Source organism: Hemiscyllium ocellatum, chromosome 25 (assembly GCF_020745735.1).
Source record: "Hemiscyllium ocellatum isolate sHemOce1 chromosome 25, sHemOce1.pat.X.cur, whole genome shotgun sequence".
Lineage (NCBI taxonomy): Eukaryota > Metazoa > Chordata > Chondrichthyes > Orectolobiformes > Hemiscylliidae > Hemiscyllium > Hemiscyllium ocellatum.
Window position 1 is genome coordinate 11,279,605 of NC_083425.1, and position 106,898 is coordinate 11,386,502.

Consider the following 106,898-nt stretch of genomic DNA (forward strand, 5'->3'; position numbering starts at 1 on the left):
CCCCGTCCCTGGTTGACCGCCCTCCTCTCTCGGAGTCCCTCTAACCCCGCAGTATCCTGTCACACTCACACTGTTCTTACTCTCTCTCTCTTCCTCGGTCCCGTGTAGTTTCTTGAATAAATATCCCTTATCTCAAATGCCCATCCCTTATCTGAAGCGACCACCTCCCCCCCACCCGGACGGGCTGTTATTTTATCCTGGGAGCGGGGTTTCCCGGACATTTTGGGGATGAGAGGATTGAAACAGCAAGTGACTCTCGCTCGGATTGTTCTCTGAACGATGTGTAACAAGCGGTGATTGGGAACTAACAGGGACTGGGGCTGACAGCACTGACCAGGGGGATGTGCTCTCTCTCTCTCTCTGTTAAAGAGACCTTTGTTCTGTCTGACATTATTTAGAAAAAGCTGAAAATGTGTTGCTGGAAAAGCGCAGCAGGTCAGGCAGCATCCAGGGAGCAGGAGATTCGACGTTTCGGGCATAATCTTCGAGGAGAAAGTGAGGTCTGCAGATGTTGGAGATCAGAGCTGATTCCTGATGAAGGGCTTATGCCTGAAACATCGATTCTCCTGCTCTTTGGATGCTGCCTGACCTGCTGCGCTTTTCCAGCAACACATTTTCAGCTCTGATACTCCAGCATCTGCAGACCTCACTTTCTCCTCAATTATTTAGAAAAAGCCTATTTCAGAGAAACGGTTTGGAGATGCCGGGGTTGGACTGGGGTGGACAAAGTTTTAAAAGAAAATCACACAACACCAGGTTATAGTCCAACAGGTTTAATTGGAAGCACTAGCTTTCGGAGCGCCGCTCCTTCAAACGCAGCATCGCTGTGTCTCAAGTAAAATAAAATGCTGAGCTCTGGGTCCCCTCAGAGATTATTGGGGACGAGGTAAGGGGTTTTTTTTGGGGGGGGGGTTCCGATTTAATTTACAATCGCTCCGCGGTTTCAAATGGGCCTGAGGGCACCAGTTTGGGGAAGGTCCAAATTGTATGGAGTTCAAGCTGGATTTCAAAGCCGAGCAGAGAGCCCCAGCGGGGGGGGGCTGGAACAGTCTTAGGTCCGGCTGAGGGATATAGGACAGGCCGCGGTGTGAAATATCTCCCCCCCCCCCCCCCACACACACACACACACAGCTGCGGCCCACTTCCAGTTCAGCCCCGGCTGGAGGTCTATGGGAGGGATGTGATTGTACTGGAGTGAGTTGAGGAAATTCACCAGGAAACTGCCTGGGCTGGAGAGAGAGAGGGAGAGACTGGGTAAGAATCCCAAAGAACTGCGGATGCTGTAAAATGAAAACTGCTGGAAAAGCTCCTCAGAATGAGGAAGGGTCACTCCACTCGTGAATTCTCTCCACAGATGCTGAGCAGAAATCCTAGATAACATTCCCGAGTGACCTCCCCTCAGAGTCATCAGCTGTACAGCGCAGAACAGACCATTCGGTCCGACTCGTCTATGCCATCCTCTTATGGTAAAAAATGAGGTCTGCAGATGCTAGAGATCACCAGTTGAAAATGTGTTGCTGGTTAAAGCACAGCAGGTCAGGCAGCATCCAAGGAACAGGAAATAAGCCCAGGGCTTATGCCCGAAACGTCGAATTTCCTATTCCTTGGATGCTGCCTGACCTGCTGTGCTTTAACCAGCAACACATTTTCAACTATGCCATCCTCTTAACCTCACCATTTGCCAGCACTTGGCCCATATTAATCCCTTCCTATCCATAGACCCATCCAGATGCCTCTTAAATGCTGTAATTGTACCAGCCTCCACCACATCCTCTGGCAGCTCATTCCATACACACACCACCCTTTTATATCTTTTCCCCTCAGCCTGAGTTTTGTCCCTGGATAGACGGGACTGTTTTCCTCAGAGCTGAGAAGGATGGGGGGACACGGTGGCTCAGTGGTTAGCTCTGCTGCCTCCCAGCACCAGGGACCCCAGTTCGATTCCAACCTCGGGCGACTGTCTGTGTTGAGTTTGCACGTTCTCCCCGTGTCTGTGTGGGTTTCCTCCGGGTGCTCCGGTTTCCTCCCACAGGCCAAAGATGTACAGGTCAGGGTGAATTGACCATACTAAATTGCCCGTAGTGTTAGTCAGGGGTGAATGTAGGGGAATGGGTCTGGGTGGGTTGCTCTTCGGAGGGTCGACTTGTTGGGCCGAAGGGCCTGTTTCCACACTGTAGGCAATCTAATCTAAAGGAAAAACCCTGATTGAGATAGGCAGGGCGAAACTCTCTCTGTTTGGCGGAGAGGTCAGTAATGAAGGGACACCGGGTGAAGGAGGGTTTGAAGAGAACTTAAAAGACGCCGTGTCAGTGGGAATCCGGAACTCAAAAGGCGGGGACTTGAAGACATTTAAAAACTACTTCTGGAGAGCACATCAAACACCAGCGCAGACACGGCAATGGGTGGAAAATGGGATTAAAATAGATGCTTGATAACTGATGCGGACACGGTGGCCTTTCTCCCCGCGCTGCTGTAACTGGAACAACACGGAATATCCAAAAATTAAATCTCCCGGGAGAGCGCCGTATTCCCCCCACCCCACCCCCTCTCTCTCTCCCCCCTCTCTCTCTCTCCCCCCTCTCTCTCTCCCCCCTCTCTCTCTCACCCCCTCTCTCTCCCCCCCCCCCCACTCCCCCCTCTCTCTGGAAAGACTGGAATCAATCCGCTCTGATCTTTGAGAACACAACACGGCGGCGACATCAAAGGGACGGCAAACACTCCCCACCACCCCCTCCCCAACAAACAGGAGGGGTGGGGGGAGGCGCAACTGGACAGCAACTGCGAGGGGGAGGGGGTGGGGGGAGGAAATTCCCTCCCATTGCCCGACAACACTTCCCCCCCCCCACCGCACCCCCTCATGGGGGGAGATCAAAGGCCATTTGGGGAACACCTCAGAGAAGGGCTGTGGGGTGTGTGTGTGGGGGGTGGGGGGCATGTGTGGGGAGGGGCTTGTGTGGGGGGGGCGCTGGCGAGGTGCTGGATGAAAGGGCCCCCACTCTCAAAGACCGCCCAGTTTTCTCTTGGCCAGTGCGTTCATTGGCACGGAGTCAGGGGGAAGATGAAATAAGCGGAGATGGCAATTCAACTCCCCACCCCCTCCCCTCCACCCCCACCCCCTCCCCCCTCCCCCGCCCCGAGCCATGTTCCCGACCGGAGCGGACTGTGTGAAGTGAGCTCCCTCAGTATTTAACCGGCGTGGCTTCAGCACTCAGGGGCGGCTCGGGATTCCTCATCCAACTCCAGAGAGGTGCTGGAAGAATTACTTTTAATCACCTTCACCAAGTCGTCTTTTAAAAGAGAAAAGATTTAAACTATTGGGAGGGGAGAACTACCTTCGGCTGGAAAATTGACACGTTTGAATTGCACGATTTTCTGCTTGAGTTCTTTTTAAATTAATTTTAGTTTTTTTGTTAATTTAGTTGGGGTTCACTCTCCCTGCATCAGGGAGCAGTATTTTTTATTATTATTTGGGTTGGGGTGCTGGAATCCTATCCTGAGACAGCGGGAGGAACCTGAGCAGATTTTGCTTTAAGTGTTTTGTTTTGAGAGAAGGGGGAATAGAGAGAGAGAGAGTTCAGCAGAGAATGGTGTCCGCTCCGAGTCTGTGGCGCCCGCTGCTCTTCGGTTTCACCCTGTGTCAGCTGGGCGGCCCCGCCGACACCAGGAAAAGCTGGAAGGGTGCCCGACAGAACCCCCACTACCGCCGGCCCCAGGGGCTCTCCGGCCGGGACAGGAGTCAGCAGCAACAGGCGGCGGCGCCGGTGGCTGAGACCGAAGAGAGCTTCACTCTGGACTTCACTGCGGTTGAAGGAAACATTGACAACTTCATGACGCAGATCAAGAGCTTGGCTCAGTCCCTCTACCCCTGCTCCGTCCAGAAACTCAACGATGACATGCGGCTCCACTTTCTGACCAACTCCTCGGTGACCTGCAACGACGGCACTCCGGCTGGGTAAGGAATATCACTGGATCGGTCCCTTCCCCCCCCCCCAAAAAAAACCCCACTGACATCTCACATTGTCCGGCAGAGAGGATTTCATTTTTAAAAAAAACCCAGCCCTTTCAATCACGACACTCGGCTTCCTTTGAAAACAGACAGGGCTAGAGAAAAAATAACTACCACCCTCCCCCCCCCCCTCAAAAAAAATAAAATGCCTAACTATCCGCACCCCTCCTCAATCAATGATCAAAAGTTCTCAGAGATCGGGCAGGCTGCTGAAGGGAATCCTGGTGCCAATGTCATTTTTTTTCTGATGTATTTTTTAAAGTCCACTTTATGGATGGAGCTTCCCTCCACCCCCCCCCCCCAACCCCTCTCTCTCCCCCAGACCCTAACCACCTGAAATCTGAGCTGGAGATTGCTGAAGAACGCGTGGATTCACTCTGCAATGTCCCAGTGACGCTCACTCGCACCGGGACCCGGCATTCCCCGATATACAACACCTTAAAGGTGACCCCTCCGCACATCCCAGCCTCCTTCCGTCTGATACTCACATCCCGATCAATTTCACCCCCTCCCTGTGTAAAACTCACATCCTGATCAATTTCACCCCTCCCTGTGTAAAACTCACATCCTGATCAATTTCATCCCCTCCCTGTGTAAAACTCACATCCTGATCAATTTCACCCCCTCCCTGAGTAAAACTCACATCCCGATCAATTTCACCCCCTCCCTGTGTAAAACTCACATCCCGATCAATTTCACCCCTCCCTGAGTAAAACTCACATCCTGATCAATTTCACTCCTCCCTGTGTAAAACTCACATCCTGATCAATTTCATCCCCTCCCTGTGTAAAACTCACATCCCGATCAATTTCACCCCCTCCCTGAGTAAAACTCACATCCTGATCAATTTCACCCCTCCCTGAGTAAAACTCACATCCTGATCAATTTCATCCCCTCCCTGTGTAAAACTCACATCCCGATCAATTTCACCCCCTCCCTGAGTAAAACTCACATCCTGATCAATTTCACCCCCTCCCTGTGTAAAACTCACATCCTGATCAATTTCACCCCTCCCTGAGTAAAACTCACATCCTGATCAATTTCACCCCTCCCTGTGTAAAACTCACATCCTGATCAATTTCACCCCCTCCCTGAGTAAAACTCACATCCTGATCAATTTCACCCCCTCCCTGTGTAAAACTCACATCCTGATCAATTTCACCCCTCCCTGAGTAAAACTCACATCCTGATCAATTTCACCCCCTCCCTGTGTAAAACTCACATCCCGATCAATTTCACCCCTCCCTGAGTAAAACTCACATCCTGATCAATTTCACCCCTCCCTGTGTAAAACTCACATCCCGATCAATTTCACCCCTCCCTGAGTAAAACTCACATCCTGATCAATTTCACCCCCTCCCTGTGTAAAACTCACATCCTGATCAATTTCACCCCTCCCTGTGTAAAACTCACATCCTGATCAATTTCACCCCTCCCTGTGTAAAACTCACATCCTGATCAATTTCACACACAATCCCACAAACTCTTAGTTCAAATCAGAATTCGGAAAAACAACAAAGAGAAGATAAGATCTCTCCAGCCCCCCCCCCCCCCCCCCTCAAAGACCCACATGACGGTGAGGAATTAACAGAAGCTGCGCATTAAATGATATTTTATTCTTTGTCACCAAAGCTGAGGGGGGCGGTAGGTGCAGTTCCTTGATCTTTTCATGACTTTAGTCATTTTAAATGTGAGAATAATATTTAAAGGGACAAAATTCAGAGCAATGTCGGGGTTTTTTTTGGAATTGATTGTGTTGGTTTTCGATATATATTTTAAATAAAAGGCGAATTTAAGAGTTCAACAGGTAACAAACATTGAGGTGCAGAGGCTCCGCATCGAACAATCCAGTGTTTGGGTCATTAGGGAGATACCTAACTTCTCAAATCGCGGAGTGAGAGACTCTCAGCTTCCAGCGGCAGGGCGCTACCGGTTTTTATAAACCCACCCCCGCCCGTTCTATCGGAGTGTTAACAGCGACCGAGGTTTAACATCCCAAAATTCCGGTGACCTTCGTTACTCTGTCACAGCGGGGACACATTCCCTTCGCCAGTTTCGACAAGAGTTAGCGCTTCGGGGGGTGGGGGAGTTGGAGGGGCTGCTCTCTGACACACAGCAATGGGCAGGCCAGTGACTCCCTACCCCGGGGCTCCATCTCTGTCAGCTAACACCCCCCTCCCCTGCCCACTCCCCTCCCTCCGCAGTGGGCGAGGAGTTTCGCGAAAAAAAACCCACCCACCAGATTCCCAACCCGAAATCTGGATTTTCTGCCCGTCAGTTCTGATGGAGAGTCATCTAGACTTACTGTCTCCCCATGAAGGGACTGTCTCCCCATGGCTGCTGCCTGACTCGCTGGGATCTTCAGCCCTTATCCTTGTCCAGACAACGACAGTTTTATTTGCAACACTCTAACGTAGTATTTCTGAGGCTTCCCAATAGTTTTTTTTAACAAAGTGACCTCTCTCTCCCTGTATGTTGCTTTCACTGATTTATCATTACTTTCACAGGTATTACATGAAAGAGTCGAAAGGCAGTAGGCGCTGGTTAATCTTTTTAGAAGGTGAGTTTGGGGCTTTGAATGCAGCTGGATAGATTTCTTAAAGAAAGGTTTTCATTTATATAGCATTTTCCCCATCCTCAGGCAGTCCCAAAGCACTGCTAGGCAGAGGGATATTGTGAAGTCAGTCACTGACATGATACTTTCTTTTAGGAATTACATCTGACTTGACGTTTAGTCAAAATTATTTTTTTTCCGAATTTCACTTTATCTATTAGCGTTGGGAATGACTGAGATCCCACGCGCGAGAACAGTAACCTGCTGGGAAACCACAGGAGATCTCAGGAACACTAACATGGAACATCCCTGGTGTTTCTGAAAGGATGTTATTCTCTCACTTCCAAATTCCTGTTCCCTTGTGCTTCAGCTCTCCAGCACCTGTAGGCATTTCCCTTGCAGCTGTCCCTTACTCCAGGAGATGTTCCTAAGGATTGAATCCAGCCACTTAGCTCCCTACCCTCTGCTGTGTCCCGTCACCGACTCTAGTGATTAGATTAGATCCCCTACAGTGTGGAAACAGGCCCTTCGGCCCAACAAGTCCACACCGACCCTCCGAGTAACCCACCTAGACCCATTTCCCTCTGACAAATGCACCTAACACTATGGACAACTTAGCACGACCAATTTACCTGACCTGCACACGTTTGGACTGTGGGAGGAAACCGGGGCACCCGGAGGAAACCCACGCACATGCGGAGAGAATGTGCAAACTCCACAGAGACAGTTACCCAAGGCTGGAATCGAAGCTGGGTCCCTGGGACTGTGAGGCAGCAGTGCCAACCACTGAGCCACTCTGCCACCCATCCAGACTCTAAAACTATCATGGCAATGGGGAATTTTATATCTGAGAGAAATGAAAATTAATTTGCACACTAGGAATATTGCTAGAATGATTTGATGTAATCGGAAACACAAATTATAAAATCCATCCAGTACTCTTTTTAGTATCAGTATTTTATTTAAACGTTGTCTGTCAAGGACCCTAGTTCAGATTTCTTCCCTGAAAAGGTATAGCAATTTAACCATCGTGTGAAAAATACGGTGAACTAAAGATTTTCTTCCTCTTCCAGTCAGCCAAATACAGCCCTCACAATTACTTCATAATAAAATAGAACAATAAGGAATGGTTGAGGTTATGATCCAGTTCATTGGTGAGGTCTGTAAGTGCGCTGCTCCCAGGGATACTGTCACAAAGTGATACAGCACGAAACAGACCCTTCGGTCCAACTAGTCCATGCAGACCACGTTCCCAAACTAAACTCGTCCCACCTGCCTGCATTTGGTACATATCCGTCCAAACATTCCTATTCATGAACTTATCCAAATGTCTTTTAAACAATGTACTTACATCCATCACTTCCACTTGCAGTTCATTCCACGCATGAACCACTCTGTATATAAGAGTTGCCTCCCATGTCCTTTTTTAAATCTTTCTCCTCTCACCTTAAAATTATGCCTCCTAGTTTTGAACCCTCCTAACGTAGGGGAAAAATCTTTGGTATTCACCTTATCCATACCCCTCATGATTTTATACACCTCTACAAGGTCATCCCTCAACCTCCCACGCTCCAGTGAAGAAAAGTCCCAGCCTATCTTTATAATCAAAACCCTCCATTCCTGGCAAAACCTGGGCAGACCTTTTCTGAACCCAATCCAGCTTAATAACGTTAGAACTACACACAGTACTCCTGAAGAGGCCTCACCAATGTCCTGTACAACATGACATTCCAACTCCCATACTCAAAGGCCTGAGCAATGAAGGAAAGCGTGCTAAATGCTTTCTCAATCATTCTATTCACCTGTGGCACACATTTTGAAGAATTATGTTCCTAAATCCTTATGTCGCTCTGATCTGAAACACTAATTCCAAGATCATGATTCAAATCTAAATCCCAACAAGTCCTGTGTATTCTTTAGTCCTGGCCTCCATTGGCTCCTATCTCAGTAACATCTGAATCCTCACGTTCAACTTCCATTATGGCTCACTCCTTCAAGCAACAGGAGACAGTAACATTACATGCAGTCCTCTCATTATAAAGAAAAACAAGCCGGCACCTAGGTCAAGGTCAAGTCACCATAGTCCCACTCTCTCATGAGAGAGATGGCTGGTTTTGAGGTTACCCCAAAGGTCACCATGCCTCAGGTGATGGGTGAGCTTGATAAGGCAGGACATTAATGCTAACTTCAGCTAAGATGGGAATTGAATCCAAACGCTTGATGTTAACCCACATTATAAACCAGCCTCTCAACCAACTAAGCTAACCAACCCCCAAGGTTGCACGTATACTCTAACAACTTCAGGACATTCTAACCAATCAGGTTATTCTGCTGTCTAACCACTGATGTAATATTGGAATTACATTAACCAAGCTGCAAACAGCAGTCTCCCACAGACAGCAAAGAGATAATGGTCATCTATTTGACTGGTGATATTAATTGGAAGTATGTACTGGTCACGGTAAGAACTCCATTACATTAGCCAAAAGCAGTACCTCCAACAGTACAGCACCCACTCAGTGCTGCACTGGAATGTTGGCCTTTACTTTTGCACTCAAATCTCTGGAGTAATCCTCCAGAGCCAACGGTGAGGGTGCTGCCTACTGAATAGGTAAAAACAATGACTGCAGATGCTGGAAACCAGATTCTGGGTCAGTGGTGCTGGAAGAGCACAGCAGTTCAGGCAGCATCCCAGGAGCAGCAAAATCGATGTTTCGGACAAAAGCCCTTCATCAGGAATAAAGGCAGTGAGCTGGAAGCATGGAGAGATAAGCTAGAGGAGGGTGGGGGTGCACCCTACCAACTTTCACATTAACCAAATCATCCGCCAACATTTCCGCCACCTCCAAAAAGACCCCACCACCAGGGATATATTTCCCTCCCCACCCCTTTCCGCCTTCTGCAAAGACCGTTCCTCCGTGACTACCTGGTCAGGTCCACGTCCCCAACAACCCACCCTCCCATCCTGGCACCTTCCCCTGCCACTGCAGGAACTGCAAAACCCGCACCCACACCTCCCCCCTCACCTTTATCCAAGGCCCTAAAGAAGCCTTCCACATCCATCAACGTTTTACCTGCACATCCACCAATATCATTTATTGTATCCGTTGCTCCCGATGTACGGTCCCCTCTACATTGGGGAGACTGGGCACCTCCTAGCAGAGCGCTTTAGGGAACATCTCCAGGACACCCGCACCAATCAACCACACCACCCTGTGGCCCAACATTTCAACTCCCCCTCCCACTCTGCCGAGGACATGGAGGTCCTGGGCCTCCTTCACTGCCGCTCCCTCACCACCAGACGCCTGGAGGAAGAATGCCTCATCTCCACCTCGGAACACTTCAACCCCAGGGCATCAATGTGGACTTCAACAGTTTCCTCATTTCCCCTTCCCCCACCTCACCCTAGTTCCAAACTTCCAGCTCAGCACTGTCCCCATGACTTGTCTTACCTGCCTATCTTCTTTTCCCCCTATCCACTCCACCCTCCCCTCCCTGACCTATCACCTTCATCCCCTCCCCCACTCACCTATTGTACTCTATGCTACTTTCTCCCCACCCCCACCCTCCTCTAGCTTATCTCTCCACGCTTCAGGCTCACTGCCTTTATTCCTGATGAAGGGCTTTTGCACAAAACGTCGATTTTGCTGCTCCTCGGATGCTGCCTGAACTGCTGTGCTCTTCCAGCACCACTAATCCAAATGCTGCCCACTGATCTCAATTCTATCCTCTTGTGCAACCCAGATTTTAATTGTTCCTCTCCTGGTGGTTGTGTCTTCATTTGTCTGGGCCCCTGACTCTGGAATTCCTTCCCTAAACCTTTCTGCCTTTCCACCTCTCCCAATTCCTTTCAGAACGTTAAAATCCAAATCTCTTATCATCCACCTGACATCTCCTATGTGACTCAGGGTGAACATTTGTTCAGTAATATTCCTGTGAAATGTTTTTGGCTGCTTTATTTTGTGTAGTTGCTATATAAATATAAGTTTTTGCTGTAAGTTAAAATCAAATCTCCTCATTCCAGTTTTCTTCCATTCTCCTTCTGGTCAATTATGAATTATTCAAGGGAATAATTTGGAAAAATGCATTTGTCTGTTTTTAGCTGGATACTGAATGATAACGATTTGATGGAGAGAGCGCAAATCCTTTTGAATGTATGGTACAATTTAAGTTGAACTCTTCAAATTCCTTCCGAGCTTTCTATTTTGTGAATTTTTAATTCAATGTGAAGCCAGCCCATCTGCCCCTGAATAACCCAGGAATACTTAGGTCTACTACTGATTCCATTGAAACATTAAGCATTCATCTCAGCATAAACTACATCTCACACAGTCCCTCCGTGAGTCTATCACTATTAGTGACATTGGTGGAAATAGTTTGATGAGGTAAAGTTAAGAGCAACAAAAATGCTTTGGTATGACGTCAAAGCAATCTGGGCTATGCAAAAGTTTCCTGCTATGTTTTTGCAATAATATGGGAAATGGAAACATGGATGTGGGTATTTAGATGTGAAATGGAATGTAATAAATTTGGTAATTTTCTAGCATCAGAAAATTACCATGAAAGTTGTTAGATTGCTGTAAACATTCAACTACTTTAAGTTTCTTCAAAAAGGTGACCTGCAGCCCCATCTGGCCTGGCCTCTATGTGACTCCAGTTTGATTCTTTGTGTCCTTTGCATGACCAGTGATTGGTGATAAATACAACTTATTTTGTGTTAGCCATAACCCCCACGCCTCAAAATATCTAATCTAGAAGCAGTTTCTGTAATTGAGAGGAGCAATTTACATAGATAGCAGGCCTGATTTTAACCCTAAGTGAATGGGGTTTAATTGAATTAAAATTGCATGGATCTTGTCCAATGTCAGAAAGCACTGCATATCAGGGGCATTAATAAAATATTAGTATTTTCGGATTTGGTACTGAGGATATTTTAACTCATCTGTTGTCGTTGTTAATTTAGAGTTTTAAAGTTTATTTATTTTGGCATGTTTTTGTAAAATTTGCCAGTGAACTTATATATATTTTATATATATATATATATATATTTATTATATATATATATACTAACCTCAATACTTGTTGCATTAATCTTGTGCCACTTTGAGGAGAGAATTTGGAACCATTGGTTTGACACTGGTAGTGAGTTTTAGATTTCAGAGCTATACATTTATAATATTTCACTTTATGAATAAAATCTACAGCTCTATGAAGATTGACGTCTGGTCTCCTCCTTCGCCAACTGGCTGTCAGAGTTTCTGACCCATATGAATTGAGATATGCAGGGACGTCCTCTCCCTCGGTGGCTTGTTTGGGGATTTGCTCCCAAGGTGTTGTTCTGCTTTATTGTTCGCGTGTGCTTACAAATGGTTCATGTTTTCAAAATTTTCTCCCAGATTTTCCGCAGTATTTTTCTTTTAGTCCCATTTTCTATTTCACCTCCAACTTGTCCCTACAGATACCCTGATGCTTTGATGTCTTTTAGTTGTCTCATTGAGATGATCATCACACTTCACTCAACAGTATTCTAAACAAAAACTTGTTGGGCCATTCCTCCTCTTCCTGACCTTCCCCATCCACTTTTTGTTCATGAATAAATGTCTGACTTGTCTTCCAGTCCTAGTCCCAATCAAATGTTCATATTAAGCTATTAATCTGCTAAAAATCACACAACACCAGGTTATAGTCCAACAGGTTTAATTGGAAGCACACTAGCTTGTCATCTGATGAGGGAGCGTCGCTCCGAAAGCTAGTGTGCTTCCAATTAAACCTGTTGGACTATAACCTGGTGTTGTGTGATTTCTAACTGTGTACACCCCAGTCCAACACCAGCATCTCCAAATCATGACTATTAATCTGCCTTTTTTTTTGATACTGCAGGATTTGTTAGTTTTTATTCATGGACATCTATAGTATTTATAGACTATTCATATATCTGGAGTGCAGAATTGGTATGTTTCTAATCCGTAGATGTCTCATGCTGACTGTCCTATTCAATCTTGAATGTGCTGTTTGCCTCTGTTCTCCCAGGGGGCTGGTACTGTTTCAGCAAAGAGAACTGTGACACGCGATATGACACCATGCGCCGGTTAATGAGCTCCACCAACTGGCCTCGAAGTAAAACAGGTTGGTATTGGAAATTATGGTTTGGCTGCGCTATTGTTCACGCAACAGAGAGAAAACATTTCAGTCGAATAAAGCAGTAGAATAATCATTTCCAAAGTCGTTAGATCTGGGCATTCAGTGGGTTATGTCACCAAAGTCCTGCGGAAGTATACCATAGTCATTTGCTATTTGCTAAGATATTGGCAGTTCATAGACTACATCACTGTACTCCTGTAATCTTTTTGAAAAATGCCCAAAATCATGTCATGTATTTAGATGCTCCACTGAAGCACCTTTGGAATTTTCACAATGTTAACATTTAATGCTGTAGATGTTAAGGACACTATATAAATTCAATCTGTTGTTATTGGATGCTGCCTGAACTGCTGTGCTCTTCCAGCACCACTGATCCAGAATCTGGTTTCCAGCATCTGCAGTCATTGTTTTTACCTCGTTGATTTTAACCCGACTGCGAATCCTCTTGCAAGGATGCCTGCCTTGAAGAAGTTTTCCTCCTCTCTCTACAAGAATCTCAGGGAGTCCCTCTCCCACTGCAGCTCCCAGGTCATTTCCTCTATGCTATTTTCTCCCCACCCCCACCCTCCTCTAGCTTATCTCTCCACGATTCAGGCTCTCTGCCTTTATTCCTGATGAAGGGCTTTTGCCCGAAACGTCGATTTCGCTGCTCCTTGGATGCTGCCTGAACTGCTGTGCTCTTCCAGCACCACTAATCCAGAATACATTTCAGGTAGACTGCTTTGGGACTTGGATGGGATAAAGGACTAATCATTTATTTCTTTTCCTCCACTCTGCCTCCCCATATTATACCTGTCTGGCTAATGTGCCAATGAGATGGGATTAAAAAAAAAGTCATTTTTCTTTTTCCAAGGACTCCTCTTGAAATTTTCTTGGAGGGTCACTTGGTGATTTTCAGGGTGACTTTTTTTCGGTTTTCACAGGCTCCTTCTCCACTGATGACAGACAAAATAACATTACTTTTCATAGTTAGCATACAGGGTAATTGGACTTGCACAGGAGCAGGATTAGATGAACTCATCAATAATCATCACCTCTCCATTAAACTTTAAGCAATAACGCTCAATAAAGTTCAAAATAATAAAGCACGATAAAGCACAAAAAAGCATTAAGTCCCTAGACACCACAGTATTTAAACTGGCATAAGACAACAGGCATGGGTTAGCAACAAATTAAAGCACAACACAGTGATGCTAGATACTCAAAATAAGTACAAAGTGCTGGAGAAATTCAGCAGGTCTGGCAGAATCCATGGAGAAAGAAATAGAGTTAATGTTTGGAATCTGATATGATTCCTCTGGGCAATATGAAGATGATCTTTCTGATTGCTTGTTCCTGTGATTGAAGTTTCCCATGTGGTTTGGAACTTCACAGGGTGGAGTTGCCTGCCACTTCCATGCATTTTGAACATGAACAATAAGGGTTTAGCAATGTCCTCGAATCAGTCAGCCTGATTTCTAATGGCTAGAGACCACCACAGAAAGCTATCCATAATTTAACGCAGATTGACTTAATTGGCAATTTCACTGAGAGATACTATAAAAATTGAAAAAAATTCCCATGAACATTTGCAGATTTACTATTCATTTGTAATTGAAATTCCTATAATTTAGCTGAAAATGATTATTCTAATGCTTGCTCCACATTCCATAATCATTTTACACACTAGGAATCCCAACCCTAATTCTCCAACTATTGAAGTAACTATCCTAGTATGTACTCTCAATATGCAACACAATGGACCGTGGATCCTTTATATCTCTGACAAAATGTTCCCTTAAAATATTCCATGAAATTTAAAAGAAATGTGTGCATTCAAATTCACATTAAGCTCATAGACCTGATGTTTCTGGGGCTTTTCTCTCATCAGGAACTGGAATCCTGTCGCCCCAGCCAGAAGAAAATCCTTACTGGTGGAACGCTAATATGGTGTAAGTTTTGGTCAACTCAAACAATTAGGAACCAAATTTGGAAAAGTTATGATGTCTGAATATGAAACATAATAATAGAAAATTTTAACCTAATTCACTTGACGGCTGATAAAAATGCGAGACCTGGTTTAAGATTGAATGTCTAAGCCCATGCCCTCAACCATCTACATGGTCAAGAACAACAACTGAATGGGAAGATCACAACCATCAAATTCTCATTCAAGTCACACACCACCTTCCTGACTTGGAAATATATCATTGTTCCTTGTTAGGTCAAACCTCTGGCCTTCCATATATATCAGGACAGTGGGAGTACTTACACCATACAATCTACAACGGTTCAAGAAGCTGACTCATCACAGTCTTTCATGGGGCAAAGTAGAGTTTGTTGGCTGGACTAGCTTTTATTCCCTATCCCTAATTGCCCTTGAGAAAATGGTGGTTAGCTCTTTTCTTGGACTACTGCGATCCATGGAGGGCAGACATTCTCACAGTGCTGCTAGGTAGGTGGGTTCAGGAATTTGACTCAGTAATCATGAAGGAAAAACAGGACAGTTCCAAATCAGGAAAATGTGTGGCTCGGAGGGGAACTTGCAGGTAAGTGGTGATGCTCCCATGCATCTGCTGCTCTTGTCCTTCGAGTCAGTAGAGGTTGGAAGGCGATGTTGAAGAGGTTTTGGGGAGTTGCTGTAGTGCATCCTGTGAATGGTACACAATGCTCAGAGCGTGTGTCAACAGTGGACGGACTGAACTGAAGGTGGTGAATGGAATGCTAATCAAGTGGGCTGATTTGTCTTGGATGGTGTCAAGCTTCCTGAGTGTTTCCCAAGAGTGGTTCATTCCTGAAGAAGGACTTATACCCAAAATGTCGATTCTCCTGCTCCTTGGATGCTGCCTGACCTGCTGCGCTTTTCCAGCAACACATTTCTCAGCTGTTTCCCAAGAGTACCAGCAAAGTGAACATCCCATGGATGCATGAAAAATTATACAAACTGCAGGAGTCTTGATATCTCCTATGCTGGATCAATCAATCAATCAAAGTTAGGGGAGGAGTGAATACAAGTGACTGAAGTACTCTTGGATCAAGAGGGAAAATATAAAGTGGCATTCCTGCTTGTAATTACTGTTTCACCTTTCCCACGTGAACAATGGCTTTGGATAAGCTGGAGTTCATTGTCAAATTTGAAACATCTCCTGGGGCAATAGTGGCATCCCTGCCATGAGGAAAACGTTCTGGATTTGTGCACCACCCTAGGATTCAATGGCCAAGGAAGCTGCATTCATAAGCAGATTGATTATGAACCTGTAAACCCTTCCAAAACCCTGCCAATGGCAGGCAGTCAGAGCAGAAAAATTCCTGGTCAACTACATGACAGGAATAACACTGGAACCTCCACCATCACAATCCATAGCCCTGGACTACAACATGTATATAAAAGTCACTGCAACCTGGGCTCCATGAGTGAACTGCAACATACAATCACCACTGTAGTAAGTCAGCTTGGCACACTGACTGGATAGGCACATGGGAAGGATGGCTATTTGAGGCTTTTTCATACCCTATCAAGTATTTGCATCTCTGGGTGATGCTGTGCGTAAAGGAAGAACATGAGGAAAAATTTGAACAACATGGTTATGTTAAACCTGGGGAAGTTAAATAATTACATAGAACCACATTACATGTGTCAGCACTGACTTCATTAGTTCCATCTCGGGAACTGAGTAATGAATGTGCTTGTTCTTTTACCGATGTTATGATTCTTACGTTGGCATTGAGATAATTTTAGTTTCTTCTAACTAGAACTATCCGCAAAAAGGTAGACAACACACAAAAGTATGCCATGTAATCATTCCAGTAACTCCTGTCCATTTGTCAAACCACACTGTGTATTATATATATAGCATAAGTACAGGCTGGGAGTTATAATCTCCTGCACCATTCCTCCTGATTTGCGGGTTATTTTTCTGCCACTGTCATTCGATCCTATTCACCACACACCGTCTCGGGTAGAAGACAGTGCTGACATGCTCCTTGATCTCACACAGACCTACCTCTGATCCTTTCGGAAGCTTAAGAGACCAGGGTGAATGGCTCCCTCCCTGTTGTGAAGGGCCTGAGGCCTGGTTCCCTGTGACGCCCTCAAAGTCTATTGGCAAATCCAGGACTGGCGTTGTTGGATTATCATAGGCGTGAGAAAGTCTTTTCCAATTTCTCCCATCCAGAAGAAACTTGTGTAATTCTGTGTGACACTTGGAATTATATTTCTACTCAAATAATAATATCTGGCACATTGTTTAATTGCACATTTTTTCCTCTTTCAGTTTTATTCCTTATTGCTCAAGTGACGTCTGGAGTGGAGCATCCCCGAAATCTGAGAAAAGTATGTTCTGGTTTGGTTCTATGTTGTTTTAAGCAGAATGTATTTCTATCAAATTTATGTAGGGTTGCCAAATGAATAAGTTCATTACTTGGAGTGACACTAAGCTATACACATGTGGAAGGTCCTAGTCTGATAGTTGAATTCAGTTGACTGACTATGTCCAGGACAGTGACATGGACATTGCAGACCACCATAGTGTCTGTAACTAAAGTTCCAACACTTGATTGTTGTTGAGTTACCAGAATTTGAAAGCCTGCATGCATTGGGGCAGAACCTGATTTACGTATTATGCCTCTGAGGTCCAGCAGCTTACCAATGGTCACTGAGATGAATGACCATTTTGATGTGGTATTGGAGGATCTGTGAATTTAGCTAATTGAACCAAACAAGCTTACAGTCAAAAGTAAGCAATCTAACCATTTAAATAAGAAGGATGGCAGCAGTACCAGTGATCAGAAGTCTTGCCATGAAGACCTGACTGGTTTTCTAATGCCATTTAAGAAAAGAAACCTGCAGTTCTTATCCCAACAGGTCAGGAGAAATGCCGTCTGAAGTGACCTGAAGGTTACCTGGTTGCCATCACTTTCTGGCTAACAACTGTTACTTTTACCAGTGTCACTTGTAGTAAAACATTTGTCAGACTTGCACAGGTATTTTGTTAGAGCAACCTATGATTAATCCCATTGCCCTGCTGTCTTCCCCAGCCACTCTGCTCTTTCCCTGCTTCAAATTTATATTCACTCCTTCCCTTTTAAAGGTGCAATGGCCTTTATCTTAATAACTCCCTTTGGTAAAACATCTTTCTTTGTAAATAAAGTTTTCTTAAACTTTTGTCAGTTTTATTTCAGTTTTAACTAGACTAGGTATGTAAGTTAGGAGAAAGTTAGGACTGCAGATGCTGGGGATCAGAGCTGAAAATTTGTTGCTGGAAAAGCACAGCAGGTCAGGCAGCATCAAAGGAACAGGAGAATTGACGTTTCGGACATAACCCTTTCTTCAGGAATGAGGAGAGTGTGCCAAGCGGGCTAAGATAAAAGGTAGGAGAAAGTGAGGACTGCAGATGCTGGAGATCAGAGCTGAAAATTTGTTGCTGGAAAAGCGCAGCAGGTCAGGCATCAGCCAAGGAGCAGGAGAATCGACGTTTCGGGCATGAGCCCTTCTTTGGGCTCATGCCCAAAACGTCGATTCTCCTATTCTTTTAATGTTGCCTGACCTGCTGCGCTTTTCCAGCAACACATTTTTAAGCTCTAGGTTTGCAAGTTAGCTCGCTGAGCTGGAAGGTTTGTTTTCAGACGTTTCATTGTCATACTAGGGAACATCATCAGTGAGAGTTTCTGGTGAAGTGCTAGTGGTATGTCCCATCTCACTATTTATAGGTCTAGGTTTCTTAAGGCGGATGATACCATTTCCGATTTTTTTTCAAGGTAAGGTAGATAGGATCTAAATTGATGTGTTTAATTAATGGAGCTCTGGTTAGAATGCTATGCCTGTAAGAGTTCTCGTGTGTGTCTTTGTTTCGCCTGTCCTCAGATGTTTGTGTTTTTTTGGAGGAAGGGGGTGATTAGATTAGATTCCCTACAGTGTGGAAACAGGCCCTTTGGCCCAACCAGTCCACACTGACCCTCCAAAGAGTAACCCACCCAGACCCATTTCCCTCTGACTAATGCACCTAACACTATGGGCAATTTAGCATCGCCAATTCACCTGACCTGCACATCTTTGGACTGTGGAATGTGCAAACTCCACACAGACAGTCACCTGAGGCTGGAATCGAACCTGGGTCCCTGGCACTAGCCACTGTGCCACCCCTACTGTTGTTCCAGTCAAAGTGGTGTCCTTCTTTGTCCGTATGTATAGAAACTAGTAATAGTGGGTCGGGGCCTTTGGTGGGCAGTTGGTGACAAAATGTCTGAAAACAAACCTTCAGGCTCAGCAAGCTAACTTACAGACTTAGCATCAACTTGAGCTACAAACCTTCTCAAAAAATGCTTTAAATACACCCTCTCCATTCATTTTACTAAAACTCTTCAATTTTTATAAGTGAACATTAAATTTTGTTTATCCAGCTCTACCTCAGTCGATAAAGTGCTGTAACTCTTGATCACCATTGCTCTCTAAAGACCTTTCTTAAAGGTTGGTGTGCGTGGATGTTTTCATATTAATCACATGTGGGACATGGGTGTTGCTGGCTGGTCAGCATTTATTGCCCACCCTTGGTTGCTCTTGAGAAGGTAGTGTTGCTGGAAAAGCACAGCAGATCAGGCAGCATCCAAGGAGCAGGAGAATCGACATTTCAGGCATGAGCCTTTCTTCAGGAATGAGGAGAGTGTGCCTAGCAGGCTAAGATAAAAGGTAGGGAGGAGGGACTTGGGGGAGGGGCGTTGGAAATGCAATTGGTGGAAGGAGGTTAAGGTGAGGGTGATAGGCCGGAGTGAGGGTTGGCTTGGAGAGGTCAGGATGAAGATTGCAGGTTAGGAAGGTAGTGCTGAGTTCAAGGGTTGGGACTGAGACAAGGCGGGGGGAGAGGAAATGAGGAAACTGGAGAAATCTGAGTTCATCCCTTGTTGTTGGAGGGTTCCTAGGCAGAAGATGAGGTGCTCTTCCTCCAGCCGTCGTGTTGCTATGGTCTGGCGATGGAAGAGTCCAAGGACCTGCATGTCCTTGGTGGAATGGGAGGGGAAATTGAAGTGTTGAGCCACGGGGTGGTCGGGTTGGTTGGTCCCAAAGGTGTTCTCTGAAACGTTCCTCAAGTAGGCAGCCTGTCTCCCCAATATAGAGGAGGCCACATCGGGTGCAGCTGATGCAGTAAATGATGTGTGTGGAGGTGCAGGTGAGTTTGTGGTGAATATGGAAGGATCTCTTGGGGCCTTGGAGGGAAGTAAGGGGGGAGGTGTGGGTGCAAGTTTTACATTTATTGTGATTGCAGGGGAAGGTGCTGGGAGTGGAAGTTGGGTTGGTGGGGGATGTGGATCTGACAAGGGAGTCACGGAGGGAGTGGTCTTTTCGGAACATTGACAGGGGAGGGGAGGGAAATATATCCCTGGTGGTGGGGTCCGTTTGGAGGTGGCGGAAATGACGACGGATGGTACGCTGTATATGGAGGTTTGTTGTCTGGTAGGTGAGGACCAGTGGGGTTCTGTCCTGGTGGCGGTTGGAGGGGCGGGGCTCAAGGGCGGAGGAGCGCGAAGTGGAGGAGAGGTGGTGGAGAGCATTGTTGATCACGTCTGGGGGGAAATTGCGGTCTTTGAAGAAGGAGGCCATCTGGGTTGTTCGGTATTGGAACTAGTCCTCCTGGGAGCAGATGCAGTGGAGACGTAGGAATTGGGAATATAGGATGGCATTTTTACAGAGGGCAGGGTGGGAGGAGGTGTGGTTTAGGTAGCTGTGGGAGTCGGTCGGTTTATAGTAAATGTCCGTGTTGATTTGGTCGCCCGAGATAGAAATGGAAAGGTCTAGGAAGGGGAGGGAGGAGTCTGAGACGGTCCAGGTAAATTTGAGGTTGGGATGGAAGGTGTTAGTAAAGTGGATGAACTGTTCAACCTCCTCGTGGGAGCACGAGGCAGTGCTGATACAGTCATCGATGTAGCAGAGGAAAAGATAGGGGATGGTGCCAGTGTAGCTGCAGAAGATGGACTGTTCCACATATCCTACGAAGAGGCAGGCATAGCTGGGGCTCATGCGGGTGCCCATGGCTACTCCTTTGGTTTGGAGGAAGTGGGAGGATTGGAAAGAGAAGTTTTTCAGAGTGAGGACCAGTTCAGTCAGTCAAAGGAGGGTGTCCTGTGTCGCCAGACCATAGCAACACGACGGGTGGAGGAAGAGCGCCTCATCTTCCGCCTAGGAACCCTCCAACCACAACGGATGAACTCAGATTTCTCCAGTTTCCTCATTTCCCTTCCCCCCACCTTGTCTCAGTCCCAACCCTTGAACTCAGCACCACCTTCCTCACCTGCAATCTTCTTCCTGACCTTTCCACCCCCACGCCCACTCCGGCCTATCACCTTCACCTTAACCTCCTTCCACCTATCGCATTCCTAACGCCCCTCCCCTAAGTCCCTCCTCCCTACCTTTTATCTTAGCCTGCTTGGCACACTCTCCTCCTTCCTGAAGAAGGGCTCATACCTGAAACGTCGACTCTCCTGCTCCTTGGATGCTGCCTGACCTGCTGCGCTTTTCCAGCAACACATTTTCAGCTCTGATCTCCAGCATCTGCAGACCTCCCTTTCTCTTGGAAGGTGGTGGTGAACTACGTTCTTGAACTGCTGCAGGTTGTGTGCTGTTATTTAGGGAGGGTATTCCAGGATTTTGACCCAGGTTGTCATAATTTGATTTGGATTTGATGCCACTCAATGACGAATAGCTACTAGCAGTCACTAGGAAAAGGTTAAGTAGGAAAATTTGACCTTGAGTACCCTGCACTAGTCAGTACCTTCAGGAGAGAGAGAGGAGACAAACTAAAAGATGAGACTCTGCTGTAACACCCAGAGGAAACCCACGCAGACACGGGGAGAATCTGCAAACCCCACACAGACAATCACCTGAGGCTGGAATTGAACCTGGGACCCCGGTGCTGTGAGGGAGCAGTGCTAACCACTGAGGGACTGTGCCACCTTCACTGGTCTTCCACTCAAAGTGGTGTCCTCTTTTGTCTGTACGTATAGAAACTATTCCATTGTGGTATGCACTCACCAATCATTGCTTATTGTTTGTTGTAGGTGCCTATGCTTTCATGGGAGCGCTGATAATACAAGAAGTTATCAAAGAATTGTTGACTAAAGGTCTGGAAAATGCAAAGATTCTCCTGCTAGCTGGAACCAGGTATGGTGCTTGGGTTTTCAGGGTCCCAATATTGAGACTCCTTCTCTTAGAAATGTGCTGTGATATGATTAAATGTTCCTTGAGTTAAAAGTGAATTACATGCAGAAAATTGTATTCAGTCCCTGCAATGGGAATGATGTTGGTTGGATTCAGACCTACTTTGGAACTCACACACCACCCAAGGTCATTAGAGATTAAATTCCATTCCATTGTAGCAACTTGATAAGATGAAATGAGGTTGTGGATTGACTAATCATTGTTGTAAATCAACGAGTTAACAATATTTTCTTTTACCATTTCTTTCTATCAACCTTCTTCCATGTTTGTCCCTTCTGTAAGTTTTGAGCTATTAGCTTCTGTCTCAGCATAATTCCACGTCTTTGTTCTCACAGCTAAATTACTCTACTTCATGCTGAAGTTCAGACAGGAAATGTTGATGAGTTTTTTATCCAATAATCACGCAGCTAACCTAAATATCTGTATACGGTAAAAAGGGATATGGAGCCAAGCAGGTACATGGATGGTGTTAAGACACAGATCTCATGTGAGCTCACTGAAGAAGAGCAGAACCTGGTCAGAGGGTTAGTGGCTCTGCTCCTGTTTGTATCGTCACACTTTCAACAGTCATCCAAATAGAAAACAGAAGTGAGAGAGCTGAATGATTTCTTACACTCCAGCTTGAGATAAGATTTTGCAAACTGTCTTTTTTTCTTTCTTGTCTAAAGTTTGCTAATTTAGTCTGTCGGATTAAATTAAAATTCATCCTGCTAATGATTACTTGGTTACTCATTGCCACAGCCAGCTTAAGTATTAGGTGAGCTCACCATTACTGCTTTTCTCATTTACACTGTTAGTTAGATCAGTACTTATGATGTTATCAGGACCCTTATGGTTCCAATGTGCCTCAAATCAACCTCCCCAAGCTGGGATAAAACAGTGCTATTGAATTGTCACGGGGGGGGGGAATGTGGAATAGAATAGATAACCTGGTAAATATTCTTTCCTTATTTTTACACTTTTAGCAACCTTGTAGTTTCAGTGTGTAGGATTTCGTAAATCATCTGTGCCCGGGAGAGTATGCAATTTGCTGTGTAGCAGAGGGCTCTACGTTTCTCAGAAATCATGATTTCAGCTGCCCCAGATGTCCCGCCACATATTCCTGACAATTCTGTCCCTTCTTCTTGCAGCACAAACGTTTAACAATTTGAGTAATTGTTCAGCAGACGCAGCGTAAGCAAAACAAAATACAGACAGGAGGCTGAAAACTTTGCTGCAAGTTGCTGGCTTAAAATTTCTTTCCATTGCCTGAAGAGACGTAGAAAAGCTGTGATGGGTTTAAATGATCCTATAATCGCAGTCAGGCAACAATGGAGGCACACATTAACTGCTAAGTATTCTGATATGGTACATATTTCTCAGGGGAAATAAACACAGCAGTTCACCACTCAACCCCTCTTCTCTGTTTCACTATTCAATTAGCTCAATGTCAATCTATATCTTTACTCTATCCATCTTCCTTGGTTTCTCTAGAATGTAGAAGATTAAGGGGTGATCTGATCAAAGTCTTCAAGATATTAACAGAAAAAGACAGGGTAGGTAAAGATAAACTATTTCGAGTGGTTGGGGATCCTAGAACTAGGCGTCTTCATCTAAAAGTTGGGGCCAGGCGATCAGGAGAGATGTTAGGAAGCACTTCTACACCCAAACGGTGGGAGAGGTATGGAACTCTCTTCCACAAATAGCAGTTGATGCTCCATCAGTTGTTAGTTTTAAATCTGAAAGAGATTTTTTTTATTGAGCAAAGGTATTAAAGCATCTGGGTCAAAGGCAATTATGTGGAGTTAGGCCACAGATCAGCCATGATCTCATTGAATCGAGGTACACATCTAAGGGACAGAAAGGTCTGGGCCTGTTCCTATATACTGTATTCATTAAAATGCTTCTATAAGTCCAAGTCACACTTCAAACAGATGGATAAAGGAACAAAGGCAGCTCCCAGGAACATAAAATATTGGAATCAGGAAGTTTTGAGAATCTTAGCTGGCGTCTTTGTTGACTTTCTAAGTGCTGAATGTTGTTGTTTAAAAAAGAACATATGACATGACAGAATACATTTTGACCTTATTAAAATCGTGCATGTTTTAAGAACCTTGCTACAGGATATTTGCTATTGTAAAGAATAGGTTGAAGTGTTCATCTCTTGCTTGGAAAAATAATGTGGAGGTGCCGGTGTTGGACTGGGATGGACAAAGTCAGAAGTCACACAACACCAGGTTATAGTCCAACAAGTTTATTTGAAAGCACAAGCTTTCAGAGCACAGCCCCTTTGTCAGCTGATGAATGGGCAGTTCTCTGAAATTTTGTGATTTCAAATAAACCTGGTGTTGTGTAACATCTGACTTTGGAAAAATAAATTCAGGCACTCATTCCAAATACAAAATCAAAATGTCTGTAAATTTCATTTGCAAAATAGGCAAAAGGTTATAACTTTTAAACCTGAAGGACAACTTTGTTGTAACATCAACAACCTTTTGAAGGAATGTTTTGTGAGAACTGATGAAATCAGTTTGCTGAAATTGCCCTGGAATGAGCAAGAAAGTAGGAGTAGCACATGGCCTTAGCGTTAACATTATCAGAACGGACAGTGCAGCTTCTGTACAGTAATTGAAACACGTAGAAACGACTCAGTAACGGTGCCCTGAAACTTGTTCCTGTGTTCAATGAGCAAAATATAATTCTCTTTGCTTGCTTTGGCAGAGTTAATGATCTATGTGCCACAGGAAAGGGCAGCATATTAAAACCTCAATGTGTTCATACAGTGTGACTAAAGACACTTTATGGTTTGATGCACATTTACCAAATCAAATAGAAAATAATTCCATGGAAATTAGATACAATGGAAACATACTTGTGACCGCTGTAATATCCTTGTAGATCCTAGAGCTTTAATGGTTTTTCTCTTCCTTCATCATACTGATGTGACTGAGGTTAGTAGTTAAACAGAATAGTTCTATGTGACTCTCATTGTTGATGTTCAAATACTCTGTGCCATCTAACTTTAATCTTGAGTACAGAACAGCTAATCTAACACAGAAATATAGTTGCGCTTCTATTACCGTCATTCTCTGATACTGCAAATTGTGACATGGGGGCATACTTGTAACTTTTAATTGGTTAGAATACTTTGGCAACATGGTATCAGCTGTTCCAAGAAGTGAACACTTTGCTCTTGTATCTGATATTGTAACTCACTGCGCTGCCAAATCGAAAAACGAGAAACCAACGTTGATCAAAATAGACATGACGCAAACCAATAACTAAAATGTGACTGCAGCTAAGTGAGGATCGGTAACTAAATATACCTAAGTAAAAACCTCCAAGCGGATAAGGAAGAGAGCAGGAAGGAGCATGTATAAGGAATGGATTTCTAATTACAAGCGATATCAATTCTTCAAAAAGTAGATTAGGAAAATGTTTCACTTTAAAGGAGGAAAGACTTTTTACAGTGTATTCAAGACTGTTTTCTATGTTACTAGTCCAGCAAAGAACACTATTTGATCTGTTCATGTGTAATGAAATGGAGCAAGTAGGCCACATCAAGTTAGGGGTGCATTTGGGAAGTGGTGACCACAATATAATTAAGTTCAATACAAGAAAAATAAAGAGCAAGAAAAGTGACAGGCATATGTATTTGACTAGGGAAAAAAAAACAAATTATACCAAGATTAAAATGGATGTGGCCTTGATTAAAGGGAATGAAAAATTGGCAAACATAACTGTATTTAACAGGAAATATTTAAACAGGAGACAGAAAGAGTACAAATTAACTATATTCCAGTAAGGCAAAAAGGATGTGTATCGATGATTAGTAGGAAAAGCAGGCCGCTAAGAGATGAAGAGACCAGTTTGTAGTGGTGTGTGAGGGAATGGCAGAAATGGTGAATAATTCATCTTTGCTTTCACAGAGGAGCTAGTGCTGGGATTACACATCTAGATGAGGTGGGGTTGGAAAATTGGTGGAGATTATAGTTTAAAGAGAAATGACATGAAACAGTTATTCTAAACTTAAGACAGACAAATCATACAAATGTGATAGATTTCACCTGCAGATCCAGAAGAAAGCTAGGAAAGAAATGACTGAGGAGTCTGACTATAATTCTCTGATGAGTTTGAGTCATACAGTATGGAAACAGACCCTTCGGTCCCACTAGTCCATGCCGACCATATTCCCAAACTAAACTAGTCCCATCTTGGTTCTGCATTTGGCTCATAATTCCTCCAAACCTCTCCTATTCATGTACTTATCCAAATGTATTTTAAATGTTGTAACTGCACCTGCATCCACCACTTCCTCTGGCAGTTTATTTCACACACAAATAAATCACTCTCTGTAAAGGAGATGCCCCTCATATCGTTTTTAAATCTTGCTTCTCTCACCTTAAAAATATAACTGTTGGTTTTGAACTTCCCCACCCTTGGGAAAAGACCCTTGCTATTCACCTTATATGGCCCTCATGATTTTATAAACCTCGAGAAGGTCACCCCCTCAACCTCCTACACTCCAGTGAAAAGTCTTCCAATCTTTCAAGTCTATTTTTGTAGCACAAAGGAACAAAGGGAATGTGTCCACAGGGACAGAGAGATGGGAATGTGGGCTGGTCATCCGGGAGTTTTGTTTCTCCTTCTCTCATGTTGTTTTATTTATTGTACCCGAGTTACAGTTCTTTAACCGTTAAATCCAGAAGGTGGAAAACAAGAGTGGGGGTAAAAAGAAGTTTCTTTTGACTGGAAGAGCCTTGTCCCATTAGGCATTTATTAGTGAACTATAGTATCTTGCATTTAAGGCAGTGCTTTCTAAATATTTTCCCTCTGTGACTCCATTTCAAGACTTCGCCAATCGTCATGCTTATTGAAACAGTGAGAACTTAGAGACTGGGGTTCAGGGAGATTAGGTGGATGGGTGGTTGGTGAGTTGCTCTGACATTGGGTGACCTGATAGTGTGGCTGCATAGCTGTTCTAACCTGGTCAGAGCTCCAAATTGCTGCCTCAAGGCTGCAGACAGATAGGGGCAGCAACACAGGAGAGAAATACCGCCCATGACAGATCTTAAAAAGAAACAGAAAGAGCTGGAGAACAGGTCTGGCAGCATCTGCAGGGACTGAAATCGATTTAACATTTCAAGTCAAATATGACCATTCTTCAACATTAGTCAAGAGTGTGTTGCTGGAAAAGCACAGCAAGTCAGGCAGCAACCAAGGAGCAGGAGAATCGACGTTTTGGGCATAAGCCCTTCATCAGGAATCCCCCACCCAAATATCGACTCTCCTGCTCCTCAGATACTGCCTGACTTGCTGTGCTTTTCCAGCACCACACTCTCGACTCTGATCTCCAGCATCTGCAGTCCTCACTTTCTCCATTCTTCAGCATTAGTTTACTGGTAGGAAAATGTCAACCAAAAGATTTTGGAAATAAAAATAGAAAACATGATTAAAATGGTAAAATTTTAAATGAGAATGCAGAGAAGTGGGAGCATGACTTATTGAAACATGAATAAAGGTGGCAACCTGACTGGAATTTAATACCTATTATTTCTCGTCCATGGGATGTGGGTGATGCTGGTAAATCTAGCTCTTATTGCTCATCCCTAATTGCTGTTGAGAAAGGTGTATTGCCTTCCTGAGCTGCTGCAGACTGAGTGGTGTAGGTGCTCTCAGTGTAGGCAGTGAGGGATTTCCAGAGTTTTGACCCAGTGACAGTGAAAGGACAATGATATGTTTCTAAATCAAGATGATGTGTGACTTCGAGGGAAATCTGGAAGTGGTGATGCTCCCATTTACCTGTTGTCTTGCCCTTCTACCTGGTCAAGTTCAAGGTTTTGGGCAGTGCTGTTTAAGGACCCTTGGTGAGTTACAACAGGGCATCTTGAAGATGGTCCACACTGCATCCACAATGCACTGATGGTGGAGAACGTGGACAGTAAAGATTATAGAACGGGTGCTGAACAATAAGGCTGCCTTGATTTGGAAGCTGTCAAGCTATTTTGGTGGCTTTTGGAGCTGCACTGATCTGGGCAAGTGTAGAGTATTCCATCGCATTCTGACTTGTGCCTTGTAGGTGGCAGACAGACTTTTGGGATCAGCAGCAGAGACACTGGCTACAAAGTACTCAATCTCTGACCACTTCCTTAGCCATAGTGTCAATATGGCTAGTTCAGTTAATCTTCTGGTCAGTTATGAAGGTCAGGATTTTGATGGAGTGAGATTTGGTCAAGATAATGTAATAGAATGACAATGCATGTGGGTGCAGATCCCTTCATTACGTGAGAAATTTGTGAATGGAACCAATACTGTGCAACCATCAGAAAATATCCCCATTTCTGATACTTGAAAAGGAATGTTATTAATGAAGCCACTGAAAATGGATACTGTCCTGAGGAACTCCCCCAGTGACGGCGATAAAACGGTTGGGTTCCAACAACCAGAACCATCGTCCTTTGTGCCCAATATGACTGAAAATGATGGTGCCCCTTTACCCTGATTCCCATTGATGCAATTGTTACTGTCGTTCCTTGGTCAAATGTTGTCTTGATGTCAAGGGCAGTTATTTGCTCCACTCCTCTGGAATTCAGCTCATTTGATTTGATTTGTTGTTGGCACATGTACCAAGATACAGTGAAAAGTGTTGTTTTGCATGCTCTAACAGGTAGATCATACCCATACAAACAGCAGAATACAGTGTTACAGACACAGAGAAGGTGCAGAGAGCGAGAGAGAGATCAGAATTAACATGTGAGAGGTCTGTTCAAAATGAGAAGAAGTTGTTCTTGAATCTGCTTTAACATGTATTCAAACTTTCATGTCTTGTGCCTAATGGAGGAGAGTGGAAGAGAGTATAACTGGGGTGGGATGGTGTGATGGTCTGGGCTGCCTCCAGAAGTCTATGTAGTTTCTTGCGGTTGTGGGAACAGTCGTTACTGTACCATGTTATGGTGCATCCAGATAGGATGCTTTCTATGATGTATCTACAAAAGTTGGTAAGAATCATTGTGTATATGCTGAATTTCCTTAGCCTTCTGAGGAAATAGAGGCGTTGTTGTGATTTCTTGACCGTTATGTCGATGTGGGTGGACCAGGATAGATTGTTGGTGATCATCCCTCCCAGGAACTTGACCCTCTGGACCATTTCCGGAAGACGGTTGCAATGGTCAGGAGTTGAGAGGCCCTGGCAGAATCCAACAACTGAAGAAGTTATTGTTGGGTAAGTGGCAGATGTTTGCACCATCAATGATATCTCCCATCATTCAGATGATGATTGAGAGGGGTCTGGATTGGGAATATCCTATGGTTGTGAGTTGGCACGGATCAAGTTTTGAATCTTTGTATAGTTGATCATGATGGATAAAAGTCAGCGGGGGGAAAGTCCCTTTGGATGTGGTGTACAGAGGTTTCAGAAATACCTTTATATAGGTTTATCTGTAGGCAAACTTGAAAGATTTGCTCCCTGAATGAAAGTGTAGTAAAAGTGGCAACATGGGTGCATAGTTTCTATGACGAGACAATAAGCATTGTCAACATTGATTGTTGTTAGATATTTCAATGAGAGAAATTCAATAAAGAATCCAGTCAGCTTAAGGCAAGCTGGATTTGATAATCGAAAAACAGTCACCCATTTTTATCATTCCATTTCCAACAAAAGAAATTGGCAAAAATGGGAAGTTACACGTGAAGGCAGGTCAGAAGTAAGTTAAACCTTTTGCTCAGGTAAAGTGCTCAAGTAACTTTTCACACATTTATTATGACAGTGGAGGCTATATCAAGTAAATTAGTAGCACTGAAGAAAGAAAGATCTGTACTTACGCAGCACATTTCATGACTGATGGAAACATCAAGAGATTTTATGGCTAATTAGTTTGTATAGAAGGGTAGTCATTGTTTTACACAGGAAAATGACAGCCCATTTTTTTCACAGCAAGCTTCCATGAATGGCAAGATGATAAAGACTGGATAATCTATCTTTGTGCACAGTGGGGGTGAATTTGTGTTGAGTGTTTGGGTAATTCTTACATGGATAGCTTTATGTGGTGTCTCAGAAGGTTTTGGGAAAGTATTGAGTGAATATTGAGACAGAGGGGGTTCAGATTGACGTCAAAGGGATTCCAGTTTACCCAACAGCTTGAAATTTACTCAGTGATGCCAGTGCCAAAAGTATGAGTGCAAAATAATTGATCTCCTTTTATCTCTATTTGCTCTTTATGGAATTTTGGCAGGAACACTAAAGCAAAAGCAGATGGATTCTGTACCCTGGAACATGGAACCACTTTATGGGCAAAACTTTGTAGTTCTTCCAGCTGCAGGTTGGCACCTCTGGCTGCTTGGAGTCATAGATGTTGCTAGAGACAATAAATATTGTTTGAAGAATTTTATGGACGGTTATAAAAAGCAAAATGCTCAGCAGGTCCTGATTACAGATTTTTAACCTGAGGCATTGCGCCTTCCTTCCTGTTTCCACAGATGCTGCCTGACCCACTGAGTATTTCCAGAATGTTCTGCGTTAGTTGTAGGAAAGCTTTCATGCCCTATGTTTTTGAAGTTTTGAGGGATTTTTGTGACTGTTATTTTTTGCCCACGTCTGCCCTCTCTCCTCTGTCCCTCGTCCTTTCCACCTCATCGCTTCCTCAATTCTCTCCTCCCCTCCCCCCCCTTCCCCAACTCTCTACGTTTTCTTTTTCTCATCTCTCCGGGCAATGGCTCATTCCAAGTCAGTCTGGAGGAAGCTAACGCCCTTCAGTACTTGGCCCAAGTTAGTGGCTCCTCATCTGAGAATTTGAGTGGGGAGCATAGGCAAGCTATTCTGTGGGGGTATTAGAGATATCCGTTCCTCATTGGCCATGCATACACTTGAAGCTGATTTTAGTACCTCAAGGAGCTGCACTGGTTGTGTTCAAGCACAAAGCAGGAATTGAAACATGGTTCAGTTCAGCATTGGGAGCTGTATTTAATCACTAGGAAACACAATGAGCTGTGCTTCTGCGGTTTGCCCCATCTGAAAAACACCAGGGAGCTGGTGAAAATATTTGAAACGACATCAAGGCAGAAAGGTTATGTCAGCACACCCTCTGAATCTCTTTTGAGACCTTTTACAATCATTAGAAAGAGGGCATGTTGTTCCAGCATTACGGGCTGGATTCAAAGCAAGGTCCCACAGATTAAAGGGGATGCTCTGTTACCCACTGTGCCACCCAGTCTTTGATTATGTTTATTTTTATTGTGGAATTGCTATTAATGGTGGGGTAACCCTTTCCATAGGACAACATTGTTTTATGTGGCTGTGTTGTAATCACTATTATTACTATTATGCAATTAAATGTAAAGACATCTGAAATGTCAGAGACTGCTTTTGTTCATTAATGCAAAACTCCCAAGTCCGATTCTCCCTAGCTGATTTGGAATACCTTCATTTGAAAAAGCTCCAAGAATTAATGTCCGCACATCCTCCAATCTGAGATTCACAGTGATGGAATGTGGGGTATGGTGAGGGGTGGAGTGGGATGCTCTTCGGAGGGTCGGTGCGGACACTGTAGGGATTCTATAATTCCAATGAGTGGAAGTGAGGACAGCGAACAAGTAGACTGTCTTGATTTCATCGATTCAAGCTTTAATATTCATGTATCTTGGTGAAGGTCAACAATAACTTCTGATTAGGAAGAAAGCTCAGTTCTTCATTGTCGTGAATTGAATAACAATCCAAGGTTCGTGTTTGATAATTAAGCATGAAATTTATAAGACTCGTAGTTTCTTGGAGTTTGTGATGTCACTTCTATGAATGTATGTGACATGTGACATAATTCAATCAACTGACAGAATTGCACTTGGATATTCCAACCTAATGCTGCCCATTACAGCTGGTAGACACACATTGAACAGGAGTCAGGAGAGTTGTTTTGATATTTCTTTAAAGGCGACTAGAGCACAGCCGTCATCATTCATTTCATTACAAAACGCAAGCACGTCCTTTAATTACTGAGCGGTACCTCAGCTGGTTCTTATTCCTCCTCTCGTTTGCTGCACTGCCATTATTTTCCTGCTAAGAATTAAGACGACATGATTCAATCAAGAACAACCTAGAGTGAGGTCTACAGTGCGATACCATTTAATGAAGGGAATCAGAGCTTAGTTGGAGCATTTCGGAATATAATGGAATGATGTAGACGATGGATGGTAGGGGCAAACAGATGAGAAGGAGATGAAGATGACCAACATAGGGTCATTGTGATGTGAGCTGGTACAGAAGCTTAAACATCGGCCTTTCCCATTTTACTTCCTTGTGTTCTGCTTGTGTTGCTGAGGGAGACTTCAGGCTGTTGTTCACTCATTTTATGTGCTGAGTAGAAATGGGTTGTTGGTTCCAAGATCCAGTTCTGCACATCTGTTTTAGTAACATGATGAATGTTTTGCATATTAAGAGGTTCAATTTTTTCAGGCGTAGGACCTGGATAATTGGTTATGTTTCTGAGTTGTGAGAAAGTGATTTTATCATAGATTTTCCATGTTGATAGAGTTTGATAACTATGAATGAATATCTACATAAATAATCATTGACTTCTTTCACATAAAGAAGCATTTTCAATCATACAGCACCTATCATGACCTGAGAATATTGCAAAGCTCTTTTTATAGCAAATGAAGTGTAGTTGCTTTAGGAAGTGCAGTTACTGTTGTAACATAGGGTGTTATATTGAGTTAAAGAGTGTGATGCTGGAAAAGCACAGCCAGTCAGGCGCGAGAGTCGACATTTCGGGCATAAGCCCTTCATCAGGAATTAAGTATTATATCGACTATAGTTAAAAATCACACAACACCAAGTGATAATCCAATAGGTTTATTTGGAAGTACTAACTTTCAGGGCACTGTTCCTTCATCAGGTAGCAGTGGAGCAGGACCATAAGACACAGAATTTATAGCAAAAGATCCCAGTGTCCTGCAACTGAAACAAAATATTGAACAAACCTAGATTGCTGTTAAGTCTTTCATCTTTTAGAATGGGTTGCAGGTTTTGGTTCATTAATATGTAAATCCCAGACCTTCTTTCCAGTTACATTCTGTGCCATATGATCCTGCTCCACAGCTACCTGATGAAGGAGCAGTGATCCGAAAGCTAGTGCTTCCAAATAAACCTGTTGGTCTCTAACCTGTTGTTATGTGATTTTTAATTTTGTCCTCCCCAGTCTAACACCGGCTCCTCCACATATCGAGCAAATAGTAACTTGGTACTGGCTGAGTTTGTGAAAAGTGATATATAAATACAAGATAATCTTTACCTTTCTATATTTTCTTTGTCTCCATATTTGCAATTAGAACATAGAACATAGCAAAATACAGCGCAGTACAGGCCCTTCGGCCCTCGATGTTGCGCCGATCCAAGCCCACCTAACCTACACTAGCCCACTATCCTCCATATGCCTATCCAATGCCCGTTTAAATGCCCATAAAGAGGGAGAGTCCACCACTGTTACTGGCAGGGCATTCCATGAACTCATGACTCGCTGAGTAAAGAATCTACCCCTAATATCAGTCCTATACCTACCACCCCTTAATTTAAAGCTATGCCCCCTCGTAATAGCTGACTCCATACGTGGAAAAAGGTTCTCATGGTCAACCCTATCTAAATTATTTTTCCTTATTTCCTTACAGAAACTAAACTTTTATTTAATATATAATATGTGTTATCTTATACATATTAACACATTTTAGACACAAGATATAGAGTCATAGAGACGTACAGCATGGAAACAGACCCGTCGATCCAACCCATTAATGCCGGCCAGGTATCCCAATCCGATCTAGTCCCACCTGCCAGCACCCGGCCCATATCCCTCCAAACCCTTCCTAATCATATACATCTTTAATAAAACTCCCTCACGTAGACTCAGAAGCTCAATAAGTAAACTAACTTGTTATAATAGTAAAGTCTGGCTTTCATATCAATGAATGTGGTCTTAACAAACGGGGCTGTTTCAGGCTGTTAGCAGGTGCATTATTACCTGCCGTGCTTTTCCAGCACTCCACTTTCGAGGTGCATTATCGTCCCTCACCTTAAAGTGGACAAATCCTGAGGGAATGACAAACCATCTCCATCTTTCTGCTCCAGAGAATGATCACACTCTCAATGTCACCATACATTCAGCCACATTTTGCACCAACATCTCAAATACCGTTTGTAGCAAGTTAAAAAAATGTAATCAATCCCTCCTCTCTGAAGATGGTGCTTGTTTAAAGTCTTGCTCCACCCTTCAATTTCAGCCATTACTATGATATTAGCAGAATCCACTAATTGTCTAAAGGCAAGAGTCTAGAGTCTGCTATAAGACTGGGTGATTTTTGAAGAGTTAAATGAAGCACACCCTTTAAAGCAGATCTTTGATCTTGCTGAGGTGTCCATACTGAATTAACTGAATACATAGGGATAGTCTGAAATGCAAAGTCAGTTAGGCTTTACGAATTCTGGAGTTTAGCTATGCTGGTGACTCCTGATTGCTGGTCCTCTGTTGCACGATCAATATTTAAATAACTCACTGCAGTCTAAATAATCGCAGAACTGTCTTAATGTATTTTTAAAGAAATAAACCAACTTGTTTAAACATGTAATGATGCAGCTCTTACATCCTGAGAGGTGAGTCAAACCTGAACCTGCTGACTGAACGGTCTGTTTCCATGCTGTTCGTCTCTATGACTCTATATCTTGTGTCTAAAGTGTGTTAATATGCTGACCAAGAGATAGGGACATTACCCCCTGCACCGCAAGGTCATCTGTTAGATATTTTCAAATCGATCTTGTTTAGATGTGTGGTTGGAGCAGTGGGACGTGAAACCAGGCCTCCTCTGTCAGAGGTAGGGACACTATCACTACACCATAAGAACACTTGCATCAAATATCTTGATCTTCTCTTCTCTGAAGTGAAGAATTCCATTTTCTATTTGCGTTAACTACAGTATGTCATCTTTGGAACCACTCTCAAATCATTTCTGCATTCTCTTCCATGCCTTCGTATTCTTCCTAAACCATGCTGGACACAGTATTCCAGTTGAAGCCAAGGCAGAGCTTTATAAGAATACATCACTCTGCTTAGCTATATGCTTCATGACTCTAATTAAAAAGCTGAGGATCCCTGGTGATGCCTTTTTACATCTTCTCAACCCGCCCTGCCACCTCGGTGATTTATGCACGTACAGCTGCCGTCCCTTTACTCCTTTAGAGTTAGACCCTTTGTTTTATATCGCCTCTCCTCATTCTTCTGTTCAGACCAAATCATATTGCTTCGCACTCCTCTTTATGCAAATTCATCGGCCATGTGTCCGTCAACTTCACCAATCTGTGAAAGTGGCACCATGCAGATTGAATTTAGGGTTACTCAGACTCGCTCATTGCTAATCAGTTTACGTCACATTTTTCATGTAGGCGCTTCAGATATTCTGTATCTTTGTTGCCGTTTTGTTTTATGGCCCATGTGGTCCTAATTATCTCCTTCTGGGTCCCGTGACTCTCCAGATGTGGAAAAAAACACAAACCAAATAAATAAAGCTTGAAGCTGCTCTCCTATCATCCTATCCTGACTATTAACATTCCAGCCCCAAATAGAACTCATTTAAAGGATCTGGTGCACAATTTGAGGAGGGTAAAATATAGAAGGGGTCAGTGAATGTAGTGTCTTCACAGCTCACACGGTCTCCTTACTTTGTCAATCAATCTTATGTCAGTAAAGAAAGGCGTAGTGCATATCTTTAGTGCGGTAATAATCCCTCTTTAAAGAAATTGAGCTGTAATAGTTTTGTGTTTTGCCTTTTTGCAGTCGCTACATTCTGCAGCAGCTCAGATTCACTGGCACTGAGTTGCAGATTTCGTTCTGAGGGTGTGCAGAATAGGCAACTGAGCTCTGTCCTTAGTTATCAGAGCTTTTCCAGTCAAGCAACATCAGCTCAGAGGAGTAATGCTGTCTGAAGCACTGTCAGGAAACACAACAATGACTCAAACCAGCAGTACATCTGGTTAAATGTAAACACACACATGGTGTTGGAAGTAATTGTATAAGAATGGATTTGTATTTTAAAATGGAACATACAGTGCCAGTTACGGTGGAGAATGTGTGTATTTTATGGTCATGTTGTGGAAGTGCCAGTGTTGGACTGGGGTGGACAAAGTCAGAAGTTGCACAACACCAGGTATTAGTTCCAATGGGTTTATTTGAAATCACAGTGCTGACGTATTATATAGGACATTCTGTGTTGGGGAAGCAGTATTCCCTGCCTGAGCACGAAAACCCTTGAAAGTTGGATTTGGAAGAATTATTACTATTCTTAAGTGTTTTGGATAAAAAGTTAAATTTAGGTCCTGCCGACTGTTTTGGGATCTAAGAGATATCATGCTATGTTTTCAAAGAAGAGCAGTGTTGTCCTGGTCAATATTTATCCTTCAACCAGTACGTAACAATCAGAATATCTGGCTATTATCATATTACTGTGCATGGGATCTTGCTGCGTGTGCCTACATTGCAACAGTGCTTACACCTCAGAAGTAATCTATTGGGCTTCAAGATGCTTTAGGGGCACCTTGAGGTTATGCAAGCCCCAACACAAATGCATGTTTTTCAAAAAAGAAATCTTATCTTTTGTTGTAAAGTTGTTCATGGGAGCGTTTGTCTGTCTGACTAGTGCTGGCGGGACAGGGGTGCTCCTGAACGTAGACAGAGTGGCCGAACAGCTTGAAGAGTTGGGAGTCCATGGAGTGCAGGTTCGCGGTCTGGCTGATTCAGGCTGGTTCCTGGACAACAAACAGTACCAGAGGACTGACTGCATCGACACAATATCATGTGCCCCCACAGAAGCGATCAAGAAAGGAATAAGGTAAAGACTTCTGTTTCTCTTGTGAGTTTCCATCTCTCAGAGCGTCCAGCTGAATAGGTTAGTTCTGATATATTTCTTGGTCATTGCATTTGGTTAGCAGCAGTAAGTCCACGACATGGGGTAACATATTGACTAAAGCTACCTGAGTATCATCGGGCTGGATAAACTTCTGTCAATGGGTGGAATCTGGGCTCTCACTTATAATATGGTTAAAGTACTCATCTACAAAAATGAAATTATCACTGGTATACCTGACAACGAGGATTAATATTTATATCTCTACATCTCTTAATGAGCAAAAGGCCTTGGGATATATACTTCAGAAATGTCTTTATTTTTAGGAAAATTAATTTAACTAACTATTACAGGAGGTATCCTGCAATGATAGATCATGGGGTGGCGTCTCGAAAGAGCACTCTGAGTGCAGAAGTTAACTTCCATCAAAGTTCACCATGTTCTTCTACGAAAAGTACTTACATGTACTCAACAGTTTGCATCACCATGAAAATTATTTTTTGACAAGTTTTTGAATAAAGGATACTCTGCACTCAAGCAGTTCAGAGACAGTTCACTTATTTCTGAGATTGGAGAATTAATTTAATGAGGAGGGGTTGAGCAGGTTGAGGGGAGCCGAGAAGACTGAGAAGTCAGACATATTGGGACACATAAGATTCTAAAGGAAGTGACAGGTGGATGCTGAGAGGACATTTCCTCTTCTGAGGAAGTCGACAACTAGGGGACACAAGTTAAAAATTTAAGACTGAGGCAAGGAGGATTCTTTATCCCTCAGTGAGTTGTGGAATTCTCTTCCCTCAGAGAACAGTGGAGGATAGTGTGTTGAATGTATTCAAGGCTGAATTTTATAAATGCTTGTTCTCGAGTGTTGAGGATTATGAGGAAATGAAATTAAGTCCACAGTTGGATCAGCCATGATCTTATTGAATGGCAGATGGACCATTCCATGTGTTCTTATCCAAAGTATCTTAGCCATTCATTTTTTAATTATAGGCATTAACAGCGAATACCATAGAAAATGGACTAATTACTGAGAGCCACTTTCTGCTGATTTATTTCATGTCATCTACTTTTCATTGAAACTGAAAAGAATCCAGAGGAATTGTAACTGCACCAAATGAAGAGTAGAAGGGGACTTTAGAGACTAAGGGTGTGCAGCCACAGTTGGAGAATGGAGTTAGGGTTAGGGTTAGTTATGATCTCTCTTGAAGGACAGCACATGCTCGAGGGGGTGAATGGCCCATTCCTGCCCAAATATTCTACTAACAACATGATTGGGTTCATTTGTTTCCCTGAACTGTTGCAGGTCCTCTTAGACCACACAAATGCCTCAATTTAGTCGGAGGAAATCCACCCCTTTCCTTGGGTATTGGACCCAAATTCTTGTCCTTGAGTGATGGTGTGAAATGATTAAAACATCTTCCATGTTTTCAGATACTGGAATGGAGTTGTACCTGAACTTTGCAAGCAGCAGTTCAGAGGAGGAGAAGAGTGGAACTGCTTCTTTGGATACAAGATATATCCAACATTAAGAAGTAAGATTTAAATAAAAAACGTAACAATATCAAAGTCTGTCTGATCAATAAGGCAGGCTCAAATTATCCGGAGTTACCCTAGTCAGTCATCTCAGCTTCAGGGTGTCTCTGCAGGAGTTCCTCAGTGTAGTGTCAGGCCTAACCCATCTTCAGTTGCTTCATCAATGACCTTCCCTCCATCATAAGGTCAGAAATAGGGATGTTTGCTGATGACCGCACAATGTTCAGCACTGTTTGTGATGCCTCAGGCACTGAAGCAGTCCATGTTCAAATGCAGCACAACCTGGACAGTATCCAGACTTGGGCTGACAAGTGGCAAGTCACATTCACACCACTAAAGTGCCAGGTTATGACCATCTCCCAAGAAGAGAGATTTGCTTTTTGGTACTCAATGGTATTACTGTTCTTGAATCTTCCATTTATCAGCATTCTGGGGGTTACCATTGACCAGAAACTAAAGTGGACTAATCATAAAAATACTCTACCTTCAAGAACAGGTGAGAGGCCAGGAATTCAGCAGTGAGTAATTCACTTCCTGTCTCCCCAAAGTGTGTCCACTATCTAAAAGACCCAAGTCAGGAGTGTGATGGGGGAGCTCGAACAACACTCATGAAAATTATCACCATCCCTCACAGCAGCCTGCTTGATTAATACCAATTCACCAACTTCAGCATTCATTCCCTTCTCCACCAACACACACACAGCACCAGCAATTGACAAGATGTACTGCAGCAACTCACCTTCAAAATCCACAACCTCTATGACCGAAAAGGACAAGGGCATCAGAGACATGGGAACACTGCCACTTGCAGGTTCCCCTCCAAGTTCCTCACCATCCTGACTTGGAAATACATCATTATTCTTTCACTGTTGCTGGGTCAAAATCTCTCCCTTTGTCAGCGTCCCTATGCTCTCCAAGACAGCAGCAGTTCAAGAAAGCAGTTCACCATCACCTTTACCAGAGAAATTAGGAATGAGAAATAAATGCTGACCCACACACTGACAGCTACATCCCATGGACAAATAAAGAAAAAAATATCTGGTAGTAGGGGTCTCAAATTGCCCTCAGATTTCTCAAAGGTAAATTTGCAGTGAACCCAGGTTAATGATAATTAACAAAGGGGTCAGTTGTAAAGATGGAGAGAATTTGTTTTATGTAAAATGTTTCGATCTGATGCAGAAGACTGCTTGAAACAAATTAAGAAGTAGTCTTGAGAAAGAAGTTAGTTAAATAATGAAGGGAAAAAGTTTTGAAGGGTAATACAACAAGAATGTAGGGATGGCTGATGAACTAATTGATTATTACCTTCAGAGCTCCAACACAGGTATGATTGGCTGAATATTCTCCTTCCATGTTATACAAAACCAGAAAACTTTGTAACCAGAGTTTTAATGAGTAATAGGTTTAAGATTCTTTCACTTGACTGGGACATCCAGATTTTATTACAGCAAATCCTAATGCACAGACCTTCACTGGGACCTGAGGTATTTCCCAGAGGATGTTTTATGGAGAAAGGTCACAGAAAATCTGACTTTGTTCTGTTCCTTCCAAAGGCCCGTTGTTTGTGGTCCAGTGGCTCTTTGATGAAGCACAACTTACCGTGGATAATGTGCATCTCACAGGGCAACCAGTTCAAGAGGGACAGTGGAACTACATTCAGAACCTGGGAAGAGAGTTGAAAAATACTCTTAAGGACGTACCGTAAGTTTTGTCAGTTCTGTGACCTTGTTAAATCTCCTTGTTTGGCTCTGTTTAACATCTGTCCCAGGTTTCAGTAGTGGGAGGGGGAGCTGAAGTTTTTGCCTCCCTCCCACACAAAGGGCGTGTGCCTGGAGAAGCCGCCTGACTAACCAGTGAGTTCCTCGCCTTACACCCTAAATAGAACAGTCTCCACATGAGGACTTGGATACATCTGGAGGACGTGTCTGGAAACTCGGAAAGACAGAGTTTCATTAAGAGTATGCAAGGCAGACAGACCTTGGGGTTCATGGATATAAATGTTTGAAGGCAGGAAACCAAATTGAGAGAGTGCTTGAGGAGGTAAAGGGCACCTCAGGCCTCATAACTGGAGCTGATCAGTAGAAACAACAAAGTTGTGCTGGTTAAACCACATTTGAAGGGCTGTTTCCAGTCTTGTTCAGTACACTGTAGGAAGAATGTAAGGTGCTTTAGAGTTTGCAGAAGAGATTTACCAGAATGGTTTTGTAGATGAGTGATTTTAATTAAAAGATTAGTTTGGACAAACTGGGTTTTTCTCACTGGGGCAAAGGAGATTGAGGGGAAATTAATGGAGGTGTGAGGAAGACTTTTGTTTCCTATTGAGTGGCAATGACCTAGAAATTTTCCTAGTGGGAGATTTGGTGGTGGCAGGAGTGGTTTGTGAGGAGGCTAGTGGTGTGTGAGTGGGGGGGGGGGGGGAGTTGTTAGGGCTAGGGTGGTGGAAGAACAGGTTATCCATGATTTCAAAAGGAGATTGGATGGCCACTTGAAGGAAATCAATTTGCAGGCTACCAAGATGGAATGAGGGATTATTTGATTTGCTCTACAGAGAGATAGCATTGACTCAATGGGCCAAATGGTTTTGTTCTGGCTGTGAAGGACTTTTACAGCTGTAATTATTTCAAGACAGTTGATCTTTAGTGTCCTGGACTGCCTTTCTCAGTTGTATTCTGATCTAAGTTCACATCAATTCAAAAGACCTGCAATCTGCATCCAATTACTCTATTCCTTTCTTCAAAGGAGTGAGTCATTTCAATTTCAATAAATGACAATCTGGATGGGTGTATAAATAGGAAGGGTTTTGACGGATATGGGTCAAATGCTGGCAAATAGGGCTAGATTAATTTAGGATATCTGGTCGGCAGGGGCGAGTTTCCCTGCTGTATAGCTCTATGACTCTATGACTGTAAATGAGGCTAATGTACATCAATAAATACAAACATAAATTCAGCATATATATGCGGTGTTGTCATTTTAATTATTTAAATGATCGGCCACAATAAATCATCCAAAAGCTGTGATAGTCCTAGAATTATTCAGCCTACATTGCCTGTGCAACATTTGCACCTCGCCCCTGTTCATTTCCCATAATCTGACAATATTTTTCTCATCTCTAATCTCTATTCTTTATAAATCTACAATTCAATCTCCTATCTTTCTTTCAAGCAGTGCATTCCACATCATCACAACTCCTGTAGAAAGACAAAATAAGAACAATTAAAGAAAAGCAGAAATTGGGACTTGATGAAAATAAATTTGTGTATTTTGTTGACAGTTAAAAGCACAAGTTTGGACACTAAAATTGTTCATGAAATACTGTTTTGTTTTTGGTTATAGGGCTGTTTTTGCACCTGCATGCTTGTCTCATGAAGTGATCACAAAAAGGTAAGATTTTAAAATCATTCAAAAGAGAAGTGTTCATTGATCCTATGTGGCTTTTCTTTTTTAACTGAAATTCTTTCACTGGTCTTATATTCCTTCAGTTAACAACAGTAACTGCACTTTAAAAGCTAAGAGTGAAGTGTGAAACAGTTTGCGGTGTCTCAGTGTGTCTGGGATCTATATAAAACTGATTCAGTTTCTAACTTTTCTTTGTGAAACATTCAGTAACTTATATTCACATTCTATTTGTCCAAAGTTTTTAGTCCAATAAACTAATAAGCATTTGGATGCCATAACAATCCTAGCTATTTGGCCTTTCTGCCCTTGCCCTTAATTTCACTTGAACGTTATTCTATCTGGAATTCCAATTGAAACTTTAATTTCCAATGTCATCAGTCTTCCACTTGTCCTTAAGCCCCTATAGTCCTGTTGTATCTACCTCCCTCTATCCTACGCTTCTCTTACTGAGGATTTGTTGAGCAGTAACACACTGCTGTCTAGCACCAGGGTCCCAGGTTCGATTCCAGCCTCGGGTGACTGTCTATGTGGAGTTTGCACATTCTTCCTGTGTCTGCAAGGGTTTCCTTCGGGTGCTCCGGTTTCCTCCCATAATCCAAAGATGTGCAGGTTAGGTGAACTGGCCATGCTAAATTACCCATACTGTTAGGTGCATTAATCAGAGGGAAGTGGGTCTAGGTGGGTTGCTCTTCGGAGGATGGGTGTGGACTTGTTGGGCCGAAGGGACTGTTTCCACACAGTAGGGAATCTAATCCAATCTAATCTTAATTCAAAGTTAAAAATCCCACAACACCAGGTTATAGTCCAACAGGTTTAATTGGAAGCACACTAGCTTTCAGAGCGTTGCTCCTTCATCAGGTGATAGTGGAGGGCTCAATCCTAACACAATTTATAGCAAAACTTTACAGCATGATGTAACTGAAATTATACATTGACAAATTGATTGTCTGTCAAGTCTTTCATCTGTTTGAATACCATGATAGTTTCACTGTTTTCATGTGTAAATCACAACACCTTTTTTAAAAAAGTTGCATTCTCAGGTTAGCTGTTAACAATGGTGATAGCTAGACATCTCCAAATCAATCTTAATTCAGAACTACTGCAGCAACAATTACTTTAATGTCGTTAGTATCTTTAACGTAAAGACATCCCCCAAGGAAATTTATAGATAGGCAGTCGTTAGATGTAAGGAGAGAAATTTACAAATGTGATTCAAACACCCTGGGTGAGGCTTGATTCTTTCACTGGTCTTATATTCCTTCAGTTAACAACATTAACTGCACTTCAAAAGCTAAGAGTGAAGTGTGAAACAGTTTGCGGTGTCTCAGTGTGTCTGGGATCTATATAAAACTGATTCAGTTTCTAACTTCTTTGTGAAACATTCAGTAACTTATATTCACATTCTATTTGTCCAAAGTTCTTAGTTCAATAAACTAATAAGCATTTGGAATGTCATTACAATCATGGCAATGGATTAAACGCTGGAAAATTGGGATTAACGTAGATTTTGAGTAGTGTTCTGTTGATGAGGATTTGATGGCCTGAAAGGCATCTTCCATGACATATAATTGTAGGATTCTATGAAATGAAAGTAGTGAATGTTCTTTGTGTAGCTAGTCGAGGGAAGGGATAGAGCTCCAAGTTCTGATCACTAACTAGGGATTTTGTGAATGGTGCATCAACATGGGGCATTCCATGAGAGGCACGGTTCAGGTAAAAATACAGGGGAACACTTTCTGATGAAATATTCCAGGTTCTTAAAACTATTGCATGACATCAGGACTCCTCCCTCACTCTCCTCCCTCACACTCCTCCCTCACTCTCCAGCTCTCACTCTCCTCCCTCATACTCCAGCACTCACACACCTCCCTCACACTCCTCCCTCACTTTCCTCCCTCACACTCCAGCACTCACACTCCTCCCTCACACTCCAGCTCTCACTCTCCAGCTCTCACTCTCCTCCCTCACACTCCTCTCTCACACTCCCCCCTCACACTCCAGCTCTCATTCTCCTCCCTGACACTCCAGCTCTCACACTCCTCCCTCACTCTCCTCCCTCACACTCCTCTCTCACACTCCCCCCTCACACTCCAGCTCTCACTCTCCAGCTCTCACACTCCTCCCTCACTCTCCACCCTCACTTTCCTCCCTCACACTCCAGCACTCACACTCCTCCCTCACACTCCAGCTCTCACTCTCCAGCTCTCACTCTCCTCCCTCACACTCCTCTCTCACACTCCCCCCTCACACTCCAGCTCTCATTCTCCTCCCTGACACTCCAGCTCTCACACTCCTCCCTCACTCTCCTCCCTCACACTCCTCTCTCACACTCCCCCCTCACACTCCAGCTCTCACTCTCCAGCTCTCACACTCCTCCCTCACTCTCCAGCTCTCACTCTCCAGCTCTCACTCTCCTCCCTCACTCTCCACCCTCACACTCCAGCTCTCACAATCCCCCCTCACACTCCAGCTCTCACACTCTATCTCTCACACTCCTCCCTCACACTCCAGCCCTCACACTCCTCCCTCACACTCCCCCCTCACACTCTATCTCTCACACTCATCCCTGAAACTCATCCCTCACAGTCCTCCCTCACACTCCAGTTCTCAGACTCCTCCCTCACACTCCCCCCTCACACACCCAGCCCTCACACTCTATCTCTCACACTCCCCCCTCACACTCCAGCCCTCACACTCCTCCCTCACACTCCCCCCTCACACTCCAGCCCTCACACTCCTCCCTCACACTCCAGCCCTCACACTCCTCCCTCACACTCCTCCCTCACACTCCTCTCTCACACTCCCACCTCACACTCCAGCTCTCATTCTCCTCCCTCACACTCTAGCTCTCACACTCCTCCCTCACTCTCCACCCTAACACTCCAGCTCTCACACTCCCCCTTCACACTCCCCCCTCACAATGCAGCTCTCACACTCCTCCCTCACACTCCTCCCTCACACTCCTCCCTCACACTCCCCCCCCCCCCCCACAATGCAGGTCTCACACTCCTCCCTCACACTCCTCTCTCACACTCCAGCACTCACACTCCTCCCTCACACTCCAGCTCTCACACACCTCCCTCACACTCTGCCCTCACACACCCCCCCAACAATGCAGCTCTCACTCTCCTCCCTTACACTCTCCTCCCTCACACTCCAGCTCTCACACTCCTCCCTCACACACCTCCCTCACACTCCTCCCTCACACTCCTCCCTCACACTGCAGCCCACACACTCCTCCCTCACACTCCTCCCTCACACTCCAGCTCTCACACTCATCCCTCAAACTCATCCCTCACACTCCTCCCTCACACTCCAGCCCTCACACTCCTCCCTCACACTCCACCCTCATTTTCCTCCCTCACACTCCAGCACACACACTCCTCCCTCACACTCCAGCTCTCACTCTCCTCCCTCACTCTCCACCCTCACACTCCAGCTCTCACACTCATCCCTCAAACTCATCCCTCACACTCCTCCCTCACACTCCAGTTCTCAGACTCCTCCCTCACACTCCCCCCTCACACACCCAGCCCTCACACTCTATCTCTCACACTCCTCCCTCACACTCCAGCCCTCACACTCCTCCCTCACACTCCCCCCTCACACTCCAACCCTCACACTCCTCCCTCACACTCCAGCTCTCACACTCCTCCCTCACACTCCAGCCCTCACACTCCTCCCTCACACTCCCCCCTCACACTCCAACCCTCACACTCCTCCCTCACACTCCAGCTCTCACTCTCCTCCCTCACTCTCCACCCTCACACTCCAGCTCTCACACTCATCCCTCAAACTCATCTCTCACACTCCTCCCTCACACTCCAGTTCTCAGACTCCTCCCTCACACTCCCCCCTCACACACCCAGCCCTCACACTCTATCTCTCACACTCCTCCCTCACACTCCAGCCCTCACACTCCTCCCTCACACTCCCCCCTCACACTCCAACCCTCACACTCCTCCCTCACACTCCAGCTCTCACACTCCTCCCTCACACTCTGCCCTCACACTCCCCCCCCGACAATGCAGCTCTCACACTCCTCCCTCACACTCCTCCCTCACACACCTCCCTCACACTCCTCCCTCACACTCCTCCCTCACACTCCTCCCTCCACTGCAGCCCACACACTCCTCCCTCACACTCCTCCCTCACACTCCAGCTCTCACACTCCCCCCTCACACTCAGCTCTCATTCTCCTCCCTCACACTCCAGCCCTCACACTCCGCCCTCACTCACCTCCCTCACACTCCTCCCTCACACACCTCCCTTACACTCCTCCCTCACACTCACCCCTCACACTCCCCCCCGCAATGCAGCTCTCACACTTCTCCCTCACACTCCTCCCTCACACTCCAGCTCTCACACACCTCCCTCACAATCTGCCCTCACACTCGCCCCCACCCACAATGCAGCTCTCACTCTCCTCCCTTACACTCTCCTCCCTCACACTCCAGCTCTCACACTCCTCCCTCACACACCTCCCTCACACTCCTCCCTCACACTCCTCCCTCACACTGCAGCCCACACACTCCTCCCTCACACTCCTCCCTCACACTCCAGCCCTCACACTCCCCCCTCACTCACCTCCCTTACACTCCTCCCTCACACTCCTCCCTCACACTCACCCCTCACACTCCCCCCCCACAATGCAGCTCTCACACTCCTCCCTCACACCCCTCTCTCACACTCCCACCTCACACTACAGCTCTCATTCTCCTCCCTCACACTCCAGCTCTCACACTCCTCCCTCACTCTCCACCCTCACACTCCAGCTCTCACACTCCCCCTTCACACTCCCCCCTCACAATGCAGCTCTCACACTCCTCCCTCACATTCCTCCCTCACACTCCCCCCCCGCCACAATGCAGGTCTCACACACCTCCCTCACACTCCTCCCTCACACTCCTCTCTCACACTCCAGCACTCACACTCCTCCCTCACTCTCCACCCTCACACTCCAGCTCTCACACTCCCCCTTCACACTCCCCCCTCACAATGCAGCTCTCACACTCCTCCCTCACACACCTCCCTCACACTCCTCCCTCACACTCCTCCCTCACACTCCCCCCCCCACAATGCAGGTCTCACACTCCTCCCTCACACTCCTCTCTCACACTCCAGCACTCACACTCCTCCCTCACACTCCAGCTCTCACACACCTCCCTCACACTCTGCCCGCACACACACCCCCAACAATGCAGCTCTCACTCTCCTCCCTTACACTCTCCTCCCTCACACTCCAGCTCTCACACTCCTCCCTCACACTCCCCCCCCCACAATGCAGCTCTCACACTCCTCCCTCACACTCCTCCCTCACACACCTCCCTCACACTCCTCCCTCACACTCCTCCCTCACACTGCAGCCCACACACTCCTCCCTCACACTCCAGCTCTCACACTCCCCCCTCACACTCAGCTCTCATTCTCCTCCCTCACACTGCAGCCCTCACACTCCTCCCTCACTTTCTTCCCTCACACTCCTCCCTCACACTCCACCCTCACACTCCAGCTCTCACACTCATCCCTCAAACTCATCCCTCACACTCCTCCCTCACACTCCAGTTCTCAGACTCCTCCCTCACACTCCCCCTCACACACCCAGCCCTCACACTCTATCTCTCACACTCCTCCCTCACACTCCAGCCCTCACACTCCTCCCTCACACTCCAGCCCTCACACTCTTCCCTCACGCTCCAGCCCTCACACTCCTCCCTCACTCTCCACCCTCATTTTCCTCCCTCACACTCCAGCACACACACTCCTCCCTCACACTCCAGCTCTCACTCTCCTCCCTCACTCTCCACCCTCAAACTCATCCCTCACACTCCTCCCTCACACTCCAGTTCTCAGACTCCTCCCTCACACTCCCCCCTCACACACCCAGCCCTCACACTCTATCTCTCACACTCCTCCCTCACACTCCAGCCCTCACACTCCTCCCTCACACTCCCCCCTCACACACCAACCCTCACACTCCTCCCTCACACTCCAGCTCTCACACTCCTCCCTCACTCTCCACCCTCATTTTCCTCCCTCACACTCCCCCCCACAATGCAGCTCTCACACTCCTCCCTCACACTCCAGCTCTCACTCTCCTCCCTCACTCTCCACCCTCAAACTCCTCCCTCACACTCCTCACTCCACTGCAGCCCACACACTCCTCCCTCACACTCATCCCTCACACTCCAGCTCTCACACTCCCCCCTCACACTCGGCTCTCATTCTCCTCCCTCAAACTCCAGCCCTCACACTCCCCCCTCACACACCTCCCTTACACTCCTCCCTCACACTCCTCCCTCACACTCACCCCTCACACTCCCCCCCCACAATGCAGCTCTCACACTCCTCCCTCACACTCCTCCCTCACACTCCAGCTCTCACACACCTCCCTCACAATCTGCCCTCACACTCGCCCCCACCCACAATGCAGCTCTCACTCTCCTCCCTTACACTCTCCTCCCTCACACTCCAGCTCTCACACTCCTCCCTCACACACCTCCCTCACACTCCTCCCTCACACTCCTCCCTCACACTGCAGCCCACACACTCCTCCCTCACACTTCTCCCTCACACTCCAGCTCTCACACTCCCCCCTCACACTCAGCTCTCATTCTCCTCCCTCACACTCCAGCCCTCACACTCCTCCCTCACACTGCAGCCCACACACTCCTCCCTCACACTCCTCCCTCACACTCCAGCCCTCACACTCCTCCCTCACTCTCCTCCCACACTTTCCTCCCTCACACTCCAGCACTCACACTCCTCCCTCACACTCCAGCTCTCACTCTCCTCCCTCACACTCCCCCCTCACACTCCAGATCTCACACTCCTCCCTCACACTCCAGCCCTCACACTCCTCCCTCACACTCCTCCCTCACACTCCTCCCTTACACTCTTCCCTCACACTCCTCCCTCACACTTCTCCCTCACACTCCTCCCTCACACTTCTCCCTCACACTCCTCCCTCACACTCCAGCCCTCACACTCCTCCCTCACACTCCAGCCCTCACACTCCTCCCTCACACTTCTCCCTCACACTCCAGCCCTCACACTCCAGCCCTCACACTCCTCCCTCACTCTCCTCCCTCACACTTCTCCCTCACACTCCTCCCTCACACTCCAGCCCTCACACTCCTCCCTCACACTCCAGCCCTCACACTCCTCCCTCACACTTCTCCCTCACACTCCAGCCCTCACACTCCAGTCCTCACACTCCTCCCTCACACTCCTCCCTCACACTCCAGCACTCACACTCCAGTTCTCACACACCTCCCTCACAGTCCTCCCTCACAGTCCTCCCTCACACTCCAGGTCTCACACACCTCCCTCACACTCCTCCCTCACACTCCAGTTCTCAGACTCCTCCCTCACACTCCTCCCTCACACTCCTCCCTCACACTCCCCCCTCACACTCCAACCTCACACTCCTCCCTCACACTCCAGCCCTCACACTCCAGGTCTCACACACCTCCCTCACACTCCTCCCTTACACTCTTCCCTCACACTCCTCCCTCACACTCCTCCCTCACACTCCAGCACTCACACTCCTCCCTCACACTCCTCCCTCACACTCCAGCCCTCACACTCCTCCCTCACACTCCAGAGCTCACACTCCTCCCTCACACTTCTCCCTCACACTCCAGCCCTCACACTCCAGCCCTCACACTCCTCCCTCACACTCCAGCCCTCACACTCCTCCCTCACACTCCTCCCTCACACTCCAGCCCTCACACTCCTCCCTCACACTCCTCCCTCACACTCCTCCCTCACACTCCAGCCCTCACACTCCTCCCTCACACTACTCCCTCACACTCCAAACTCACACTCCTCCCTCACACTCCAGCCCTCACACTCCAGGTCTCACACACCTCCCTCACACTCCAGTTCTCAGACTCCTCCCTCACACTCCTCCCTCACACTCCCCCCTCACACTACCCCCTCACACTCCCCCCTCACACTCCAGCCCTCACACTCCAGGTCTCACACACCTCCCACACACTCCTCCCTCACACTCCCCCATCACACTCCCCACTCACACTCCAGCTCTCACACACATCCCTCACACTCTAGCCCTCACACTCCAGGTCTCACACACCTCCCTCACACTCCTCCCTCACACTCTTCCCTCACACTCCCCCCTCACACTCCCCCGTCACTCTCCCCCCTCACACTCCAGCTCTCACACTCATCCCTCACACTCCAGCCCTCACACTCCTCCCTCACACTCCTCCCTCACACTCCAGCCCTCACACTCCAGCCCTCACACTCCTCCCTCACACTTCTCCCTCACACTCCTCCCTCACACTCCAGCCCTCACACTCCTCCCTCACACTCCTCCCTCACACTCCAGTTCTCAGACTCCTCCCTCACACTCCTCCCTCACACTCCTCCCTCACACTCCACACTCACACTCCAGCCCTCACACTCCAGCCCTCACACTCCAGGTCTCACACACCTCCCTCACACTCCTCCCTTACACTCTTCCCTCACACTCCTCCCTCACACTCCTCCCTCACACTCCTCCCTCACACTCCAGCCCTCACACTCCTCCCTCACACTCCTCCCTCACACTCCAGCCCTCACACTCCTCCCTCACACTTCTCCCTCACACTCCAGCCCTCACACTCCAGCCCTCACACTCCTCCCTCACTCTCCTCCCTCACACTTCTCCCTCACACTTCTCCCTCACACTCCTCCCTCACACTCCAGCCCTCGCACTCCTCCCTCACACTCCAGCCCTCACACTCCTCCCTCACACTTCTCCCTCACACTCCAGCCCTCACACTCCAGTCCTCACACTCCTCCCTCACACTCCAGCCCTCACACTCCTCCCTCACACTCCTCCCTCACACTCCAGCCCTCACACTCCTCCCTCACACTCCTCCCTCACACTCCAACCTCACACTCCAGCCCTCACACTCCAGGTCTCATACTCCAGGTCTCACACACCTCCCTCACAGTCCTCCCTCACAGTCCTCCCTCACAGTCCTCCCTCACACTTCTCCCTCACACCCCTCCCTCACACTCCTCCCTCACACTCCAGGTCTCACACACCTCCCTCACACTCCTCCCTCACACTCCTCCCTCACACTCCCCCCTCACACTCCTCCCTCACACTCCAGCTCTCACACTCCAGCTCTCACACTCCTCCCTCACACTCCAGCACTCACACTCCTCCCTCACACTCCAGCACTCACACTCCTCCCTCACACTCCTCCCTCACACTCCAGCCCTCACACTCCTCCCTCACACTCCAGCCCTCACACTCCTCCCTCACACTTCTCCCTCACACTCCAGCCCTCACACTCCAGCCCTCACACTCCTCCCTCACACTCCAGCCCTCACACTCCTCCCTCACACTCCTCCCTCACACTCCAGCCCTCACACTCCAGCCCTCACACTCCTCCCTCACACTCCAGCCCTCACACTCCAGCCCTCACACTCCTCCCTCACACTCCAGCCCTCACACTCCTCCCTCACACTCCTCCCTCACACTCCTCCCTCACACTCCAGCCCTCACACTCCTCCCTCACACTCCTCCCTCACACTCCAAACTCACACTCCTCCCTCACACTCCAGCCCTCACACTCCAGGTCTCACACTCCAGGTCTCACACACCTCCCTCACACTCCAGTTCTCAGACTCCTCCCTCACACTCCTCCCTCACACTCCCCCCTCACACTCCCCCCTCACACTCCCCCCTCACACACCTCCCTCACACTCCTCCCTCACACTCTTCCCTCACACTCCCCCCTCACACTCCCCCGTCACTCTCCCCCCTCACACTCCAGCTCTCACACTCATCCCTCACACTCCAGCCCTCACACTCCTCCCTCACACTCCTCCCTCACACTCCAGCCCTCACACTCCTCCCTCACACTCCAGCCCTCACACTCCAGCCCTCACACTCCTTCCTCACAGTCCAGCCCTCACACTCCTCCCTCACAATCCTCCCTCACACTCCTCCCTCATACTCCACCCTCACACTCCTCCCTCACACTCCTCCCTCACACTCCAGCCCTCACACTCCACCCTCACACTCCTCCCTCACACTCCTCCCTCACACTCCCCCCTCACACTGCCCCCTCACACTTCCCCCTCACACTCCAGCCCTCACACTCCAGGTCTCACACACCTCCCTCACACTCCTCCCTCACACTCTTCCCTCAGACTCCCCCCTCACACCCCAGCCCTCACACTCATCCCTCACACTCATCCCTCACACTCCAGCCCTCACACTCCAGGTCTCACACACCTCCCTCACACTCCTCCCTCACACTATTCCCTCACACTCCCCCCTCACACTCCCCCTCACTCTCCCCCCTCACACTCCAGCTCTCACACTCATCCCTCACACTCCAGCCCTCACACTCCAGTTCTCAGACTCCTCCCTCACAATCCCCCCTCACACTCCAGGCCTCACACTCCAGCCCTCACACTCCAGGTCTCACACACCTCCCTCACACTCCTCCCTCACACTCTTCCCTCACACTCCTCCTTCACACTCTTCCCTCACACTCCTCCCTCACACTGTAGCCCTCACACTCCTCCCTCACACTACAGCTCTCACACTCCTCCCTCACATTCCTCCCTCACACTCCTCCCTCACGCTCCTCCCTCACGCTACCCCCTCACACTCCACCCTCACACTCCTCCCTCACACTCCAGCCCTTACACTCCAGCTCTCACACACCTCCCTCACACACCTCCCTCACACCCCACCTTCACACTCCTCCCTCACACTTCTCCCTCACACTCCCCCCTCACACTCCCCCCTCACACTCCAGCTCTCACACTCCAGCCCTCACACTCATGCCTCACACTCCAGCCCTTACACTCCAGCTCTCACACACCTCCCTCGTATTCCAGCTCTTATACTCCAGCTCTCACTCCGCTCCCTCACTCTGCTCCCTCACACTCCTCCCTCACACTCCAGCTCTCACACTCCTCCCTCACACCCCACCTTCACACTCCTCCCTCACACTCCCCCCTCACACTCCCCCCCCCTCACACTCCAGCTCTCACACGCATCCCTCACACTCCAGTTCTCAGACTCCTCCCTCACACTCCTCCCTCGCACTCCTCCCTCACACTCCAGCACTCACACTCCTCCCTCACACTCCCCCTCACACTCCAGCCCTCACACTCCAGCCCTCACACTCCTCCCTCACACTCCTCCCTCACACTCCATCCCTCACACTCCTCCCTCACACTCCAGCCCTCACACTCTTCCCTCACACTCCTCCCTCACACTCCTCCCTCATACTCCACCCTCACACTCCTCCCTCACACTCCAGCCCTCACACTCCTCCCACACACTCCAGCCCTCACACTCCTCCCTCACACTCCAGCCCTCACACTCCTCCCTCACACTCCTCCCTCACACTCCTCCCTCACACTCCTCCCTCACACTCCAGCCCTCACACTCCTCCCTCACACTCCCCCTCACACTCCAGCCCTCACACTCCAGCCCTCACACTCCTCCCTCACACTCCTCCCTCACACTCCATCCCTCACACTCCTCCCTCACACTCCAGCCCTCACACTCCAGCCCTCACACTCCTCCCTCACACTTCTCCCTCACACTCCTCCCTCACAGTCCAGCCCTCACACTCCTCCCACACACTCCAGCCCTCACACTCTTCCCTCACACTCCTCCCTCACACTCCTCCCTCACACTCCTCCCTCATACTCCACCCTCACACTCCTCCCACACACTCCAGGCCTCACACTCCTCCCTCACACTCCAGCCCTCACACTCCAGCCCTCACACTCCTCCCTCACACTTCTCCCTCACACTCCTCCCTCACAGTCCAGCCCTCACACTCCAGCTCTCACACTCCTCCCTCACACTCCTCCCTCACACTCCTCCCTCACACTCCTCCCTCATACTCCACCCTCACACTTCCCCCTCACACTCCAGCCCTCACACTCCAGCCCTCACACTCCTCCCTCACACTCCTCCCTCACACTCTTCCCTCAGACTCCCCCCTCACACTCCAGCCCTCACACTCATCCCTCACACTCATCCCTCACACTCCAGCCCTCACACTCCAGGTCTCACACACCTCCCTCACAGTCCTCCCTCACAGTCCTCCCTCACACTCCAGTTCTCAGACTCCTACCCCACACTCCTCCCTCACACTCCTCCCTCACACTCCTCCCTCACACTCCAGCCCTCACACTCCAGGTCTCACACACCTCCCTCACACTCCTCCCTTACACTCTTCCCTCACACTCCTCCCTCACACTCTTCCCTCACACTCCGCCTTCACACTGTAGCCCTCACACTCCTCCCTCACACTACAGCCCTCACACTCCTCTCTCACACTCTAGCTCTCACACTCCAGCCCTCACACTCCTCCCTCGTATTCCAGCTCTTATACTCCAGCTCTCACTCCGCTCCCTCACTCTGCTCCCTCACACTCCTCCCTCACACTCCAGCTCTCACACTCCTCCCTCACACCCCACCTTCACACTCCTCCCTCACACTCCCCCTCACACTCCCCCCTCACACTCCCCCCTCACACACCAGCTCTCACACTCATCCCTCACACTCCAGTTCTCAGACTCCTCCCTCACACTCCTCCCTCGCACTCCTCCCTCACACTCCTCCCTCACACTCTCCCCTCACACTCCAGCTCTCACACTCCAGCCCTCACACTCCAGGTCTCAGACACCTCCCTCACACTCCTCCCTTACACTCTTCCCTCACACTCCTCCCTCACACTCCCCCCTCACACTCCAGGTCTCACACTCCTCCCTCACACTCCTCCCTCACACTCCCCCCTCACACTCCCCCCTCACACTCCTCCCTCACACTCCTCCCTCACACTCCCCCCTCACACTCCAGCCCTCACACTCCAGCCCTCACACTCCAGCCCTCACACTCCAGGTCTCACACTCCTCCCTCACACTCCCCCCTCACACTCCCCCCTCACACTCCAGGTCTCACACTCCTCCCTCACACTCCTCCCTCACACTCCAGCCCTCACACTCCATCCCTCACACTCCAGCCCTCACACTCCAGGTCTCACACACCTCTCTCACAGTCCTCCCTCACACTCCTCCCTCACACTCCTCCCTCACACTCCAGCCCTCACACTCCAGGTCTCACACACCTCCCTCACACTCCTCCCTCACACTCCTCCCTCACACTCCTCCCTCACACTCTTCCCTCACACTCCTCCCTCACAGTCCTCCCTCACAGTCCTCCCTCACATTCCTCCCTCACACTCCAGCACTCACACCCCTCCCTCACACTCCCCCTCACACTCCAGCACTCACACTCCTCCCTCACACTCCAGCCCTCACACTCCTCCCTCACACTCCTCCCTCACACTCCAGCCCTCACACTCCTCCCTCACACTTCTCCCTCATACTCCAGCCCTCACACTCCAGCCCTCACACTCTTCCCTCACACTCCTCCCTCACACTCCTCCCTCACACTCCAGCCCTCACACTCCTCCCTCATACTCCCCCCTCACACTCCTCCCTCACACTCCAGCTCTCACACTCCTCCCTCATACTCAAGCCCTCACACTCCTCCCTCACACTCCTCCCTCACACTCCAGCCCTCACTCTCCTCCCTCACTCTCCTCCCTCACACTCCAGCACTCACACTCTTTCCTCACACTCCTCCCTCACACTCCAGCCCTCACACTCCTCCCTCACACTCCTCCCTCACACTTCAGCTCCACCACTCCTTCCTAACACTCCTCCCTCACACTCCTCCCTCACACTCTTTCCTCACACTCCTCTCACACTCTGCCCCCTCAGCCTCCAGCTCTCACTCTCCTCCCTCTCGCCTCCCTCACTCTCCTCCCTCACACTCCAGCTCTCACACTCCTCCCTCACACTCCTCCCTCACACTCCAGCTCTCACACTCCTCCCTCACACTCCGCCCTCACTCTCCTCCCTCAACCTCCAGCTCTCACACACCTCCCTCACAGTCCTCCCTCACACTCCCCCCTCACACTCCAGCCCTCACACTCCAGTTCTCAGACTCCTCCCTCACACTCCCCCCTCACACTCCAGCCCTCACACTCCAGCCCTCACACTCCAGGTCTCACACACCTCCCTCACACTCCTCCCTTACACTCTTCCCTCACACTCCTCCCTTACACTCTTCCCTCACAGTCCTCCCTCACACTCCAGTTCTTAGACTCCTCCCTCATACCCCTCCCTCACACTCCCCCCTCACACTCCAGCCCTCACACTCCAGCCCTCACACTCCTCCCTCACACTCCTCCCTCACACTCTTCCCTCACACTCCTCCCTTACACTCTTCCCTCACACTCCTCCCTCACACTGTAGCCCTCACACTCCTCCCTTCACACTCCAGTTCTCAGACTCCTCCCTCACACTCCTCCCTCACACTCCTCCCCTCACACTCCAGCCCTCACACTCCTCCCTCATACTCCCCCCTCACACTCCAACTCTCACACACCTACCTCGTATTCCAGCTCTTATACTCCAGCTCTCACTCCGCTCCCTCACACTCCTCCCTCACACCCCACTTTCACACTCCTCCCTCACACTCCTCCCTCACACTCCTCCCTCACACTCCAGCCCTCACACTCCTCCCTCACACTCCAGCCCTCACACTCCTCCCTCACACTCCAGCTCTCACACTCCTCCCTCACACTCCAGCTCTCACACTCCTCCCTCACACCCCACCTTCACACTCCTCCCTCATACTCAAGCCCTCACACTCCCCTCCCTCACACTCCAGCTCTCACTCTCCTCCCTCACACTCCTCCCTCACACTCCAGCCCTCACACTTCAGCCCTCACTCTCCTCCCTCACTCTCCTCCCTCACTCTCCAGCACTCACACTCCTCCCTCACACTCCAGCCCTCACACTCCTCCCTCACACTCTTCCCTCACACTCCTCCCACACTCTGCCCCCTCAAACTCCAGCTCTCACTCTCCTCCCTCTCGCCTCCCTCACACTCCTCCCTCACACTCCAGCTCTCACACTCCTCCCTCACACTCCAGCTCTCACTCTCCTCCCTCACTCTCCCCCTCACACTTCAGCTCTCACACTCCTCCCTCACACTCCTCCCTCACACTCCGCCCTCACACTCCTCCCTCACACTCCAGCTCTCACACTCCTCCCTCACACTCCTCCCTTACACTCCGCCCTCACTCTCCTCCCTAAACCTCCAGCTCTCACACTCCAGCTCTCACACTCCTCCCTCACACTTCAGCTCTCACTCTCCTCCCTCACTCTCCTCCCTCACACTCCAGCACTCACACTCCTCCCTCACACTCCTCCCTCACACTCCTCCCTCACACTCCAGCCCTCATACTCCTTCCTCACACTCCTCCCTCACACTCCTCCCTCACACTCCGCCCTCACTCTCCTCCCTCAACCTCCAGCTCTCACACACCTCCCACACAGTCCTCCCTCACACTCCCCCCTCACACTCCAGCCCTCACACTCCAGTTCTCAGACTCCTCCCTCACACTCCCCCCTCACACTCCAGCCCTCACACTCCAGCCCTCACACTCCAGGTCTCACACACCTCCCTCACACTCCTCCCTTACACTCTTCCCTCACACTCCTCCCTTACACTCTTCCCTCACAGTCCTCCCTCACACTCTTCCCTCACAGTCCTCCCTCACACTCCAGTTCTTAGACTCCTCCCTCATACCCCTCCCTCACACTCCCCCCTCACACTCCAGCCCTCACACTCCAGCCCTCACACTCCTCCCTCACACTCCTCCCTTACACTCTTCCCTCACACTCCTCCCTTACACTCTTCCCTCACACTCCTCCCTCACACTGTAGCCCTCACACTCCTCCCTTCACACTCCAGTTCTCAGACTCCTCCCTCACACTCCTCCCTCACACTCCTCCCTCACACTCCAGCCCTCACACTCCAGCCCTCACACTCCTCCCTCATACTCCCCCCTCACACTCCAACTCTCACACACCTACCTCGTATTCCAGCTCTTATACTCCAGCTCTCACTCCGCTCCCTCACACTCCTCCCTCACACCCCACTTTCACACTCCTCCCTCACACTCCTCCCTCACACTCCTCCCTCACACTCCAGCTCTCATACTCCTCCCTCACACCCCACTTTCACACTCCTCCCTCACACTCCTCCCTCACACTCCTCCCTCACACTCCAGCCCTCACACTCCTCCCTCACACTCCAGCCCTCACACTCCTCCCTCACTCTCCCCCTCACACTTCAGCTCTCACACTCCTCCCTCACACTCCTCCCTCACACTCCGCCCTCACACTCCAGCCCTCACACTTCAGCCCTCACTCTCCTCCCTCACTCTCCTCCCTCACTCTCCAGCACTCACACTCCTCCCTCACACTCCAGCACTCACACTCCTCCCTCACACTCCAGCCCTCACACTCCTCCCTCACACTCTTCCCTCACACTCCTCCCACACTCTGCCTCCTCAAACTCCAGCTCTCACTCTCCTCCCTCTCGCCTCCCTCACACTCCTCCCTCACACTCCAGCTCTCACTCTCCTCCCTCACACTCCAGCTCTCACTCTCCTCCCTCACACTCCTCCCTCACACTCCGCCCTCACACTCCTCCCTCACACTCCAGCTCTCACACTCCTCCCTCACACTCCTCCCTCACACTCCGCCCTCACTCTCCTCCCTCAACCTCCAGCTCTCACACTCCAGCTCTCACACTCCTCCCTCACACTTCAGCTCTCACTCTCCTCCCTCACTCTCCTCCCTCACACTCCAGCACTCACACTCCTCCCTCACACTCCTCCCTCACATTCCTCCCTCACACTCCAGATCTCACACTCCAGCTCTCACTCTCCTCCCTCTCTCCTCCCTCTCTCCTCCCTCACACTCCTCCCTCACTCTCCTCCCTCACACTTCAGCTCTCACTCTCCTCCCTCACACTCCTCCCTCACACTCCAGCCCTCACACTTCAGCTCTCACTCTCCTCCCTCACTCTCCTCCCTCACACTCCAGCACTCACACTCCTCCCTCACACTCCTCCCTCACACTCCTCCCTCACACTCCAGCTCTCACTCTCCTCCCTCACACTCCTCCCTCACACTCCTCCCTCACACATCAGCTCTCACACTCCTCCCTCACACTCCTCCCTCACACTCCTCCCTCACACTCCAGCACTCACACTCCTCCCTCACACTCCTCCCTCACACTCCAACCTCACACTCCAGCCCTCACACTCCAGGTCTCATACTCCAGGTCTCACACACCTCCCTCACAGTCCTCCCTCACAGTCCTCCCTCACAGTCCTCCCTCACACTTCTCCCTCACACCCCTCCCTCACACTCCTCCCTCACACTCCAGGTCTCACACACCTCCCTCACACTCCTCCGTCACACTCCTCCCTCACACTCCCCCCTCACACTCCTCCCTCACACTCCAGCTCTCACACTCCAGCTCTCACACTCCTCCCTCACACTCCAGCACTCACACTCCTCCCTCACACTCCAGCACTCACACTCCTCCCTCACACTCCTCCCTCACACTCCAGCCCTCACACTCCTCCCTCACACTCCAGCCCTCACACTCCTCCCTCACACTTCTCCCTCACACTCCAGCCCTCACACTCCAGCCCTCACACTCCTCCCTCACACTCCAGCCCTCACACTCCTCCCTCACACTCCTCCCTCACACTCCAGCCCTCACACTCCAGCCCTCACACTCCTCCCTCACACTCCAGCCCTCACACTCCAGCCCTCACACTCCTCCCTCACACTCCAGCCCTCACACTCCTCCCTCACACTCCTCCCTCACACTCCTCCCTCACACTCCAGCCCTCACACTCCTCCCTCACACTCCTCCCTCACACTCCAAACTCACACTCCTCCCTCACACTCCAGCCCTCACACTCCAGGTCTCACACTCCAGGTCTCACACACCTCCCTCACACTCCAGTTCTCAGACTCCTCCCTCACACTCCTCCCTCACACTCCCCCCTCACACGCCCCCCTCACACTCCCCCCTCACACACCTCCCTCACACTCCTCCCTCACACTCTTCCCTCACACTCCCCCCTCACACTCCCCCGTCACTCTCCCCCCTCACACTCCAGCTCTCACACTCATCCCTCACACTCCAGCCCTCACACTCCTCCCTCACACTCCTCCCTCACACTCCAGCCCTCACACTCCTCCCTCACACTCCAGCCCTCACACTCCAGCCCTCACACTCCTCCCTCACACTCCAGCCCTCACACTCCTCCCTCACACTCCTCCCTCACACTCCTCCCTCATACTCCACCCTCACACTCCTCCCTCACACTCCTCCCTCACACTCCAGCCCTCACACTCCACCCTCACACTCCTCCCTCACACTCCTCCCTCACACTCCTCCCTCACACTCCCCCCTCACACTGCCCCCTCACACTTCCCCCTCACACTCCAGCCCTCACACTCCAGGTCTCACACACCTCCCTCACACTCCTCCCTCACACTCTTCCCTCAGACTCCCCCCTCACACCCCAGCCCTCACACTCATCCCTCACACTCATCCCTCACACTCCAGCCCTCACACTCCAGGTCTCACACACCTCCCTCACACTCCTCCCTCACACTATTCCCTCACACTCCCCCCTCACACTCCCCCCTCACTCTCCCCCCTCACACTCCAGCTCTCACACTCATCCCTCACACTCCAGCCCTCACACTCCAGTTCTCAGACTCCTCCCTCACAATCCCCCCTCACACTCCAGGCCTCACACTCCAGCCCTCACACTCCAGGTCTCACACACCTCCCTCACACTCCTCCCTCACACTCTTCCCTCACACTCCTCCTTCACACTCTTCCCTCACACTCCTCCCTCACACTGTAGCCCTCACACTCCCCCCTCACACTACAGCTCTCACACTCCTCCCTCACATTCCTCCCTCACACTCCTCCCTCACGCTCCTCCCTCACGCTACCCCCTCACACTCCACCCTCACACTCCTCCCTCACACTCCAGCCCTTACACTCCAGCTCTCACACACCTCCCTCACACACCTCCCTCACACCCCACCTTCACACTCCTCCCTCACACTTCTCCCTCACACTCCCCCCTCACACTCCCCCCTCACACTCCAGCTCTCACACTCCAGCCCTCACACTCATGCCTCACACTCCAGCCCTTACACTCCAGCTCTCACACACCTCCCTCGTATTCCAGCTCTTATACTCCAGCTCTCACTCCGCTCCCTCACTCTGCTCCCTCACACTCCTCCCTCACACTCCAGCTCTCACACTCCTCCCTCACACCCCACCTTCACACTCCTCCCTCACACTCCCCCCTCACACTCCCCCCCTCACACTCCAGCTCTCACACGCATCCCTCACACTCCAGTTCTCAGACTCCTCCCTCACACTCCTCCCTCGCACTCCTCCCTCACACTCCAGCACTCACACTCCTCCCTCACACTCCCCCTCACACTCCAGCCCTCACACTCCAGCCCTCACACTCCTCCCTCACACTCCTCCCTCACACTCCATCCCTCACACTCCTCCCTCACACTCCAGCCCTCACACTCTTCCCTCACACTCCTCCCTCACACTCCTCCCTCATACTCCACCCTCACACTCCTCCCTCACACTCCAGCCCTCACACTCCTCCCACACACTCCAGCCCTCACACTCCTCCCTCACACTCCAGCCCTCACACTCCTCCCTCACACTCCTCCCTCACACTCCTCCCTCACACTCCTCCCTCACACTCCAGCCCTCACACTCCTCCCTCACACTCCCCCTCACACTCCAGCCCTCACACTCCAGCCCTCACACTCCTCCCTCACACTCCTCCCTCACACTCCATCCCTCACACTCCTCCCTCACACTCCAGCCCTCACACTCCAGCCCTCACACTCCTCCCTCACACTTCTCCCTCACACTCCTCCCTCACAGTCCAGCCCTCACACTCCTCCCACACACTCCAGCCCTCACACTCTTCCCTCACACTCCTCCCTCACACTCCTCCCTCACACTCCTCCCTCATACTCCACCCTCACACTCCTCCCACACACTCCAGGCCTCACACTCCTCCCTCACACTCCAGCCCTCACACTCCAGCCCTCACACTCCTCCCTCACACTTCTCCCTCACACTCCTCCCTCACAGTCCAGCCCTCACACTCCAGCTCTCACACTCCTCCCTCACACTCCTCCCTCACACTCCTCCCTCACACTCCTCCCTCATACTCCACCCTCACACTTCCCCCTCACACTCCAGCCCTCACACTCCAGCCCTCACACTCCTCCCTCACACTCCTCCCTCACACTCTTCCCTCAGACTCCCCCCTCACACTCCAGCCCTCACACTCATCCCTCACACTCATCCCTCACACTCCAGCCCTCACACTCCAGGTCTCACACACCTCCCTCACAGTCCTCCCTCACAGTCCTCCCTCACACTCCAGTTCTCAGACTCCTACCCCACACTCCTCCCTCACACTCCTCCCTCACACTCCTCCCTCACACTCCAGCCCTCACACTCCAGGTCTCACACACCTCCCTCACACTCCTCCCTTACACTCTTCCCTCACACTCCTCCCTCACACTCTTCCCTCACACTCCGCCTTCACACTGTAGCCCTCACACTCCTCCCTCACACTACAGCCCTCACACTCCTCTCTCACACTCTAGCTCTCACACTCCAGCCCTCACACTCCTCCCTCGTATTCCAGCTCTTATACTCCAGCTCTCACTCCGCTCCCTCACTCTGCTCCCTCACACTCCTCCCTCACACTCCAGCTCTCACACTCCTCCCTCACACCCCACCTTCACACTCCTCCCTCACACTCCCCCCTCACACTCCCCCCTCACACTCCCCCCTCACACACCAGCTCTCACACTCATCCCTCACACTCCAGTTCTCAGACTCCTCCCTCACACTCCTCCCTCGCACTCCTCCCTCACACTCCTCCCTCACACTCTCCCCTCACACTCCAGCTCTCACACTCCAGCCCTCACACTCCAGGTCTCAGACACCTCCCTCACACTCCTCCCTTACACTCTTCCCTCACACTCCTCCCTCACACTCCCCCCTCACACTCCAGGTCTCACACTCCTCCCTCACACTCCTCCCTCACACTCCCCCCTCACACTCCCCCCTCACACTCCTCCCTCACACTCCTCCCTCACACTCCCCCCTCACACTCCAGCCCTCACACTCCAGCCCTCACACTCCAGCCCTCACACTCCAGGTCTCACACTCCTCCCTCACACTCCCCCCTCACACTCCCCCCTCACACTCCAGGTCTCACACTCCTCCCTCACACTCCTCCCTCACACTCCAGCCCTCACACTCCATCCCTCACACTCCAGCCCTCACACTCCAGGTCTCACACACCTCTCTCACAGTCCTCCCTCACACTCCTCCCTCACACTCCTCCCTCACACTCCAGCCCTCACACTCCAGGTCTCACACACCTCCCTCACACTCCTCCCTCACACTCCTCCCTTACACTCTTCCCTCACACTCCTCCCTCACAGTCCTCCCTCACAGTCCTCCCTCACATTCCTCCCTCACACTCCAGCACTCACACCCCTCCCTCACACTCCCCCTCACACTCCAGCACTCACACTCCTCCCTCACACTCCAGCCCTCACACTCCTCCCTCACACTCCTCCCTCACACTCCAGCCCTCACACTCCTCCCTCACACTTCTCCCTCATACTCCAGCCCTCACACTCCAGCCCTCACACTCTTCCCTCACACTCCTCCCTCACACTCCTCCCTCACACTCCAGCCCTCACACTCCTCCCTCATACTCCCCCCTCACACTCCTCCCTCACACTCCAGCTCTCACACTCCTCCCTCATACTCAAGCCCTCACACTCCTCCCTCACACTCCTCCCTCACACTCCAGCCCTCACTCTCCTCCCTCACTCTCCTCCCTCACACTCCAGCACTCACACTCTTTCCTCACACTCCTCCCTCACACTCCAGCCCTCACACTCCTCCCTCACACTCCTCCCTCACACTTCAGCTCCACCACTCCTTCCTAACACTCCTCCCTCACACTCCTCCCTCACACTCTTTCCTCACACTCCTCTCACACTCTGCCCCCTCAGCCTCCAGCTCTCACTCTCCTCCCTCTCGCCTCCCTCACTCTCCTCCCTCACACTCCAGCTCTCACTCTTCTCCCTCACTCTCCTCCCTCACACTCCAGCTCTCACACTCCTCCCTCACACTCCTCCCTCACACTCCAGCTCTCACACTCCTCCCTCACACTCCGCCCTCACTCTCCTCCCTCAACCTCCAGCTCTCACACACCTCCCTCACAGTCCTCCCTCACACTCCCCCCTCACACTCCAGCCCTCACACACCAGTTCTCAGACTCCTCCCTCACACTCCCCCCTCACACTCCAGCCCTCACACTCCAGCCCTCACACTCCAGGTCTCACACACCTCCCTCACACTCCTCCCTTACACTCTTCCCTCACACTCCTCCCTTACACTCTTCCCTCACAGTCCTCCCTCACACTCCAGTTCTTAGACTCCTCCCTCATACCCCTCCCTCACACTCCCCCCTCACACTCCAGCCCTCACACTCCAGCCCTCACACTCCTCCCTCACACTCCTCCCTCACACTCTTCCCTCACACTCCTCCCTTACACTCTTCCCTCACACTCCTCCCTCACACTGTAGCCCTCACACTCCTCCCTTCACACTCCAGTTCTCAGACTCCTCCCTCACACTCCTCCCTCACACTCCTCCCCTCACACTCCAGCCCTCACACTCCTCCCTCATACTCCCCCCTCACACTCCAACTCTCACACACCTACCTCGTATTCCAGCTCTTATACTCCAGCTCTCACTCTGCTCCCTCACACTCCTCCCTCACACCCCACTTTCACACTCCTCCCTCACACTCCTCCCTCACACTCCTCCCTCACACTCCAGCCCTCACACTCCTCCCTCACACTCCAGCCCTCACACTCCTCCCTCACACTCCAGCTCTCACACTCCTCCCTCACACTCCAGCTCTCACACTCCTCCCTCACACCCCACCTTCACACTCCTCCCTCATACTCAAGCCCTCACACTCCCCTCCCTCACACTCCAGCTCTCACTCTCCTCCCTCACACTCCTCCCTCACACTCCAGCCCTCACACTTCAGCCCTCACTCTCCTCCCTCACTCTCCTCCCTCACTCTCCAGCACTCACACTCCTCCCTCACACTCCAGCCCTCACACTCCTCCCTCACACTCTTCCCTCACACTCCTCCCACACTCTGCCCCCTCAAACTCCAGCTCTCACTCTCCTCCCTCTCGCCTCCCTCACACTCCTCCCTCACACTCCAGCTCTCACACTCCTCCCTCACACTCCAGCTCTCACTCTCCTCCCTCACTCTCCCCCTCACACTTCAGCTCTCACACTCCTCCCTCACACTCCTCCCTCACACTCCGCCCTCACACTCCTCCCTCACACTCCAGCTCTCACACTCCTCCCTCACACTCCTCCCTCACACTCCGCCCTCACTCTCCTCCCTCAACCTCCAGCTCTCACACTCCAGCTCTCACACTCCTCCCTCACACTTCAGCTCTCACTCTCCTCCCTCACTCTCCTCCCTCACACTCCAGCACTCACACTCCTCCCTCACACTCCTCCCTCACACTCCTCCCTCACACTCCAGCCCTCATACTCCTTCCTCACACTCCTCCCTCACACTCCTCCCTCACACTCCGCCCTCACTCTCCTCCCTCAACCTCCAGCTCTCACACACCTCCCACACAGTCCTCCCTCACACTCCCCCCTCACACTCCAGCCCTCACACTCCAGTTCTCAGACTCCTCCCTCACACTCCCCCCTCACACTCCAGCCCTCACACTCCAGCCCTCACACTCCAGGTCTCACACACCTCCCTCACACTCCTCCCTTACACTCTTCCCTCACACTCCTCTCACACTCTGCCCCCTCAGCCTCCAGCTCTCACTCTCCTCCCTCTCGCCTCCCTCACTCTCCTCCCTCACACTCCAGCTCTCACTCTTCTCCCTCACTCTCCTCCCTCACACTCCAGCTCTCACACTCCTCCCTCACACTCCTCCCTCACACTCCAGCTCTCACACTCCTCCCTCACACTCCGCCCTCACTCTCCTCCCTCAACCTCCAGCTCTCACACACCTCCCTCACAGTCCTCCCTCACACTCCCCCCTCACACTCCAGCCCTCACACACCAGTTCTCAGACTCCTCCCTCACACTCCCCCCTCACACTCCAGCCCTCACACTCCAGCCCTCACACTCCAGGTCTCACACACCTCCCTCACACTCCTCCCTTACACTCTTCCCTCACACTCCTCCCTTACACTCTTCCCTCACAGTCCTCCCTCACACTCCAGTTCTTAGACTCCTCCCTCATACCCCTCCCTCACACTCCCCCCTCACACTCCAGCCCTCACACTCCAGCCCTCACACTCCTCCCTCACACTCCTCCCTTACACTCTTCCCTCACACTCCTCCCTTACACTCTTCCCTCACACTCCTCCCTCACACTGTAGCCCTCACACTCCTCCCTTCACACTCCAGTTCTCAGACTCCTCCCTCACACTCCTCCCTCACACTCCTCCCCTCACACTCCAGCCCTCACACTCCTCCCTCATACTCCCCCCTCACACTCCAACTCTCACACACCTACCTCGTATTCCAGCTCTTATACTCCAGCTCTCACTCCGCTCCCTCACACTCCTCCCTCACACCCCACTTTCACACTCCTCCCTCACACTCCTCCCTCACACTCCTCCCTCACACTCCAGCCCTCACACTCCTCCCTCACACTCCAGCCCTCACACTCCTCCCTCACACTCCAGCTCTCACACTCCTCCCTCACACTCCAGCTCTCACACTCCTCCCTCACACCCCACCTTCACACTCCTCCCTCATACTCAAGCCCTCACACTCCCCTCCCTCACACTCCAGCTCTCACTCTCCTCCCTCACACTCCTCCCTCACACTCCAGCCCTCACACTTCAGCCCTCACTCTCCTCCCTCACTCTCCTCCCTCACTCTCCAGCACTCACACTCCTCCCTCACACTCCAGCCCTCACACTCCTCCCTCACACTCTTCCCTCACACTCCTCCCACACTCTGCCCCCTCAAACTCCAGCTCTCACTCTCCTCCCTCTCGCCTCCCTCACACTCCTCCCTCACACTCCAGCTCTCACACTCCTCCCTCACACTCCAGCTCTCACTCTCCTCCCTCACTCTCCCCCTCACACTTCAGCTCTCACACTCCTCCCTCACACTCCTCCCTCACACTCCGCCCTCACACTCCTCCCTCACACTCCAGCTCTCACACTCCTCCCTCACACTCCTCCCTCACACTCCGCCCTCACTCTCCTCCCTCAACCTCCAGCTCTCACACTCCAGCTCTCACACTCCTCCCTCACACTTCAGCTCTCACTCTCCTCCCTCACTCTCCTCCCTCACACTCCAGCACTCACACTCCTCCCTCACACTCCTCCCTCACACTCCTCCCTCACACTCCAGCCCTCATACTCCTTCCTCACACTCCTCCCTCACACTCCTCCCTCACACTCCGCCCTCACTCTCCTCCCTCAACCTCCAGCTCTCACACACCTCCCACACAGTCCTCCCTCACACTCCCCCCTCACACTCCAGCCCTCACACTCCAGTTCTCAGACTCCTCCCTCACACTCCCCCCTCACACTCCAGCCCTCACACTCCAGCCCTCACACTCCAGGTCTCACACACCTCCCTCACACTCCTCCCTTACACTCTTCCCTCACACTCCTCCCTTACACTCTTCCCTCACAGTCCTCCCTCACACTCTTCCCTCACAGTCCTCCCTCACACTCCAGTTCTTAGACTCCTCCCTCATACCCCTCCCTCACACTCCCCCCTCACACTCCAGCCCTCACACTCCAGCCCTCACACTCCTCCCTCACACTCCTCCCTTACACTCTTCCCTCACACTCCTCCCTTACACTCTTCCCTCACACTCCTCCCTCACACTGTAGCCCTCACACTCCTCCCTTCACACTCCAGTTCTCAGACTCCTCCCTCACACTCCTCCCTCACACTCCTCCCTCACACTCCAGCCCTCACACTCCAGCCCTCACACTCCTCCCTCATACTCCCCCCTCACACTCCAACTCTCACACACCTACCTCGTATTCCAGCTCTTATACTCCAGCTCTCACTCCGCTCCCTCACACTCCTCCCTCACACCCCACTTTCACACTCCTCCCTCACACTCCTCCCTCACACTCCTCCCTCACACTCCAGCTCTCATACTCCTCCCTCACACCCCACTTTCACACTCCTCCCTCACACTCCTCCCTCACACTCCTCCCTCACACTCCAGCCCTCACACTCCTCCCTCACACTCCAGCCCTCACACTCCTCCCTCACTCTCCCCCTCACACTTCAGCTCTCACACTCCTCCCTCACACTCCTCCCTCACACTCCGCCCTCACACTCCAGCCCTCACACTTCAGCCCTCACTCTCCTCCCTCACTCTCCTCCCTCACTCTCCAGCACTCACACTCCTCCCTCACACTCCAGCACTCACACTCCTCCCTCACACTCCAGCCCTCACACTCCTCCCTCACACTCTTCCCTCACACTCCTCCCACACTCTGCCTCCTCAAACTCCAGCTCTCACTCTCCTCCCTCTCGCCTCCCTCACACTCCTCCCTCACACTCCAGCTCTCACTCTCCTCCCTCACACTCCAGCTCTCACTCTCCTCCCTCACACTCCTCCCTCACACTCCGCCCTCACACTCCTCCCTCACACTCCAGCTCTCACACTCCTCCCTCACACTCCTCCCTCACACTCCGCCCTCACTCTCCTCCCTCAACCTCCAGCTCTCACACTCCAGCTCTCACACTCCTCCCTCACACTTCAGCTCTCACTCTCCTCCCTCACTCTCCTCCCTCACACTCCAGCACTCACACTCCTCCCTCACACTCCTCCCTCACATTCCTCCCTCACACTCCAGATCTCACACTCCAGCTCTCACTCTCCTCCCTCTCTCCTCCCTCTCTCCTCCCTCACACTCCTCCCTCACTCTCCTCCCTCATACTTCAGCTCTCACTCTCCTCCCTCACACTCCTCCCTCACACTCCAGCCCTCACACTTCAGCTCTCACTCTCCTCCCTCACTCTCCTCCCTCACACTCCAGCACTCACACTCCTCCCTCACACTCCTCCCTCACACTCCTCCCTCACACTCCAGCTCTCACTCTCCTCCCTCACACTCCTCCCTCACACTCCTCCCTCACACATCAGCTCTCACACTCCTCCCTCACACTCCTCCCTCACACTCCTCCCTCACACTCCAGCACTCACACTCCTCCCTCACACTCCTCCCTCACACTCCTCCCTCACACTCTTCCCTCACACTCCTCCCTCACACTCCAGCTCTCACTCTCCTCCCTCACACTCCTCCCTCATTCTCCTCCCTCACATCCAGCTCTCACACTCCTCCCTCACACTCCTCCCTCACACTCCGCCCTCACTCTCCTCCCTCAACCTCCAGCTCTCACTCTCCTCCCTCTCTCCTCCCTCTCTCCTCCCTCACACTCCTCCCTCACACTCCAGATCTCACACTCCTCCCTCACACTCCAGCCCTCACACTCCTCCCTCACTCTCCTCCCTCACACTTCTCCCTCACACTCCTCCCTCACACTCCAGCCCTCACACTCCTCCCTCACACTCCTCCCTCACACTCCTCCCTCACACTCCAGCCCTCACACTCCTCCCTCACACTCCAGCTCTCACACTCCTCCCTCACACCCCACCTTCACACTCCTCCCTCATACTCAAGCCCTCACACTCCCCTCCCTCACACTCCAGCTCTCACTCTTCTCCCTCACACTCCTCCCTCACACTCCAGCCCTCACACTTCAGCCCTCACTCTCCTCCCTCACTCTCCTCCCTCACTCTCCAGCACTCACACTCCTCCCTCACACTCCAGCACTCACACTCCTCCCTCACACTCCAGCCCTCACACTCCTCCCTCACACTCTTCCCTCACACTCCTCCCACACTCTGCCCCCTCAAACTCCAGCTCTCACTCTCCTCCCTCTCGCCTCCCTCACACTCCTCCCTCACACTCCAGCTCTCACTCTCCTCCCTCACACTCCAGCTCTCACTCTCCTCCCTCACTCTCCCCCTCACACTTCAGCTCTCACACTCCTCCCTCACACTCCTCCCTCACACTTCAGCTCTCACACTCCTCCCTCACACTCCTCCCTCACACTCCGCCCTCACTCTCCTCCCTCAACCTCCAGCTCTCACACTCCAGCTCTCACACTCCTCCCTCACACTCCGCCCTCACTCTCCTCCCTCAACCTCCAGCTCTCACACTCCAGCTCTCACACTCCTCCCTCACACTCCGCCCTCACTCTCCTCCCTCAACCTCCAGCTCTCACACTCCAGCTCTCACACTCCTCCCTCACACTCCGCCCTCACTCTCCTCCCTCAACCTCCAGCTCTCACACTCCTCCCTCACACTTCAGCTCTCACTCTCCTCCCTCACTCTCCTCCCTCACACTCCAGCACTCACACTCCTCCCTCACACTCCTCCCTCACACTCCAGCCCTCATACTCCTTCCTCACACTCCTCCCGCACACTCCTCCCTCACACTCCAGCTCTCACTCTCCTCCCTCACTCTCCTCCCTCACTCTCCTCCGTCACACTCCAGCTCTCACACTCCTCCCTCACACTCCTCCCTCACACTCCAGCTCTCACACTCCTCCCTCACACTCCGCCCTCACTCTCCTCCCTCAACCTCCAGCTCACACTCTCCTCCCTCTCTCCTCCCTCTCTCCTCCCTCACACTCCTCCCTCACTCTCCTCCCTCACACTTCAGCTCTCACTCTCCTCCCTCACTCTCCTCCCTCACACTCCAGCACTCACACTCCTCCGTCACACTCCTCCCTCACATTCCTCCCTCACACTCCAGATCTCACACTCCAGCTCTCACACTCCTCCCTCACACTCCTCCCTCACACTCCTCCCTCACACTCCAGCACTCACACTCCTCCCTCACACTCCTCCCTCACACTCCTCCCTCACACTCCAGCCCTCATACTCCTTCCTCACACTCCTCCCTCACACTCCTCCCTCACACTCCAGCCCTCATACTCCTTCCTCACACTCCAGCCCTCACACTCCTCCCTCACACTCTTCCCTCACACTCCTCCCTCACACTCCAGCTCTCACTCTCCTCCCTCACTCTCCTCCCTCACTCTCCTCCCTCACACTTCAGCACTCACACTCCTCCCTCATTCTCCTCCCTCACATCCAGCTCTCACACTCCTCCCTCACACTCCTCCCTCACACTCCGCCCTCACTCTCCTCCCTCAACCTCCAGCTCTCACTCTCCTCCCTCTCTCCTCCCTCTCTCCTCCCTCACACTCCTCCCTCACACTCCAGATCTCACACTCCAGCTCTCACACTCCTCCCTCACACTCCTCCCTCACACTCCAGCCCTCACACTCCAGCCCTCACACTCCAGCACTCTCACTCCTCCCTTACACTCCAGCCCTCACACTCCAGCCCTCACACTCCTCCCTCACACTCCAGCACTCACACCCCTCCCTCACACTCCTCCCTCACACTCCTCCCTCACACTCCAGCACTCACTCTCCTCCCTCACACTCCTCCCTCACACTCTTCCCTCACACTCCTCCCTCACACTCCAGCACTCACAATCCTCCGTCACACTCCTCCCTCACAATCCAGCTCTCACACTCCTCCCTCACTCTCCTCCCTCACATCCAGCTCTCACACTCCTCCCTCACTCTCCTCCCTCACACTGCAGCTCTCACTCTCCTCCCTCACTCTCCTCGCTCACACTCCAGCTCTCACACTCCTCCCTCACTCTCCTCGCTCACACTCCAGCTCTGACACTCCAACTCTCATACTCCAGCTCTCGTGATTCAGATATCATTCTTAGTTCTAGCTGTAAAATGATCAACATTAAAAAAAAGTTCAATTTTTGAGACTGAAATTTCAATGTAGCTCTTTTGAAGCTTTCAGGGTAAATACCTGACAATAATTAATGATTGGCATGGTCTGAAAGTCGTAGTTCTGTTTTAACAGCTGGATCACAATGATCTCCAATAACCAACACTACATTTGAACCTAACTCACTGGAGGTTTCTTTTAAAAAAAAATCACTCACTCACAGGAAAACTCTCTTTTCAAATCAGCACATTTGCCTTGGTTCATATCTGCAGAACATTCTAAAGTGCTTCCCTTTTTGAAATGCAATCACCGTATTTATGCAGGTAACAACCAGTACATAGACGGCAGTGTGTAACCTTAATAAATGATCGATTTAATCTGATAATCTGACAGTGCTGCCGACTGAGCTGAGCTATTTCAAAAATGGGACAAAGAATCCCTTTAGAAATGATGGAAGTATGAGAGATCCCAAACACACTTTCATATCATTAAGTTGGAAACAAAATGACAAATCTGAAAGAGCAGCAAGGTTTATAGTAAAAGACAATATTGACATTGCAAATGGTATCTGCAGAATTTAGAAAATCCAGAAAGCCCTGGTTACATGCCACACCAAGTTTGCAAATTGCAGGAAAAAGACTTGGCTGAAGGAATGGATCTGGGAGGAAGGGCATTTTGATAGTTACAAACAATATTAGAAGGGAGGCCACATGAAAGGTGAAGGAATGGAAGGTAGTGCATGCGGACAGGCTGAGATTGCATTGATTTGGTAGGACCCCCAAGTGGAACGTAAATACCAACAATGACCAGTTCTGCCAAAAGTTCTACTCACTGTAATAATCCCACCTCCAAGTGTGATTGCACACAGTGAGGAAGATAATATATTTATTCCTGTAAAGAGAATAAGAGTGGGCTGTTCAGCTTTGATAAATACTAATGTAATGAAAAGGTGAACATAATGGTATCGTTTGGAGATGCTGATGGGAATTGTATTCCCAATACTTCCTTTAATCCATCACTGGCTGGACCAGCATTTATTGCCCAGAGGCCATATTGCTGTGGGCCTGGAGTCACATGTAGTCCAGACCAAGTAAAGATGGCAGTTTCTTTCCCTAAAGGACATTAGTGAGCCAGGTAGGTTTACCCCTTCTATTGACAATGGTTTCATGGTCATCATTAGACTCTAAATTCCAGTCTTTTTATTGAATTCAAATTTGCTATGACAGGATTTGAATCTGGGTCCCCAGAATCGTGGGCCTCTAAGTTAACAGTCTAATGATAACACAACTCAGTCATTGCCTCCTCGAGTGTGGCAGTTACTTTTTACATTTCGCTTCCAGTTACTGGTTGAATCTCCAAGTGAAAGGGATCTCTTTACCACGAGCACTGCACTGTTGGGATCGCAGCCTCCAAGATGGTAACAGAAATGGCAAGAATTCAATGAAGGGCTGCCCCATCCATCTGACTGATGGCTGCCACTGGCCTCACTGTAACCCTACCTGCCCCACCATCAGAGACCAGTACACAGGGCAGGAGATGACTGTTATACAATTCCTAATGCACATGGGTTTTGATATACAGAAGATGGCCCAGCAGCAAGGAATAGAGGTTAGCAAACTACTCGGGATGCTGAGCAGCGGGAGCTAAAATACCTGCTCGTTGGGACTGATGAGACGTTGAATGCGTTTTTACAAAAGACAAACTGTCCACATGCAGCGGAGGAGCAGGCAGGCCTTTCTTACCGGACCTCAACAATCTCTCAAATCAAAACCTGCAAGGACACAGATAAAATACAAAGTGGTGGGAAGCACTGGATTGATCAATGAAACATAAAAGGAGGAAGGACCCTAGGTCTTTCTATGCAACTGACAGTCTTCACAGATTGGATCACAGAACAAGACAAAACACGGTGAAATGGATTCTCTTCCCTTTCAGTTAACAGTGTAACACCGGACAGTGGGATTCATGCAGGATATGCTGCAGTCAAAACTGATGCAAACTATAATGCTGTGTATTTTTTAACAAACTAAAACCTGTGCTAATTTGGTAATTTTACATATTTATTTTTATTATGTAAATCATATTTATAAGTGTAATGCAGGCAGAGAGCTAAATATGTTTCTTTATAAATTGTAAATACTGTCTCCTAGTCGCATGTTTTTGTAATGGAATTAAAACGATCTCATGACAATCACTTTGGTGTGTTCTGCGTTAGTCTGTGAACACTGGAAGATTCAAGATTTATTGCATTTTCATGTCTATATTTTGCCTTACACAGAGTAAACACTGTTTACTACAGGTTCGGGCCATTCAGCTCATCTGATCTGTACTGATGTTGACCCTCCCCTCTTCAGCCAACCCATTCAGAATTACCTTCTGTTCTGACCCTCATTTGTTTGTCTTCTGACTCATCTTAAATGCATCTATGCTCTTCCCATCCATGTGATAGTGAGTTTTGTCTTCAAACTACTCTCTGGATAAAGATGTGAATTTCTAGTTGGAGTTAAGAGTGGCTATTTTACATCTATCACCTGCTTTTGGATGATTTCTAATGGATGGTTTGTAACAAGCAAATCTTCTCACTGGGCTTATCTAACTGTGACAATTCCTGCTATCACCATGATAAATATGGAATCATACAGCACAGAAACAGGCCCCTGGGCCCATCATGTCTGTGCTGACCGACAAACACCCAAACTGACTAATCCAATTGATCTGCAGTTGGTCCGTAGCCTACTATACCCCAGCATTTTTAAGTGCTCACCCAGTTGCCTCTTAAATGTTGCGAGAGCACCTGCCTCCACCACCCTCTCAGGCAGCATCTTCCATACAATATACCATAAAAATATTTTATCAGACACTCAGCATTTCACATTAGACAACACCACATCAAAGGATCCAAAAATTGCTATCATGGTTAAAATATATAAAACAGTAGTGACACACAGAGCTCCAATAATCCCTGCAGAAGGAAGGAACAGCCTGGTTAAGAATGGGATGTCTTGTACTGCTGTTTGTCCCTGAGCTGCTCATAAAACAATTCGTCCTCCTCGTGCAGCTGGTGAAGGAGATATGCCTCACTGAATGCAAAATACAGACCATCGTAATTCAGTGCTGGAATTTCACCCACACAATAAAGATTCATTCTTTTGCTGGTCGGGGGTAATAGGTCCAGTGATAAATTTGCTACTGTGTGTGCTGGGCCAGTCTGAAGAACATGACATGGTCCGGTGACGAACATGATTAACTCTTCACAAACAGCAATCAACTCATTGTAGCCAAATACATAGCCAGTTGGACAGTGAATGCTGTGTTATCCTTTCCACTAAGCAGATAGGAGCATCAGTGTGGCCTTCATCTGTCCGTGAATGTAAAGGATTGTTGGTAGGAATTGAAGAAGTGTCAGGGAGTTTTCACCATGTCCTGGCTAACATTAATCTTTCAAATGCACTGTTAAATAAATAAACTGGTGATTCATCTTAGTTACTGTCTCAGTATAACAGTTAATCCACAATTAATGCCATCAGCAAACTGTCAGGCACTGTCTCTCCTATCTCTCAGGTACTGACATTGTGCTTGTATTGTACACAGGAATTTAAGCAAAATTCACTATCTCTTCATATCAAGGTTACTGGGTAATTATTTAAGACCATAAGATACAGGAGCAGAAATTAGACCATTCGGTCCATTGGGTCTGCTCTACCATTCAATCATGGCTGATAAATTTCTCAACCCCATTCTCCTGCTTCCTCCCTGTAACCCTTGATCCCCTTGACAATCAAGAACCTACCTATCTCTATTTGCTAGTAAAGTTGTGAATTACTTATTTGTTCATCAGATAAATTATCCCAGTGTCATTCTAGCCTAGAAATCACAAAGGGCGACTTTCTTGAAGTATCTGCACTTGTACAGTCAGCTATGTGCTGGATCTCTCTGTTGATCAGCCCCTGGACAGCTTGGAGATGCATGTGTGCTCCAACAGTCCCGTGAGTAATGCCAAAGGAGGCATCTGGCATGGCAGCAAGGCTAGAGAGAGTTGTTAGGCAATGTGTGGGCTAAGTAGTTCTCAACAGCAGAACAGGTAAAGGATGTCTGTGTGTCTCACCTGATGCACAGATAGAAGGTACAATGGTAAGACAGCTCTGATCAATACGATGTTATTCTTTGCACTAAGCAGATAGGAACATCTATGGGGTGAGATGTTGAATGAAATGTCCACCATCAAAATCATGAGGACAATGATGTCTACCCAAGCTCCCCACAAAAATCAAAACTCACAAGCAGGTCTATTCCAGCGTCTATTGGCTAAGCTGTGCAGTGATGTATGGAGATGTGAATCTGGGAATCCCCAGTCAAGAATGCACAGACAGGTGACAAATGCATGAAGGCTTATTGACCATGTGTGTTGGGTCAGAGGTGTCTTCGGGGAGCAGTATCTGTGACTGAGCAGTCCCCTTCACAATACCCTCTGCCCTTTACATCTGAAAAGGTGCTAGAAGAAGTGGTCTGAGAATAGACCATCCCACCTTCTGTGTGAATTCTACAGACCCAAGACTAAATGTTTATTGGACTGACTGGCTTGAGCTCAATAGATAAACATTGTCAGAAAATGTTCCTGATCTAAATTAGCTCTAAACAAAACTTAAAATCTACAAATCACTTAATTCCAACATTAATTAAGCTTAGCGAGTTTTGAGAAGATTTGTAGCTCAGGTTGAGGTTTTGGATGTAAGTTTGCTCACTGAGCTGGAAGGTTCATTTCCAGACATTTCGTCACCATACTAGGTAACACCTTCAGTGGGCCTCAGGCGAAACACTGCTGAAAATTCCTGCTTTCTATTTCTATGTTTGGGTTTCTTTGGGTTGGTGATGTCATGTCCTGTGGTGATGTTATTTCTTGTGGTGAAGTCACTTCCTGCTCCTTTTCTCACAGATTAGGCTTACAGATACTCCAAGGATGATATTAGTTATAGTTGAAAATAATTCCTTGACATTTTGTGACAGTATACAAGAACCCTCATTGTCACTCACCTTGCACACTCTCTAAAGCTGCCTGCTCCTAAAGTACATAAAAAGGTCTACGACAAGGCTGATTAGAAAATATTAAATGTCCAGGTTCAAGTCTCACCTGCTCCTGAGGTATGTCATATCATCCCTGAACAGGTTGATTAAAATATATATATAACTGGCTATCCAGAGAGTGACATAGTCATACAGTCATACAGCATGGAAACAGATCCTTCTGTCCAACCAGTCCATACATAATCTCAAACTAAGCTTGTCCCACTGACCTGCTCCTGACCCCAATTTCTCCTAACCTTTCCTATTCTTCTACTCACGCAAATGTATCTGGAATATTGTAATTATACCGACACCCACCACTTCCTTGGGAAGTTCATTCCACACATGAATCATCCCAAGTATAAAAACTTTGCCCCTTATGTCTTTTTTAAATCTCTCCCCTTCATCTTGAAAATGTGCCCCCACCCCCCCACCCCACTCTTGAAATTCCCCCATCCTTGGGAAAAGACAACTTAACATGTGGAAAAATGAAATCTTTCATTTCTGATGCTGACCATTTGCCAAGGCAGCCTCAAAGTCCTGATGAAGGGTTCCATCCTGAAATGTCGACTCTCCTGCTCCTCTGATGCTGCTTGACCTGCTGTGCTTTTCCTAGCTCCATGCTTTATTGACTCTCAAACACAAAACCAGTTTCAGAATGGGCTCTCAGTGAAGGGGGGGTGTGGTGGCTCAGTTGTTAGCACTGCTGCCTCATAGCGCCAGGGACCCAGGTTCAATTCCACCCTCAGGTGACTGTGGTGTTTACACATTCTCCCCAAGTCTGCATGGGTTTCCTCCCACAATCCAAAGATGTGCAGGTTAGGCTGACTGGCTGTGAATTGGCCATGCTAAATTGCCCATAGTGTTCAGGGATGTATAGGTAAGGTGCATTGGTCAGGGGCAAATATAGGGTCAGTGTGAACTTGTTGGGCTGAAGGGCCTGTTTCCACATGGTAGGAATTCTGTAAGTCCATTCAGGATATCTGCAGCTGTTTTTTTTCATCCATCAGCCCTTGTGTGAACTTGTCAAATGTCCAGAAAAATCCTTAAATTGTCCAGTTCTTGTTAGATAACCAAAGGATGTAGCTGCAAAACAATACAACTCAGTAAATATTTCAACCAGGCCAGTTGGAATGTTGATTAATGATTTGTACACTTTATGTCAGCTTATGTCAGTGCCACTGTCATTGAATCTCAAGTGCCTGTCCACTGTGCAGAGATAGTTTGGGACAGCACGGTGGTTCAGTGGTTAGCACTGCTGCCTCACAGCTCCAGGGACCTAGCTTCAATTCCATCCTCAGGCGACTGTCTGTGTGGAGTTTGCACATTCTCCCTGTGTCTGCGTGGGTTTACACCGGGTGCTCCGGTTTCCTCCCACAGTCCAAAGCTATGCAAGTTAAGCAGATTGGCCATGCTAAATTCTATGCCCTCATTCCTGAAGAAGGGCTCTTGCTCGAAATGCAACTCTCCTGCTCCTTGGATGCTGCCTGACCTGCTGCACTTTCCCAGCAACACATTTTCAGCTCATGCTAAATTAATCATTGTGTTCAGGGATATGTAGGTTAGATGCATTAGCTATGGGAATGGATAGCTTGGGGGATGGATCTGGGTGGCATGCTGTTTGAGAGTAGACTGTGTTGGGCTGAATGGCTTGTTTCCTATTTTTCCTGGGATTCTATCCTATCATTATACTGATGTCTGCCTGTAGTCAGTTTGAGTGAGTCCACATGATACTTTGCTGAAATTGACTCTGACCTGTGTCCTACAGGAAAATGTTTTAAAGTGCTTGATTTGAGTAAGGCTGACTGAGAAGTCAAACCCCTTTGAATAAATATAGTGGGAGATGACAAGTCCTTGAATGTAATCAGAGAGACAAGCTGCCAGGAACTCTACTCCACAAAACTACCATTTTGGTTTATACGAATGTGTACACGACCGTACAAATCAGAAGCAGGGGTAGACCATTTAACCACCGCAGCCTGCTCTAGCATTTGACATGGTCATAGAGTCATAGAACTGTACAGCCCCGAAACAGACCCATTGGTCCAACTCTTCCATGCCAGCACTTCGCCCATATCCCTCCAAACCCTTCCTATTCATACACCCATCTAGATGCCTTTTAAATATTGTAACTGTACCAGCCTCCACCACTTCCTCTGGCAGCTCATTCCATACACACGTCACCCTCTGCGTGAAAAAGTTGCCCCTTAGATCCTTTTTAAATTTTTTCCCTCTCACCCTAAATCTATGCCCTCTAGTTTTGGGCTCCCCTATTCTGGGGAAAAGACCTTGTCTAGTTACCCTATCCATGCCCCTCATCATTTTACAAACTTCTATAAGGTCACCCCTCAGCCTCCGACGCTCCAGGGAAAGTAGCCCCAGCCTATTCAGCCTCTCCCAATAGTTCAAACCCTTCAACCCTGGCATCATCCTTGTAAATCTTGTATGAACCTTTTTAAGTTTTACAACATCTTTCCTGTAGCTGGGAGACCACAACTGAACACATTATTCTAAAAGTGGTCTAACCAATCTCCTATACAGTGGCAATATGACCTCCTAACCCCTCTACTCAATGCTCTGACCAATTAAGGCAAGCAAACCAAATAACTTCTTCACTACCCTGACTACCCGAAACTCCACTTTGAAGCAACTATGAACCTACACTCCAAGGTCTCTTTCTTCGGCAACTCTTCCCAGGACTTTACCATTAAGTGTATAAGCCCTGCCCTGACTTGCCTTTCAAAAATGGAGCACCTCACGTTTATCTAAATTAAACTCCATCTGCCACACCTCGACCATAGGCCCATCTGATCAAGATCTCATTGTAGTCTGAGATAACCTCCTTCATTGTCCATTACACCTCCAATGTTGGTGTCATCTGCAAGGACTCTTGGCTATCGGATTGTGTATCTTAACTCCCTCTGGCTGTCTGGCTACTTCCAATAACCATTGACTCCCTTAGTAGCCAAGAATCTAATTAACTCTACTTTATAAATATTGAATGAACTGGAACGTAGAAGCAGAAAACATTGTAAACATTCAGCAGGTCAGGTAGCCCTCTCTTCATAGATATTGCCTGACCTGCCCAGTATTTCCAACTCCTCTTCATCAGTTTCAATTTCGAATTTCCTGTGTCTGCAATATTTTAACTTCTGTCACTTTTGAATCATCCAATCCAAAAGTGGAAGGGTAAAGGTGAAAGGCCAAATAAAGAGACACATTGGGGTGAACAGAAAGCCTGCAGGACGATGATTTGAGGATGGGAGTTTTCCATATTTTTCTTTTACTTCAGCATAGTTCATGGCATGTGGGTGCCACTGGCTGGGTAAGCATTTATTGCCTATTCCTAGTCTCCCTGGAGAAAAAGGTGATGCAGTCCTTGGGGGTAGATCCTGCTGCAGGGAATGTTAGGAAGGGTGTTCCAGGATTGTGATCTTGTGACACTGAAGGAACCACGTTATACTTCCAAGTCAGGATGGGGATGAGAGTCAAGGAGGAGGATTGCAAGTGCTGGTTGGTGCATACACTTGTCCCTCTCAATGATAGAGGTTAGGGGTTGGGATGGTTCTGATGAAGGAACCTCAGTGAGTTGCTGCACTGAATGCCTCTGAATGCATTAGGTATTGAAGGTGGTTAATGAAATGAACTGGTTTGTTCCTTGGGTGGTGTTGAGTTACTTGGGTGTTGAGTGTTAGAATAACATCCATCCAGGCAATTACAATGTGCTCTATCACTCTCCTGGCTAGGGCCTGAAGATGTTGGGCAGGTTTTGTGTTGAAACTTCCTTTGTTGACCACAAAGCATTTTGGAGTATCCTGAGGAACTGAAAGGTGCTATAAGAACTTGGGGCAAATGTTGGGGTGGGACTGGTGGGGGGGTGGGCGGGGTTACAGCTGTTCAATATGGAAGCCTGCAGAGGATAAGAACAATCAAGCAGCTCAATGGGAATTTTTGGTCTGGAGATACAGTCTGAGGTGTCTGTTGAACCTCTGCTGGAAGCTATGAAGCAGATTAGATAAAAGATCTGCATCAAGCTACGATCACAGAATAGCACAGCACAGAAGGAAGCCATTCAGCCTACTGGCTCTGTGTCTCGGAGAACGAAATGTGAAAGAACCATGAAAGTTCACATCAGACCGACTTTGGGATTTTGTCTCACCTCCTTGTGGTTCTGTTCCACCTCTCCCTCTGCTCCTCCCTCAAACCATGGAAGACATTCCCGCAGTAATACAACTATGAACAAGAAGCTGCAGATGCAGGTTTGTAATGTGGGAAGGCTGTTGTGCAGCAGATACCACCCAGTTCTTGAGCAGACTAGGAAACTCTCCTGCTTACAATAGCTACAATGGAAGCCTATGCAAGTTGATAATCAACCTGTTTAACCACATTATGAATGCACCTTCAGACTCAGAGTTGGACTTGAATGCAGAGCCTCTGGGTCAGAGATAGGGACAGTACGACTGCACAGTGAGAGCTTTAAGGTTCTACAACGTAACTATCTGCTGACACACAGACTAAATCAACAAAAGAAGATGTAGCTCTTGCATTAGGACTGGAGCTTAAGTTATGAGACAGCCAGTTATCTGACCACAACATCATCTAGAAATACATCTGTGCTGCTGGCAAATGTTGACACTTTTATACCACAGTTTCGCATTAATAGATTCTGAATGAAAACTTTTCAAATCCTTTTGAGTTGGATTATTGAGATACCCTCAATGCTGTGGTTATCTGATAGAAATGCAACCTCAGGATTTGTGGCTGAGAGGTCCCCAATCCCATTGGTAAGGTTTCGTCCCATTTTCAAGCATGCCTTGGACTGCACAAAACAACATGTGGAAAATGGCAGCTTAGCACTTGTAGTCAGACTGGCTCCCCGGTTCATAGTTTAATTAGTATTTAGTCATTGCACACTGAACTCATTATGTTTGGACTTAATGCAATGTGGGAAATGCAGACTGAATGTGATAAAAGTCTGACTCTGGCCGAAATAACTAACATTCACCACAGACAACTAGTCTAGCCATAATTACTCAGTGTCGCTCATATGGTACAATAACTGAGACATTTGGGTCATATGCTTTATTATCAGATGCTTATAGATCACGTGGTTGAGCAGGGAACAAGGAATCATCTCCTTTCAACTTGAATGTTTTCATCTAATTGCGAGAAAAGTGGAAATTATTTGACAAAAATGCTGGAAATACTCAGCAGTATCTGTGGACAGCAAGTGAGAGTTGGGCCTGATTAGAACTCCAAATGAACATGCTTTGAGTGAGCCCTTCCTGATGAAGGGCTCTGGCCCGAAACGTCGAATTTCCTGTTCCTTGGATGCTGCCTGACCTGCTGTGCTTGAACGAGCAACACATTTTCAGCTCTGATCTCCAGCATCTGCAGACCTCACGTTTTACTTGAGTGAGTTTAAAAATGTTTCAGCTCAATGACATTTCATCAGAACTGATGGGTCATTGACCTTAGATGTGGCTTCTCCGTTCATCCTTAAGCTGATTTGCTACTTTCCATGTGCAGCCAATGTTCATTTTGCTGTTAAGTCATTAAATATTGGACAGTTCGTTCTTTTGATTAAGGTGTGACTTTTGAACGTACGGAATGGGAGTCTCTGATATTACAGCACTTACTGTCCTGCACAAACGTCAGCCTAGACGATGTCCCAAATGCCTGGAGTGGGACTTGTTGTACTGTAACTTGAGAGGAGAAAGTGAGGATTGCAGATGCTGGAGATCAGAGCTGAAAATGTGCTGCTGGAAAAGCACAGCAGGTCAGGCAGCATCCAAGGAGCAGGAGAGTCGACGTTTAAGGCATGAGCCCTTCTTCAGGAATGTGACTTGAGAGACAAGGGTGATATCACTGAGCCCAGAGACAAAAAGCTGCAGATGCTGGAATCCGAAGTCGTCAGGCAGGAGGCTGCAAGAACACAGCAAGCCAGGCAGCATCAGGAGGTGGAGAAGTCGATGTTTCGGGTGCAATCCTTCTTCAGGACTGGGGGTGGGTGTGGGGTGAGCTGCAGATAAAGGGAGTGGTGGGGGATGGGTGCTGAAGTGGGGGGAGGTGAAGACAGGCAGAGGGTACGACCTGGCCCAGTCACCGCCCATTTTAATTCCCCTTCTCATTCCCTTTCCGACATGACCATCCTTGATCTCCACCGTTGCCACAACGAACCAGACTGCAAATTGGAGGAACAACAACTCATCTTCCACCTGGGCAGCCTACAGCCCGGAGGACTCAACATAGAGTTCTCCAGTTTGAAATAATCTTCCTTGCCTGACCCCGACTCCTTTCCCAGCCCCTCCTCCTCCCTTCCACTCCTCCCTGCCACCAACCGGATTTATTCCTCCCATTGACCAACCAGGTTGTACATCTACCTGTCTTCACCTACCCCCATCTCAACCACCCGTCCCCCACCATCCCTTTATCTGCAGCTCCCCCCACCCCCACCCCCAGTTCTGAAGAATGGTTACACCCAAAACCTTGACTTCTGCACCTTTTGATGCTGCCTGGCTCGCTGTGTTCTTCCAACCACCTGCCTGTCTACTGAGCCAAGCAGCAACACTCACAGAATGCTCTAAAAATCAGTGAAGGGATATTTCCATTCAAATTTAATTTCAGCAAGTTACACATGCTTAATATTTCAAACTTGGGTTAAATAAGATTGTTCCTGTTCAGAAAAGATTTACAAGGATGTTGCCAGGGTTGGAGGATTTGAGACATTGGCTGGGGCAGTTTTCCCTGGAACATCGGAGGCTGAGGAGTGACCTTATAAAAGTTTATAAAATCATGAGTGGCACATATAGGGTGAATAGCCAAGGTCTTTTCCCCAGGGTAAGGGAGTCCAAAACTAGATGGCATAGGTTTAAGGTGAGGGGGGAAAGATTTAAAAGGGGCCTAAAAGATTTAAGGGGCAACTTTTTCACACAAAGGGTGGTGCGTGTATGGAATGAGCTGCCAGAGGAAGTGGTGGAGGTTGGTACAATTACAACATTTAAAAGGCATCTGGATGGGTATATGAATAGGAAGGGTTTAGCAGGATATGGGGCAAATGCTGGCAAATGGGACCAGATCAGTTTAGGATATCTGAGGTAAACGGCATGGGCGAGTTGGATGAAAGGGTCTGTTTCCATGCTGTATGACTCTATGACTATATATGAAGGTGTGCGTGTGGTTGAATATTCTGATCAGGATTATACTGCCTGAAACAGTAGGAACAGATTTAACTGTCTAAAGGGAATTGGATAGATGCTTGGAATCATTCACAAGGTAATGTAGCAAGAACAGACAGGTGCTATTATTTGGCTTGCATTTTCAGACAGCCAGTACAGGCAATGATGGGATGAATGGCCTCCTTCCGTGATACATTTCACTATGGAAAGTGGCAAATTAATCTGGACATTCACCCACCTGTATCAGTAAATGTACAACCATAACTGACAACATTCAGCACTTCAAGAATAAAGTGCTAAAAATGTTAGCAAAATTTATTTAAGACTTTTTAAAAAAATTGTAGCACTTGCAGATGCATTTTAAATAAATGCATCTTCAGTGGATTTCTTTTTGTAGACGCTAGGCACAGTTAAGTTCAATTGGGACTGTGGTAAAAGCACGAGAAACAGGAACAGTCTGATTGGTTCTTGGAGTATGTTCCATCATTCAGTAAAATTGAGGCTGATCTTCAGTTTAAATTTCAATATTCTGTTCACTCCCCACTTCCTTCTATTCCTTTAGAGTTCAAACATCGCTTCATAAACACATCCAGAGCATCCACAAGCTCTCTCAGTCAGACAATTTCAAAGGTTCACAACCCACTGAGAGAGAGAGAGGTTCCCATTAGCCTAAGCCCATAAAAAATAGGCCTCTCAAGCCTGCTCTGCCATCCAATAGGATCACGGGTGATCCAACATTCCTCATGTCCACTTTCTTGCCCTTTTCCTGTAACCTTTGATTCCCCTTCCAATCAAGAATCTATTTCCTCTTCCGATCAAGAATCTCTGCCTTAAATATACTCAAGGCCTCCGTCCACACAGCTGTCTGTGGTAAGGAATTCCAAAGACTCACAACCCTCAGAGAGAAGAAATTCTTCCTCATCTTAGCCTTCAATTGGAGTCTCTTTAACCTCAGACTGTGCCCTCTGGTCCTAGACTCTCCCATGAGGTGATGCCACCTCTCAGTATTTACCCTGTCAAGCCCCTGAAGAATCCCATATGTTTCAATGAGATCGCCTCTCATCCTCCTAAACTCCAGTCCCAACCTATTTAGCCTTTGCTCAGAAAGCAGTCCTGCCAAATCAGGATCATTCAAGTACACCTTCTTTAAACTGTCTCCAATGAAATAATATCTTTCCTTAAATGAGGGAAGCCAGAGTTGCTCACACGATCCCAGATGTGATCTCGCCAGCACCTTGTACACTTGCAGTAAGACTTCCCTACTCTTATAGTCGAGAGAGTGGTGCTGGAAAAGTACAGCAGATCAGGCAGCATCTGAGGCCTCATTTCTGACAAAGGGATTTTGCCCAAAACAGCAATTCTCCACCTCCTTGGATGCTGCCTGACCTGCTGTGCAATTAGATTCCCTACAGTATGGAAACAGGCCCTTCGGCCCAACAAATCCACACCAATTCTCCAAAGAGTAACCCACTCCCCTACCTTACATTTACTAAAGCATCTAACAGCATGGCCAATTCACCTAACCTGCACACCTTTGGATTGTGGGAGGAAACTGGAGCACACAGACAGTCACCTGAGGTGGGAATTGAACCTAGGTCTCTAGTATTGTGAGGCTGCAGTGATAATCACTGAGCCACCGTGCCACCCCAACCCAGCACTTTCCAGTCTGAAATCTCCAGCATCTGCAGTCCTCACATTTTCCCTACTCTTATCCTCCAATCCCCCTTGAAAAATGTAGCAGCTTATTGAAGTCCAATGCACAACGCTGAACTCACATGCAGCTCAGTGTATAAACTCCCAATTTGATAGATCAAGCCCGTTTTGACGATGATTGGCAGGCTTGTTTAGTTTATTAACCTTAAAAATTGTGCAAACATATCACTCAGTTAAAACAAGTGTATGTCTGTTCTGTTTGTCATTATTCCTAGCATTTGAATCTGTGCTGTAAAATTCTATGACTCACATCATTGAGGTTCTTAAGATATTAAGATTAGATTAGATTACTTACAGTGTGGAAACAGGCCCTTCGGCCCAACAAGTCCACACCGACCCACCGAAGCGCAACCCACCCATACCCCTACATTTACCCCTTACTTAACACTACGGGCAATTTAGCATGGCCAATTCACCCTGACCCGCACATCTTTGGACTGTGGGAGGAAACCGGAGCACGCGGAGGAAACCCACGCAGACACGGGGAGAACGTGCAAACTCCACACAGTCAGTCGCCTGAGTCGGGAATTGAACCCGGGTCTCTGGCGCTGTGAGGCAGCAGTGCCACCGTGCCGCCCACAAGTTTGTCATTAAATTTTAAAACCCATCCCTTTATGACATCAAGATTGTGGAAACTTTTGTTCTTGACTCTCCAGTCAGGGGAAGTATTTTCTCAGCACCTATCCTGCAGACCTAACATCGATCTTCTGCCAAACTAAAAAGCAAAATTCTCTGGAAACTGGAATAAACACAGACAGTACAGGAGAAACTCAGCAGGTCTGGCAATATCTGTGGCGAGTGAAACAAATTCAACATTTCACATCTGAAAGGACTCTTCCTTTGTATTTCTCCAACATTTTCATAGAATCCCTACCGTGTGGAAACAGGCCATTAGGCCCAACAAGTCCACAACACCCTCCAAAGAGTAACCCACCCAGACCCATCCCCTTAATGTTTGCATCTAACCTAAACAGCCCTGAACACTATGGGCAATTTAACACAGCCAATTTACCAAACCTGCACATCTTTGGACTGTGAGAGGAAACTGAAACATCCATGCAGACACAGGGAGAATGCACAAACTCCACACAGACAGTTGTCCAAGGCTGGAATCAAACCCAGGTCCCCAGTGCTGTGAGGCAGCAGTGCTAACTACTGGGCCACCAACTCACTTTATTTTCTATTGTCTGTTGATCTCACCTGCCTAATGTCTGGGATAAAATTGTGATGCAAGTCTCTTGTTTTATGAATGGCATTCCCTTGACCAACTTAACCCCACTGTTTTGTTGGAACAGCTGGCTACTGTGGGATGAAGGGTTATCTACCACTGCCCTCTTGTGGCAACAGAGAGTATCACACTGGTACAGCAAATGGTGTTTTAGATATTTCCCACTTGTTCAGAGATATTGTTAAAGATCTTTGTAGGAAGTGGGATTGAAAAGTGGATTTTGTGATTCGGAGGTAGGGACATTACCACTGTGCCACAAGAGCCCCACAAATAGTGATTCATACTGACAGCAAGGGCCACCAGTGCAGAATTAATAAAGTATATTGCTCACGTTAAAAATCCTGTGTCAATATAGCACTGAAATTGTGATATTGTCAAATTCAGTTTCGGATCACCAGTTGTTTGTTGGAATTGATGACAGAGAAGTTGCAATCTATAATCAGGGCAGTTGATCAATCAGCCCATGTACACTGACTCTGACTAGGAGTTCTGGTTAGTTCAGTGGCTAGCCAGCTGGCTTGCAATACTACCAGAGTGGGTTCAATTCCTAATGTCCTTTATGAAAGGAAACAGCCAATCTTACCTGGTCTGGGATCCATGCAACACTCAGCTGCCCTCTGGGCAATTGGTTGAGATTAGTTTGAAGAACTCTCCTGCTGCTTGAAGCATGGTGAACCTCAGATAAAACCATCATTAGTCATTGATTTCTAAGTGAGAACAACCCTCTGGTCAGCTATAACAATGGTGACTTCACCTTTATAAATGAACTATCATGTTTCTATTTATCTTTGCCCTCTTTTCTTTCATATATCTGAATCATGAATACATGCGGTTTGCCCTTCAGGCAAATGCTAGGAACAAAAAATTCAGGGGACTGGAACTGACCTGAGGAGTGAAATATGAAATTTCTACCCATCTCTCACAACACATTTAATGGTTATGGAGTACTCCAAGAAGATACACTCCTGGAAATGAGCTGTTGTTAGTTGTGGGTAAGTGTAGTAGACTATTTGCTCAAGGCAGGGTGTGCCCCTGGGGGCCACAAATGAGTTCATCTGTTTAATGGGACTGGGGAAGAATATTGACCAAGACAATGGGAGCACTCCCCAGGGATTAGCCAGTGGATGATTTGTACCTGAACAGGCAGACACTGTTTGGTTTGACATCTAAGTCAAAACATACATTCCTTCTCAACCACACAGTCAAGAGTTTGATATAGTCCATAAAAATAATTATATTTTGGTGCTGTTAATTTGTACCAGTTTTACAAGTTGCCTTAGGGCACCTCTCTTACAATATTTTTGTGTACATGGAGTGCAGAAATCGCGGGAATCCACATAATTAATTCCTTGCTATCATTAGGCACCCACGCATTAACTTGTTCTTATGATGCACACCCAGCATCAGGAACATGTAATAATACACCCTCTTCTCAATGGGTAATTGCTGAAAACTTAAAGTATGATTCATGTTGTAAGTAAGAAAACAATGATCTAGCATTTATGAAGTACCTTTCATGTTTCTGTGATGTCTCCACATACTTTAGAGCCAATAAATGACTATTTCCAAAGTTGTTATGAGCAAAGTTCCACAGCAAATTTGTTTACAGCAAACACGTTCTGACCCATAATGGGACAAATGACCAGTTATTCTGATTTCAGTCGTGTAGGTTATGGGGCAATTTAACCCAGGACATCAGCTTATCCAGGGCCTAGTGGTATTATTGTTAGACTATTAGTCCAGAGACCCAGGTCATGTTCTCGGGTCCTGAGCTCAAATCCTACCATAGCGGATAGTGCAATTTGAGTTCAATAAATATTAGGAATTAGGAGTCTAATGATGACCATTGTGAGGAAAAACCCATCTGATTCACTAATGCCCTGTCTGGCCAACATACACCTACCACCCTCTGGGCAATTAGGGATGGGTAATAAATACTGGCCTGGGCAGTGATGCCTATATCCATGAATTAATTATTTTAAAAAAGCTATAGTTCAGTTTCTATGTTCCCCATCAAAGTACCCTCCTGAATTCCTCTATGACTTCATACTCTGGAGAGCTGGCATATGAACATACCCACTATTGCCCAGTGAGCTGCCATATGCTGATCTCGACTCCATACAACACTCTAGACTATGCCTGTGACTAAGTGGGGGGCTACCTCAAATGACAGGGTGCCTTTGCCAGTGTAGTTTCTCCATGTCTCTCCTCGTGCCAGGGCTGGATGGGCAAGAGTTCTTGGGGGTCTGAAAACAGAAAAGCTCAGGGAAGTTGGGGATGATGAGTCGGGGGGAGGGGGGGGGGGGGGGTTGGTATGGAGTGTTGCAGAACAGAAAGGAAGGAGTCCATTTGAGACCGTCTGCCCTTTCCTCATCCTGGCAGGCAGAATGGTGAGGGTGAGCCAGGAGTCAGGAAAGGGGCAGTGAGCAGACATTTCCCAGCATCCTTAACGTCACCCCCGACGCTCTGGGCTTAGCTGCAGGTGGTATCACAATGCAGTCAATCTCTGTAAGAACGTGCACATCCTGGTCGCCCACTCATTCTGCTCTTTCCCTTTTGTTGCTTGCTATCTCATCCTGCAAAAGAGGAGGTAGAATGTCAGTGATGGTATCCGACTGTGTTCGGGCATTGGGGCTGTCCTAGTTGAATAGGTGGGAGAGGCAAGCAGAGATGGGAGTGAGGTAGGTAGCATTGGTAAATGTGTGATGGTGAGGTGGAGCACTGATTGCCTCTGGCTTACTGATAAGGGTGTGGTGCTTTGAGCTGAGTGAGAGATCACTGCTTGCCAGGTTGGAGAGATGTAGTGAAGATCCATTCACTGGCCATGGCCTCCTATGTATTAGACGTCTTGAAGTCAAACTCTGGGCACTGACCTCCCTGATCACTTGCTCCCAAATCCTTCCAATGGTCATCTGGGAGAAGCATGGTGTCTCTCTCTTCCTGTCCCCCTCCAGTATTAAGGCCCCTGGCCTGACAACTCTGGACCTTGCTTAGAAAGGCAAGAATAATATTCAACAGCAGTCTTCTGTAATACCTTGAGGAGGGGCAGGCTACCTTTAAGAACTGAAGGATGGGGTCACCACATGCTGTTAAGCTCCCTCAGGGAAACAAAGTGACAAAACCAAGCATCTGGGCTACTGGACTCTACAAAAACGCACATAGACAGAGTCATAGAGGTCCACATCATGGAAACAGGCCCTTCAGCCGAACTCACCCATGCTGCCCAGTAACAGATTGTGAATTGTGCTCCCCGACCAAAATACCTTGTGGACCACATTGGATTATGTCACATGCTCAGTATACCTTTAAGACATATGTGTTCATTACTGCATCATAGTATGTGGAGGAAAGGCTTTCATACTCTGTCTTACCTTCGGACTACTTGAAGCATGACATGCTTCTTGAAGCATGCTGTTTTGTTGCAATCTAATGTTTGTGTATTATAGTTAGCTGTAACAATCATCTGTTGGAATCTTCAAGAACTGTGATATTTATGCTTATTTCATACAATATTACAAGGGACATCCTCAGCGTTGTTGCATCCGGAAAACTACCCTGCTGGGCAAATCCACACCTGACTATATTAGGAAATAGTATGAAATTGCCTCTGATTTAAATGGTAAAGTTTTTTCCTTCTCTATCCCTTTAGGAATAATATCTGCTGTTTCCAAATTTAGTACATTATACATTTCTGTAAACCATATTTCTTGCTTCTTTCAAACGACATTTGTTTTGGCTAAAATTCCAAAAACTGAACCGACCAGGGCATGTGTTAAATCTACGCCTTGTAATTAACTTCAAGGTATTTTAAAAAGGCATTTAATCACAGAAAGTTGTGATTTGCAAGACCTGAGACAACACCTGTGTCGAGTGACTTACCTTTTTAAGATAATGTTTAAAGGAACTGCAGTTTTATTTTCTTGAGACGTCATGGGGCATCTGAGAGAGGAAAAGCTTTGATTCATTTTATACTGATACATTCGATTATAAGTAAAAGGAGCAAGCCGCTTTTGTCTGTCAGCTGCCCACTGAATCATACATTTGCAGCTTCATTTCCTGTCATTTCCCCCCACCCCCCCCCCCCACCTTTCAGGTCACAAGCAAAGAAAACGAAGGGTGACACTCCAGCTGAGTACTGAGGGTGTGCTACGCTGTTGGGCATGCTGCCTTTCCATTTCAGTGTAAGACAAAGTTTCTGAGTGCCTTCTCAGGTTGGTGTAACAAGAAGTCCCAATCTGCTGCTTTCAAAGGAAAGCATGGCAGTTATTCCCATGTTGAGACTGTGGTGCTGGAAAAGCACAGCAGGTCAGGCAGAATCCAAGGAGCAGGAGAATCAACGTTTCGGGAATAAGTCCTTCATCAGGAAGCCCCTTTCTTGATGAAGGGCTTATGCCCCCGAAACATCGATTCTCCTGCTCCTTGGATTCTGCCTGATCTGCTGTGCTTTTCCAGCAACACAGTCTTCTCTCTGAACTCCAACGTCTGCAGTCCTCACTTTCTCCCAGTTATTCCCATGCCTTAGCCAATACGGGCCGCTCAATCGAAGTCTCATTCTGGAACAATCTGGATGTGAACACAAGCTTGCTTATGGGAGCTTGCTGTGCACAAGATGGCTGCCACTTCATGACAGTGACTACATTCCAAAAAACATTCTATTAGATGCGAAACGTCTCAGGGTGTCCAAATCAAAATCACTACTTTCTGTGATTAAGTATCTTTTCAATACACCTTGAAGTCAATTAACACATAACACAGGTCACATTAGTTTTTAACTATTTTTTAATATGGGGGATATCATTGACAGTGGTATTTTGCTGATAGAATACTCCTTGTAAACAGAATGCGCCTACTACCTCGAGTTTGATTTGACCCTTGCTTCCCTTTATCTGAAACTTTGACTCATGGAGCAAATAGATGTCAGCTCAATCCATTGTAAGCAGGGTGTTTACTCCTGGAATGTGAAAATAAACACAGACTTGCATATAGAAAGCAGCTTCCATGATCATACAACATCCCAAAGTGATTTACTGTAGGAATCATAATGGTCAAAGGCCTGAAAAATGGTTCTAAGAAGTATGAATAATGTCTGGGACACTGGAGAATGGTCTCTGATTCCTATTCAAAATAGAAACATTGGGTCTTGTACATTCTAGCGAGGAAGAGATGGGGGAACTTTGTTTGTTGTGTTTCCGCTGAAAGGTTGCACCTTGGTTCCTTCAGCACCGCACTGGAAAGTGCAGTCAGTAGTCTTGTGCTAAAATAAAGAGCTGTGGATGCTAGATATCTGAAACAATAAGAGAAAAGTGCTGGAGCAACTCAGCAGGCCCGGTAGCAACTACTGAGATAAAAACAGAGTTACCGTTTCAAATTCAGTGACCCTTCTTCAGAAGAGTCTTGTGCTGATGTCTTTATGCTAGATCTACAACTCACAAAGTTACTGACTGTGAGGCAAAAATCACAAATACCGTGCTCCCACTGGGGATAATATTACACCATTGGACCATGTTATGGGAGCTAAACTATATTCACTGATTCATTTGAGATAAAATAAGGTACAGATGAAAAATGTCAGCAAGGAACTAGAATAATCAAACTGCCCTGGGTGCACATTTTCTGAATAGATGGCAATCATTCCAACTTTGCTTAGCAAAGGCTAGGAAAGCAGACTGACATATAATAAACTCTCATCTATGGTTCCTCATCCACTTCATCCTGTTCATCATGCATGAGTCAAAAATACAAGCATATGAGACAGCCCTCGGTTGAAAGGATGTTTAATATTCAAAATTCAAGCAAATTTTGTCTCATAAATGAGATTTTTAAATGAATCTCCATTTGCTTGAGTATGTGAACAAATTCAACATGTATCCTGTAGTTACACAGGAGCTGTGATCCTCGCTAGCTTTGTTGCCAGAGAGTTTCTCAATATCACTCTCATCTGGGAAGCCAGAATTTAATCACCTCCTTCAAAGTTGTGGTGAATTGGCCATCGGTTAAATTTGGAAAGTCTGAAATTGCAGTAGTGTCCAAGTTCCTGCAGCAGAGTAACAAAGCTGATGGAGTGATGGCCAGGATTAAGCTCCAAACTCCGGATCAATCAAACAATGAGAGCGGTGTGAGGCTTTGCTCTCGTGTGAAATGATGGAGCTGTGAAAAAGCCATCATTGGGCACCGAGATCGCCCTGTGGAAGGACAATGAAACCCTGGAGAATGAGCCTGGGCAGGGAAGTGTTGTTGGTCGGAGACAGAGTGAGGTTAATACACGTGGGACAACATGAAAAGCAGGAGGTTCTGTGATCGAGTCTGTAGCTGGAGGTGAACAGTCCAACAAGCCTGCCTTCTCTCCCAACGCTGAGGGAGCTCTGATCATGTGACCACATTCCCACCACCGGCCCAATCCTACAGGAAAGAGAGAGTGTCCGGGTCACCAGGAGGTCACCTGTCGTGAGTGATGGCTGATTGATTAAGCTAAGTGCCGGCAGAAACTTCAAGGAGGGAATTGGTGAGTGTGCAGCAACTACGCCAGCCGAGACTTGCTGCAATATGCTCTTGCCGAGCGAGTACGCACCAACAGACATTTTTTAACTTGGATGAAACTGGTGTATTTTAGCATACTTTACCAGGACCACCCTTTAATGTTTCAAGCTCGAGTCAATGAATCAGTTCTGAAGAAGGGTCTCTTGACCAGAAACGTAAACTCTGATTTCTCTCCACAGATGCTACCAAACTTGCTGAGCTTTTCCAACAATTTCTGTTTTTGTCATTGGATCAGGGGTTGGTTATGAAGGAATATCCTCTCTCCAGAGCAGCTGATCTCTCGAGTTATTCAGTGATGAGGAGGGGGACAACCCAACTGTTCCGGGGCTGTGTCCATGATGTAGGCCGGGTGGAAGATGGTGACGGAAGCTGTCATCACCAACTGTATCTGCACACGAAGCAGAGAATGAGGAGGGGCTGGGGAGGAGGAGCTGTGGAAGGTAACATAACTCGGAGCTGTAAGTTCTTCTGCAAAAGACCAGCAAGGTCACTCCAGCAGAGACAACCATGGACAACATGGCACATTGGCACTGACAGATGGAGCAATTGAAGACACAGTACATAGTTCAATTAAAAAGCTCAAAAAGATCATTGGCTTTGGCCACCAAGAAGGGCACTGTTTGTCACTGGCCACTTGGGTGTTTCCTTTCTTCCTGGTGGTGGAAATTTGAATAAGGATTTGTACACCTAGTATCTTTCACTGTGTCTCACACCTGCACGCACACAACATGGCTGCTGGGGGTAATATAAACGCTACTGCAGTTAGGTCGGAGTGTGGGGGTTTTATTAAAAAATAACCAGGAAATGGCCTGGGGTGTTTTATTCGAAAGGAAATGAAATCATTGGCCCTGAAGAATTCATTCATTGGCTTGTTTTCCCAGGCTGAAGAGCACAAAAACACAGAAAACTTTTGCATATTCACCGCTTTGTTGTGTTTGAGGACTTTTGAGTGCATTTACAGGGAAACTAGATTACAAAGGGACATCCCTGGGAAGCTTAAAGTTGTGTCTGAGGCAAATTTGCAGGTGGATCTCCTGCAATTTGATTTACTGCAATTTCAATGTAATTTTTCAATAGATGATTAAAATAAAATTTGTATTTCCTTGGGCTTTTTATAACCTCATAATGCCTCAAAGCACTTTTACAGCTTTTCTCAAAGTGTCGTTGTTAATGAAATATATGGAACGTGCAACCAATTTGTGCATAGCAAGATCCCACAGCCATGTACCAACCACCAAATACTTCGGTGATGGACAAGACATTTTCTTTTCTATGAAACAGTGTTTTGGAATCCTTTAGATCCACCAAGCAGGGCTTCGGTTGTGATACCTCACCCCAAAGGCAGTGCCGCTGACAGTGCAGCACTCCCTCGGTATTTATTACTGAGTTATAACTTTCGCTGTATGGTCTCCTCTCTGGTGTGGGCCTCTCTAACTCAAACAGGCTGTTGGTACCCACTGAGCAGTAGCTGACAGAGGTACTGCTCTTTGAAAATCATTGTAAAGCCCTCAGTGTTTGGAATCCATCTCAGGGTTATTGATTAGAAAATGATATATCCACAAGGAGAAAGTGAGGACTGCAGATGCTGGAGATCAGAGCTGAAAATGTGTTGCTGGAAAAGCGCAACAGGTCAGGCAGCAACCAAGGAGCAGGAGAAGCAACGTTTCGGGCATAAGAAAGGATATATCCACAAGTCAAGGACAAAGATTGCACTACTTTCACATCCGCACTGGCTTACCCTGGGGAGCTAACTTCACCCAGAGCAACAGGATCGATATTATAATGGACCCACTCACTTTTTTTGATGGGGTAGGGGGGAACAGAGCGGTCAGACAGGATCTCGTTTCCAATCACTAATCAACATCCATTGTCTGATGACCCACGAGAGATTCTCTCTCCAGGATCTGACACAGTAGATCAGTTTGAATGAAGTTCTGGAGGATCAGAACTCTGATGAATCATGTCACTCTTTAAGGTCAGATTTGAGGCTGACACAGAGACTCCAGGCTTATCTGACATTGAACCAGACGTCTTTTTCAATTGAGTAAAATAAAACAAAACTGTGGATCCCGAATATCGGAAACCAAAGCCAGAATTGCTGGAGTCATAGAATCCCTACAGTGTGGAATCTGGCCATTTGGCCCAACAAGTCCACACCGACCCTCTGAAGAATATCCCATCCAGTCCCATTGCTCTACATTTACCCCTGGCTGATGCACCTAACCTATATATCCCTGAACACTATGGCAATTTAGACAATAGGTGCAAGAGTGGACCATTCTGCCCTTCGAGCCAGCACCACCATTCATTATGATCATGGCTGATCATCCTCAATCAGTATCCTGTTCCTGCCTTATCCCCATAACCCTTGATTCCACTATCCTTAAGAGCTCTATCCAACTCTTTCTTGAAAGTATCCAGAGACTTGGCCTCCACAGCCTTCTGGGGCAGAGCATTCCATATACCCACCACTCTCTGGGTGAAGAAGTTTCTCCTCAACTCTCTTCTAAATGGCCCACCCCTTAATTTTAAGCTCTGTCCTCTGATTCAGGACTCACCCATCAGCGGAAACATGCTTCTTGCCTCCAGAGTATCCAATCCTTTAATAATCTTACACGTCTCAATCAGATCCCCTCTCAGCCTTCAAAACTCAAGCGTATACAAGCCCAGTCACTCCAATCTTTCAATGTAAGATAGTCCCGCCATTCTGGGAATTGACCTCCGGGAATTTAGCATGACCAATTCACCTAACCTGCACATCTTTGGACTGTGGGAGGAAACCCTCACAGACACTGGAAGAATATGCAAACGCCACACAGATAGTCACCCGAGGATGGAATTGAACCCAGGTCCCTGGCACCTTGAGACAGCAGTGCTAACCACTGAGCCACCGTGTGGCCCAACATGTCCAGCACTAACTGTGGGAGAAAGCAGAGTGAACACTTCAGGTCTGCCGAGACTTCATCGCTGAAGAATCAGCTCTGACGAAGAGCTACCAGACTCGAAGCGTTGACTCTGGTCTCTCCCCATAGATGCTGCTGGACCTGCTGAGCTTCTCCAGCAGATTCTGTTTTTATTTCTCTCTCAATCAAATCTGTTTTGCCTCACTAGACTGCAATCCCTCCCACAGCGACTAGAAGTACGAATATTGTGCCATTAGTTGAATCTTTATTGGCCGTTGGTTCTTTTCTATGAATCATATTGGCAAGTATAAACGACAAGTGCATTAACAGAAAATAATAATCCCAACAGGAGGGTCACCTGGTTCAAGTCCCATGGACAAAAGGGGTGTGTCATACCATATCTGAATAGGATGATTCAAAATAACAATCTCAATAGGGTTTTGCAGCGATGTTGGCACAGTAAGCCCTTTTAGCTCTAAAAATATCAGCAAGGAGAATAAGGGTAAACTGTAGATTATTAGCAGGTATTTGTGTCGAGCATCAGGCAATGTATCCACATCACAAGCTGGCCAGGGCGGCCCTTGTCTACCCTCTAGTGGTCTTTCACGGTTCTTTGTAGACATTTTTCATCAATCTCCTCAGGCACATTACAACAGGTCTGGGGCAGGTGGGATTTGAGCCAACATCTTTTGGCTTAGACATAGGGGCACTACCATTGTGGTGCAAGAGGGTGGTTCAGGGATCACCAACCTTAATGACAAGAACAGCCAGTTTTAATGTTTCAAACACACAATATCTTCAAAGCTGCAAAGCAGTTACTCAAAAGCTAACAATCATGAATTTAGTTCAATGCCCAAACCTAATTTTTGTTCTATAAAATTTAATTGCATGTGTGTTGTTATTTATTTATTCTAGTAAAATTATCAAAATGAATGCCATTGTTTTTGTCTTTTAAAGCAGAAGTTTATTAAAATTAAAGGTTGCTAAAAATGTAAAAAGGAGTTAAAGGTTGGGAAAGGAAATCAATTATTTTTGCATAAATAAAAATATGGATACAAAAAACAGGAAATTAAAAAATAACTTCTACTTTCATGTGGATTTCTCATGTAGAACATTTTGGAGAGTGCTTTTATGTCTGGACAAAATGCTGTTCCTTTGCTTTTCATGCAGGACAATAAACCTCCATCATTCTGTTAACCTTTCAACTTGCCTCTTCTGAAATCCATACCAGAAAACCCTTATTCACACAGATAGTTATTGTAAGAGTCCCAAAAAATTATTTTAAGAATTAAGGTGGCACAATGACTCGTGGTTAGCACTGCTGTCTCACAGCACCAGAGAACTGGGTTTGATTCTACTGTTGGATGTCAATCTGTCTGTGTGGAGTTGCATATTCTCCATGTCTGTGTGGGTTCCTTCCAGGTGCTCCAGTTTCCTCCCACAGTCCAAAGATCTGCAGGTTAGTAAGATTGGCCATGCTAACTTGCTCATGGTGTCCAGGGATGTGCAGGCTGGGTGGATCAGCCTTGGGAAATGAAGGGATACAAGGACAGGGTAGGAGAGTGTGTCTGGGTGGATGCTCTTCGGAAGGGTGGTGTGGACTCAATGGGCTGAATGGCCTGCTTCCACACTGTAGGGGTTGATTAGAATATGCAGTGTTTAAACCACCCATAGCTCATGTTAGTCTACTGCTCTGACAATTTACTCAGTACTGCTCTGGTGATTGTAATTTCCCTCAGCTATTCCCGCCCTGCCATTTGCTGATTTATTGCTGCTTCTGGGATGTTATTTGTATCATCTACATTGAAGAATTATACAAAATACCTTTTCAAATAATCTGCCATTTCCTTAGTTTCCATTGTTAATTCTCTCATAAGAAGAAACCTATACCACCAACATTTATTTTGTTAAATTTTTTTAAACAATATTCATAGAAACTTATGCCATCTGTTTTTATATTTCTGGCTAACTTTCTCTCGTACTCTGTTTTTCCTCGAACTAAGTTTTTATTTATTTTTTTGTTTTTTTTTATTAGGACAAAACATTCACCTTTTCCGGATTTTCCTATCTCCTTTGAACTCTTACAACCTTAGCTTAGAGTGTCTTGTCACATGTTCATGATGGTACCCCGTCTTTGGCCTTCAACTTGATTTCTTACTGAGAATAAACACTACTAGCAGGCTCTATTTCCATTGTAGATTTCCAAAACTCACAATTTTTCTCTATTTCTTTCAGACTCCTTGTGTTTTTGACAGGACTGCCCCATGGTTGAGTCATTAATGTCCATCCCAGCATGTGAGAAATCTCTCTCCCATCCAACCCCCATGCCGTCTGGACTGGTATGTGATGTTTATTTGCCATGTGACACATTCTGTACATATAAGCCTAGATATTACTTCCTTTACTTGACTCTGTATTTTCAGTGATTGTTCGTCAAGGTCTTGTTAATATGGACCTGATAATTGTGGAACCTTGCTAGTAACTACTGAAATTCTTAAAGAAACATTCCATCCTTGTAAATTACTTGCCCACCTTCAACTTGCCATTCCTTTCCAAAGCTGCTATTGTCACTCAGATGTTCCTGGGATGTTTCTGTTCCTCCAGCAGTTTGGAGGAGGGAAGTCAGCTATTTTCTTTGGGAGTGGAAAAACTGGGAATCTGGGCATGTTGAGAATGTGAAAACTGGAGAATCTGGGAGATTGGGACTAGAAAAGCTGGGGAATCAGGGTTGTTGGGAATCGGGAGACTGGAATTGGGGATCAGGAATGGGGAAACTAGAGAATTGAGGATTGGTAATGCTTGGGAACTGAGAGCATTGGGATTGAGAAAGTTGGGGAATCAAGGGCTGGGAAGGATGAGGTTGAAAAGTTGAGCATGTCAGGATTGGGAAAACTAAGGAATTAGATGATCAAAAAAGGGCAGGCTGAATCATCAGGGATGTCAGGATCTGGGGAGCTTTGGAATAGGGTAAATCAGAGTAGGGATAGGTGAGGATTGGGAGTTTTGGGATTTGGAAAGCTGGAGAATTGAGAATTGTGGGGAATTGGGGATGTGGGATGCCAGGAATGCTAAGGCAAAGGAATTGGGGATGATAGGAGGTACAAAGTTGATGAATCAGGAATGTCAGGAATGGGGAGGCTGACTAATTAGTGCAAATGGGGAAGTTGAGGAATCTGGGATGTTTGGAATTTCCATTGGAAAATCAAGGATGTCTGGAATGGGGAGGCTAATGAATCAGAGTTAGGAATTGGGAGACTGAGGTATCGGGGATGCGTGGAATTTCCAATGGGGAATCAGGGATCGGAAAGTGGGAGGCTGAGGAATGAGAGGTCAGGAATGAGGAACCTGGGGAATTGGGATGTTGGGAATGGGGAGACTGAGGAATCAGTGATACCTGACTTCAGGGATTCTCTGAATGCATGTGGACTCTGAAACTGTGAGGTTGAGATCTGCCATTCTTACCTAGTCTGGCCCAGCAAGCCAAATCAGTTCAAGGCCAAACAGGGATGGACAACAAATACAGGCCTTGCCAGTGTTGCCCACATCTCATGAATGAATAAAGAGAAAATGATTTTGACATTGAGTTATGTTTAGGACAACATGCCCCTTTGAGGTGTTTTCCAAAGACTAAGCCCTTTGCCTGATCTCTCAGTTTGACCTAGGTGGATGTTTGTCAGCCTGATTTGAAGATGGTGTTGACTGATGTTCCCTATTGAAGGTTGACATCATCAGTTAGTACCAAGTGCAAACCAGAATCCAAGGAGAGATACTGGGTCTGTTATAGATGCAAAAGAAAGGGTCTGTTACCTCAGTTAGCTGCATGGCTGGTTAGTGATGCCAACAGCATGGGTTCAATTCCCACACCAGCTCTGGTTACCATGAAGTATTCTCTTTCTCAACCTTCCCCCCCACCCCCCCCTCACCTGAGGCAAGGTGACCCTCAGGTTAACACCACCACCAGTCATCTCCCTTTAATCAGGGAGCAGGACTGCAGTGACTTTACCCTTTATCTTTATTAGTTATGGGTTGGATTTCAGGTTGCCACACCCAATACTGCCAGTTATATTTGGCGAAATTACGTTATGGCTAACAATAAGGGGAATCTGATTGTTACCATTGATTATCAGCACAATTTAGAGAGTTGTCATTGAAAGGTGGTGGAACTAATGTTCTTCCCATCTCTGATTTTCCCTAAAGAAAAACTCTCTGCTCCTTTGGGTTTCCCCTTTCCCTCAGAATTCTCACCCCGGATCCTCCCTCTTGGATTTCCTGGCCTGGCTGGCTCACACGGGATCTGCTTGTCGCACAATGGGGGGGGGGGGGGGGGGGGGGGGGCTGGCTGGCTTGAAAAGGAGCACCACTGACACAATGTCATAAAGATAAACAAAACAAAATGAAAATGTAAACATTAAAGGAAACTTATTGAACATCAACAATCATGACGCCCTTCAGTACCCATTGATCAGGGAAAGCCATGAGTGGACACTGTGCTCCCTCTAGTAAAAAATGAGGTCTGCAGATGCTGGAGATCACAGCTGCAAATGTGTTGCTGGTCAAAGCACAGCAGGTTAGGCAGCATCTCAGGAATAGAGAATTCGACATTTCGAGCATAAGCCCTTCATCAGGAGGGCTTATGCTCGAAACGTCGAATTCTCTATTCCTGAGATGCTGCCTAACCTGCTGTGCTTTGACCAGCAACACATTTGCAACTGTGCTCCCTCTGCTGGGGGTGAATATCCTGCAGAAGAGGGTGGCAAGATTTTCAGCATAAATAGATGCGGAAGTGCACAGTAGATCAGACATCATCGGAGGCGCAGAAAAGGGCTGAACCATTGACTTTCCTGGTGCTCGGATGCTGTCTGACCTGCTGTGCTCTTCCATCTTCACATCTACTGACTCTGACTTCCAGCATCTGCAGTCCTTACTGTCTCATAGGGACAAGGTTTTTATTTCTTATCACCAATCACAGAATCAAAGAGTATATAAGAGGCCATTCAGAAATTCAGAAGAGCATCCCACCCAGACCTGTGCTCCCACCCTACCCCTGTAACCCCAGCTTTAGCATGGCCAATTCACCCTAACCTAAGGCAGGAAGAGGATACTGATTAGGAATGATCAGCCATGATCATATAGAATGGCGGTGCAGACTCGAAGGGCTGAATGGCCTACTCCTGCACCTATTGTCTAACCTGCACAGCTTTGGACTGTGAGACAAAACTGGAGTACCCTGAGAAAACCCACACAGACCTGGGGAGAACGTGCAAACTCCACACAGACAGACAGTCACCCGAGGCTGGAATCGGACCCTGGTCCCCGGCGCTAGGATGCAGCAGTGCTAACCACTGAGCCACATGGAATAATATTCAGAGATGTTATTACACCGGTCTAGAAAAGGTGGGACTTGAGTCTGGGCCTTCAGGCTCAAAGATAGGGACACAACCACTGCATACATTCTCAAGGGAGGGAGGAATGTGAATCCTGAGTGAACACTCGCCACATGCATATAATTAACCAACCAATAACTATTGATTAACATTAGTCTTTTAGTTTGTTTAAACCTCCCCCACTTCCAAGACTTCCCCCTTAATTGCTGGTCTGCCAATCCATCATAAAAAGCTCATCCCCATAAGTAAGTTCCTGCATGGTCTCAAACTTAGCTTTGTACCAGCCTCTCAGCTCGACCTTCTGGGAACAGATGGCAAGTATGTCAGTCACTTTTATTTCCCCACAGGATCCCTGTGTCCACCTGTACCCACCCTTTCCAAGAAGTATCAGTTGGGATTAGAATGTTAACCCTCTTTCTCTCTCTCACTCTTTCCATAGATGCTGCCAGAACTGCTGAGTTTCTCCAGCAATCTCTGACTTTTATTTTTGATCTCCTGCACTATGCAGTTTCTTGCTTTTTATTTTGAAATAGAAAACATGGGTTGCAACAATCGCACTTTCAGCAGAGGTGCAGATGGAATTAAAACGGTGAGGTTGGGGAATACTCTGATGCACCAAGGGCTGCAGAGTCTGTTACTGTTGTGTGTGGACTGCCCTTGCTCACTAACTGACAGCTCTATTAATAGCGATATGGTCAAATACCAGCACTAGGACAAGCGGCAGCTGCGGCAATATCACCACCTTCCAAAATTAGCTGCATTTTCATTCCACTCAGACACTTGGTTGTCCGAGAGGAAAGCTGCAGCTGGATGTGGGGAGGAAAAAGCTGCAGGTAGTAGAAGCTGATGAGGGTAAAAGCTAGTGGGGTAAAATGTGCTGGGTATAAACTGGTGCCAATTAAACATGCTGGGTAAAAGGGGTGACAGTAATTGTTCCGGGGAGGAGTTAGTGTGGCAGAAAAAGGGCAGTGGGGGTAACAGATGCTGAGACAGTGGGAGGTAATAAGGACTAGGGCAGTAAAATGTGGTGAGTGTAACAGGTGCTGGGGTTAAAAACTAGTGGAGCAGTGATAGCTGGTGGGGGTAAAAAGGGGTAGAAGACAGTGGGGGTTAAAGGTGGTGGGAGTTAAAAGGCAGTGGGGGATAAGAGGCAGTGGGGGGTGGGGGTAAGGGGCGGTGGGAGGGTAAGAGGCGGTGGGGGGTAAGAGGCGGTGGGGGGGTAAGAGGCAGTGTGGGGGCAAGGTGGTGGGGGGTACAAGGCAGTGGGGGTACAAGGCAGTGGGAGTTAAAGACAGTGGGGGGTAAAAGGCAGTGGGGAGAGGGGGATAAAAGGCAGTGGGGGTTAAAGGCAGTGGGTAAAAGGCAGCGGTGGGGGTAAAAGGTGGGGGGGTAAAAGGCAGTGGTGGAGGTAATAGGCAGTAGGGGGTTTAAGGCGGTGGGGGTTTAAGGCGGTGGGGGTTAAAGGCAGTGGGGGTTAAAGGCAGTGGGGGTTAAAGGCAGTGGGGAGGGGGGTTAAAGGCAGTGGGGGTTAAAGGCAGTGGGGAGGGGGGTTAAAGGCAGTGGGGGTTAAAGGCAGTGGGGGTTAAAGGCAGTGGGGGTTAAAGGCAGTGGGGAGGGGGGTTAAAGGCAGTGGGGGTTAAAGGCAGTGGGGAGGGGGGTTAAAGGCAGTGGGGGGTAAAGGCTGATGGAGGCACAAGGCCCATACCTGAACTGCTCGGCCCTGCTGTCTCCCCTGGGTGTACTCCGCTCGCTGCAGATCCTGTTCGGCTGTATCACCCTGAGCCTAGTTGCCCACGATGGGGGTTACGGAGAGGCGTACGGCTACTTCTGTATGTTCGCCTGGGCCTGGTGCCTGGCCCTGAGCGGCCTGATCGTCTCCCTGGAGCTCTCCCGGCTGCAGGGCTGCCTCGGGCTGTCCTGGGAGAACTTCACCATCTCGGCGGCGATGCTGGCCGTGCTGATGGAGCTGACCGCCTCCGCTGTCTACCCGGTCTACTTCGTGCAGCTGGAGTGCGGGGCGGGGAGCTGCGGCTCCCGCAGCTTCAGGCTCTCGGCCAGCGCCTTCTCGGCTCTCACCTGCATCGCGTACGGGGCCGAGGTGCACCTGAGCCGGGCCAGGCCGGGACACACCGGCGCCTACATGGCCACCACCCCGGGGCTCCTCAAAGTGGTCCAGGCGTACGTGGCTTGTATCATCTTCGGGGCACTGGCCAACGGCAGCGAGTACAGCCGCTACCCGGCCACCCAGTGGTGTGTGGCCGTCTACTCCATGTGCTTCACCCTCACCTCCCTGGTCATTGGTCTCAATGTATCCGGACAGACCGGGGCTCTCAGGTGCCCCTTCGACCGGCTGGTGGTCCTCTACACCTTCCTGGCCACCCTGCTGTACCTCAGCGCCGCCGTGGTCTGGCCCATCTTCTGCTTTGACAGTAAGTACGGCTCGGTGGAGAGACCGGCCTCTTGCTCTCTGGGAGACTGCCCCTGGGACAGCCAGCTCATCGTCACCATCTTCACCTTCATCAACCTCATCCTGTACCTGGTCGACCTGATTTACTCTCAGAGACTCCGCTACATCCCGGAGCCTTGAAGGAACACCTCCCCCACCTCTCTCTCTCTCTCTCTGCAAAACGACAACAAAAAATATTTGACTCACCAAAGAAAAAAATGCTTTAACTGAGAGCTGTTCTGTAAAGTCTTTACGGATCAAGAAAATAAAAACATTGGGATTTGACATTACACCTCAATTGAGAAATTGCACCTCACGTGGTGATGTCTGAAACATTAAACGCCTTATCGGTGATGACTTGGAAACCTTCTCAGGATGTTTACTGGACAGTAGGTACCGTGTTTATTATAGAGAGTGCCAAACTTCTGACAGCTTTGTGAAGAAGGGTCACTGAAGCGTTGACTCTGATTGCTCTCTCCACAGAAGCTGCCAGACCTGCTGAGCTTTTCCAGCGATTTCTTTTTTTGTGTGTCACAGCACTTGTATTTATCACAGCTTTTGTTTTTGGTTTGTGGAGGGGCGGGATAACAAGGCAAATGCTCCTCCGGTCTTTAAAAAAAGTTATTGCACATGGGTCTAGTCACAGAAGTAAGGCTAAACAAGTGAGCGTTAGCCCGTGCGGCCTGTAGGAATTCCCGGCCAGCTAATTATTTCTTGTCATTCTTTCTGTATAAGCCACATCGCCATGTCCTTTTGTCTGAGTCTCCTTTGTGTTTATTCAGCTTCTATTTAAATCCTCTGTCATTCACGTCAACCACATGGTGTGGCTGCAGATTCTCATCAATGTCGGTGTAAAGATCTTTCTCCCAAATCCCCTTTGTTGGTTCATTGCTGACTGTCTGTCTCAACTTTAACTCCTAGGAGAAAGTGAGGACTGCAGATGCTGGAGATCAGAGCTGAAAATGTGTTGCTGGAAAAGCGCAGCAGGTCAGGCAGCATCCAAGGAGCAGGAGATTCGATGTTTCGGGCATGAGCCATTCCTGAAGAAGGGCTCATGCCTGAAACGTCGATTCTCCTGCTCCTTGGATGCTGCCTGACCTGCTGCGCTTTTCCAGCGACACATTTTCAGCTCAACTTTAACTCCCCCAACACCAACTGTCTCAACCAAATTCCAACCATTCGCTGGACCATTAGAACTACCCTACCAGATTCTTTCATAATCTTGAAGACATCTACCAGATAAACCTCCATCTTCTTTCTACAAAAAAAGCCTTACTTATTCAATGTTTCCTAATGGGTATAAACTCTCAGTTCTACTATCATTCTTGCAGATTTTCTTCCAAAGCTTCTGTGTCTTTTTATATAATCATGGAGACTGGAATTGTTTGCAATACTCCACCTGTGCTCTGCTGCCTATTTGATACAAGCTCAACTTTACTTCCCTGCTTTTCAATGTTATCCCTTTGAAATTAACCGTAAGCATCTGCTTAAATTTTTTTGCTCTTATTAAACTGTATCGGTACCTTTAATTATGGTAGCACATTTGTGGTGTACCTAAATAACAACATTAATATTAATTCAGGTTGTGACACCTTTTAGATAGAGGCAGGTCATTTGAACTGTCAGTCCTGTGCTGACCCTATACAAGGCTGCTCTAAGTCTATCTCACACACTGTTGCCTCCACTTGTTTGCAGTTCTTTAAAGTGAAGCAGTAATGATGTTCTTATTCTGACATGTTATAGGTATACCCCTTATCTTTGACTGACTTGCTTTTTGTATTCAGAATGTTGCAGAATACTTACTGGAGTAACAGTGATCGGTATATGTACACACCTGTATGCCAGGTAAAACACTGCATTCTTGCAAGCAAGAGCTTACCTGTCACTTAACAGAATTCTACACTTTAAACAAAAAGCCACATCACTAGCAGCTGCTAATTGTGTACAGAAGTAGCTTGTGTTACCTCATAAAAGTAAACCTCTGGCTGTTCTGCTTCACAATGCTGCTTTGTATGTATATCTCAAGATTTAAATTCAATGTTTAAATGATGTAGATATTCTTTGGGAAAAGTGGAGAATGCAGGTCACTTGTTTTTGATCAGCTTGAATTTCAGCAAGGGGATGTGATAAAGGGACATTCTTTGTTTTATTTCAGTGGAATCAGCACATTTAACCAGTGCACTGGGGAGAATGAGATAGAAATGCATGTCCAATCAGGCCTGAATAAAGCATCTGCTGAAGTATTCTCTTCTGTATGACTAGAAACCAAATGTCAAAAGCTACTGTGTCATTTTTTGGGCAGAATAAGGCTTCTGCATTTAAATGTATAAACACTGACAGATTTAGTGCCTTGTAATCTGAACTAGAATCAAAGTATCTTTATGAAATAACAAATAGTATAGCTGACATCATAATATTGTTACAGAGTCAATAACAATTAAGAGTACAGATTATGTGATGTCATTTGGAAGCATAAACATTGCAATTGAAATTAATAAATTTATCCTCCAATATAAATGTAATATGTTTAGATACTGCACCTTGTAACAAAAATAAATGCTACATATTTCCTCATGTTTGTATCTGATATTTTATCAGACGCTAGGAAACCTGGTTTATCCTGTTGCATTGAAAGTAAAACAAGACAGTTCCAACAGTAACTATGTGGGGAGGACGGAAGAGTTGTTATTTTGAGTGTGTACTGTTGAAGGAAGATTGGTTAGCTGAGATGGCTGGATTGTAAGGCAGACTGATGACAATAGTATGGGTTCAGTTCCTGCACTGGCTGTGGTCACCATAAAGGTCCTGCCTTCTTGACCTTGCCCCTCACCTGATGTGTGTTAAACTCACCACCAAT

General features: G+C 48.1%; 2 protein-coding genes across 2 annotated transcripts; both read left to right on the top strand.

Moving 5' to 3' along the window:
* The first annotated feature begins 3,106 nt into the window (after window positions 1-3,106).
* notum1a (notum, palmitoleoyl-protein carboxylesterase a) lies at window positions 3,107-73,755 on the top strand. Its single transcript, XM_060844464.1, has 11 exons — window positions 3,107-3,952; window positions 6,514-6,566; window positions 12,591-12,686; window positions 14,572-14,632; window positions 16,955-17,013; window positions 21,729-21,831; window positions 36,538-36,729; window positions 38,179-38,279; window positions 39,834-39,981; window positions 41,617-41,664; window positions 72,932-73,755. Exons 1-11 carry the CDS (start codon window positions 3,585-3,587, stop codon window positions 73,236-73,238), a joined length of 1,536 nt encoding a protein of 511 aa, XP_060700447.1. The 5' UTR covers window positions 3,107-3,584; the 3' UTR covers window positions 73,239-73,755.
* A 29,524-nt stretch (window positions 73,756-103,279) lies between these two features.
* LOC132827765 (myeloid-associated differentiation marker-like protein 2) lies at window positions 103,280-105,002 on the top strand. Its single transcript, XM_060844465.1, has one exon. The coding sequence runs from the start codon at window positions 103,280-103,282 to the stop codon at window positions 104,180-104,182; it is 903 nt and encodes a 300-aa protein (XP_060700448.1). The 3' UTR covers window positions 104,183-105,002.
* Window positions 105,003-106,898: the final 1,896 nt, after the last annotated feature.

Bases quoted from the DNA above. Each gene is read 5' to 3' on its own strand.
- notum1a (XM_060844464.1), top strand. From the start codon at position 3,585: ATGGTGTCCGCTCCGAGTCTGTGGCGCCCGCTGCTCTTCGGTTTCACC. The intron at 36,730-38,178 runs GTAAAGACTTCT...CCATGTTTTCAG, and splicing joins GCGATCAAGAAAGGAATAAG to ATACTGGAATGGAGTTGTAC. The intron at 39,982-41,616 runs GTAAGTTTTGTC...TTTTGGTTATAG, and splicing joins AATACTCTTAAGGACGTACC to GGCTGTTTTTGCACCTGCAT.
- LOC132827765 (XM_060844465.1), top strand. From the start codon at position 103,280: ATGGAGGCACAAGGCCCATACCTGAACTGCTCGGCCCTGCTGTCTCCC.